A 144179-nucleotide genomic window follows, 5' to 3' on the forward strand; every position below is an offset into this window, starting at 1 on the left:
ATGTAGGGAAACAGTATGAAACAATGTGGTGGGATTAGACTCTGTCAATATGGTTAATCTAGAATCACATTTTCCAGAATCTCCTTTGTTGTATGGTTCTGGATTTGAGTTGTCCAAGAGGGAAATTCATTTTGACATGTGGAAGGCAGAAGTGAAGCAGTGTCCATTACAGCCTTGTCACAGACTATGAGCCTGGAGTTCTCTCCTGTCCAGCAAGAAAGCAGATGCAGAATTGAATATGAGAGAGGCTAATGTTTGGGAGGAGACAGGAGCCCCAAAAAGGGGTTTCATCTCCATATTTATTGAGCTCACAAGATATTACCCACATGGTGAATGTGAAGAAAACAAGATCTTACACACATGAACGTGGAGAAAACAATCAGACAGTAATCCTCAACTTGTGTGTGTAAGACACAAAGGGTCTGGGGGCAAGTGGAATTTGTGATCAGGTACATTAGCGCCAGATGGAAAGTAGTTTCCTGCAGGTGATATAACAAGTTAGTCGTGATCCCATTACAATATCTCGCTAGCACGTGTTTGCCCCGTGGTGGTGGTTTTCTGCCCTAAGCTTTTTTCTAACCCATTTATGTAAGGAGAACTTATTTCCCCACACAATCTGATGATAGGTGTTTTAAAGTGGTAAAAGACAGGTAGAGAGGTGTGGACAGGTTCCAGGCTCGTCCTTGCCATATATCCAGCTCTTCTTCCCAACTGCAGACCCTGCTAACCAATAGCAACCAAAGGCTCACCATTGGATGTAGACTTTCCACTCTCTCCTTCATCACCACATTCTAGCAGTTGAAAGTGACTAGTTTCCCCAATTGCATGACAAGCTCCAATTCGTCCACCAGTGCGTCAGACAGGCCAATTTATGACTTATATCTGGTCTTCCGACTCTCCCTTTGGACCATTTCCCTCCAATTATTACAATTGTGTGAGGCCTTATTACCATAATAGATCCCTTAATCTATAATACCCACAACAGTCCTGCTTCCTTGGCTTTGCAGGCAGTATAGGAGTCTGGGATATTGTTATCCCTGAACCAAAAGGAGAGAATCAAGTAAAGGAAGTTTCCTAGAGACTAGGAGAGATTATGAGCTATGGAACAAAGCGACTGTAAGGTGGTTTCATAGGAAGGAAAGTGGGGAAATAAATACCACGTTTCCACTGTCCTCCCTCTTTCCAGTATATTGTCTGGGATCCTTGTTTACCCAAGACAACCAGAAACAAGAAACACAGGAACCACTGATATAACCTATATGTGTTGACCTTCAGAGCAGAGAGCAGGGGACATACTGTATGTGGAAGACATTCAGTACACACAGATTACATGAGCCATCACAGCCTGCCCACTGCCCTACAGGCCTTTCAACCTCATATTTCACCATCTTCCTTATACTCTTTGCCACAACTATCTGGGCAGAGAATCTTTTCTCTGCACACATTATTCTTTCCTTTCCTCTTCTCCTTCACTTGGATAATTCTAAGTTATCCTTCATGGGTCAATGTAAATGTCACTTCAGTACTGAACTATCACTAGACACCTCAGCTAAATCCTAAAACCTTTAGGTGGGCTTTTGTAACATTCTGTATTCTTGCTATTATAGCTTGTGTCACTGTGTAATGGCAGAGACTGTATATATTACTGTTCACTGTCATATAGCATTTGTCCCAGATACCTAATAGGTAGTCAATATGTGTTAAATGAGGGAATACATGAATGAGGACTATGTTTTTACTACTAAGCACATGAAGAAAATATCAGCCAGAATATTTTTATACTTGTATAGATTGTGCCTAAATCTCAGATGTGAACCAACTAGCACATAATATCCACGTCCTCTTTACATAGATGGGTCACAGGGTGTATAGAAAGTCCATGTTCATGACAGTACTGCCTCTTTCTGGTAAAGAAAAAAGCAGGGACCAAAGAAGGACCAGTGTGTCCTTAATGACTCCAGCCACATTTACACTGGAACTTTCATTTCTATATAGGACAAACTTAGTCTACCAGATGGATCCCTTTGCAGAAAATAGCAATACCACTTGGACATCATATAGAAAAGCAATTATCTGAAGGTACTGGAGAATAAACAGAACAGAGTCTGATGAAAAATACACACTCACTTGGAGTAGGGATGATGATGTTCTCCACAAGTAGGTCCTCATCTTTCATGGCCTTCAGCCTGAATCGAAGTGCAGTCCACATGGTACACACAGTGGTGAGAGGGACTCACAAGGCAATTTTCACAATCTTTCAGCCCTGCAGAAACAGAAAAGTTAAGCCATACGACGTGAAACACTGAAGAAAGTGTGGGAGTTCTTAACTGGTTAAAACCATACAGGGATCCTCAAACTCTTTTATCTATATCTCCAACTGATCCTGAGCATGCTTAAAAGAGAAGAGACTCAAAACAGCTTAAAGAAAAAAGATCTGAATCAAGACCCTATCTGGTAGCCACACAACAGAGCCTGTAGTTCAAATCCAGCCAAGTCAATTACCAGCCAAGAAAGGAAATGAACAGCATAATTCAGAATATCCACATTCATAATATCTTTAATACAATCCCAAATTACAAAACATAATAAAAACCAAGAAAATAGAACACAATGTTGGGAAAAAAGAAAACACATCAAGTCTGACTCTGAGATCAACAAACACTGGAACTAACATACAACAGAACCAGCCTTTTTTAAATGGCTCTTGTAATTATCACCAATTAAGTAAAACAAAACCTTTTTTCAGCAAATAGGAATATCAGTGAAGAAACAGGAAAACTTCCAAGGCCAAGAACAGAGAAATAAAAGATAAAAAAAAAATGAGAGTCTCTGAAACTTATTACACAGTATTAAATGATTTAATATATAGGGAATTGATGTAAGTAGCAGAGACCATTAATGAAGCAGGAAAGTGATTTAAAATATAACGGTTGAAAATCTCCCAATTTGATGAAGTATAAAAATTCTCAAAGAGAACCTATGAAATAAATACACAAACAGAATAAACATTAAGAACATATGGTGAGGTTCATCATAGTCAAGATGACAAAAACCAATGATAAGGAGAAACTCTGGAAAGTGGTAAGAGAAAAACAGCATGTTAGATTCAGGGGACCACTCATTCAATTAATTGCTGATTTCATAGCAGAAACCATCAAGAGAGAGAAATATCATTATAGTACTTTACAAAATAGTTTTTAAAATGTCAAATTAGTATTCTAGGATATCTCTATGATAGATATTCAGGATAGTTTCCTTCAATAATGAAGAGAAATTAAAGATATTTTCAGATAAAAGAAAACCAAGACGACTTATTGCCCATATAATTGCACTACAGGAAATGCTAAAGGAAACTATTCAGAGTTTAAGAAAATGATATCGGATAGAAACTTGGATCCTCTGAAAATAATAAAAAGAAGTGAATTCTGCCAGCAACCCTAGTGAATGAGGAAATGGACTTTCCTATCATACCCAGAGAAGAATGCAGTCCTGCCAGCATCTTCATTTCCAACCTACAGAACTGGGACATAATAAATGTGTTGTTTTAAGCTACTAGTCCTTGGTCATGTGCTACGGCAGCCAGAGAAAAATAACAGAGTTGGATAATGTTAACCCCTCTTCTGTTTTAAGAGAAAATTCTAAAGTGAAATCCCTACCTTTTCATAAAGCCCCCATTTCCCACAACAGTAACTAGCTCAATGATGTGACTTGGGATAGGCTTTCCCTCCTTTCTTGATTTTTTTCTTCCAAGTTCTTCAACTCTATGGGTCTCAAATCACATTCTCAAGTATTCTCAGCTTTTGTCTCAGGATCTGCTTTTTGGAGGACCCAGGAGAAGACAAATGGACCTGGGAGTAGCCCTACAGGAAATCCTTAGGTTGGGAGATTACTCGGCTTAGGATCCTCTGCTGTTCTGAGCAATCCACGTGTCAGCTGACAATCAGGACACCAGCGCTGTTGGTAGGTGGGGTGGTCATCATAGCTGGCCACAGGAGTATCACAATTATGACACTAACCCTTGGCAGACTGGGACAAGGTACAAGTAAAAGGTGAAGCACTGGCATATAAGGTTGGGAAAGCATTTGAAAGGTTGGTGTCAATGGCAATCTTAAGGTCTGCAGAATTGTCTGCCTTTGGTTAAATGCTTTTAGAGTTTCAACAAGAAAAACACAGGTTTGGATTTTCCACTCAATTGACGAAGGCATATTGTGAAAGTCAAGAAGTCTCATGGCAGCAACCGACACTCTCTATAGGCCCAAATGTGGCTAAAATCAGGCTCAGATTCCAATGGTACGGGTAGCACACCTACACAAAGACTGAATTCACAGCCTCACCAGGATTCCTGCATCAAAACCAGGTCTTTAACAGAGAAAGAGCGGGATCCTGGTACCTGGGAAAAATGCCTTTTTATGAATGAACATGAGAAACTTGAACCCCCAGGCCAGTAGTTGAAGATCCCACCTTCTTGATTATGAGCACCCTTCCCTTGCCAGGACGCCTTGTGAACAACTCGCCTGAGGCACGTGCCTCATAAGATGATGTCTTTTCCATCTCCATCTGCAGAATAGCCCTGTCTCTAACATTCTGAATTTTTATAAACCTAACATAAATCTTCAGGAAAACAAGTTGTAATTGTATCCTAAAGAGAAAAGTGCTGGGAGAAACAACAACAAAAAGAATATTAATAAATATAAGTACTAGCATAGTAATTTTAAATCAGTTGTGTGTCACTTAAGAATGTTACATCATAAACATCACTGTTTAATTTTTATAAGGGTTTTTTTAGTTAGGAACTGTTTTTGTTTTTTTTGTTTTAATTTTTTCAAGTACTTCCGATGGCATACCAGTATTTGACTGCAGAATTGGAGGCAAAACAAACAAAATTCCAGGTACTCATTTTGGCGTGTTTACATTGCTTAAGCAGTTTAAGAAAAAAAGAAAATACTTTTTTTTTAATTGAGAGAAGATTTATTTAAACAAGTAGCATTCCAAAAGTTTGTGGCTGATTTGGGCTCTATGCACTTTAAATAAAGGGCTTGAATTTATTTTCTTTGGAGTTAAGTATGCTAGTCACTACCAGATATAATAATGTAGAATGTTACCACAGAGCTTTTGCCCCAGGCATAAAGAGATTTGCCTTCACTCAGAGACCTGGCCCCTAAGTCAGGTGAATAAATTCACCAAGTAAACTTTTATATTTCTCAAGTCAACAAGTCAATGTTATTGAATGTAGGAAGGCAATAGTAAATAATTAAGTGATATGTCCATTTGTAAAAAAAAAAAAAAAATGTGGTACAATGCAATAAAGGACTGTGGAACCAGAGAAAACTAGTTTCAAATTCTGTTCTTCATTTACAAGTTGTGCAGACTTCAGTAATTCACTTTCTCTGAACTTGAGACCCTTATTCCAAATCATTGACATAAAAATGCATACCTGAGAGAATTTATATATATTCTCCTATATATATATTTATATATATATATATATAGGACATGTAAATATAGCCGAAACATAATGGAAAATATATAATCAAAAACAAAATCTCTTTCCAACCCAGAAAACTCCTCACAAATGTTGAAAGAAAGGTTTTAACAAATATAACATCCAGCCAGAATGCTCTGCAGAGTCAGTCTGCTAAGAAATAGCAGAGATAACAGGAAATCTTACCCTTTTACATAGCTATGCAAATACAACCCATTACACACATGTTCTCAAGATGAACAATAACCGGTCCTTTACAGCACCATTTGTCATGCAGAGGTCATCCTAAATTCACCTGGTAATTGGGGTGGCCATATGAGGTTGCCAATTAGCTTTATCCAAAGGAAAAATAAACTTGTCAGATCTCTATGACAGGAAGTAGTATTGCAACTTGGAGCACTGCATCCACTGAAGTTAGCCTCAGACCCTCTCAAGGAGACTATGAAATACGGGCACCATATTCCTAGATGACAACATGTTACAAAAATGACTCCCAGACACTCCTGGGTCTTAAAGTGATCAAGAGTCTTACTGAGCGTTTTAAAAGACTCACATACATTTACATACATTTCAGAGACAGAGAAACTCTTCCAAATATAAGAGAACGTGTAGGTGTTCTAAATACTTTAAGATTAAGGAGAAAAAAGTTTCTCTTATTTCACCAGAGAGAATTAAGCCTCTGATTTTTTATTGCATTTGACCTTACATATAGCACCAGGTCTACCACATAACAGATATTCAATAATTGGTCTAGTCTATTATCCCTTCAAAAAAGCTCTTTTATTACATAAAGAGTAACCAAGTTGTTTACTTCCTACCAACATAAAAATCTCCAAATGTTTTTTCTGACCTATTAACAGTAATAATTTTTAAAAAATGACAAAAAGTATATATGTTCTCAATATTACTGTAGCAAGATTCTTGCACAGAAAGATGGGGACACCAAGGCTTTCTTTGTCTGGGACGCAACTTTATTCATCGTGCCTGCAAGGGCTCTATGGGTTCATACCCAAAAAACTGAGCCCCAAGTGCAGTAGGATGTAGTCTTTTAAGCAATTTCTACTTCTTTGTCTACTATATATGGTGACACATATAGTCTGATTGGACACATTCCAGGTTACAGAGTTGTGTCAGAGCTATGCATATGTATGTACGAGTTGATGGGGCCATGTTGTACATTGTTCTGAGGAGGCCTCCACCACATTTCCCCCTTTGATGCTTAGAGGCCACTATTTTTGGGTCAAAGAGAATCATCTTGGGTTAGAGGCTTATATTTCCATAACATCATCACATACGTGGCTGTTTTCCTGTAGATCACTGCCTCAATGAGGTTGAAGACAGACCATATAACCTGGGGAGCTAGGAAAAGTAGGATTAAGCAAGCTCCCAAAATCAAGAGAATAATACCTATGAAGGCTTTGAATCCCCTGAGAGTTGCAAAACATCCTTCTAATAACTTTCCAGGGTTCCAACGTTTCCAGGTATGGATTAGGACATGAGCAACCTTTCTCATCAACCTGTGATCTCCTCTATGACTTTTCCTTCATCATCTATCTGTAGGCAGTGGTTGCTCAGGTTAAACTTTATATAAACTCCTCCCTCAGAAGCAAGCAAGTAATATAAAGCCAAGTGATTTTGACAGCTTAGCATTGCACATTTTGGTTTGCTCCTTGGATATGAAGTTAAGAACTCTGGCAGTTTCACTGATTATAATTTCTACAACTGCTTGCAGTCTGATTATGTAGTTTAGCATGTAAATGCGAGTGTGGTAGCCCCAGAACCCATCTTCTGCCCAACTAGCAGGGCCATATAGTAAGGTCCATGTGACTCCTTGGCCTGACTTGGTTATGCAAATACATGGGTCACATTATGAGGAATCTAGGTCTACAGAAGGGGTACAGATTAGAAGCAACCAATACCAACAAAGCATCCTATCCACAAAAGGAAGGTGAGTGCGAACAAAAACCTCTTATCATACTCCCAGCCGGCTACGGCAGCCTCTGCCAATCCTATGGTGAAAAGTAGAGCAAGAATCACAATAACAGTGAGAAACAAGGGGTGACAGCACATCACAGGGGACATTAATATCGTCATAACACAAGGGCATAACTGTATCTCACACAATGCAGTCCCATGGGCTCAAATTTGACTGGCAAATGCATGCTGGTCCAATCTCAAAGTTCCTAAGCACGGGAAAAATACTACTGAGGTAGAAATAAATTCCAAGTTTAGATAGAAGTAGCAGTAATATATCATATTTTTATAGAGACCCTAATTAACATCTGGAAAGGAAAAGCAGAGGTATCCGGAATTGTCAAGGTATTATCATTTAAAGAATGATTGCTGAGCGTAACAGGAAATCAACAACCTGATTCCTGTCAGTCTAACACTTCGCTGGAAGCAGGAAAATGTCAATTCCAAAGAAGCTGCAGACTACAAATTCCTTAAAATGACAGATAAATTCAGGCACATTGTAGAAAATAATATTATTTGACAATCTCTAGTTTATAAATAGCTTAATAAATCATAGTGACAAAGAAAAAACCATAGCCTTTAATAAAAACTTAATAGCATGCAAGACATAGGTGACAAATCGGCAATTATAATGAAAGAGATTGACACACTCCTGAAGAGTAGATTCCAACAGAAAAAAATAGATCTAAAAGATTTAAATATCACAGTTTTAAAGCATGATCTAATGTTCATACATTAAGATCACTCATCTAACAAGGAGAAAATACACATTATCCATAAACATATATGAAATACTTGTAAAAGTTGCCCACCACGTCTCAAGGCAAATCTCAACAAGTATTATGGCACAGAACCTTAAAACCATCTTCTGTCACTACAATGCAACAAAATGCGAATTAACATAAATACGAATGCCCTCAAATTTTGATTTTTTTTAAAGTTGTATTCTGTGTCATTAAAGTTGTGGGAGGCCACAAGATTAAAGTTGTACTCTGTATAAGAAGAAAAAATCACAATGAAAATAAAATAGGCCTCTGCCAAGGTTGTTTAAAAAAATAAGAAAACAGACAAAATACAAATAAAATGAAGTGAAAATTGCAAACTGGCTAAAGATAAAGCAAATTAGAAGATAATAAAGACACAATTGTTAGGGGTGCCTGGGTGCCTCAGTTGATTAAGCATTCGGCTTCAGCCCAGGTCATTATCTTACGGTTTGTGGGTTCAAGCCGCAACCGGGCTGTTTGCCGTCAGCACAAAGCCTGCTTCAGATCCTCTGTCCCCCTCTATCTATGCACCTTCCCCACTCACATGCTTTCGCTCTCTCTCAAAAATAATTAAAAGGTTTTAAAAATTAAAAAATAAAATACAATTGTTGGGTCGCACCCTCAGGATTTCCCCAGGCGAAATCTGATATTGGCCACTATGCATGGAAGGCAAGGAGTGACCAAAGAGTCAGGCCAGTCCAGATGTCTAGGTGGCAATATTAGTAAGCAAGGGGTCTTATCTATGAGGCTTGGCTTGGGTGGCCACAAGATGAATAGATCTCCACACCCAAGCACCAAAGCCTTCAAACTTCACATACAGAGGCCTTCACTGGGTTTAGTCACATACACCATCAAGAGAGTCTCATCAACACGCTGTTCTCTCAAGGCTGCATCCTTGAAACGGGCTCCTACTGTGGGAAAAGCAGGCAGAATATATATACATTCCAAAGACAAGGAAGGGGTTGAGCAGGTGAGGAGTCTGCAATTTCCCCACCCACCTCACAGGGCAACTGGCAGTTTGTCCTATGACCTCCCCCAACAAGCTACCTTTTTTGAGCAGCTTTTCTAATCTCACATACCTTCTTCTTCTTCCACAGTGTATCCTCAGAAGTTAGTAAGACATTTTATTAGCATGGAGGTGGCTTGTTTGGTGGCTATCTGGTGTCAATGGAGGCAGACACCACAGCAGCAAAAGAGGTAGTTCCAAGAGAAAATACAGATAATGATTCCCAATATAAAGTAACAATATTTTCTACCAAGAGTCCCATGATCCAAACCATGTATTTATTTTATTTTAAGTTGATTTTAAAAGAGAGAGAGTGTGTGTACATGCAAGCAGAGAGGAGCACAGAGGGAGTAAGAGAGAATCCCAAGCAGGTTCCATACTGCCAGGGCAGAGCCCAACATGGGGCTTGATCCCACAATCCTGGTATCATGGCCTGAACCAAAATCAAGAGTCAAGTGCTTAATCGACTGAGCCACCCAGGAGACCAAACCATGTATTTATTAAGTGCTTTAGCCTGGGAAAGGGGGAGGAGGTTCAGATGATTTGGAGTGTTCACTTGTGTCTTTATATGATTTAATAAAATGATTAGCAAACTCAACAGGTATGAACCTGTATTTTTGTCCTGATAATGATACAGTTACCTCCTTGTGAAGCAGTTAAATCCAAGGCCATCCTATTTTAGAGAACAGATTTTCTCATTAAAGACATTTCAGTGTTTTATAAAGATAAGCTTTGGTTGCTATCATTTAAGTCTTGTTAGGTTCATGTAGTAAGAGCTTCTTTGAACACTATAGTGTCCTCCAGGCCAATGGAGGGGACAAATACAGAAGCCAAAGAATCATAACAGTGGAAAACAGAATGTAGTCATCCAGCCTTGGTAAGAGAGAGGTTCACAATTTTTGTTATGGTGGAGTGAATTCTCCCCTATGCTCAGGGAAAACACAGGGTACAGTGGCCCAACCATCCAGGTGGAAGCCACGGCCAAAGATTTATGCCATATAACCCATTGTGTTCCATTTGAGGTTCCCCAGTAAATACCTGGGCAGCACTATCAGTCAGTACCAAAAGAGTTGCTATCCTTTAATGTTAAAGACTGACCACAATCCCAGCAATACCCATCCCATATTCCTGGTGCAGTGGGGTTGGTTCTATTTAGAGTAATTTTTCTGTTCCCAACATAGGGGTGGCCACGTACTCAAAAGTCCATAACCTGGAGTGAGAAACATGACCCCTTCCAAATCTGAGCAATAGTCATCCGTGGCATTGTGTATTTTGGGGATCCTCCTAGACAGAAATTTGAAGGGCTGCCTGTGTAGCTTGACAGAAAAAAGTCTCTATGCCCAGTGTTACTGATAATGTGTGCCACAAGCTAGGTTTCTGGATTGATATCAGTATTATCAGATGAATTAAGAGTACTAGTTCTAGTTTGCCCTTTTTTAATGTACTGCTTTATGGCCTTCCAGTCCCCTCCCTGGAGTGCTATTACCTCCACAGCAATCTTCATGAGCTGGAGTGGGGCAGTGGCTCACACACCTAACAGCTGGATTGATTTCTTCCACAAGCAAATAAATGGGCCCATTGTGGAAAACGATTTCCTTCAAGTGTCCATCCTATGACCAGAGACCACAGTAGCAGAAGTCTAAAGTCAGAAGGATCTACTTAGTCGGAGCTTATATATGAAGGTCTCTTCCCCTTGTGTAAGGATTACACTAGTAGCTTGATTCCCAGATGAGAATATGGCTGCAGCTTTAGCAATCTGACCTGGCTGTGCCTACACAATGGCCAAGGAAAAGCAGCTCAGTTACTTGTGAAAAGATGGATTAGGACTGGTATATACCAGACCAAGGTTTTCATCTTGTCCATACTTTCAATGGTATGTTTTCCATTTCAAGTACAGTGAGCTTCAACACATTTGGCTTATAACAAGATGGCAAGATCTCAAAGCAGATTAAGTAACTCACTCAAAATGGTAGGAACTCCATTGCAAACTCCAATAGGTAACACCCTTCCAAGTCAAGATAGAGCTTGGTGTTCTCAGCAGCATAGCAAGCTGATCCACAGTGAGAGACAAGGCATGGCTATCTCAGTGACTTCCATACCTTTACAGTGTTGGTTGTCTTGGCAGTGGTACCACGTCTGGGAAAAGTGGTAATAAGTCTTACTGGATGATCATTCAGAAGTACCAAAGCCTGAAAGAGTACTTCAGCTTACCCATTCAAGGCAGTTTTATCAGTTAGTAATTTAGTTTACTGATTCACTATTTCATTCTTCCTTTCTACAAATCCTACTTCTTGTAGATTACAGGGGAAATAGAACCTCCATTTAACGTCATGTTCTTTTGCTCCAATCTTACAGATCATTATCTTTGAAAGATGACCCCTGATCACTGTCTATTCAACAAGAGGATCTGTACAGGTTACTCAGCTTCTCTAATCCCTTAATGGCGGCAGCTCGGTTTGGGTGGGGACTAGGGAGAGCTTGGTTAGTCCAGATACAGGGTCCACACACACTAACACATATCTAGAACACTCACTCAGAGGAAAGGGGCCAATGTAATCAACTTGCCAATCTTTCACCTGATGGGAACTCCAGTGGATTATCTCGAACTCCTTTGGTAGTTACCGTAGGCATTGTTTAGAACATGCCAGAAATGCTATTACTCTGTATTTCAATGGCACTTGAATGTGTCACTGTATTTTCAAAGGCAATCTGGCATCCTTGGTAATATGCCATCCCATTCAGGTGCTACAGTGCCCAGTGCTCAAATATTCATAACCCAGGGCAAGCCACATGAACCCACCCCAAATCTGAGCATTTAAGGCTTTGATGGTGGTATTTTTTGGACCTTTTCAGTCACCAGTTTGAGGGGCTGCCTTGTATAATTGGACAGAAAAAGTAATCATGTGTTGGTAGTGATCCTGAAACCTAGCCTATGACATACACTGTTAATAAAATCGGATGAAAAAAGAGTACTAGTACTAGCTACCCTTCCTTAATATACTCCTTTAAGCCCTTCTAATCTCTCCTCTAGAGTGGTGATACTCACCATGGCAATCCTGCCAAGCTAGAAAAGGGCAGGTGCCCAAATATCAAACAGTTGGATTGATTCCTTTCCCAGGTATACAAGCAGGCCCATCCTGTGACCAGGCATGTTAAGAGTTTCAGAAGTCTAAGTGTTGAAGAGCTGTATTTAGTAGGAACTTGTACAGGAAGGTCGTGCCCTTCTCTAAGAATTACACTTATGGCCTGATCCTTAGATATTAACATAGCTGCAGCTCTTTTATAAATTTGACCAGGCTGTGCATACCATACACGTCAACCAGGGGAACCAGGACTGTCAGGTGGGAAGAGATGGACTGGGGGCGGAATATGCCAAACCAGGGCTTCTATCTTCTTGTATTGGTGTGTGTTCTACTCCAAATATCAACAGTTTCAACAGGTTCAGCTTACAAGGAAACGATGGGATTCCAACAGAGCTTAATTACTTCCTCCTCACCAAAGGGTGCAAAATAACTCTTCCATCCCAATGGAACATTTATTGCACATCGCAGGAGAATACACCTTCCCCAGGCATGATGGAGCCTGGTATCCTCAGCAGCACAGCATGTTGATCCACAGTCAGAGTCAGGGCAATGGCTGCCTCCCACAACTTCCCTACGTTTACAGGATTGAATGTCTCAGCAAGGATCCCCAGCCAGGCAGATGGTGCAACAGGCCCTACCAGTTGATCATTCCAATTTTTTAAAGCCTAGGAGAGTACTTTAGTCCATACAGCCAAGGTGGTTTTCCCTGTTACTAATTTAATCTCTGCTTTAGTATGCCATTTTTCCTCTCTACCAACTCTACCTCTTGCAAGTTAGAGGGGAGAAAGAACCTCCATTCAAGGTCATATTCTCTTGCCCAATTTTCTACACTGTGACCTATGAAATATGATTCCCAACTACCTTTTATTCCATAAGGATGTCCATAGTACTCAGCTTCTCCAATCCCCAAATGGATGCAACCTGGTTTTCATGGCAACAGGGGAAAGCTTGCTTTAGTCTAAACAGTGTCCACAAAAACCAACTCTTATTTAGAAACTCCACTCAGGGGCAGGGCCAATATAATCTATTTTCCAATTGCTCACCAGTTGGGAACTCCTGTGGATGGCTCCAGACTCATTTGGCAGATGCTTTAGGCATTATTTTGAAAGCATACGACATACCTTTATCACTTTAACGAAGTTGCTGTATTGCAAGAGCAGTTGGCATCTTTGGCAGGACCCAACAGCACCTGACTGCTACAGTGGCTCTTCTTCCTATGTGTATGTACTGAAAAGTCAGTTGCTAGAGTTCCTATCTGACTTAGGACATCAGATTCCCTCTTGCCAGAGGTCATCAGCACCTCACAAACCAGGGGAAGATAATAGTGGGACTTGCTTCAGGCTCTTACAGGTATTTTCCAGTAATTCACTACATATCCTGACCCAATAAGGGCTTATTCATAATTATTTTTCCCTTAGGTTCCCATGGTCCAAGCCATAGGGTTAATCCCTTTTAAGTAGTCTGGGGCGCCTGGGTGGCTCAGTCGGTTAAGCGTCTGACTTCGGCTCAGGTTGTGATCTCGCGGTTTGTGAGTTAGAGCCCCGAGTCAGATGCTGTGCTTACAGCTCAGCACCTGGAACCTGCTTCAGATTTTGTGTCTGCCCCTCCCATGCTCATGCTCTGTCTCTCTCTTTCTCTCAATAATAAATAAACGTTAAAAAAATTAAAAAAAAATAAATACATAAAATAAAATAACCCAACTGTTAATGCAAAGGCTTAACAGCCAGGGCCCATGAGTAATCAACCAGTCAAACCTCTCTTAGTTCATTCAGCCCATGGTCTGTCATACTTCATTTCTTTTCTATCCAGATAGTATCAGTGTGGAACTAACAATTGCAGTCCATGTGGATGGGTTGTCCTGACTAGAACCATCTATATACCAGTAATCAACAGGAGTTCACCTCATTCTCTCTATAGGCCGCTATAGGGATAGAGGTGGGGGCCTTGGGAAGGTCTACATACTCTATAGGGTCTAGTAGCAGCCGTATTTCTAGAGATGCTGACGTGGAGGATTTGGTGGTCCTCTATTGCAAATAGGCATGCCACTTACTAAGGTGGGAGCTTAAGCCATGGCAGAAGTAACAAATGGAACATATTTTCAACTCAAGCTTTAAGAAGCAGACTTCCTGGCATAGTATGCTGTTCCTTCATGACAGGATCTACCTGGAGAAGCGCTGTGTATACTGCTAAGAGCTGTTGCTTTATAATGGATTTACCAGGTTTCTGACACATTCCCAAGCTGGGACCAAAATCCTAGGAGTCCTCTCTCTTGTTGTTCCTGCTACAGTGCCCAACCCATATCAAATTCCAATGGTAGCCTTTCTTGGGAGATGCCCAGAGCTTTAATCTCCTTCACTAATACTTTATCTTCTCAGAGGCAGCTTGCTGCTCTGACCCCAGTCCTTTATGTGTCCTTTTTTTTAGCAGGCAGTCTAAGGAATGGAGACACTGTGCCAAGTAGGGAATAAAAGTCCCTAAAAACCCTCACCAAGGTATGCATCTGTTTCATGTTCTTAGGAGTTGGATAGGCTTGCATTTTATCAAGCATAGCTTGTATAACATTATGTATCTCACACAAACAGATGACTCTCAAAGACTTAAGGGAAGTACCTGGGCCTCAAATTTTCTATGTGTTTACCATCTATCTTGTTGCTCACACAGAAACTACAGCACATCCTGTACCAGAACCAGTTTTCACACGCTAATTTATCACCAGTGTAATGGCCCATTATACTGATATAGGGACAGATCTTAGATTACCATCCCATGACAGATTAAGGGGCTATGCAGATAGACTGGAGGAAGCATTTCAAAGGTCTACTGTTGTTCCTGTCACACGAAGGCCAGTTAAGTTTGTGAGTCAGCATTATGTAAGTAACTATGTAAGATGGTGATCATGTTGGGCACAGCCACACGGATGGGGGCACAACCTTGTTCAGTTCTCAGTAGTCCGATGTCATCATCTGCCACAACCTATCTGGTTTCATTGAGCATACCAGCCTGTTAAAACTGCTATGGATACCCACCTCAATGCAGTTCTTACCCATGTTTTTTTTTGTTGGTGGTGACATTTTATTTTTGTTTTTTTTCATTTTGTTTTTTGGGTTTTTGTTTTTGTTTGTTTTTCTTTAATGTCCCCAGGTAATTTGAATTACAGAACAGTTACCTACTTTAGTCAGGATAGTTGATTTATGGGTTACTAGTGTGGCTTTCCTATCAGCACCAGTTGGGTTAATCTAACCTGGAGGGAGAATTCATAGAGATTTATACAGTGGGATTTTGTAGGAATATCAATGCCCAATATGTTACCTGGTATTAAAAAGAGAAAACCCTAATTCTTAGAGGTGCAGACTTCCAATTTTCAGTGTCAAATGGACATTCTTGAAGCTAACACTATGTTCTCCATAATCACCAACGGCATTGAGGGGCCCAGAAAATTTCTTAGGGCTACCATACATTAGAGTACAATCAACTGCATCATCAAACAAAGGCCTCACTTTTATTTCTCGAAGACTAGTGAAGAACTCAAAAGGCCCTCACTTGTAGGAAATCTTGGCTTTCATCCTCTATCTGGGGCTTGGGAATCACCCACCCTGAATAGGAATGTATCCCTGCAGATGCTACTGGAGCATCAGGGATGGTAGATGCAGTCCCAGATGCATGAGGTCAAACAACATTTATTTCTGGGTTACTTTTACTGGACCTTTAACAGCTGACTGAGATGTTCTTTTGGTTTTGAGTTCTTATTCTGTCTCAGGTCTTTCCAATATCCCATACTCGTTGTTGGTATCTGTCAGTTTTTCCTACATCAGCAATTCATCACCTGACATTGACATCCTATATCTCATGATTGGGCTCAGGCTGCATTATCAGTATCCTATACCAGGTGCCTCTATAATCTTAGCTTTCATTCCTGCAGTGAATGTGCTTCAAAGACAGGCACATATATGGCGTGTCTCCTTCTCAACTCCTTCCTAAGAATTTATATTACCTCCTATATAGATTTCTGGTGTTGCATATGCCTAGGAAGAACCCCCTCATTGGTTCAAGTATACCTCCAAAAAAGAATAATTCAATCTATAAGGAAGTGAGTTCCTTAAATCCCCCAAACGCCAGGCAGGTGTTACTGGAGAGAAGAGTGTGTGGGTGTTATTGCCCATTTTCTCTGCCTCTTGTCTAGTCAGAGAATGCCATCAACCAGACCCTCCCAACTTCCATCCGATAGCCACACAAACCATGTCTGGATATTTCTCCTGGCCTTTTGCTAGAACTTGGCAGCTCTATCATTAAACTCAGTGGATATATACTCTCATGACGAACATTTCCTGAACTGGGGGCTGGCCTGAGGGCTGGGGTTGCTGCTTTGCTTTCCTTTTTCTCACTATCAGGAGTTGAACACATTGGGTATTTTATCTGAATCACTCTCACACACCACAACATCCTCCTCTTTGTCACTATTCACACAGAAGTCCACAGGCATCTAACACACGAGCCAACTCTCCCCACACATAGTTGACCAACTGAAGGTTTCCTGTGCACATGCCTCTTTTACAAAACCGTTTCCTCAGATCTCCTGGCTGGCTTGCCAACCTTTGGGTCACACCCTGGGAAGCTTTCAGGGTAAATTTGAAACTGACCCCTACACATAAAAGGCAAAGAGAGTACAAAGGAAGAAGCCACTTTAGAACAGAAGATGGAAATTTTACTAAGCAAAGAACTTATATACCAGGCTCTCTTTGGATGCTGCAAGAGGAACAGATCTTTACACCCACCCACCACAATCTTAGAAGCTTATATAGAGGCCTTAATTGGGTTTGCTCACATATTCGATCCAAGTGGTCTCAATAACATATTACTCTCATGACTACATGCTTGAACCTGCCTCATGCTGTGAAAACAGTGGGCAGAACGGACATCCCCACAAGGTGGAGAGAATGTTTGCCTGGGTCCAGATCATAGGCCAGCCACTGGTCATGTTCTCTAGATGACCTCCTTCAGCAACAGTCAACTACAAGCAGGATGATGACCAAGATTTAATGGATGAATTACTTAAAAATTATTAAAATCCAGCACTGGTGCAAAAGCAATGGAAAATTTTAATAACTAATAACTTTGGAAGATGCTGAAGTCATAATTGGAACCCTTTTTCCCAAAACCATGCTTGTAGGTGACTATTCTCAAATATTCAGTATCAATACTAGGCTTTCTAATGTAAGTTAAACAAATATTGCTGTTTTCCTTAGCCTTGACTGTGGAATTGGGATTAGGGAGCATACAAATTTCTTACAAATGTATTTCAAAGGTAATTGCATCTAACTTTAAAAAAAAATGGCTATGGACAGAAGAGGTCAGAGATAAATCTCCAACAATCTACCTAAAAATTAAATTTTACACTGCTAAAGATCAAGAATCAAAGGTAATAAAACCAAGCTATAATTAGTTGTTACATATAATTTGAACACTAGCACAAGGCAATAATCCTTCAAAGAAAAAAGCACCTCACACTCTGAACAACTGACTTACGAACAGACTTTGGAAATAGCACTCGGTCCTTTTCTTATCGTCGAAGGCTCGCAGGTCTGAAGCCCCCAATACCCTATGCTTATATATATGAAACAAGTTCATATATCATATTATATATACATAATTTATACATCATATATACTATTTCCTAACCCACAGATATTAAGAAGGACCATAATTATTATATCAGGAGATGTATCTCACTAAAGCAACGGACAGTCAGATATGACTGAAAAGCATGCCTCTCCTAAACTATTCCTGAAAGCAGTGTTTTTAACCGTCTTCTGCCAACACCAGCAGCAACAGCCACAGAATCACCTGGGAAGTTGTTCTCCACTCCACATCTACTAAATCGGACACTCTGGGGGCAGGTGCCAACAATCTAGGCTTTCACTAGCCTTCCAAACAATTCTGATACAATCTCAAGTATGAGAACCACCGGCCTCAAAGTATACTCCAAGAAGAGGTGACTGTAATTTATAAAGGTATTTGTACAGATTGTCAAACAATATTGTTTTCTACAATGTACCTGAATTTACCTGTCGTTTTAAGGAAGTGGTAATCTGCAGCCTCATTTGAGTTACATTTTTCATGCCTCCAGCGAAGTGTCAGACTAATAGCATGCAGCTTGTTGAGTTTCCCATCATGCTCAGCAATTGCTCTCGAAACGTTAATACCCTCACAATTCAGAATATCCCTGCTCTCCTTCTCCAAATATTAAAATATAAATGTCCAGGTCCTCCTACCAGTGATTCTAACTCAATAATCTGGAATAAGGCCTTGATATCAAGGCCCCCCACAGTGTGCAGAGACCTGCACACACATCTCCTCCTAATATATAGTTAGGGTTGAATACCACTGCCTTTTAAAACCATTGCTATATAAAGATTAAATAATCCAAACAAATCTTCAATTGGTGACCTGTGTAAGGAAGATTTAAACACTTCTGACACTAAGTACCCATGCTGTTCTGCACCGTGTTCCACCTCCTCTTTGCCTTCTAAGATTAACTAGATAGGGGCAAAATTAGAAGAATGGCAATAATTTGGAGTGAGAAGCTCAACTCCACCATGTCTCACTTTTGTAGCTCTTAGAAATGTGTCTACACTCGAGGGAAAGGATCAAACATGAGTCATTACTGATGACCAAAGTGTTGACTGGCATAAGGACTGCTGGTGACTGGGAACCATATACAGAGAAACGTGTTACCAGAAGACTTTCAAATGAGATTTGTGCTCTCTTTTCCTTTCATGACTACATTCTCTGCTGGGAAGAGCAGACCACACTGATGACTGCCACCTGGAATGTGTCTGTATTAGAAATTAAAGAGTCTCATCTTACCAAACGCTATGAACTCTTCACAGGAAAGGAACTTCCCAATGTAGAAATATGACCTTCACCTCTTCCCTCTTGCCCACTGGGGTGGCAGTGTCTGTACTGAGGGATTACACAGTGCCAAATCAACGTTGGCAGTCATAGTCATGTTCAGAAATCATTTTGCCAATGCTTTTGTTCCACTCAGACTCCTGATACAACTGTATTTCTCAGAGAAATCGCCAAAATCATGTTTCCATTTCCTATCCCTGCTTCCCCCCAACACTATCTTTATACCTACCACCCCACACTGCTTGTTAACCTTTGAAAACTCATAGCCCTGACAAAATAACTTTAAAATTTAACGTATAAGTGTATATGACTTCATATATGTGCTTTGGGGAAAAGTGGATAACGCATTTCATACACCGAAAAAAATTTATTTTTGTTGAGACTCATTATGGACTGAATTGTGTCACCCCCAGAAATTCCTATGTTGCAGTCCTAATACCCAGTACTTCAGAATGTGACTGTATCTGGCATTAGGGTCTTTAGAGAGATCATTAGGGGTACCTGGGTGGCTCAGTCAGTTGAGCATCCGGCTCTTGACTTCAGCTTAGGTCATGATCCCAGGTTGTGGGATCGAGCTCCATTGGGTGTGGAGCCTGCTTGGGATTCTCCTCTCTCACTCTCCCTCTCTTTCTCTCTCTCACTCTCTCCATGACTTGTGCCCTCTCTCTCTAAAATAGAGAGAGAGAGAGAGAGAGAGAGAGAAAGAAAGCAAGCAAGCAACCCATGAAGGTTAAATGAGATAATTGGGGTGGACACTAGTCCAATAGGACTTTTATCCTTATAGGAAGTAGAAATTAGTAAACAGATCCACACAGAGGAACTACATGAAGACACAGGGAGGACAGGATGGTCATCTGCAAGCCAACTAGAGAAATTTCTGAAGAAACGAACCCTATTGACACCTTAAAGTCAGACTTCTAACATCAGAACTGTGAGAAAATAAATTTCTGTGTTTAAGCCACCCAATCTTGGTACTTTGTTATGGCAGCCTCAGGAAACTAGCACATTGCCTTTCCATGACACACATTTTCCCACACATGGGAATCACTTTCTCTTTCCTAACCATTCATTCCTCTCTTGTAATGAGGATCTGATTTGACCAGCATGCACAACAGCATTTTTCTTTTACAATGTGAGTTTCTCTCTTACATAGGAGAGAAAAAAAAATTTCTTGGTATTTTTACAAATTCTTGCATCTAAGATGTGAAAAAAGAAGGGGGGGGTGGAAATAAATATACTTGAATAACAGGAAAAAATATTTTTAAATGCATAGCAAAGCAAGCAAGGAGGAAGGAGGTTGGGAGTTGCAAAAGAAATAAAAGTAAATGTAAAAAACAGTCTAATAGGGTTGAAGCATAAGGATCAAATGATTCAAGATCATACTAGGAGGTCTTATGGTGGAAATGAAGTGAGGAGAGTCTACTTTAAACACCAATTACTGCAAGGAATTTGCTAAGTACATTCATGGAACAAGGTCAGTATCAAAAAAATTAAATAAACAACTTTCTGAGCATCCACAACCCACTGGTGTTATCAATATATTATATTGGAAAGGAATCTTTTCATAAAGAAGGGGATGCTCTGAAAGATCAGGAAAGAGCTCTAAAAGGAAGGAGAATGAAAATGAGCCATGATGGGATACCTGGGTGGCTTAGTAGGTTAAGGAAATGACTCTTTATTTTGGCTCAGGTGATTACCTCATAGTTCATGGGAATGAGGTCGTGTCGGGCTCTGTGAGGACAGCATGGAGCCTGCTTGGGATTCTCTCTCCCTCTCTCAAAATAAATAAATAAACTTAAAAAAGAAAAAAGAAAAGAAAGAAAAAGAGCCATGATGGTGTTTCCCAACAGTCTTGAGGTCACATGCCTCGCCCTATCCATACAGGTCACAGCCTGAAGCTGTATGAGTCTGTCGTGTGGACATCAACACCCCTGTGTAAGGCCTTTTCATTAGGCACCTGTACCTTCAAATTACCAGCCACTCATAATCATTTCTCAAAGGTATAATTCACCTTAACCTGCCCCATTATAACCTCTAGAGTTTTCTAACATCAAACTTCAAGGGAAAGACTGGGACAGATAATGGGGATAAGGAGAGACAAAGTGTGAATGAAAAGTGATCAGACTGACGTTCCCATATCTTCCTCACTTTCAGATGCAACCCAGGAGTGTGAATCCTAACAGATGGCAAAATATCATTCATAGTTCTTATACGTATGTCTTTATGTCTTTTTAACATTTGAATTCACAAGAAATAAATGTATTGTTTTCAAAACCAAAAACCTACCTATTATAAAGATCAGCACATCTACTAACAGGATATTATTAGAGTATTATTGCAATAATCAGATCTATTTTTTTAAGTTTTATTTATTTATTTTGAGAGAGACAGAGACAGAATGAGGGGGGAAGGAGGAGAGAGAGAGAGAGAGAAAGAGAGAGAGAGAGAGAGAGAGAATCCCATGCAGGCTCCACACTGTCAGCACAGAGCCTGACCCGGAGTTCAAACCCATGAAACTGTGAGATCATGACCTGAAGCCAAAAATCAAGAATCAGATGCTTAACTGACTGAGTCACCCAGGTGCCTCTGCAATAATCAGATCTTACTCTTGTAAAAACAGTATCTTATAAAAATAATTTTAAAAATTTGGCCATTCAGATACAGTTTCTTTCTGAGCATTCCATACTTAAGAACAATTACCTTTCATTGTTCTCCCTAGGTTTGACAGAAGGAAAACTTGGTAAGTTACAAAAGAGATAAACAAATTTTTTTCTTTCTCATTTTTCTTCTGAATTTATGGTTTTTTAAAGTTACATATGGTGGCTATTCATCAGAAATTGACTTCAGATCTTTTTCTAACGTGATTCAAATAATTATTCAAATGGTTTAGCTGGGGCACTAGCTTGGCACCAATCCTTGACCTCTCTGTCCTTCAGTTAGATGAATCAGAGGAAAATGCCACCCATGGGGCTTGGGTGACTCAAGTCCTTGGACAGGCAAGGAAATAATAGGCAGAGGACAAGTTGTTAGCAGACCAATATTCTGAATGCCACTATGAAATAAAGGGAAGCATGCATTTTGCTCAATCGAAGTATAAAATCTCACAGAAAGCTTAGATTATTGTGATTTTTCTTTTTTGACTTTCCAGGAGACAGATGGACAGGACAAAGGAGTACATTGTAACCTGTGAGTATCCCGCAGATCTAAAAGGAAATTTACAATCTGTGCTGAGCCACTGGTATTCAAGAGATAATGTTAACAGAGTAATAATTTCCCCTGGTCAGAGGCTTCCTCACACTATATAAACCTAGGTAGTATCAAAGAAAGCAAAATTTTATAGCTATCAATATAAGTGTCAAAAAACTCAGTTTTAGAGCAACGCTAACCATCTGAGTTTGAGAAGCCAACTCACACAACTGTTCAGGCAGAGCAGACTGTCAAAACTAAAGAAGAAAGCTAATCATAGAAGATAATACCTGTGTAAGACTTAGCGAAGTCTGCAATCAGATCACCTGACTATAACAGACAAGCTAACTTGGGACTCATCTCTGGAAAAATGTTTGCAGGCAAAAAGGTTCTGAGAGAACATTTGGAGGGAAAAGGCAAGGCAGCCTAAGAGAGAATATCAGAAAGGGAACAATGGAGACACATATCATATATATTTAAATTAAGTAAATATTCTTCATTTATGCCTATTTATCTGTGAGGGAACATGAAGCATCAAAGTCTGTGTATCGTCAGCCATAAAAGCAATGATAAACCAGAATTAACAGTCATTATCTGAAAAATCTATCAAATACAGATGGATTCTTATACATTTTATTTGTAAGTAACTAACCTTTCATTACTAATATAACTTAATTTTTCCAATAGCCCTATGAGATGGTCAAAGTAAGAGAAAACTGCCCCCCTCCCCCATTTTATAGATGGGAAAATCAGGATCTCAAGTTATTAACCTGCATAAATTAGCAACAAAATCAGGTTGAAGACTTAGGAAAACAAATTCCCATTTCACAGAAGATACTGGAAGAGTTAATGTGATTTACACAAAAGAAATGTGGTTAGAGTCACAAGGCACCAACATGAATTTCCTTGACAGTTTGGAAATAAATCATGTTCTGTGAAGTAGTGATATTCATTTGCCTATTCTAGTGCCTATGCCTAGTATTTAGGAAATTTAGAATTTAAAAATCATAGTACACCCAGTGGACCACAATGCAACATTAACATACTAAATTTTAAAAGATGGGATTATATAGTGTACCAAATCAAATATAATCAAGAACAGAAGAAAATTTTTAACATAATAATGGGAATCTATTAGATACCTACAATAAGCATCATACTTATTAATAGAAAATATAAAACTCGGGAGGGAATGCCTATAATAGTTTTCCTGCTACTTATCAATATCTAATTACAAAATTTAACATTTTAAGTTTCTATTTTTTTCTTATTATTTGAACTAATTATAGCTTCACAGAAAGTTATAAGCAAGAACAGGTCCTATGCATTCTTTGTCTCAATGATCACCCCTTATAAAATAAGAGTTCAATATCAAAGCAAAGAAACTGATATGGGTATATATATTGGTATATATATTTCTATGTCAAGAAACAGAATCAGGGGCGCCTGGGTGGCTCAGTCAGTTAAGCGTCTGACTTCGGCTCAGGTCATGATCTCATGGTTTGTGAGTTCGAGCCCCACATCGGGCTCTATCCTGACAGCTCAGAGCCTGGAGCCTGCTTCAGATTCTGTGTCTCCCTCTCTCTCTGCCCCTCCCCCCACTCATACTCTGTCTCTCTCTCTCCTTCAAAAATAAACATTAAGAAAGAAAGAAAGAAAGAAAGAAAGAAAGAAAGAAAGAAAGAAAGAAAGATCAAAACATGTTCCTTATGCTACCTTGAGGAGATGTAGGTATAGATCATACCTACCCTTCCTCCTCACCATATCTAACCCTTGGAAATAATTAACTTGTTCTCCATTTCTGTTAAATAAATGGAATCATACATCACATGACTTTTTAAGAATTTTTCTGTCAGTATAATGCTCATAATGAAAACTGGACATTTGGGATATTATAATGTGATGACTCTGCAAATCAGATTCTTACCCCTCCTTTGAGTCTGTTTATGTAGTTTGATGAAGATTGTAGCTAAATAATACGTACTTTGTGCAGTGACTTTTCTAAACTGTGTTTGCTAAGTCTGTATTTTTGTCACATGTGGCCTCTGAAAGAATTTGTTCATTTAGCTTGAGTTCAGCTAGTGTTTTCATAGATATCCTTGAATGCCAAGAACCAGTTGACAGAGACAGGGTGGGGGATGAGGCAAGGGGGAAGAGGAAGAAAAGAAGGAAGAAGAGGGAGGAGGAGAAGCAGTAGTAGTAGTAAAAAAAAAAAAAGAAGAAGAAAAAGAAGAGAAAGAAACCCTCTCATTGCTTTTGCGAATGGACTGTGCTGGAGCACTCCTTCAGGGATTAGACAGGCTATTTCAAACCCTGCCTTAGCCTTCACTTTCTGGTTGCACTAAGCCTAGAGATCAGTCAGAGGTAAAAGCTTAAAATCTTCTGTCTTTTTCGGGCATGTGTTCTGCCCTGGTCATGACTGATCACACAAACGTAGCAACCGTCTGTCACTATATGACGCCATTACAAAGCCTTGACTGTATCCCCTATGCTTTTGAATTCTAGTGTCCCACGGAAACCCTCTCCCAGCTTTTCTTCCCACGCTCTCAGTACTTTCCTGTATGCCTCAATTTAATTGTTTGCCCTAGGTGGCTGCTGACTGCTCATTTACCTCATAGTTTTTGAAGAATGCCAAGAACTTTTCTGCCCTCAGTGGGTTCCAAGTTAGGCAAAACAAAGACCAGCACTTTGTGTCAGTCCTTCAAGTAGCCCTCAGACAGGTTAGAACAAACACAACGGTTTGTAAATTCAGCCGTGCTCCCTCTGGAACTAGAAACTAAAGTCCCACACTGGGAATGGACATTGCTGTCTTTGAGACCATCACCGGGCCAGGAACAGGAGTGGAACAGGATAAATAAAATGCTGCAGACCTTTCCTATGGTTTTTAAGACTCCTTTTATTTGATCCAGCATTTGGTTGCTTTCACTATTTCCCAGAATTCCAATAAAATTGATTCTAACAGTATTTGCTCAATTATTTGTTGTTTCTGTGGAGACATGGGCCCTTGGAGCTATCTACTTCACCATGGTCACTGATGTCACTAAGTATAAAGCCTTTAAAATCCACTGAAGTTCTTCCGGAAATCAACAGTTTGTTCCTTTGTACTGCTGAGAAGTATTCAAGGATCTATCATGGTTTGTTTACTCACTCACCCGTCACAAAACATTTTTGTTGCTTTCAGTTTGGAGCTATGATAAATGAAGCCACTGTGAACTATCATGTGCAGGTTTTTATGTGGATGTAAGTTTTCATGTACCTGATATAAGTGCCCAGAATTATGATTGTTGAGTCTCCTGGTAATATATGTATGTTTAGGGGTTTTTTTGCAACTACCGAACTATTTTTCAGAGTGACTATACTATATCATATTCCTATCAGCAATGTATGAGAAGTGCAGTTTTTCCACATCCTCGCCACAATTTGGTACTGTCACATTTTTTTCTAATTTTAGCTATTCTAATAGGTGTGTAGGGACATCTATTGCATTTGCCTAATAGTTAATGATAAACATATACATAATACAGTTATGTATGCTTATATATAAAGAAAATGAATGACAGGCATGTACTGGGATGTAAGTGAGGGATTAGGAATAGAATTTTTTTTTATTATAAGGTACTCATGCTACCCATGGAGGTGGTATAGTGTTATGGGAAAGTACATTTGAATTAGCTATAAATGAATATTGCAGACTCTAGGATAACCATTATGAAAAGTAAAAAAAAAAAAAAAAGGAAATATATTTCCTCCTCTGTTAATATATTAACAGAGGAGAGAAAATGGAATCGTATAAAATAATTAAACCACAAAAAAAGGAGAAAGAGTGAAAAACAAAATGGGAACAAAGAGTAAGACAGCACATAGGAAACAATAATGAACATGGCAGATATTTACTCAATGACATCAATAATCACTTCAAAAGTCAGTGATCTAAATGTGCCATGTAAAAGACAGAGATTGTCAGAGTGAATCAAAAAGAAAACTCCTTGATGAGAATTCAATCAGGGGCTCTCAATCTCATTACATGGAGGGTTCAGAAATTCAGACTTCCTACATACTCGGGGTTGGGGGGGGAAACATTGTAGTGAACATCCTAGAATTTCAGTGACTTAGCATTTCAAATATTTATTTATTTTTTCACATAAAGTTCATATGGCAGAAGACAAGGCTTGAGAAGAGGGCAAGCTCTGCTACCCAGGGGCTCAGTCCTACAGATGTTTGACTTCGCTCTACACTTGATTTTGAAAGTTGCTTTATGCAAGAGTCCATCCAGTAGAGGAGTGAGAATAGAAAAACTGCGCTTACTTCTTAAGCTTTTGGCCTTAAGTAACGGAGTAATTCAACTCAGATTACATTTGCCTGAAGCAGTCACATGATATAACCTCGTTATTAGGAGGAAGAAGAGGGAGGGTTTGCAAATGTAGTTCCTGGCCAGGAAGTGGCCACCCAGCAACAACTCCACATTATGGAATGAGAGCATCAGTGTTTGGTGGAGAAACAGCCATGTCTGCCACAGTCATGTGTCGAGAACCCAAAGCAGGAGGTACTCTTTAAGTCAGGAATCCCAGTTTGGGGAACTCATATTTTAACTTATTCAAAATATGGCAAAAGCTCTACAAGCATAGATGTTAGTGCCCCCTTGGTCTTCTTCAAACTCTCTCCTCTCCTTCTGACAAGAGCACAAAGGATGCTATCAGAAATAATGGTGATCTTCTCCACTGATCCAGGTAATTCTTCCAGGTATTATCTGTGAGCTTTCAGGGTCACGGCTCCTTTAGAAAGTTCAACTGGAGGTAGACTGGTTTAATATTTATGCGGTGGAAGATATACAATTAAAATGACCCCAAAACCAAATTGAAAACTGGGAAAAGTTACTTCCAACACAGATTATAGACAAAGGGCAGGTTGCCTTAAAATTCTTAAGAAAAGACCAAAACCCAGTACAAAAAAACAAAAATAGTTCAAGTAGATCACAGAAATGGAAATAGAAATGGGTCTGAATACTTGAGAAGATACTCAATCTTACTCATAATTTAGAATGTGTAAATTAGCTCCACAAGGAGATGCTATCTTTCACCTATCAGAATGACAAAGATAAATAAGTTAGGGAAAATAATTATTGCAGAGTGTAAGAATTTTACTTTTTGTTCCTAAGTATAAACAAAAATAAAATTTATTTTTTGCAGAAATCCCATTATGTTATTCATAATATTTATATCTCTACAGGCTTTCCAGGTACTACAAGATAAGCTGATCTCCAGGTCATCTTGCTTAAAACCTATTTTCATTTTGGTTGAATATTAATTATTCCGTGCTTTAATCTGCATGCTTTATTATTACCAGCATGTTACAGTGTATCTCAGATTTGCAAACCTGGGTCAAGGTCTCAAAGGGGATTCATTGAAGCAGTGTATTATTACCACAGTTTGGAGGGAAATGTTAATCTAATCATACTAGAATTAGTGAAACTGTCATTATGGCAACTTCCCTCAGGTAGCCATAAATGCACAAAAACAAAGTACAAATAGAAAGTAAAATGATGACTATTAGAAAGTCTAATTTTATTTGGATAAGTAATCCATTTTGCCCACTTTCAATTTGGCACCATCTGTATGAAGCATTATCAAGTAGCATTAGGAAGCCATTCAAAGTTATGCATCTTTGACAACAAAACAGGGGACCCCCACTAGTAAGCAAATTGATATCTTCCCAGAATGAGTACAAAATGTCTTCCAGTATCAAATTTATCAATTTCATGACAAACAGAAAAACTGAAAATACAGAAGCATCATTCAAAGTTGTACTCTTTCTAGAAAATGCAAATTTAAGTCATAGTATTGCCAAACAGATCAATAAACTGAGCACAGAATTGATGATGACAATTGTGTGCAAAAGTAAAGTAGAAAAAGCAGTAGGTTTGTTTTCAAAGAATAGTGCTGGATAGAACACAGCGTAATATTCAGTATAAGTGAACAATGGCTACCACTCTGTTGATGGTGACAGACACTTGACTTTACAACTGTACAAATGTATAAACCTGGTCTTGATGTATGTGCAGTGTGTGTGTGTACATATATATATATGTATATATATATATAAGTCATTTTTATGTTATCCTCTTATAACATTTACTCTAAAAAGCACAAATTATACAAAAGACTTGATTCCAAAAAACCATTTTCTGAGCTGTGATGGAGGCTGGAAACACATCAGCACTGAGTATGGAACTATATGCGCTGCCTGGAGAGAAACTGCTGTAAATGAAATATTGCCCTTAAATGTAAATACACACAGTGCTTCCTGCAAACAGAATGGTAGACAGTCAACGACATGCCTCCTGACCTAGATTCTCTGTTGAAGAACATAGTGAAAATGATGAATGTATTTAAGTGCAGATACTGTGCCTTTTCTTCAATTTGACATCTCAAGAAACCCACTAATTGTACGATATATTTTCACAGTAAAATACTATTTCTGTTCAGGTCAAAGATGACAATTCACTGAGAACTTTCTACATACCAGACATTCTACTTGACCCATCTAATTCTCATTAATTCTCATTGTTTCATTGACTTCTCACCACAAGCCTTACATGGAAGGTATTGTTCCTATTTTTAGTAAGTCAGCAAAGACTTCAAAAAGTTAAGTAATTGACACTTTGCTTTTTCAAATCTAACTTGGAAGTTAAACGATTTCTTTTTTATTACACCCAGTAAATTAACTAAATGCAGTGTGCACTTTATTTTATGGTGAGTACATCACAAACCTCTTTAATAGTCATTATAGTCTTCTACTGTACCTGATATTATGTAAGTAAAAGTATGTAGAACTACAAGGTGAGACTAAAAATTTTGCTTCATAGATGAATGAAAAATACATTACAGAGAGGGGGAGAGAGAGATTCTGCTATATATGGAAAAAAAACCATATTCTCAGACACACTTCAGAAAGTTTTTAAATTGACGATGGAAATCCTGACCTCAATAAATATCAATAAAATTTCAGATAATCAGTGTCATGTATATAATCTCTATCACATCACAATTAATTTAGAGGGCAATAAAAAATGCGTAATAAACACTCACCTTTTGGAAATTTTAAAACACATTTCAAATAACTATTGAGCCAAATAGATTAGAATAGTGAGATAATTAGATAAATGATATCAAAACACCATAAAACACACTAATTTTGCAATAAAGTAAAAGAGGTACTTAGCTTTGCTTCTTATACTAGAAAAAAAATAAAAAACTTAAACATCCAAATTAAGGAATTATACAAGGAACAATTTAATAATCTATATGCAGTAGATTACAGTTGGCCACAGATTCTCTTATATTCCTCCCATGGAGGGAGGAGGAAGTGGATATGGGAGTTGGGGGGCAGGTATCTGTATCCCAGTCCTTTCAATCTGTGCTGGTTATAACTTCTTTGATCATTAGAATAATGTCAAAATTAATATGTGCAAGCTTCTTGTCTTGGAGCACTGAGACACGATTTAAGAAGTCCAGCTACTGGGGGAGCCTTGGTGGCTCAGTAGGTAAGCATCTGACTTTTGGTTTCAACTCAGGTCATGATCTCACAGTTCATAGGTTCAAGCCCATGGCAAGCTCTGTGCCACCATTGTGGAGCCTGCTTAGGATTCATTCTCTCTCTCTCTCTCTCCCTCTCTCACAAAATAAATAAAAATAAACTTTGAACAAAAAAGAAAAAAAGACGTCCAACAACCTTGCTGGAGATCCACATGGAGAGGCCCTCATACTACAGGGAGAGGAAGAGACGCTTGGGTGCACTCAGCCTTCCTGCTGCCATTTGAACCTCTAGAAAATACCAGCCACCAAATGAATACCAAGTGACCACAGGCAACACATTATGGAGAAGAAAAATCCAGTCAAGCCCTTCCCAAATTCCTGACTCACATGCTCAGGCACAAACTGAATCTTAAGCCACTAAAATTTAGGGTGATTTGTTACACAGAAATAAGCAATTGTAACAGAAATTGGTTCCTAGAAGTAAAGTCCTGCCATGTCAAAAACCAAAAACATGTGGCAATGACGTTAGGAACTAGCAGCAGGTAGAATTTGGAACAGCTTTGAACACTCTATTAACAGAAGCTGAGAGGGTTCCCAGGCCATATCAGTGATGACGGAAAGAGTGGGGCAAGAGATTCTACATTTTGGAATATCTACCTCCCCAACTTTTTGTCTAATGTCTTTTATCCAGTCACAGTTTCCTGAGTGACGTTTTTTCTTGTTTACTGTTCTCTTCCCTGGCCTGCGAAACCTACCACTTAGCTTTGTGTCACTACTCTCCTATTCAGAAAGGCTTGGCTTCTTTGCCTGCTGTCGGCCAATATTGGGTGAAAACTCAAAATGAGCCACATAGCCTGTTAGTGCCAATATTTAATCCTCACTCATTCTATTTCCACAGAGACAGAAATGATTTGTGCTCTACTGACCAGGAGCAAACAGTCTGACTCTCTCCTGCCCTTCTTCATTCCTTCCCAAGGAGGAAAAGGTGACTTCATGGGTTGGTAAGTTGAAATCTAGTCCCTCTAGATTCTCTCTTTCATGCCTTTCTGCCTGGAAAGATTGTTGTGTGATAAGCGTAGCTGGAAAAATTATACTGTTTAAGGGGAGGTTTGCTGAGGTTTTTCTCATTTAGTTGTCAGGTATGATTGGGGAAGCAGAAGATATTTATACCTTATTCCCCCCAAATTTAAAACTTTACCTTTATCTTAGCTAGGGAAACCTGTTCACTTGTCTAAACCTATATCCACTCAATCACATTTCATAAGAGAAATTTTTAACCATGTAAACTTAAAGTATCTTTGAACACCGTGAAAATATATGCATAATCTTGTATTCATTAGTATTTTTTCTATGAGAGGGTCAAAAGTTTGCTTTCATAAGATTTACAAGAGGTCCATGACCTAATACTGGTTAACAACTATTGCTCTTGAAATAGTCTGCCGAGCATCTTTTTCCCATCTGCCCCCTGCCAGCACCCACACCCTCCAAGCACCTAATTCTTAATTAATTGCAGGAATAAGGAAATCTTATCCTGTTTAGAGGATTCTTTGGCATTTGCTTTTAAGGATCATCATTTTGAAATATCAAGGTATCTCAAATTTATGAAAAACAGAAGGAACAATTGGAAGAGGATTATCCTTATAAAAGCTAAATATGGAAATGATCAACTACAAGATAAAAGCCTTGGAAACAGATGTGTACCAAACTTCACACTTTTTCACAGTTGAGAGAGGTAATATGGCACACATATTCTCTATGACCCAATGCCCTCAACAAGGTCTGGAGCAGTATTCCACGATCAGATATACAGTATTCCTGCAGCAAAACATGAATATTCACTCTAAGGGGTAGAGACATAACATTACTGCCACGGCACATTAGCTAGGATTTTGCTATATAAGTTATGAATACTTGTTTTTATAGTGGTTTTGAGTGAACATATGGATAAAGGGATTGTAAATCTGTAACACCATCATCGCCCTCGTTCAGTCTCCTCCCGGCCTAAACTAAATAATTCTACTTTCTTACATATTTCTTGGAAAATCTGTTTGTCATCATCTTTAATCATCTCCATAGCTGTCCTTTTTCAGCATAATCCGACAATCAAACCCAGAACACTGTACATTATTACAGGGGTCATGATGGAAGATTACTTTTGGCCTCCTAGGCCTTTAATGATACCCAAATAGCTTTATAGTCAACTTTCAGTCGCTTCAGGGATAATCCAATCTATTTCTGCATCACTCTTCCTAGAACTTGATTATTAATCCCTGATCTAAACTCTAGTCTCCAAACATCCACAGAAGTCATCTTGTTCTTACAGCTTGGAAATAGGCCCAGTGATGCTTTTATCCTACAACAAAATGAGCTGTCCAAAAGCAGAACAGGCTGTCTTTGAGTATAATGAGTTCCTTTTTATCAGAGGTGTTCTGGGCAGAAGCTAGACAATATAGTGAGTGTGCTTATAATACTGAATAATACTGAACAATAAACATAAAACAATAAAAGAAGTTCATTTAATCGTTGTGTAATTGCACATTTCATCTTACAAACCCACTTATACAGAGTTCATAACTAAGCCTTATTCCACATGCTCAAAGTTATTAACCAGTACTTGGGCAAGTGAAAATCTATGATCCCAATTCTTTTGTTGCCTGCAGGAAGAATGAGCTTCCTATTTGTTTTTTTTTTTTTTAAATATGAAATTTATTGTCAAATTGGTTTCCATACAACAGCCAGTGCTCATCCCAACAGGTGCTCTCCTCAATGCCCATCACCCACTTTCCCCTCCCTCCCAGGCATTTTCCTCAATTTTGAAATCATTTTAAAAGATAATTGAATTTTTAAGACAAAAATAATAATTTATTACCTATAACATATGCACCAGTCAAATGTATGGCAATAATATCACAAATAATTATAATGCTATGAAACTATAAATCAATTACAGAAAAATATCTAGAAAATTCCTAAATATTTGGAAATTAAATAGCATACTTCTAATAACCCATGCTTCAAAGAAGTAGCCACAAGAGAAATTAGAAAATAAAAGCATAAAACATGAACATGAAAATATAGAATATCAAAGATACCAAAATGTGTGCAAAAATAGCTAACATGGTATTTAAAACATAATCTAGGAACACCTGGGTGGCTCAGTTTGTTAGGCCTTTTACTTTGGCTCAGGTTGTCATCTCACTGTTCATGAGTTCAAGCCCCACATTGGACTCTCTGTTGTTAGTGCAGAGTCCTCTTGGGATCGTCTGTCTCCTTCTCTTTCTGCCCCTCCCCTGCTCACTCACTCGCTCTCACTCTCTCTCAAAAATAGCATAAAAAAAGAAGCCTAATCAATCCCTTAAAAAAAATCTATAGGTTTGAACACATATAAGGAAAGAAGAAAGAACTTACAATATTAAAGATTTACTTTAAGAAATTAGAGAATGTAAAGAAACTTAAAGCCAAAGGAGGCAGAATAAAGATATAATAAAATTAAGAGCAGGAACCAATAAAATATAATACAGAAAAATAGAGAAAAATCAATAAAACCAAAACTGTGATAAATAATCAAACAATCAAAAGAATAAAGATGAAAGAGAGCAATTATAAATATTAGTAATGAAACACATCAGCACTAAATGCACACCTTATGCCTGACCCTGATAATGGATCTGGACCTGGTAAGCATTCTTCCTTTTCTTGCCTCCAACCAACAATGTTAAACCTTGTCATCAGAGGGCACTGGAGGGACACTGAAGGGCAAGGGATTTTCTCCTCAGGGTTTTGGTGAGGGTGCCACCACAGACCCTTACCCAGTACTTTTTCCTCACTGCTATTTCACACAATTTTTTTTTTTAATTTTTTTTTTTTAACGTTTATTTATTTTTGAGACAGAGAGAGACACAGCATGAGCGGGGGAGGGGCAGAGAGAGAGAGGGAGACACAGAATCGGAAGCAAGCTCCAGGCTCTGAGCCATCAGCCCAGAGCCCGACATGGGGCTCGAAGTCGCGGACCGCGAGATCGTGACCCGAGCTGAAGTTGGACGCTTAACCGACTGAGCCACCCAGGCGCCCCAACACACAATTTCTCTAATAATATGTTCCAGAAGAACACAGCTTTCTCCAGAATTTGCTACCCTCCACCCCACCCATCCCAGTGCTTTCTCTAGCTCTCTATTCCAGCATTGTCCACAGTGTAGCTGGGAGCTGAGGGCAGTCCGGGTATGTGCTCAGCCCCAGCCCCTCTCCTTAGTCCAATGTCTATGCACTCACACAGGAGGCCGTATGAGGCTGGAGGTGTAATAAGACCTAGTCGGACCTTCTCCTGGGCCACACTGGCTGGAGTTCTGCACATAAGTACATTGTGTTTTTGCACACAGCAGCCTCTCCAGCAGCCAGTACCACCCAGTGCCCAACAACTTCCCAGCTTCCCAGTACCAAGTAAGTTTTAAGACATTGGGCCTTTTAGTGGGTGGTCTCCCTTGACTTCCTAGAGGGCAGATTTCCAGCAAGTCTCACCACTGAGGCAGTGAGCAGGCTCCCTACCCAGTGAGCCAAGATGGTGCCATTTCCAACGAGGTGTGGATCTTGGGATCTATGCACTTTCTAGTAAGCGGTTGCCCGTATTTCAGCTGTGCCTGCATTCTTTAGAATTTTCATTAAATCTCATTATGAGCTTCCTATTTGTACTTCTGGAGTTCTCGTGTCATAGGACCGCTCGTCCTCAAAAGGGGTATACAACTACAATCCATTTCAGTTCAAGACTCAGTATTTATTGCTACCTTGAATTATCTTCAATGAACTATTTGGAGCCTGTTGAGAAAAATTTACATGTATATATAAAAATGGAGAACACTAAGGATGACATAAGCATGTGTGAAATACTACTGTAAATGTCATACATAAGAATACATAGGAAATTCAAAGAAAAGAAGCAAGGCAGTTTGAGAAGTCTAGAGTCTTGATATTGTCTGGGTCATCGTAGGGCAAAATGGAGAATTAGAGTAATTACATTCGTAATTAGGAGACTAAACTTCATTAGTAATTACAAATACTTCTCCTCCCTCAATACTATCCTATTTACTTAATCAATGTTAATAAGCTGATATTTCTGTGTATATATAACACACACACACACACACACACACACGCATACTCCTTTTCCATCTTTCTATATACTCATTAAAATGTGGGCACTCAGGGGCACCTGGATGGCTCAGTCAGGTAAGTGTCCACCTCTTGATTTCGGCTCAGGTCATGAACTCACAGATTGTGAGTTTGAGCCCCGCATCGGACTCTACACCAACAAAGCGGAGCCTGCTTGGGATTCCCTCTCTCTGCCCCCTCCCCGCTCATGCATGTGTGTGCTCTCTCTCTCAAAATAAATAAATTAATTTAAGAAAATAAAATGTGGGTATTAAAACATAGGATTTTTTTACAAAAACTGTATGCATTTGTTTTATTTTAATAATGTAGAAATTCATTCACCAATGATTAACTAAGCATACTACGTGTTCCAGACAATAAGGATATAGCTGTGGATAAGACAGATACGAATTATGCCTTCATGGAGCTCTCATTTCACATGTATCATGATTATCACTCAAGGTCAAAACATACTTATTTAACTCATTGGTTTTGAGGGGAGAGGGTGTTGTGTTTGTATTTGTTTCTCTCAATTTTTTATTGTGAAAAAATAAACTTATGACATAAAATTTACCCTCCCAACCATCTCCTAGTGTACAGTATAACAGTGGCAACCACACGCACACAGTTGTTCAAGAGATCCCCAGAACTCTCCCATACTGCGGAACTTAAACTCTACATGAAACTTCACACCCACCCAACAACTCCCTACCTCTTTCTACCCCCAGTCCCTGGAAACCATCATTTATGTTTTGTGTCTTTATCCAACTCATTGTTTTTAATAGCTGTCTAGTTCTCTAGTACTTATGTGCTATTCTTATAAATATATATAAATGACAGATATTGTATGGTTATATAAAAAGACATTTATAGTAATATAGATCATCCTAACCCACAAAAGATGTTTTTATTATGCTTAGATATTTGCTCTGTCTGGAATATATTTTTAGAAATGACATGCAGTACTGGTTCAAATTTCTTTTCTTCTGGGTGGATGGATCACTGTGTTAGCATGCCCTATTAAATAAGTCTCTATCAGTCTAGTGAATTGAAAAAAACAACATTGTCTTACATTAAGTTATCAAATATTCTTTAACCTGTTTCTAAACTCTCTATTCTTCTCCAGCAATCTGTATGTCCAATTCTGTATCAAAAAATACTAGTTTATTACAGTAGCTTGACAATGTTTTTCAACACCTGGTAAAGCAAATCCACATTGGTCACTCTGTTTATAAAATATTCATGGCTATTCTTAGTTATTATCCCATTTGAAATTTAAGACACTTTTATCCAGTTCTAAAATTAAACCATTTTGAGTGTTATTAGAATTACACTAAAGTAATATGTAAATTTGGAAACACTGATATTTTCATATTCTAGCTTCCTGTTAAAATATATATTGTATTGTTTCATTTGACTACATCATGTTTCATGTCCTTGCATAGTATTTTCTCATAGAACCTTTAACTTATTTATTAATTTACCCCTACACATGTTTCATCCCCTATAACAAATAAGAATTTTTTGTAGTTTTAGAGAAAAGCAATAGATTAGTGTATATTTCTCTATCCAACCACCTTCCTTGTTCTCTTATAAATTACAGTCATTTAGTAAAGTGTCAACGTTTCTTAGTTATTATGAATTACTTCTTTCAGCAATTATAACACATGTCATTTTGGAGACTTACTGAGTTTTTTGTGATTCCAAAACAAGGTTAAATCATACTGATGGTAGGAAACATTGTCTTTTTTCTGGATTTTAGTAGAAATGGCTTTATTATTGTACCTTTCAAATGTTATTTATTCTTGGTGAATAGAAAAAAGTTTTATCATATTTATTTATTTTTCCTTATTATTATTTAAGTTTCTCTTTCTTTATTATTTTTTAGAGAGACAATTATTATTTAGAGATTTATTATTTTTTAGAGGGGCTGAGGTGGGGCTCAGCACAGAGCCCTATGCAGGACTCGATACCATGACCCTGGGATCATGACCTGAGGTGAAATCAAGAGTTGGAGGCTCATCCAACTAAGCCACCCAAGTGCTGACTGTAAGTTTCACTTCAGATCAAAATCTGTGCTACAGCTTATTAAACCTTCTTTTCTTTAAATGGGTGGGATACTCTATGTAAACTTTATATAAGCATAAAAGTTTTTTTTTCTAATTTACAGACATAATGCATTATGTTGATAGCCAAATGTATTCCTGAAATAATCTATGTATTGTTCTTTTAACACCCTGTTGAATTTGATTTACTATTCAAGATTTTTATCTGTATATGTATGTGAGATTAGTTCAGAGTTTTATTTTATACTACCTTTATTAAGACTTGGTACTGAAATTATGTTTGCTTTATAAAATTAAGTTGATTTTCACCACTTCTATGTTTTGCAATAGTTTTAAGTTATTAGAGGCCATAAATAACTCATGTTTTAAAACCATAGGAGCATAATGTCTAATGACACATTTACATAACCTTTCCTATGTTGATGAATCAAGACTCATAGATCTAAGAAGATACTTTAAAATAAATATCCTGGGGGGCTCAGTTCATTAAGGCCAGCTCTTGATTTCAGCTCAGGTCATGATCTCACAGTTAGTGAGATTGAGCCACACATGAGCTCTGCACTAAGAGTAGAGAGAGTGCTTTGGATTCTCTCTCTCCTTCTCTCTCTGCCCCTCTCCCACTCCCTTTCCCACTCTTTCTCTCTCTCAAAATAAGTAAATATTTTAAAAATAAAATAAAAATAAAATAAATCGAATGCAGAATATGAGTGCCATGAAAATAAACTAAAATGTCAATATTTTATTATAGTCAGTGTATAAAAAGACAAACTTCCCACAAAACGTCTAATAACTCCTGAAATCCAATTTTATGAATCATACAGTTTGTGGTAAGTAGCCTCTAAAATGGTGCTTATAGAATTTGCTCTCCTTGAGGGAGCAGAAGTGAGCAGCTCACTTCTAATGAACAGAATACAGAAAGGTAATGAGAAACTCCTTCTAAGAGTAGGTTACAAAGAGACAGGCTGGCATCTGGCACAACTTCTCTCTCTCTCTCTCTCTCTCTCTCTCTCTCTCCCTCTCTCTCTCTCCTCCCTCTCCCACACTGTGGGAAAGGCAAGCTGCCACGTTGTGAACTGCCCTATGGAGAAACTCAAAGAATGAGGAAATGTTGTCTTTGGCCAACAGCCAGCAAGGACTTGAGGCCTGTTAATGGTCATGTTAGGAGGATGCAACAAGCGTTCAGGGGTCCTTAAAACATTTCTCTGGTAAATAGAGTATTTATGTTCTGATTTCCCATGCCAAAATGATAAAGTCATACGTTTTACAGAGGGAGATTTTTTATTAAATTTCAAAGAATATGTGGCTTGACTAATTCTACTTTTTTTTTTTATTATGGATACTTAACACCCATCAGTTTTGTCACCATTTTTTTGAGTGTAATCTCTTAGAAAAATAATTCCTTTTCTCAGCAGCTGAAAAGCCAAAGGTGAAAGCAAGTTTTGCTATCCCTCTACAGTAGAATGATGATGGTGAAATGCCAACACCAGGGCTTCCTGTCTAGTTATAATCACCTGAGAAACACTGAGGCAAAAAAGCAGCATTCAGGAGGAAAATCCTTTTTCTGCCCTTTCCCTGTTGACTTCTCAGCACCACAGATGCTGGCACATGCGCGCGCGCACACACACACACACACACACACACACACACACACACAGTTCTAACAACCCAGTATGCTGCAGAATTTGGCGTGCCTTGAAAAAGTTAAATGCATCTGACTAATGAGAATGTTACTTTTATATGTTTGCCCAAAACAGAGACAGTAGAACCACATTTGCACCATTTTTTTTCTTTAATGAGAAGGAGAATTTTAATGAGATTCGGTTTCACTTCTTGATGTCAGCCAGTGTGTGATCTCTTATCGTAGCCTTGGTCTAATTCCAGTTGGCAAGAGAACAATGAAAGGCAGAAAAAGAGTAGCCCATCTCAGTAAAGGAAACAGGATGCTTTTAAGAAAGTGAAGTCTATAGAGAATGATAGTAGAAGGAATTTGATCACCCACCCTACCTTATTATTTAATCTAGTACTTTCTCCTAAACTATCCTGAAATATTAACAATTTAAAAGTTGAATGTTTGACACTCAAATGTTAAAAACACAACCTAATTTCTAAAAGATGATCACATTTTCAGATTAATGAGGCGATTTATAGTTCCCCAATTTTTCTCAAGAAAATTAAAAACAAAATAACAGTTTTACATTTTACATTTAATTGGCCTAAAATTATACCAGCCTCTGTTGTTACCCTATCATATGACTAGAAATCCATCTCCAATCTCTAGAAAATCTGTCATTAATCCACATATATTATATAGGAGCAGACAGGAGCAAATCAAGGGAAAGGAGCAAGTGTGAAGGAAGCACAATCTTTTTCCCTAAGCATATCAAAAATCTTTAGTGGCACTGTGGAATGACTACGAGTGTCTGCTGTGAGATTTCATGGAGGATGTGCAGTATGATAGAAAGAAAATCACTAATTTTGCTTTGCCATGCTATTCTGCAAAGGATAAGAGCAAGAAATAGGAAAAAAAAATGGATATTTAAAGCCTTTTGCCCCAGAGCATATCTACCTTTCATATCATCAGTTTAACTGATTCTATCTCATAGCTGAATTCCCTGGCTTATAGAAATAGCCAAAATTTAAAGACTTGGTTGAATTGGATGCTACGTGATCTTATCCAAATGACTTTTGCTTAAATTTGTCTCAGGGCTTAAAGGACAGTTGCTTAGTAAGCAATATATGAATGCAAAAGTCTGGAACTTAAGTCTAGTCTCATAGAAGAAGTTTCTCCCAAATGAGGGGGCACTTTTCTTTATCAGGCACATTGACAAAATACAGCCCTGTTAATTCAGCAAACAAAGATGTTGTACCTCCTAGGAAAGAAATATAAAAACTGCAGAGGATGAGAATTTCCATGTGGATATAAGCCTGAGCAGACAGCCTTCATACTGGCTGGCTGGCCAGCCTTCCCCCGCTATGGTATTGCTAGCCATGGCCACTTTGCCTGCTACCCAAGTAATGAAGATTTAAGAAGCAAATAAATTCAAGCAAGCAATTAGTCAGTTAATAAATATTCTCTAAACCCTTGAAGAGCTCAGCACTGTGCTGGATACCCAGGCAGACATAGACAAAGAACAAAATCTCAAGAAACTCGCAATTACCCAACAGAAAAAGACATGCTCTTGACCAAGAAAGATAAATTATGAGTTACTAAGGAGAAATAAAAAAAAAAAAACCTTCAGTCTATGGTGTGACTTTATAACTTTGGACAAATCAGTAAACTCTGGGTCTCTATCTCTTCAAATAAAAATCAAGGAGGGTGAACTAAATTATTTCTCTTAAAGATGTAATGAGTCCATGAATTATGTTATAAATTATATGTCCCTGAATGGGAACAGGGTTACATAATATTTAAGTATGCAAACTCTAGTTAAGACCATCTTGGCTAAAATCCTGACCCTATCACTTATGGTGAGAAGTTGAATAAGGAACTTAATGTTGCTAACCCTAAATTTCCTCAGCCTCTCCTGTTGCTACTCCTTGTTTGGATGCAAAAGTTTCTCATACTATAAAGATTATTAGTATCACTGCTATTAATGAAATCAAAGAGCTTACTGAGGAGATTGCGTTTCAAGTTGTGTATGCATCTGGGTAATCAGAGCAATGTCGAGGTATTCCAGATAATCCGAGGAAATGTTGAGGGAAACATGTTATGTTGAAGCCTACAAATGTAACTGTGAAGTGGATTTTTTGCTCTGGTATTATCAAGAGTGTATCCTGAGAATAGGGGAAAACAGTGAACAAAACCTTCTGTGACAGCAAACGCTGTCCCTATTGATAATAGGTAATGGAAGTGTGCTGCTACATAGTACGTGTAATGAAGAACAATATCTAATGAAGAGTTGGCTAGTACAATGCCTGTTAGGCCCCCTGCAGTAAATAAAGCCCAAGGCTCATAATACATTGGGGATCATTTAATATTTCCTTCATGAAGGGTGGCAAGTCAGCTGAATACTTTTACCCCAGTAGGGATGGCAATAATTATAATGGCTGATGTAAAGTATTCTTGTGTGACAATGTCTGTTCCCACAGTGAACATATGATGGGCTCATACAATGAAACCTAGGAAACCAATGGATATTATTGCCCAGATTATTCCCATATAACCAAAGGGTTCCTTTTTTGCCTGAATATTGTCACCTATTGGTAACAATATGTGAAATTATTCCACAACTTGGTAGAATTAGAATATAGATTTCTGGGTGTCCAAAGAATCAGAGTAAGTGTTGACATAAGATGGGATCTCCTCCCCCAGCAGGATCTAAGAAAGTAGTATTTAGGTTTTTGTCTGTCAGTAATATAGTAATTCCAACTGCTAATACTGGTAGTGATAGGAGTAACAGGACGGAAGTAATTAGGCCAGATCAGACAAACAGGGGTGTCTGGTATTGAGATATTGCAGGGGGTTTTACGTTAATGATTGTCGTAATGAAGTTAATAGCACCTAAAATTAAAGAAACACCTGCAAGATGCAAGGAAAAAATGGTGAGGTCCACAGATGCTTCTGCATGGGCTAGGTTGCCAGCTAGAGGAGGATGTACGGTTCATCTGGTTCCTGCACAGGCCTCTGCTATTGATGATGCAAGTAAGAGTAGGAAGGATGGGGGAAGAAGTCAGAACCTTGTATTATTTATTTGAGGGAATGCTGTATGAGATGCTCCAATTATTAATGGCACCAATCAGTTCCCAAAGCCCCCGATGATGATTGGTATTACCATAAAGAAGATTATTACTAATGCATGAACAGTGACAATTAAATTAAAGATCTGATCATCTCCTAGTAGAGTGCAGGGTTGGCTGAGTTCGGCTCGAATTAAAAAGCTAAGGATGGTTCCTGGGGCACCTGGGTGGCTCAGGTGGTTAAGCGACCGACTTCGGCTCAGGTCAGGATCTCACGGTTGGTGAGTTCGAGCCCCACGTTGGGCTCTGTGCTGACAGCTCAGAGCCTGGAGCCTGCTTCGGACTCAGTGTCTCCCGATCTCTCTGCCCCTCCCCTGCTCACGCTCTGTGTCTCTCTGTCTATCAATGATAAATAAAAACATTTAAAAAAAAAAAAAAAGAAGGCTAAGGGTGGTTCCTACTATGCCAGCTCAGGCACCAAATAGGAGGTAGAGAGTGCCAATATCTTTGCGGTTAGTGGAAAATAGTCAGTGGTTTATGAACATAGGTAAAATAGCTGAGTAAAGCATTAGACTGTAATTTCCTATTGCTGTGAAACAAACCACCCAAAATCCAATGGCTTAAAACAATAACCATGCATTATTCTTGGAGTCTATGGAACACATGGGTGTTTTGGTTAGTGTCAGCTGGGCTCACTGTTACATCCACAATTAGTTGTGTATTGAACAGGCAGCTCTCTTACAAGTTTGGGGGTTAGCTGGTATAATCTGGCCTAAGATGGTCCTAGCGAGGACACTTGGCCTCTCTTCCACATGGATCCCATCATCCAACAGCTAGTCCAGGTTTCTTCACATGACAGTGGTGGAGCTCCAAGAGAAAGGACCCTTGAGGCCTTCACTCAGAACCAGCACACTGCCAACTCAAGTACATTCTGTAGTCCAAAGCAAAATGTAAGGTCCTAGATTCGAGAGATGGAGAAATAAACTTCACTTCTTGGTAGGAAAATAGATGTGCATACCTGAGAGAGGGGTGAGACTGGGAGAGTATTAAAGAATCAAGGCTGTATTTCCAATTGATCTACTACTTTCATTAAAGTACTTAAAGTGCTTGGTGCTTAAGTAAACATCAGTCATTGCCATTACAAGTTGAAGCAGAATTCAGAAGTTAAAATCATCAAAAGCTGTATATCTATATGGTATTAAAGCTAGATGCTCTTAAATTAGTAAGGAACAGTTTTTGCTAGAATGTGAAGTGGGCAACAGAAAACAGAATGTTTGAGTGAGGAGTTGGGAAGACTTGACAATGCAGGGCTTAGTAACCGATGTTGGAGGTGTATTGGGACTATCAGAAAGGAAAGGTAGACCTTAATAGGGTCCATTACCTTGGGGGTCTTTGACCATCTCTACTAAATTAGAGTTCTAAACTGCCAACTTGTCCTCTGTTCTTTTAAGTATCTGGATTAAGAAAGGAAAGCAAACAAGGCTGAAGACTATCTGTTTACTAAGCAGTCTAGATTAATTCAGAGCTAATAATTAAAGGTGAGACCCTATATTAGCTGTATAAGACAAGTAATAGCTACTCCAAAAAGTAAATGTGGACAATGCAAAGAGATATACTCCAAGACCTCCTAAAAGAAATGTCCATGTTTGTGGTCTGCTACTAATGACTTTAATGGGAGGATTTTCAGGTCATAGAGGAAAAAAATCTAGAAGAAGAAAAGCTTTTCCATACCTCCCTCCAGTAACAGTATGGACTAATTCTAGGAACCAACCAAGTTGTGTGCATTTTTTTTTTCATCAATACTCAGCAACATATTGTGAGGGTTGAGGATAGAAAGAGAAAATGACCAAGCACAGCAAAATTCCTTTGACTAGATTCCATTATACAATCAATAATTTTTAAACATCATTTCTATTCAATTCCATATAGGGTCTATTGTTACTCCACACATAAATATGGTAGAATTTATGTGTTTCAGGTACAGAAAACACTAGGAATGATGGACAATACTTTGGACATTGATAATCCCTCAATATGAACAACATCTAACAAGTTGTAGTAACCAGAAATGCTTGTTTTATCAAAATTGGGCACTGTACCAAATTTCCAATTATACCTCTGCTTATGTGCAGTCCAGTACAGAGGACTAAAATCAGGGTTTATAGATAGGGATCCTGGGTTTACATACTGGCTCTCATGCTAAACAGGCCATGGAAAAGTATTTTTACTTCTTTAGGGCTCAGTTTGTTTATCTGCAAATTAGGGATCAGAAATACCTATGTTACAGGTTTACTGTATTAAATATGATAAAATTTGTTTTTAAACAATTATTTATTATAAATTGATATACAAATTTATTTAGCACCAAGTAAGTACCCAGCACTATACTCAGTACTAATAATTCAGAGACAAGGGGCACCGAAGTAGCTCAGTAGGATGAGCTTCCAACTCTTGATACTATAGCATGGGCTCAGGTCATGATCCCAGAGTTGTGGGATGGAGCCCCATGTCGTACTCCATGCTAAGTATGGAGCTTGCTTGAGATTCTCTCTTTCTTCCCCTCTTTCTTCCCTCTCTTTCTTCCCTCTCCCGCACATGTTATTTCTCTCTCTAAATAAAAAAAATAATTTTAATTTTAAAAAATAGTTCAGAGATGAATAAAATATGGGCTCTGTCCTCAAGGAACTTAAAGCCTATTTTGAGAAATGCTGATAATTAACTATAAAACAAAGTGCGATAAATGGTAACAAATTGTTATGAAAACCCAGAAGGAGAGGTTAATTAAGAAAGTAAGCAGATGGATGAGCCAAAAAAGATAACAAATAAGATGTAACATAAGAATTGGGCCTTAAAGAATGACTATAAATTTGCCTGACTAATCAGCTGAGAGAAAGGCAAACTCATCATGAACCTAAGTTAGGGGACAGGGAAAAGCACTTGGGGAACAGCAACATGGCCCTGTGTCTAAAGTGGGTAGTACCTGGAGAGTGTTATGCTAAGTGAAATAAGCCATACAGAGAAACACAGATACCATATGTTTTCACTCTTCTGTGGATCCTGAGAAACTTAACAGGAACCCATGGGGGAGGGGAAGGAAAAAAAAAAAGAGAGAGGTTAGAGTGGGAGAGAGCCAAAGCATAAGAGACTCTTAAAAATTGAGAACAAACTGAGGGCTGATGGGGGGTGGGAGGGAGGGGCGGGTAGGCGATGGGTATTGAAGAGGGCATCTTTTGGGATGGACACTGGGTGTTGTATGGAAACCAATTTGACAATAAATTTCATATATTTAAAAAAAAATTTTTTTAAGTAGGTAGTACACGGTAACAAGAAGTGGTAGACAAGTTCTCAGACTGAAGGTGTGAGTTGTGCCCAATTATAAAACATCTCTTTGATGAGACAAGGGTCAACATTGTGTTTGTTGGTCATATGAGGCCATCAGACTTTTTTGAGCAGAAAATAACAAAATAATGCCTTGTTGTCAGGAAGACTGTTTTTGATTTGTGTTTTTGGTTTTTTTTGAGACAGTATAAAGGACAAATTGAAAAACCTAAATTGGATATAAATGTGGGGTTTTTTATCTTATTTTTTATGTTTTGGCATTAATCTGGAGAAGGAATGATGAGACACTGGGTAGAGCAAAAGACTGGGGCATGGTTGTTGGAAGAGAAGAGATGAATTTCAGAGCTATTTCTGTGGAAAAGGAAGCTAACATTATAACTGATGGAATATAGAAAGTGAGAGAAATTAAAGATGACTCAGAGGCTTCTACCAAGGGAATTGTGTGTATAGTAGTCCCATTAACCAAGACACAATGTCCAGAAAGAAGGATGTATTTTGGAAAAGAAGAAGAGAATGAGTTCAATTCAGGGTAAGTTGAGTTTAACAAGCCAGCAGGATATCCAGATGGAAATGTCCAGAAGGCTGGGCACAGATGCAAAGTGTGCAATTTACTTTTCCCTTCTTTCCTCCACCGCAAAATGGATGGGATATTGCTTGCCACTTCTCTCCAAGGACCGTGGAGAGGATTAATGAGGCAGTGTTCACATTTATTCCACACCAAGGATCAATGAGAGCTTGGCAAGTATTAGGTTGCAGTCCCATTATGTGAACTTGAAAATAAAGCAGCTTTGATATAAAAGTCATTGAGGGAGGAGAATGAAAACCTGCAAGACCACAATGTAGAATACACTTGTACTTGAGGCAGCCAGTGCAGGCACAGCTTTGGTGGAGGTGGGCACTAGCTTGTTTCCAGCTGAAGGCAATGAAAGTGAACCAGCCTTCCTATTGTCTGCCCTTTCTTTTTAAATTCATTTGCAAAGCCACCAGGACTCAGCCCAAGTGTGAGCTTAGGAATTAGTCATACAGAGCTCTTACAATACTTTCCAGTGAAACCCATTTCACATTTTCTCTCTTCTTCAATAAAAATGATTTCTGAAGCAAGCTACTGTTAGCTGCCTCTATTTTTTATATGAATAACTTTGTGTTGTCTATATGCTAGTGATTAATTAGCAACAATGAGGTCATCAAGAAACATTCTTGAGACCACTGCCAAGCTAACAGCTCGAATCTGAAGTATTCCTTCTAAAAGCATGACCTCAGGCATAGAATTATGCCTGTTTATTAAATGCATAAAATGGGAAGGTTTCCTAAGTTTCCAGTTCAAAACTCTTTAATTCACAGATTTTCTTCCTCTTGCTACACTTCAGAGAGGGCAGAGAAACAAACACGGAATGAGGAATATAGGATACAATTTTAAGAACATGTTCTGCGAGAGTTCAGACAGATCTGACTTTAAATTTGTCACTTACCGTGTGCCCTTCATTCTGGTCTTACTGGGCCTCAGTGTCCTTATTTGTAGAGTGTAGTATCAGGAGGAATGAACTCTTGCCACTTCCTATCTGTGTGACCCAGTACGAATTATTGAACGTCATTCAGCTTCAGTCTTCTCCTCTATCAAATGGGGAGAATATTACCTGCCATAGTTTATGTAACAAGTGCATGAGACGAAATTGGTCTTTAGCCTTGGGTCTGATACAGGGATATTGCTAAATAAATGGCAGTTGTTATGCTGCTGCTGGTGGCACTACCAATGTGACAATATGAAGCAGACGGCTCACTGAAGAGTTTCAATAAAGGTAAAAATTAACTATGGCTTGTGAATAGGGTTATCACTACCAATAGGTCCTGTGTCATACAGGTGATAATATACAGCATGATTTTTTTTTTTTTAATTTTTTTTTTCAACGTTTATTTATTTTTGGGACAGAGAGAGACAGAGCATGAACGGGGGAGGGACAGAGAGAGAGGGAGACACAGAATCGGAAACAGGCTCCAGGCTCTGAGCCATCAGCCCAGAGCCTGACGTGGGGCTCGAACTCACGGACCGTGAGATCGTGACCTGGCTGAAGTCGGACGCTTAACCGACTGCGCCACCCAGGCGCCCCCCAGCATGATTATTTTAAATAGGAAATGAAATCACCAAAGTACAGCCTTAGATGAATAAAACTACCATATTACCTGTTCTGCCTTGGTTTCAAATGAGGAAACACAGTAAGTTGATAGGATATTTTAAAATATACAAAAATAGGGGCGCCTGGGTGGCTCAGTCAGTTAAGTGTCCAGCTATCGGCTCAGGTCATGATTTCGTAGTTTGTGAGTTCAAGATGCGCATCCGGCTCTGTGCTGACAGTTCCGAGCCTGGAGCCGGCTTTGGATTCTGTGTCTCCTTCTCTCTCTGCCCCTCCCCTGCTCATTCTCCCTCTCTCCCTCCCCCCGACCCCTCTATTTCTCTCTCTCTCTTTCTCTCAAAAATAAATAAATGTAAAAAAAAATTTAAGTATATATGTGAAAATAAAACAAAAATTTGGAACTTTTAAAAATGTATTATGCTAGAGCCAACTCATTCATTCTCAGTAGTGGTCTCTCAGATGCTCACAGCTAAGAGTCTTCAAAACAGGCCCAGAGACATTAGCCTCTCTTGGCCTCATCCTGGGAAAATGTCTGAATATTGGATGTAAATAATGCTGGGGGTATCCTCAATTTTGAGGATATTCTCTGCTGAGAAAATCAGCAGAGAAGGAAGACAAAAATGGGTGTCTGGCAACTTCCATTCCAGTGGTTTTGGGAACAGATAGAGACTACTGCAAACATCAGAGAGGCTTGCTTTGGTAGTAATTTTCTATCTTTCCTGGAAAAACAGATGGCTTCTTTTTTAGTATTGTATTTGCTGCCATGTTGACACTTAATACTACCTAAACCTTATATTCATTAAAGACAAGGTCATTTGAGAAAGAATCAAGAAAAAAGGCAAAGAATGGGATTACCTCCCCTTCCTTTCCTGATATTACAGGTTGCTGGACCTGAAACTAACCCGCCTTTGTCCTCTGAACCTAAATTCACTATTAATCAGGAATATATTTAAGGTTAAAATAGAGTCCCAATGTACAGCCTTGTATTTTTCCCATTACTTCTTACTTCTTAAGACTGCTCATTCTGTGGGTGCTTGAGTGGCTCAGTCAGTTAAGCATCCGACTTCGGCTCAGGTCATGATCTCACGGTTTGTGAGTATGAGCCACGTGTCAGGCCCTGTGCTGACAGCTCCAAGCCTGGAGCCTGCTTCTGATTCTGTGTCTCCTTCTCTCTCTGCCCCTTCCCCACTTGTGTTCTGTCTCTCTCTATCAAAAATAAATAAATGTAATAAAAAAAATTTTAAAGACTGCTCATTCTGCATCATGAACCTAATTTCAGAGTTCTTCAAACATCTTGCACCATTGCCCTTCTCACTCCAGGATCCTAGGGTTATTTATTCATCCTGTGCCTCAGAGAAGACAGTCTGCCTGTCTGTCTGTCTCCATCTGTCTGTCTGTCTATCTCTATCTCCTCAAGAAACAGGAACTTACTGTACTATGTCCACTAAAGCTATCTACTAAACTCCCTGGAAAAAGACTAATTGGTGTTAATGATGTAGGTTTTGCCTTTTTTTTTAGAATTCGAAGAGAGTAATCTCTATTTCTCTTCTACTGTGTATTCATTCCCCTTTCCATATCCATTCTAAGGACAGATTTAAAGCAGAATAGTATCTGTGAAAAAGGGGGGAAAATGTATTGTAATAAGCCCTTTTTATCATCTCCTTAAACCATACCATGGGCACCATGATTTATTCCATTTCTTGATAGAACCTGTGTTCATTAGAGGAAAGCAAAAGCTATCCATAGGAAGAGCAATGGCTGTAATTCCAGCCACATAAATTAGTTTCAAGGAACCTAATGCAAGTTATTGAATGTGTGTAAGAAACGTGCAGTGGAACAGAGGGATATTTGTATATATATATTTATACATATTTTAAGCCTGATATATTTATATCTGATATATGTATATCAGATTTAAAATCAGTCTCATATTTGGGATGTGTACTTTGTTATATCTGTTGCGAAAACTACTCTTCTACACAGGATGTCAACTGCTTCGATTAGCTAATCTATTACTTTGCTGGGTAGAGGAGTGAAGTAAACACTTAGAAATATTCATTTTGATTCCCACTGCTACCACCAATGCTTCAAGGTTAAGATGCTATCTTTTACTGTAGTACATTACTGCTATTAACGTTTTAACACTTTCTTTTTTTTTTTTTAATTTTTTTTTCAACGTTTTTTATTTATTTTTGGGACAGAGAGAGACAGAGCATGAACGGGGGAGGGGCAGAGAGAGAGGGAGACACAGAATCCGAAACAGGCTCCGAGCCATCAGCCCAGAGCCTGACGCGGGGCTCGAACTCACGGACCGCGAGATCGTGACCTGGCTGAAGTCGGACGCTTAACCGACTGCGCCACCCAGGCGCCCCCGTTTTAACACTTTCAAAGGCAATTGTACACTTGGCCAATTAACTGCTATGGGGGATTGACCTTTCACCAGTTATGCTGAGAATATTATGACACATAATTTTTGCCCTAGGGCATATCAGTGTTAGAAATGATTTGTGAAAATATAATTTCAGTTGACTGACTTTATTAAAATATTGCTGCCAAATTCTAGATATTATAAAAACATAAAGAAATATTCTTATTAAAGGTGAAAGTGACTGAGAAGAGGAAGAAGTGTGCAAATATTACAGTGTTATCAAAATGTTTCTGAAAAAAATGTATTATAAAATTTTTCCATACCTGGTCCCCAAAATGGAATTTTGAGGCAGGTTAAGCAAACATCAAATGCGATAAAAACATTATACTAAGGATTACAGTAACAAAAAAATTGAAAATAAATGAAAGCCATGTGTCATTATGGTTAAGAACATAATCTTAAAGTGAGAAGTCAGTCATATAACTGGTTAGAAAAGATAGTGCTGAGATTCATGGCAGCCAAAGAAAAAAAGGAAATCATTTGCTCAGGGGGGACAATTTTACCTGGCATTAAACTCTGAGAGAAATGTACAAAAGTTTCTTTACATAAAGAATATTTTCCTAGCTATTGAGAAATGAATTAAGTAGCTGTTTTACAAAAGATAAGGAAAGTATATTCATGTTTTTTGCAAATTTGTGACCAAAATTTAAAAAAGCCAAGAAAATGCTAAAAGAATAGTTCTATTAAGAGTTTCATGGGGCACTTGGGTGGTTCAGTTGGTTAAGTGTCTGACTTCAGCTTAGGTCATGATCTCACAGTCCTTGAGTTTGAGCCCTGCATAGGGCTCTGTGCTGACAGCTCAGAGGCTGGATCCTGCTTGGGATTCTGTTCTCCTCTCTCTCTATCATTCCTCCACTTGTACTCTGTCTCTCTCAAAAATAAACATTAAAAATAAAAAATAAATAAAGAGTTTCTACCCAGCCCTAGGGTGCTTGTATGGCTAAGTCAGTTGAGTGTCCAATTTCACCTCAGGTCATGATCTCCCAGTTCATGGGTTTGAGCCCCGTGTTGGGCTCTGTGCTGACAGCTCCCAGCCTGAAGCCTACTTCAGATTCTGGGTCCCCCTCTCTCTGCTTGTCTCCTGCTTATGCTCTGTCTCTCTCTCTCTGTCTCTCTCTCAAAACTAAATTTAAAAAAAAAGTTTCTATGTGGGCATAAAACAATGCAATCCACAGCTGTTATTTCTTGTAGCCTAATTGATAAAAGTGGGGAATAAAGCTCTTATTTATTAAAGGGACCACCTCTCAATGTTTGAAACAAGAGCTTCATGGAATGTTTTGTAAGCAAGGGAGATCTATATCAACAGAGCTCAGTATTACTGATCAAAGCAAGATGATGATTTTATGAGGGTTTTGAGACACACAGAGTTCAAGGATTGGTGGACTTTTAGAAGCAACAGTGATTAAGAATTAGGTGATCTTTAGTAGCTATGAAAGTGTCTAAAAGTGGAAGTATCTCAAGCTGTAGAATTGTCTCACAAGTCAGCCATAATGAAGCTACTGTCGATTAGCTGACCTTCACCCACGTGGTGATGGTCACAAATTGGGCATTTTCCAGAAGTGTAGTTATAAAAGCAAGTTGTCAGGGATTGATCAGGACAGATCATAGGCACATGACTTTCTTGAGTATGGAGTATAGAAGTTTTCAGTGTTAGAGCAGAGAATCTACAAACGGACAGTTACCTCTCCCCCTTGTTGCCTCAGTTAAGACTTTTAAGGAGCTCATTAGTAGTCAATTTGAGTTTTAGTTCTCACTGAGTCACTGATTAACAAATGTTCCATATTTTGATTACAGGATATCAACATTGCTTTGGAGACCAGATGTGTAGGTAGTAAAGTTAGCATATTGTTGTAAAAAGTGAGGAATTTACATTGCTTTCCATATACTAGCAATGAACAGAGTTTGAAATTAAAAACACAAAACCATTTGCCCTACAACCAAATAATAATAGTAATTACAGCAACAAAACAATAATAAATCTTATACATAAATCTAAAAAAATTATAAGACCCATACAAGGAAAACTATAAAAGTGATGAAAGAAATTGAAGAAAAGTCTACACAAATTGAGCCACATTCCACATTCACAGATAGGAAAACTCAATACTGTTAGTATTTCAGAACTTTCCAACTTGATCTATATATTCAATGTAATCCCAATCAAAATCCCAGTGAGTCATTTTGTGGATGTTGGCAAAGTGACTCTTACTAATATTTATATGAAAGACAAAAGACCCAGAATATTGAAAGAGCCAACACAATATTGCAAAAGTAGAACAAAGTCTAAAGATTAACCCTACCCAAAGTCACGACTTCCTACAAAGTTACAGTAATCAAGACAGTAGAGTATTGACAAAAGAATAGATGAATAGATCAGTGGGGCACAATCAAAAGCTCAGGAAGAGACACACACAAATTTAGTCAACTGGAGAAAAGGTATTTTCAACAAGTGGTACTGGAACAACACGACATCCACATGCAAAAAAACAAAAACAAAAGCAAAAAAAACACACGAATTTAGACAGAGACCTTTCACAAAAAATACCTTAAAATGGATTATGGACCTAAGCATAAAGGACAAAACTACAAAATTCCTAGAAGATAATATAAGAGAAAATCCAGGTAACCCTGGGTTTGGCAATGAGTTTTTAGATACATACTAAAAGCATGATCCATAAAAAAATTAATCAAGTTGGACTTTATTAAAATTACAAACTTCTATTCTGTGAAAGACACTGCTAAAACAATTAAAAGACAAACAACAGAAACAACACACTGGGAGGAAATATTTGCAAAACACATATCTGGTAAATAATTTGTGTCCAAAATACAGAATGAATTTTTAAAATTCAACAAGCGTTTTTTTTTTTGTTTTCTTTGGGTAAATAGTGAGTACTAGAACGATTGGATCATACAGTATTTCTATTTTTGAAACAAACAACTCAATTTTTAAAATAAACGAAAGATATGGACACCACACCAAGAATATATACCAATGACCATTAAGCATATGAAAAGTGTCATCCTAAGTCATTAGGAAAATGCAAATTAAAACCACAGTGATATGCCAATATGCAACTATTAGAATGATTAAAATCCAAAACAATGACTACATTAAATGCTAGTGAGGTTGTGGAACAATAGGAACTCTCATTTATTGGTGCCCATGGAAAAATTCCCACAGTAGTATCCTCTCTAGCAAAGGCTTCAACACTTCAGAACTTACTCTTCTTATCACACTAAATATACACTTATCATATGATATAGCAATTATACTCTTTGATATTTAGTTAAAAACATCTACCTATACAAAAACCTACTCACACATATTTCTGGCAACTTTATTTATAATAGCTGAAGCTTAAAAGCAACCAAGATGTCCTTGAGTAGGTAAATGGATAAACTGAGTACCTTAATATAATAGAATATTATTCAGCAATAAAAAGAAATGAGCTATCAAACCACAAAAAGACATTAAGGAGGAATCTTAAGTGCATATTGCTGAAGTGAAAGATGACAGTTTGTAAAGGCTACCTATTATATGATAACTAGTGACATTTTGGAAAATATAAAACTATGGAGACAGTAAAAAGATCATTGGTGGCTAGGGACTTGGGGGAAGGGGCAAAAGAAATGAATAGGTGGGGGGCGCCTGGGTGGCTTAGTCGGTTAAGCGTCCGACTTCGGCTCAGGTCACGATCTCATGGTCCGTGAGTTCGAGCCCCGTGTCGGGCTCTGGGCTGATGGCTCAGAGCCTGGAGCCTGCTTCCGATTCTGTGTCTCCCTCTCTCCCTGCCCCTCCCCATTCAGGCTCTGTCTCTCTCTGTCTCAAAAATAAATAAAAACGTTAAAAAAAAATTTTTTTTTAAAAGAAATGAATAGGTGGAGCACAAAAAATTTTTAGGGTATTGAAACTATTCTGTATGATACTGTAATGGTGGACACATGATATTTCTATGTATCAATTTTGTAGGCATTTATGAAAATCCATCATACAACACAAAGAGTAAACCCTAAAGTAAACTATGGGCTTTTAGTTATTAATAATGTATCAATATTAGTTCATCATGCATTAACAATGTGCCATTGTTAGCAAGGTGTTAATAATAGGAGAAACTGAGGAGGGAGGTTGTATGTGGTAGCTTTCTGTACTTTCTGCTTAATTTTTCTGTAAATATACAGTTGCTTTAAAAATAAAGTCTATCAGTTAAAAAAGAAGTGAAAAACCTGACTTGACTTCTTGCCCAAAGGAAAGTCATTCTATCCCCAAAGGGAAATAAGCTACTTATGTCAGAGTCAACGAGTAAAATAAAGCTCTTCTACCCCAGAACTAGACCCACAAATGTATGGCCAACTAATCTTTGACAAAGCAGGAAAGAATATCCAATGGAAAAAAAACAGTCTCTTTAACAAATGGTGCTGGGAGAACTGGACAGCAACATGCAGAAGGTTGAAACTAGACCACTTTCTCACACCATTCACAAAAATAAACTCAAAATGGATAAAGGACCTGAATGTGAGACAGGAAACCATCAAAACCCTAGAGGAGAAAGCAGGAAAAGACCTCTCTGACCTCAGCCGTAGCAACCTCTTACTCGGCACATCCCCAAAGGCAAGGGACTTAAAAGCAAAAATGAACTACTGGGACTTCATGAAGATAAAAAGCTTCTGTACAGCAAAGGAAACAACCAACAAAACTAAAAGGCAACCAACGGAATGGGAAAAGATATTTGCAAATGACATATCGGACAAAGGGCTAGTATCCAAAATCTATAAAGAGCTTGCCAAACTCCACACCTGAAAAACAAATAACCTAGTGAAGAAATGGGCAGAAAACATGAATAGACACTACTCTAAAGAGGACATCCAGATGGCCAACAGGCACATGAAAAGATGCTCAACGTCGCTCCTCATCAGGGAAATACAAATCAAAACCACACTCAGATTTCACCTCACGCCAGTCAGAGTGGCCAAAATGAACAAATCAGGAGACTATAGATGCTGGCGAGGATGTGGAGAAACGGGAACCCTCTTGCACTGTTGGTGGGAATGCAAATTGGTGCAGCCACTCTGGAAAACAGTGTGGAGGTTCCTCAAAAAATTAAAAATAGACCTACCCTATGACCCAGCAATAGCACTGCTAGGAATTTACATAAGGGATACAGGAGTGCTGACGCATAGGGGCACTTGTACCCCAATGTTTATAGCAGCACTCTCAACAATAGCCAAATTATGGAAAGAGTCTAAATGTCCCTCAACTGATGAATGGATAAAGAAATTGTGGTTTATATACACAATGGAGTATTACATGACCATGAGAAAGAATGAAATATGGCCCTTTGTAGCAACATGGATGGAACTGGAGAGTGTGAGGCTAAGTGAAATAAGCCATAGAGAGAAAGACAGATACCATATGGTTTCACTCTTATGTGGATCCTGAGAAACTTAACAGAAACCCATGGGGGAGGGGAGGGAAAAAAAAAAAGAGGTTAGAGTGGGAGAGAGCCAAAGCATAAGAGACTCTTAAAAACTGAGAACAAACTGAGGGTTGATGGGGGTGGGAGGGAGGGGAGGGTGGGTGATGGGTATTGAGGAGGGCACATTTTGGGATGAGCACTGGGTGTTGTATGGAAACCAATTGGACAATAAACTTCATATATTGAAAAAAAAAAGGCAGATCTTGTAAAACAATCATAGGTGAAGTATACTTGGACACATGGTATGCTGAAATATCCTGTCAGAGAGATGGGGAAAAGCAGAGACAAGTGTAAGATTGAGGCTAAGGATGAAATCACTGGGGCAAAGAGGACACTAGTACAAATTATCAAGTCCCAGATAATACAAGAAAACAAACTGAGCTGGATACTGATACACAAGCGGTAGAATCATGTGTTGAACACTGTGTGGGAACACAGACATCTCAGTAACAGAGGCTGTCAAGTCATGTGGAGACCAGAAATCACATCCAGTACATGAAAAGGTGTACTGGGAAAGGCAAAGGAATAGGGCACCTAGTCCTACCTTCTGGAGTTCTAAGAATAGTCTCAAATCCCATTTGGACCGAGACTGCAAACTAGTTGCCATGGCTTTAGCAGTGTGTCCGTCACACGCAGTGGAAATACAGATTATACAACCAAACCCATCAACTGCTGGGATTCCCTCCCCAACACAAGTCTCACTAGACATTTTGTGCATGTCCCAAACCACACTCTAGAAGGAAAAAAAGCCTATGACACTGTGTAATATTTTGGTCTCATCGGTTTTGGAATCAAGTGGAACTAAGCTTACAAGTAACAGACTTCGAGTACATCCTGCTAGGCTAAGCAGAGGGAGTGATTTTCTGAATCCCTGATGAGAAGAGTAGGCTCTGAAGTGTTGACACCTTGCTAGAGGATATGACTGAGTGGGACCTTTCCACGGACAGGAGATAAGCCAAGAGCACTGGGAGAGATGGCTCTGCAAAGGCTGGCGGGCTGGAAGGGAGGCAGGTATACACCAAGAGACTTCTCTTTATGGGTGTTCTGCCCAAAATACACTTTCAGTTGTTTTCAGACATTCTGACTCTTCCCACTGGAACCTGAGAATATCACCACTCTGAGTCCATTGATCTTCTGAAGTCAATTATTCCAACTAGTTCAAAAGGGAGAATTCAAGGTACATGCTAAACAGGGGCTAAAAAGAGTGTGTGCATATATATCTGTGTGACAAAACATGCATCTCTAACTGAATATGGCCATCTTCCTCAATCATGAATGAATAGGAAAGGAAACATAAAATACAGCCATTACATTTTCATGCATCAACACTAGCATTTTCAGATGCCAAAGAGTTTTCTTCCAGAAATGATATATATCAAGCAGACTGATGAGTTTTCACAATCATAACATTTAACAAGGCCAAAAGCTCACTAATGATAGACATATCTCTTAATTCAATTCTATGAATATTTATAAAACCAGCTCGGTGTCTTTCCATAGAAAGCAATCAATACATGTTTACCAAATTGAATCAAATTGAATCATTCCACTGAATTGGCTTGTACAAAGTAAATGCTCAATTAATTTATTTTTGTACTGATGTAAGAACTTCATTCTCATACACAGTAAAGTGACTTTGTAAAAGCAAAGGCTTAAGGTTATCTGAAATAACCTGTAAAAAGAAATAATCAAGTGTTGACAGTATAGTAAATGAATGAAGCCAGGTTTCTATAATCACAGAAAAAGTTGACTGAGTATGAAATTCTATTCTACTTTTTTCCTGAGATCTGATATATGTCTTGTAATCTTCCAACTGAGACACACACATTTTATTACACTCTTATTTAGTCTACTTGATGTAGAATTAACTTGTAAACTATGTAACATGTGACAGCAAGGCTGTAATTATTTAATTAAGATACAACTAACAAACAAATGAAATATATAATTCAAAATAAAACACCTGTTTTCGTTCTCTGTATCTTGGCTCAGAAGTGACTTTAAACAACTCAGCCAGTTTAATCACAGCCTACAATGGGTCTACTACCGAGCAAGTTTGGTGGTTGTACCTGTACTGATCAGGGACAATGTTCTTGATATGTAGGTGTTTCAATGAGTGATTGATTACTCAGGTAATAAGTGATAAAACAGATCAAAAGACAAGTGATGGGATCTTGTATGTTTTCATTCATTTGTCAACAAAAATTTTAACACCTACTATGTGGCATGTAATTTCATTTTTCCATTGTTATCACAGTTCTATCAAATGTTTGGTACTTTATAAACCTTAGCCAAATGAAGTTATACAAACATTTGCAACTGACTTAGGTCAAAATCATTTTAGTGATTCTCTTTGAATGTTAGGAACATATTAAAACAAAGAAAGAACAATTCGGAACACTATAGACTAATTCATTAACAGGTTATGTTAATGCTATTGCCTACAGCTGTTCCAGCAGAGTAATTTTTGGTAATTGTGCTAGCATGCCACAAAGTTAAAAAAAAAAAAAACTGAAATGTACAAATCCATTAAAGTTTCAGAAAGGCTGTTATATTTTATAGACTATGTGATGCAAAGCTGGATTAGTTTAGCACTAAATTATTCATGTTCTATATAACTCTTCATATTCTATAAAACTGTTCCGTATAAACACCAAAAATCTCACCTTGGATATATTTCAATGTGCATTTTCTAATTTTAAAAATTAAAAAGATTATCAAAGGCATTAACTGTAACTTGTGCTAATAAGATGCCACCATGTACAAGGACACTTAATCAATAAAACTCTAGGGACAAATTTTTCTTATAGTAAAGAGAATGACTTCAGTTCAAATAAACAATACTCTTCATGAATCATGGAAAGGGACTTTGGCATGGTTCAGGTGCCTCAATCCCAGAGATGTTTATAAGATGGATCTATGCAAGGGTGCGTGAGCGGCTCAGTCAGTTAAGCATCTGACTCTTGATTTTGATTCAGGTCATGATCTCATGATTCATGGGATCGAGCCCCATGTTGGGCTCTGCACTGACAGCATGGAGCCTGCTTGGGATTCTCTCTATCCCTCTCTCTGCCCCTCATGTGTGCATTTTCTCTCTCTCTCTCTCTCTCTCTCTCTCTCTCTGTCCTCTGTCTGTCTGTCTCTCTCTCTCACAATAAACATTTTAAAAAAGTGATGGATCTATGCATAGTTGACCTGACATAATTACACACATACATCAACTCACACAGTGTTACGGGTACACTAATAAAACAAACTTGGGAAGTTTCCAGGGTTCTCATCCTTTGTTCCCCTGAGTAGGTGTGCCTCCCCCACCATCTGCCATGAGTTTTCCAGTTTCTTAAATACCTAGCATTTAGGTGTGACCAATGTCACTGAGTCCCAGACATTGTTATAAATGTCAGTGGAAATATACGCCACTTCAGGACCTGACCCTAAAATGTCCCACATTTGTTTCCCTCTGCCTTTTTCCCCTTATGGCTGGCTGAAATATAGATAATGCTGCCAGCTCTGTCGATACCTTGGTAGCCACTAATTAAAGATGGCGGAGCCTCTTTCAACCAGGTCCTTGGATAGTTACATGCCAACCTGGTAAACACCCAGTACTCTTAACAAGAAATAAACCTCTTTTGGTTTGAGCCACTGTACAGATTGGGGTCTATTTGTTACAGCAATTAGCCTAATCTTACTAATACACTGCCCAGTATGTGGAAGATCTAAATTTAGTCACGCCCACTTGCATTTGGTATTCTTAGAGCTGGATTCCTTAGAGGGCATATTCAAAGAGCTAAAACATCTCTAGCTACTTAAGATACATTTTGCCCTAAGTTTTGCAAGTAGAGGAACTTATGTCAGATTTAACCTGGATTTTTGCATTATCAAATCTAAATGCTCCCTGCAGACCTTCTATTCAATATCTTTCCCATTTTCCTGGTCTTACTACTGACCAATTCTCTTTATCCTCATTTCCAACTTAAGCCCTTCTTTTCCTGCCCAGGACTTATTCCTTATACTTTTAACCCTTTGTCCATAATTTTAATTACTACCAGCAATGTTTTACTGATATAGCTCTTCTTATCTGGCATTCTGAAATGCATCTCATTTGCCTCATATAACCTGAACAACTGGTAATGTTTTATGATGTATTTGTCATCACTTTTGAGCTTGTCTAAAGGAAAAGAGCACATTTTCTTCTGCCCAGAGTATGTCCCTGTGTTAAACAGCAAGTAAAAGAAGAAAGCAAAGTGTGCAGCTACTCTGAGAAGAGGAAGGAAGGTGTGGTAGGGTTGGCCAGGGAATGCAGCTAGCATGGTTCACTAGCATGACCAATTAGCACCCCTAGGTTAGTGACACTTCCACAGGTCTTCTGCTACCATAAATTCTTAAATATGATAAGCTAACTAAATTTAATCACATAAAAATTTATAGAGTATCTACTATATGCTGAAAATTATATAATGGTTTAAAGAGGACACTAACAAGTCGAAGGCAAAATTCTTTCCCACTAAAGGATTGTGGCCTAAGTAGAGATACAAGTTATATACATAAACATCTCTATTACAGGACAATAAATAATCAAGTTCCAAAATACATTGTGTAGACAACATAGGCCTTGCTTATGCGGAATTGGAGGAAATCAGTATGAAACGCATCCATAGGAAAGCCATAGGAACGGGACAAAAATTGAACTAGATCTGATTCATCTTTTCCTGTACCCTAGCAATTTATTTTTGCTTCCACTCTGTATAACAGCATGCATAATTATATCAGGTGCCGGGAACTAAAAAACCTCATCTCTGTTGACAGGTATAGTTTACCTGGAAAGAAGAATGTCAGAGATTCAAAGGGTATGAGCTCTAGCTGGCTCCTGTCTTCATTATGAGTTCTCCCTCGGGCAAAGCTATAAAAGATCACATCACTTACATATCTGAAACATAATGAAATGACGTGTTTTTAAAAGGTCAGGATGCCAGAATGCAACATAACTATTGTGTTAAACTCATATTTTAAAAAAAGTAACCTTAAAGTCTTTGCAGAAAATCAAAATTAAATGCTAGGTAGAATGACATTACTGAGCCCTTGAAAAATGGTATGAAAAATGTCATTCTAACAAAAGCCAACACAAACCCAGAGGTCTAAAGTAACATTTCTTGCCTCAAGTATCTTCCATTCTTAAAGAATTTGCTTTTGGGTTATAAAGTCTGAGGTAGCACAATGTTTTAGGTCAACATTGGCTCTAAGCTAAATATAAGGATCCGGGTGGAATTATAGAAATTAATACTTAGTTCAGCTACGCATCTATTTTGGCTCTACCAAAGTGTCCGCATTTGACTTAGAATGTATTTCACTTGGCTGACTGCTTCTTAACTCTGAGATCTTTCCAATGCAACCTGAGTTCCCCTGCAAAACTTCTCAAGAGGCAAAAACTGACACGTAGAATGACATTAACACATTCTGTTCAAGAAGCATAGGTCGTCACACCCAAAGCTTGGAAGTTGATCTCTTCAATAGTTTATCAAAAAATGAGTTATCAAAAAATCAAGGACAGGGAAGCTTGGGTGGCTCAGTCACTTTTGTCCGACTTTGGCTCAGGTCATGATTTTACGGTTCATGAGTTCAAGCCCTGCATCCAGCTCTGTGCTGACAGCTCAGAGCCTGGAGCCTGCTTCAGATTCTGTGTCTCCCTGTGTCTCTGCCCCAGCCCCACTCATACTCTGTCTCTCTCTTAAAAATAAATAAACATTAAAAAAAATTTTTTTAATCAAGCACAATAATTATTTATGAGAGTTTTAGATTTTCAATCAATCCATCGTAATTTGGTTAATATTGTTGGTGTCATATTTTAAAGTTTTAATTCCAATGTAGTTAACATACAATACTTTATTAGTTTCACTTGTACAATATAGTGATTTAACAATTCCATATATTACTCAGAGGATTGGTGTAACATTTTAATATGCTGAAAATTATTTAGTTCTTCACTTAAAATTATATAAAAGTATGCCTCATCCCTACTAAGATCTTGCAATGTCTCACTCCTTTGGACTTTCTTATTAGTATGTACATCCTGACAAACTTGTACCTCTAATTCAAGAGTCAGCTCGAAGTATCACCTCTTTGGAGAGGTCTCTCAGGCAAAAATAAGACATTCTAAACTCTGTAGTCACCGGGTATTTTGTATATTCTTTCATTTGAACAGTTATTGCAGCATATTTGTGCATTTTTTCACCAGGATTCCTTAAAAAAAAAAAAGGATTTTTTCTTCCTCACCTTTGTTTCCCAGTATGCATTAAATAGTTAGCATAAAGTAGAAATTTAATAAATATATTTTTTAAAAAACATACAAATGAATGGAAATAAATTCTTAAATTTTCTTTTCCCCTTAGATATAATCAACATATTTAAGCATGCTTTCCAGTCCACAGAAGTCTGGAGAAGAAATGGATTATAAAATTTTGCGTTCATTAATTCAATTATTTATTTTTCCCATCATTCATTTAGTAAATACATTGTTGTGCCCTATGTATGCCAAGCACTTTTATAGGAGCTAAAAATATGGAAAAAGTTTTTGTTTCGATGCTTAGGTTCACTTCTAAATTGTTTCATATATTTAAATATTCTCAAAGTATGTCACTGCCAAGAAGTCAAGCAGTAACTACCTAAACTGTACTATGTTTGCAGCTGCAAGGTTGGCGTGCCATACTTCCTTCCACAAATTCAGTAAGGAAATAAGGAGTCCAAATGGATCTAGACAGCTTACTAACGTTCAGCAATAGTATGATCTAGCCATGGACCCCCAGCCCCAGTTTCTATATGGTGATGTGACCAGGGCCAGATAGTGCCTGCACACACATTGGGGATGCATTACAAGGGGGGGAATCCTTAGATTTGGAGACTCTTATTTTCTATCAGGGCTACTGGAAAATCTGCTCGCAATTTCCTCTGGAGAGAGGTGTTGTCCTTACTACCCTGGAATATAAGCAAGTATCTCTGGGGGAAAGGGGCAGATGTTTCCATCTTTAATGCTGGGAATATAAATAAATTTGCACCGGAGAGACTGGTTCCATCTTTCTAAGGCACCTGCTTATACAAACATTTCTGAAAAATACGTGTGGAGCATTTAGCTGGCAATGCCTAGACATGTAGAAATACGAGATTTATAAAGAAGTGTCTCCCAACAGTCATTTATGGCATGTTATAATTACTTATATTTTAAAATAAAATTGTTATATACCTCTTTTAAATGTATCTAATATAATCCAGGGGCACCTGGGTGGCTCAGTCGGTTAAGCGTCCGACTTCGGCTCAGGTCATGATCTTGTGGCTTGTGAGTTCAAGTCCCGCATCGGGCTCTGTGCTGACAGCTCAGAGCCTGGAGCCTCTTCAGACTCTGTCTCTCTTGCTCTCTGCCCCTCCCCTGCTCACACTCTGTGTCTCTCTGTCTCTCAAAAATAAATAAACATTAAAAAAATTTTTTAATGTATCTAATATAATCCAAATAGTGTGATAATGTGATACCCACTGTCATCCATTTAAAAATTATATAAACAGGAGCACCTGGGTGGCTCAATTAGTTAAGTGTCTGACTTCTGCTCAGGTCATGATCTCATGGTTCATGAGTTCAAGTCCCGTGTCAGGCTCTGTGCTAACAGCTCAGAGCCTGGAGCCTAATTTGGATTCTGCGTCCCCCTCTCTCTCTGTCCTCCCCTGCTCACACTGTGTCTCTCTCTCAAAAATAAATAAACATAAAAAATTTTTAAAAAGTTATATAAACAAACTCTTATAAGGGATTTTAATTATTCATTTTCCTCCTTGAATTCATATTTTCATTCCACTTCCAGCACAAATTTACCCATTACAGCTTTAAAATTGTAAATATTTTACTAATGATTCTAACATGTTTATTTGTAATCAAAATTTATTTTTTTATTTTCTACAGCCATAATAGTCTAAGGGTTAAAAATACTCTGAAATTGTAATCACACTATTACTATATGATTAAAATAAAATTATTAATAAATATTAATACATATAAAATTAAAATTGTATTGGTCATGCACTTTTGATAAGATGAATGAGACTTTAAAAATCAGTCCATGTATCCATTTGGTGAGTACCATCCATTATTAGATAAAACAGGTTCAAGATGAGATCTATTCTGATATTTCATATTGCATAAATAAACATGAAAATTTTTACATACATAAAAATTAAATTGAATAGAAAGAGTTTCATGCTGAGAACCACATACTGATGTTAGAAACATTTTTAGTGATCTACGAGCTTACAGTTATTTAAATTGTTTAAAAGAAAAAAAAGCAGAAACCATATTACTTGCAAAAAGATTTGTTACATTGTCATCACCCAAAATGGTTTTAATAATCTATCAGCTCACAATTATTTACAGGAAAAATAATGGACACTGCATGACTTGCAAAAGGATTTGTTACACAGTCATTACAGTATTTCATTTTCAACATAGAAGTACAACTGTGTAATGAGGGATTAACAGCAAATCTGGGTTATCTAAATCCTTAACATTCCAAAGGAAGGTTTTTCCCTTGCCCAGACCCTAAAAGGTACCCTCTGTTCCCTTGGAATATTCTATCTGGAAGGAGTATTTCTGCTTAAGTGGGAAACTTGGGCTACTCTAGATAGTCTACAATAGCAACGCTACTTATGTCGTGGATCTTGAACTATGCTTGACCCCTTGAAGGGTCTGGATATTAACATCAGTCATGCAAGCAGTCAGCCTTGCCCACATGACTGATCCCCAATAAAAACCCTGCATACCAAGACTCAGCTGTGTACAGTTCCTTGGCAATTCTCCATGAATGTTATCAGTCATCACTGCTGGAAAGACAAAGCGCTATAGTAAAACACCAAAAAAGGTTTTAGCAGCATTTAACAAGTGATTGTTAATTATGGTTAATTATACCTACTACTCCTTCACTTTGAGATATTATATTCATGAAACCTAAAATTAGACAAAAATGTGTTTTAAAATACCCCTATATGGGGCTCCTGGGTGGCTCAGTTGGTTAAGCGTCCAACTTCGGCTCAGGTCACGATCTCACAGTCTGTGAGTTCGAGCCCCGCGTCGGGCTCTGGGCTGATGGCTCAGAGCCTGGAGCCTGCTTCCGATTCTGTGTCTCCCTCTCTCTCTGCCCCTCCCCCATTCATGCTCTGTCTCTCTCTGTCTCAAAAATAAATAAAAACGTCAAAAAAAAAATTTTTTTAAAAATAATAATAAAATACCCCTATACAACAAAACATGCACACTGGATTTTTCGTAAGTTTAAATAAATACAAACATAAATTATTAAATTATTTATTATTAAATATATTCTTGTCAAATTTTAATTTTCTAGGTATCTCACAATACCCTAAAAATGTGACAGATGAACAAAGAAATACCTTCTAGAGAATTAGCATACTGATATCAAAAGGAAGAAAAACAATTAGTCTTAAACAGGATATACAGCATTTTATTTTATTTCATTTTTAAATATGTATTTATTTTTGAGAGAAAGAGACAGAGTGTGAGTGGGGGAGTGGCAGAGGCAGAAGGAGACACAGAATCCAAAGCAGGCTTCAGGCTCTGAGCTTTCAGCAGAGAACCCGATATGGGGCTCAAACCCACCAACTGTGAGATCATGACCTGAGCCAAAGTCAGACACCCAACTGACTGAGCCGCCCAAGTGCCCCGGGAATATAGCATTTTAGGAACATTTTGTCATAGACATCTGTGTAAGTAGATGCGTTTTTTAAAGCATATATTACTATGTTATGCAAAAGGACTAGAAAGCAATAAACCAATAGGAAGTACAGAGTTTACACAAGTTGTTATAATAATAATTAGTGTTAAGTATATTATTACTTATAGCACAATCCACAATATAAACCCATAACCAGCTTGGTTAACTTAAATCACATAAGTAATGGAAAGATAAATGAGTATTTAAGAAATAAACAAGACAAGTGGTTGATGAGTGATATGAGCACTTTTGTGTATAGGTATCATAAAAATGAATATGCATTTACATTCTCAAATAATTTTCTGACAAAATTTAATGAAAGTGTATCTTCTATAATTTAAATAACTGATGATGAAAGTGTAACACTCTGAGCTCTGATATATCACCCTTTTAGCTCTTATCTGTTGCAGGCAAATCTATCCCTGATTGAATTCATATCAGCCATGCAACAGAGGTAGAATCTTGTCTCAGCACTACCAGAAACCATGAGAGTAGCTTATAACAGAGCTGAAATATGTGGACACTAAAAATGAGACAATTTGAGGAACCCAGGGGCACTCTTAGCTAAATTTAGCACTAAAGGATTACCCACCTTCAAAGAACACAATAGCCTCTGCAGGACTCTGGATTATGTAGCTATCATGGCATCAGTGATTCCATGCTAATTTCACAACAGCAGGACTAAACTCAGAAGTCACACCCACCATGTGACAACAGGTATCACGGCCATAGACTGCTAAGACCCTAAGATTCTTACTTGTTGGTGCAAAAATGTGAATTGCTTTGTGGCTGTGTGAGATTCTGAAGTTCTTAGGCAAATTCAGGGTAAGGGGAAACCCCAAGAGGGAGATTCTAGGTTTCGTGATAAATAAGGAAGATGGGTACTGAAGTGATTAATTGAAAAAATTAAAGAGATGTGACCAAACTGGTCGACTGAATTAGTGGACCATTTCATACCAATTACATGGTTGTTGTTAAATTAATTCCCTGTGGCTGGTTGGCTCATTGGTTAAATCATGATGCCAATAAAGAATAGAGAGGAGATTTAATTTTGTACTAGAAAAGCCTGGTTTTGCTCATTTTCACAGACACTGGAATTTCCCCTAACACTAAAATGCCAGGCATTTTATAAAAGTGTGGTGATAATCCAAAACAGGAACATGAAGAGATCATGGCTGATGAGTGCAAATTCATTACCATAATACCATGGCTGGAATAAGCAGCTTGAAAACGTGCCTGAAGCTAGTGTATCATTTTGGTACTCCAATTATATTACTATGAAAAAATATCTCTGAATTGACTGAGAAATGCCTTTTTTATTCTTACAGAGATCCATGAAATTCGTTCAACAAACTTATGTACCAAAAACTACTACACTAAGTGCTTTACCATATTCTCCATTTACTTCTTATAACAACTATGTGAGATAGATATTATCCTCCAATTATATAGATGTAGGAACCATGGTTTGAAGAGATTATGCAGTTTAATTTTGTTAATTTAGAAATTTTTCTAAAAATAAGGATCTGACTTATTAGGATGATGCTAGCAAAACAAGTTAAGTTTTATCTATTTAATATGGATTCTCTCAGGAAAAAAAAAAGGGCATGAAATAACCGAGGTCAGAATTTTGTCAAAATTATACCCATGTAATTACAAATTAACGTTATGTCTCATGAATCTCTCTGGGATTCTTTAGAGTAGTTTCCCCTAGATCTCCAAATTTATCTGTATATGAAGTGTTCCTGAAAAAGGGTGTTTTGTTGTTGTTGTTGTTGTTGTTGTTGTTAATAGACTCCACAGGTCTACCCAAGGTTTTTGATACACAGCCAAGTTTAGACACCACTAATATATTCTATTCTTTGTCCCCAAGAGCTGGAATAAGCCAACACGGAAAGAGGTGCCCAAGGAGTGCTACAGCTTTTGGTAATATTGCAGAAGTGGTAGGTTGAAAATATTTCCTTCTTCCAATCACATAGATATTAGGTGGATTACCATGAAGAGTTTTTTTAAATATTTCTAGAAAAATAAATGTAATAAAGTATGTAAATCATAAGCATAAACTCAACAAATTTTTACAAACTGAACAAACTCATGTAAATAACACACGGATCAAGAAACAGAATATTACACCATCACAGGAGGCATGTTTATGCTCCCTTTCTGTCACTGCCTTGACCCACTTCATCCCAGACAACCACCATCTGACAAAATAGCATAAATTAAGTTTGCCTGGCTTTGTATCTTTAAAATGAATCATAGAGTACATCTTTGCTATCAAGCTTCTTTAATTATTTTAAATGATTCAACCTTGTGCTATATAGAATCCCACAATTTATCCACTTCATACAATAATTTACTTATCCATTCTATGGATGGAGGACATTTGGGTAATTCACATTTCTTAGCTTTTACCAAAAGTACTGCTATGAAAATTCATGTACATGCCACTGGGTGAAAATCTATACTTACTTCCATTGGGTATATACCTACAAGTATAATTACAAGATAATAGGAAAGGATGTTTTAGTTTTAATACACACTGCCAATTTCACAAATTGATTGTATTGATGTATACCCCTATCACAACATAGGAGATTTCCAATTGCTCCATATATGTTTAGTATTTTCTGTCTTCTTTATTAAAATAAATTTAGTTGTGCAGTGACATATCATTCTAGTTTTGATTTTCATTTTCTTAATGACTTATAAAGTAAATGATCCTTTTATATGTTTACTGACATTTGGATATCTTCTTTTGTGAAGCTTCTGGTACCTTTTTTGTTCCATTGGATTATCTCAATTTTTTTAAATTATTACTATTATTATTAACTTGTAGAAGTTCTTTACAAATTCTGGGAATAACAATTCTTTGTTGGAGACTTCTGAGGAAGATGGCAGAGTAAGAAGATCCTATGCTCACCTAATCCCACAGATACAACTAGATAACACCCACATAAGTGCAAATAACCCAGAAAACAACACAAAGATGGGGATAACAGATTCCTCACAGCTCAATGGAGAGAAGAGGCCACATCAATGGTAGGAAGGGCAGAAACGCAGTTGGGACTATAACAGCCTCATGGGACTGTCTGCAGGAGGGAAGGAAAACAAGGACACTGAAAGGGGAAAAAAACAGAACTTCACACCAGGCACCTTGGGCACAAGGAAGATAAATTGCCATTACATTTGGCTTAGAAAAATACAGGGGCACAATTTCATGAGTTCTTACATCAGTGGGGTTTAACATCTGGAATTTTAAAAATCAGTGGACTTGGGCTTTGGGAGAGAAATAGGCAAATGAGTCCCTGGCCTTAAAAATGCAGCACAACCAAGAGTCCCATGGAGATAAAGCATAGAAGCAGTAGTTTGAAAAACAATTGAGATATACAGAAGGGAGATTTGTTATATTAATCTCAAAGCATGTGCTGGAGAGGTCGCGATTATTGGGAAACCTCTCCAAGAACAAAAGACGTGGCAGGCACCATTTCCCTCCCTCACCCCCCAGCCTAGATATAGGAACAATTAGAAGACCCTGTCCAGCACCAACGCTCTCCACCTAACCTGCGAACTACCCACCCTGCCACACATTGTGTGATCGAGCTCCTACAGCCGGACCTTGTTTGCAGGTCCCCCCCACCCAACCCTGCCACAGCAGACCCATCCACCTTGCTGGCATAGTGTGCCCTGCACCAGTGCCCTCCTGTGGACGTCCTTCTCCAATATGTCCTTGGCCAGAGCCCATCCAAAGGGGTATCACAAGCCTGGCAGTGTGAAAGTAGGCTTCAAGCTGTGCTTGAAGCCATTAATTTAGATCATTTAGATGATGTCATCCAAAGTAAAAGTACAGCAGTACTGTTAAAAGAAAGAAAAATCATGATAAAAGAGGAGCACGAAAAGAAACTAGAAATGACTAGCTAGGGAAAGCAGAAAACGAAAAGACTTTAGTCATTAAAGGTTTTAAGAAGAAACTGTTCAACAATGTAAAACACTACAAAGTTTTAATTCCCTTTTGTTGCCTCCTTTTCACCAATCATAAATCATCAAATCACACAAGACCTTTTGCAAAGACCATGAATGGATATAGGTGATCCAGTACTATCAGGCCGGGTCAAGAAAAAGTAGATGTTTATTTTCATCTCTTATCTCGCCTCAACAGAAAGCTAGTTAGCTTCGTCTGCCTCACAGCAGAGAAAAAGGAGCTGTCATAAGGAGGCATTGGTTAGGGCAAAGTTTTGACCAAGTGAATCACATCTAAGAATGTAAGAGCACATTGGAAAATGTTTCTTACGGAAAATGAGGCAAATGATACAAATGTAATTCCAAGTGGACTTCCCACTACTGGGCTTGACAAAAGGGAGAACAGAACCCAACTAGAGCAAAATGCTAGGATAAAGGTGCCATAAGTGGACAATGGCAAAAGTGCCCAACGGAGATTAATGTGAACTCATTTAAATTCACTTGAGATCTAATTTCCAAGAATTTAATGAAGTGCAATGTTTTCTCTTTTGTTTCCTCAGAAAATAAGAAACTGAAATACTGATAAAAGAAGGAAAATAGATTCTAGGTTATTGTATCAGCAGCCCTCACTTAATTCCATTCCAAACTCAATCCTTGTCACCAGAAATGACTTTTTAAACATTTTAATCGATGTATAATTGACATACAATAAAGCACACATATATAAAGGGCACACTTTGCTAAATTCTGATATATTTATACACACATGAAACCATCACTGTATCGAGATAATAAACATATCTCTCACCCCCAAAAGTTTCCTCAGGTCCCTTCGTAAACCTTTCCTGCTCCCTCCCATCCCCAACAGACCACTTCTCGCCCTGTATTTCCAGCTAGTTACTGATCTAATTCCTGTCACTAGAGATCAGTTTATATTTTCTAGAACTTTTTACAAGTGGATTCTTACATTGTATTCGTTTCCTAGGACTGCCATAAAAAATCACCACTGGCTAAGTGTCTTAAAACAACAGAAATTTATTCTCTAACAGTTCTAGGACTAGGAGTCTGAAATCAAAAGGGCCAACAAGGCCATGCTCCCTCTAGGATCTAAACATGATTCCCTCCTTGCCTCTTCTAGCTTCTGATGGTTGCGAGTAATCCTTGACATTTCTTGGCCTGTGGCACCTGAACTCCAGTATCTGCCTCCGCTTCCACATGGACTTTTTCCTTGGGTCTTCTCTATGTCTTTGCTTGTCCCCAAATCCTCTCTCTTTGTAAGGATATGGGTCATTGTATATTCCAGCAAAGATTCTATTTCCAAATTAGGTCACATTCACAAGTACCTGGGTAAGGGCTTCAATGCAGCTTTCTGAAACCACAATACAACCCAAATAGTCCACCATCTGGTCACCCACAATTCATGCCCTTCCCAAACACAAAATATATTCACCCCTTTACAACATCCTCCAAAGGCTTAACCCATCCCAGCATGAACTCTAGGTCCAAAATCTCATCTAAATATTGTCAGCTCAAGAAGTCCCAAATTTCACCTTCTAATCATCTAAATCAGATGTGGTGAGACTCTAGGTTTGGCTCATCGTGGGGTAAAATTCTTCTCCATCAGTGAAACTAGAAAGAAGAAAAGTTATGTGCTTCCAAAATACAGTGGTGTGACAGATATAGGATAGACATTCCCATTCCAAAATGTAGACACTGGAAGGAATAAAGGGGTCATGATTCCAACACATCTTAAACACAGTAAGGCAAATGCCACTGGATTTCAAGGCATGAGAAGACTCTTTGTGTCCTGATGCTCAGCTCTCTGTACCTGCCATTGGCACTGACCTCTAATCCAAGGAGGCCCCGTCATCCCTGCCAACCTGTGAGATGCCCTCAGAGGCATGCTCCCCATTTCTTGAAGGGTAACACGTGTTTGTAATATATGCTTTATCCACTCATTTCTTGCCTGTAAAATCCCAATAGTCTGTCTTCCTTCATTTTATCCTGTTTCTATCCCCTTCAGTTCAAGTTGGTAATGTTTTTCATAGTGTAACATTCTCAAAACCCTTGTGGTTCCTCCATGTAGGTCAAGGGGAGTATCTTAACTAATTATATTTGCAAAGATCCTACTTCCCAATCAGGTCACATTCATGGACTTAAACATATCTTTCACGTGGATAGAATTCAACCTAAAATATTCAGTATGTGTTCTTTTGGGTACTCCTTTTATTGAGCATAATTATTTTAATATTCATCCACATTTTTACACATATCAATAGTTCATTCTTTAATTACTGATTAATATTCTACTTTATGGATAAATTCCCCTATTTATGGGCATTTGCAATGTTTCATTCTTGGCATTACAGATAAATGACAATGAAAAATCTTGTACAACTCTTTGCATGGACACAGGCTTTCATTTCTCTGGGTAAAGGCAAGGACTGGAGTGACTGTGTTATAAGGTAGTGTATGTTTAATTTTTTAAATGACTGCCAAACCGTTTTCCAAAGTAATTGTCACACTTTACATTCCCACAGTGGAGTATGAAAGTTCCAGTTGCTCCACATCTCTATCAACACTTTGTGCCATCAGTATTTTTACTTTTAGACACTCTGATACATATGTAGTAGCATCTAATACACAGAGAATGGTATTAGATCACATTCCCCTGATGAATAATGATATTGAGTATCTTTTAATGTCCTTATTTGTCATTTGTTTATCTTCTTTGGTAAAATGTCTGTTCAAATCTTCTGCCAGGGGTGCCTGAGTGGCTCATATTAGATGTTTAAATGCAAATGTTAAAAAAAAAAAAAAAAGTACCTGATCTCATAGAGCCTGCTTGGGATTCTCTCTCTCCCCACTTTCAAAATAAATAAATAAACTAAAAAAAAAATCTTGCCCATTTTGGAGGAGGTAGTTTGTCTTGCTACAACTGAGATTTTAGAATTCTTTATATATTCCGAATACAAATCTTTCATTGGCTCTTTGACTTGCAAATATGGTCTTCCTGTCCATTTACCTTGTCATTCTTTTAACACATATTTCAAAGATAATTTCCTAACTATGATGAAGTCAACTTATCCATTTTTTCTTCTATAAACTGTATTTTAGGTGTTACATAAAGAATGTGTTAAAGCCAAAATCTTTACAAAGACCTACAAGATGCTAACTGAATTACCCTCCTCCATTACCTTCCTGACCTCATCTTTTACTATAGATGTCTCCTTTTCTCACTCTTCTCCAGCCAAACTGGCCTCCTGCTCCTCGAACAGTGCACATGCAGTTCTGTCTCAGGGCACTTGCACTTGCTGTAGCTTTTGCCTGGCATTCTTTTTTCTCAAATATCTGCAGGGCTCACTCCCTGGTCTCCTTCAGGTCTTTATTAAGTGTCTGGTCAGTGAAAATGATCCTGACCTTTCTTACAACCACTACAATTCCCCAACATTTTCAATCCCCCTACCTTCCTTTGACTTTGTCCATAGTACTTTCCATTCTTATTTTCCAATTCCTGTACTAGAATATAACTTCCATGAAGCCAAAGATTTATGTCTGCCTGCCAGAATCCCCAGTTACAATATTATCTGGCAGTTGGTAGGTACTTGAAGAATATTTGCTCAATGCATGAATGAATATCTTAATATATATTGATTTTGTCTTCGTAGTTGTTTGATAGTTTGGCTGGATTTAAAACACTAATTAACAATTATTTTCCCTCAGAAATTTTTAAATATTTTTTTATTTTGGAATAAATTTACAGAAAATTTGCAAAAACAGTATAGAGAGCTCCCCATGTGTTCATCATTCAATTTCCTGCACTGTTACCATTTTATATTACCATATTATAGTTGTCAAAACAAAGAAAATGACATTGGTACATTATTATACACCAAACTCCTACTTCTCTCACAATTATAAAGGCAAGTCTCCAATTCTTTCTAATTTTTAGAGTGCTAATAACAAATATAATAGACTAAGTCTGATTTTCAATTTTCTCTGAGTGGGTCCATGATAGACCCAACATATAGTCATGGGAGATCTTAGCCAAGACAGGCATGAATCCATTGTAACCTTCTCTTTTGCTAGTAAAAAGTATTCTGTCTGGCAGAAAAAGAGCAACCACATTTCCTAACAGCTTTTACCATCAAAAGTCCCAGCCCCTCCAGATCCAAGTGATAATGGTCTTTCTGTGTACTTCAGTAAAAGTTGTTCTGCTAATTAGAACAAGGGGATTATAAAATCTCAAATGACATGAGCAACCATGTAAACAGAACATCAACTTATGAGAACATTCCAGAGGAGAAGGATGTCCAGTAGGGAGCACTGCAGAGAGCTGGATATATGGAACAATTCAAGGCTAAATGGAGACTGACCCTTGAGGGTATAAATGGCAAGCATCTGTAATTTAGGCTGTTGTTCCTTTGCCTGGTCCCCAGGAGGGACTGTGTTACCTTGCCTCCTTCAATGCAGTAATGTGATAGAGGTGTCTGAAATAGACCTTGGCTAAACATTTTTGACTTCTTAAAAGGTTCAGTTCCCCCTGCTTTCTCAAGCTCCCAGGGTTCATTTTGTGACATTTAAGTGTTAGCTGTCTGGAACTGCCTTAAGGCTAATAGGGTCCTGCCACCATCAAACTGGTATTCACAGGAGCTTGGATTTCCATGTGTTCATCATCCTTAAATGTTTTGGGATTGACTTTGCTTCAGGCTTATAGATTGCCTAAAATCTTAGACAAAAATCACCTAAAATTTAAATAATATTCATCTGTTAAGGTAACTGTGTGTGACGCAAATTGTATTGTTTCCAATAATAAGTGATATATGGAGTTTTAAGGAGAGTCAAGATGCTTGAAACTAGTTTACTGAGGAGTCTCAGTATTTTAGGGAAAAAAACAAGTAACATTTATTTTTCCAATAAACGATTCCCAATTGTGCCCTGATGAACCTTTTCTTCCACTAAATACCAAGTTCTTCAATGATGTCTTGACCAGATTCCTTAACTTTTCCATCTCTATTGATTATGAAGACTTATTTCAGTATGTTAGGGTCAAAAATATTATAGAATTTGACACAACTTTATTTCAAATCTTCATTCCTAAATTTGTTTCAAAGATTGTCTTTCTTCCTCCCTCAGGGCTAACTAGACCTACCTATAGGTAAAGTTGATTTGTTTTTAGAGAGTTGTAGGAGGATCTCTTTTCACACAAACCAACCTTCCTTTCTTCATATTTCCTTCCTCTTTCTCTTTGATTGGTATGCTAGCCCTTCATGAGTTTTCAGCCCAATCCCCAACCAGCAAAGCCAAAAGGGCAGAGAACTTGATCTCACATGATGGGCAATATTCCAAGGATTTTCTACGAGTAGCTTTTACACAGAACCACAGCAACACTGATGCCCTTGCTCACCCTCTCAAAACTGCAGAGAACAGAGATGTGGTGATCATTTCCCCATATTCTTCTCAGACCTTCCTTACCATGGGACCCTCAAGCCCCTCTGGTCCAGGCTACTCCAAATCCAGCATTAGTTTCCAAGTTCATATCTACATCCAAAATTCAGGGAACATATAATAAGCAACCCCTTTTTCTTTAACAATGTAACATGTTCTTATTGTCCCCAAAGGCTCTCCTAAGAATCTTTTCAGCACACTCTCCTCTAACAATGCCATAAAAGTGGGCCTATAGATTCTGTGACCCATAAGCATACAACCACCAGGAAAAGGGTTCATGTCCCCTTCTTGCAAGCATACTCATTCTTTAAAGTGATTCTTTTAGAGCCCTGTTCACTGCTTCGGGGTTGAAAAAGTACTTCATTTCCCACTCCACAAGTAGAGAAGGAAGTAAATCTTACTTGTAGACCACAAAATCAACTTTACTCTCCTCTAAGTCTTGCTCAGGATTTCCATTGAGGGAAAGGAAGGGATTAGTTGATGAGTATACTACAAGAAAGGTGAGGTGGACTTATCTGACTACTGGAGACTCGAATGAGAGGTAGTTCCTTTATTTCACTACATGGGAAAGAGTGGAAATTATAGTCTATTCTTGAAGACATAACCTGGGGACTGTCACCAGGAGGCTTTGTACTTATACTCTGTCCTTACTGGGGGATCACTATAATCATATCCATGGGCTACTATCTGAACTCATCCTGAGCTGAGGACTTCCAAGTCTCATAGTCCTCTGGGTACATAATTTCAATAAGCTTAATCTGGGTTTGACAGATTCTACTTTCCAAAGATATCCCAACAATATCTCCCATGTTCATGTTTACCAACAGTACAGCCTTGACTGTCAAGAAGTGGAGTCTCTGACCTCAGCTCTTAAATCTTGTGACTAATAGACTAAATATTGTAGGAGAAGTGACCCGTGTGACAGCTAACACTCAGTAATACAAGGCTACACAGCTTCTACCTTGTTTGTTGGGATACTTGCCATGTAAGAAGTCTGACTACCCTAAGGACGCCATGTTGAGAGAAGTCATGTTACACGATGAGGCCACATAGTGGTATTCCAGTCAGAGGCCACTGGAATATATCGTAGTTAGCAGTCCTGCTCTTTGACTCTTCCATCCTAAGTGCAAGACAAGTGAATAAATGAGTCTTCACATTACTTTAGCCCTTAGCTACTGAGTCACTACCCCCATCCTTTAAGTATTCCCAACCAAGAATCCAGGTATCAGTGAGCAGAGAAAAACTATCCCTAAAGTGCTTTTTCTGAATTCCTGACCTATAGAATCCATGAGCAGATTAATTTTTTTTAATGCTACTAAGTCTAGGATGGTTTATTATGCAGAAATAATAATTGATATATCTAGGGTCCTATAAATGAGTCTGTCTTCTCATTTGTCTAGGGTATTTATGTATTTAAGGAGAAAATAACTTTTTCTAACCTGATTAGCTTAATGTTTCTTATAATGACTCCTGGACCATCACTAAGGTGGAGCAGATAAAGGACTTAAAAAACACCCACGTCCTATATACTTCTAGGGAGACACAGTCACACTAGTAGAAAAGTAGACCAACTTTATCTGTGTAATTCAGGTATTAAGATTTCTACCTCTCCACTTATTTTGGTGTAACTTTTTAGTCGTGAAGGACCTTCCTGCTTATTCCTAAGTAGAACTATATACAGGGTACAGGAGATTGTACCTTAAGATGAACAAATTTTATGTATTGATTTTAGGTAACAAGAAACCCAAGTGGCAATGCCAGAAGCATTCTTTATTAAATGAATCAAATGAATCATGAAAATGCCGTAAAAATTATGAGGCCATGTTCACCACAGCTATTTGTTTCTCTAGACCTTTCTACATCTTTTCCTGGGCTCCCAAGCTATTTATTAATGTCAAACTGCCTAAATGTACTTATTTACATAATAAGGCCTATATAAGGCCTTTCTTAACCTCTCCAATTCCTATTTTTAGGTCACCATTAGCTGCAGTCTCTTTATTCTAAATGGTTTTTGTAGAAATAAGAGAGAACAAAGTTAGCATTATGTCGACACACAGTGAACCTCCAGAGTGCCAAAATGTAAAGCTCTGGGGATAAAAGCCAAGGCTTATTATCCCTCTGTCAGTACTGTGAAATTTGATTATTACATTTTATCAGTAAAATTGTAGCAATTCCACTTTCATAAACGAGAGTGAACAATTAGTGTACAGGCTATATTCTTTGACCATGATGAGGAACCATTCAGGGCTTGGCTAGAGTTATTACAGAGAATGTGTTAGAGTCTTCTAATCCCCCCAGTTTTTATAGACATAGATGTTGCCACTATTTTCAGGTGATATCCTATTCCAACAAGCTGGTCTACAGGTATGAAACAATATTTTATCTTCAAGACCATTATCTAAACCACATACATCAGACTATCTTTAATGTGAATAATATGATGTTATACCTAAGAGAGGGAACCAAAATGTCACTTTAATTCTCTAAAGTGCTGGGGCACCTGGGTGGCTCAGTCGGTTAAGTGTCTGACTTCAGCTCAGGTCATGATCTCATAGTCTGTGAGTTCGAGCCCCGCATCAGGCTCTGTGCTGACAGCTCAGAGTCTGGAGCCTGCTTCAGATTCTGTGTTTCCCTCTCTCTCTGCCCCTCCCTTGCTCATGCTCTGTCTCTGTCTCAAAAATAAATAAAAACATTAAAGAAATTTTAAAAAAAAAGAAAAAATTCTCTAAAGTGCTGAGTGATCATGTATCAATTAAATGTATATAAGCCCTCAAAGTACCTATACAATTTAAGACCTAAAGTACAATGTAATAGGATTTGGAAAGTTTGGTTAACTGAACACTAACAATATTTGCAGATTTACCAGAATTAAATACTGGGTAAATAGATACTGGGTGGGAATTTCTCCTGTAGGCTCAGAATTCTATTTAATGATGAGAAAATGTCACTTAATCTATTATCTAAAGAGAGATAACAGCATATTCCTGGTAATAAAAGTGTTATAGAGCAGAGGCCAAGAAAGTTTGGGGAAGGAGGGATGGATAATTATACCAAATTCACATTAAAAAAAAATGACAAGAAAAAAAATACTGCCATCTCTAACAATTTGGAAGCGTTTTGGTAAAATGGTAGGAAATGATGCCAAGATGCAATGAGTTGAAAAACTACAAATAGATTAAACTAATTAGTACAGAATACTCTTCAAGAATATTTGAGAAAGGAAGATAAGAACTTGGATGGGAGCTACAATTAGATGCTTTCATAGGAAACTAAGAAAGAAAAAAAAAAAAAAAACTCAAAATGAAAGGCAAGGTTGGCTATGATGAAAGACAATGAGGCCGATCAAGTTCATTCAACTGTGGTTCAAAGAGTATCCAATTAGTTAATATTATCAAATAAGTGGTTTGTTCAGTTTGGTAGAAGAAATTCTGTAAGTATCAGTTAAAGGGTCCAGGTGAACTTTGAATTCCCACTGTGAGTTCCTCTATTTAGCTTATTGGTCATATTACTCCATCTTTCAAGACATCACAAGCTGAACATAAAGTTTTTTTAAATTAATATATTTCATAACATGCTTGGTAATGAGCTATTAGAGAATGTAATATAATTGCAGCTATCATCATTTTATAACACTGAATTAAACATTTTTAAAAGCATATCAATTTCTATGTTATAATTCAGTCCTTAACATTTTTATGCATAATGAGGATGTCAAAAATGTGGAATTCCTCTAAAAATTAGAAGACGAGGTCTCATATAAATGCTAATAATATATTTTTTCACATATAAGACATTTTCAGAGTTAACCTTATTTGGCCATAATTCATTGCAAAATAATAAAATAAATTCTCAAAAAGACTTTAACATTTTGCATTTCTAGAAGATTATAATTACCCCTATGTCCTCTGAGGCTTACAACTTGATGCACGCCACTCCTAATAAATAGACCAATTCTGCAATTCTAATATAATCCTATCACATCTTATTATTAGATGATCATTAACACTTAAACCCAATGATTTCTTCTTGCCCTCTGTTAATATATGCTGTCATCCCTTGTAAAAGAGATAAAAGGACACAGAGAATGTGTTTTCCCTCGGGAGAGAGATGCAGTTTATGATAAACTGGCAAATAAATCTCATGAATAGCTCCTCTGCCGTGTCCCCATTATGATCCAAACCTTTAACCTGTGCAAAGAAAACAAACAAAACAAACAAACAAACAAACAAACAAACAAAAATGCCAGGACCATGCAGAAAGAGAATGCTCTTGAACTATGACATGTGTTCAGATGACTTAAAGCACCACATGTGAGTTTCTATACCTAACTCACATCCACTTTAAATTTGACATGCCTATGGAATAGTCTATTTGGCCAACTACTAAACAGAATGCTAAGTATCTCACACGAAAGGGGGCCTGGAAACAATTTGATGATTGCTGTTTTAGCTCCTTCTGTGTATGCATTTGATGCCCCATTGACGGGGCTTTCACAGCTGCTCAGGCCCTGGACTCCCAGACCAGGAACTCACTCCATCATGGTACCTCAAAAAATATTCACATGAAAAGGAATCAGGAAAAACTAAAGCTAAAGACCAAGCCTATTTGCTTCAGTGATGGTGGGCTAAAAAGGGGAGGTAAAAGTCAACTAGCCAATGAAGTCAAGCAGAAAGCACCCTGGAGAAATCCGCTCAAACTTGTTCTCTTTTTGTCAGTCATCCTCCAAGATGTGATAACTACCCTTAAAACAGAACAAGCAATGGGCTCATAAATTACTGTTGAGTCACTTCAATATTTGGTTAAATACTAATTTCTCCTGGTGGCTGAAACCAGACAGGATGTTCTGATATTCATGGTTCTTGGCGGTGAGGTTTATATCTCATTTGGGATCAAATCAACAGACTCTTCATTCTCTAAAGCAAACTGGATTTAAAAAAAAGATACAGCCATCAGAATACTCAAGAGAAAATATAATAGTACAAGATCCTGCAATAAGGAAGGAAACCTTTCAAATTAATTTTTCAAAGACTCTTCTATGCAAGGATTGGGAAACCTCCCCCTGGTGCAATTAATGAAGTCTCTGCACTTAAAATGGACCAAAAGAAAATTTAGAATCTGCATTATAGTTAAAAAGAACTCCACTGTGAGACACCAAAGGCATGGGGTAGAACAGAGTAGAATATTTGCGAAAGAATTAAGGCAATAAACCTAAAAATATGAAGAAGTTCAAGTCAGAGACAATTCTCTCAGCTAGAGTAAAGGTTTTCACTATTTCCTTAGGAAGGAGGAAGTAAAATGCTAATCTCAAAACCCTAGTGTACTACATTTTAGTTGTTGCATCCACAAAACAACTAATTTTATGAAGTTTCAAGTCTATAGCTTGTGATCACTCATTTGCAACAAGTCCTTTTATTGTTCACATGAATCCTTGCAGAAGTAGAATTAATTATGATGTGGTCCTAGTGGGCCCTCCAGGGCTACAGCTTGTGCCCAGAATGGGCAGGTCGTGGACACCTCATCTTATAGAATAGTGCCTCCATATTTATTCCTGAGTAAGAGAACTTGAACACTTCGTTTTACTCATTCTTTGAAAAGCATTCAGTGAGTACCTACAATATGCACTGCCTTCTGAAATACAAAGGTGACAGTTTGTGGGTGGGTAAGGAGAAGGTTGCAAAGGCATATGAATAAATACCAAGTGAATGACAGATCAACATTCCCCGATTCCCCTAGAAGTAATTCCCCCAACTGTTTTGTAATGGGACTTGGCCACACATCTCTTATAAACATTTCTATTCTATTGTAGTAAGTTACTAGGGAGAAGGGACTGATATATTCAAGTTTGTATTCCCAGGGTATTATAAATATAGTGCGTGCTTTGAGTATGTATTTGGAATGAAGAAATGAATTCAGAGGACAGAGACTAACTTGCAATTCATGTGATTTGGAAAGACTTCAAGAAGAAGGCAACTCAGAGAAATTATGGTAGAAAGAAATCATAGTGGGAGGTAATTTAGAGGAAAATGCCTCTGATATGGATAAACTAACTGGTAGCTTTTCATCCTGTCTCATACCTCAGAGTTTTCCTCCCCTATGACCTCTCCCTAAATCAGTCTTCAATATGTAGCACCTACAAGAAAAATTATCAATTATAAGACAAGTGGAGATTATTTTTTTATTAATTTAACTTTTCTGAACATATTCAGTTCATGGAAGAAAAAGGTACATTTTTGATTTGAAGATTTTAGATACATTATAGCTATCAACAGAGCTATATTTGTTGAAGAAGTCCTCTTCCCTTAGGAACTATTTACTTAGGAAAGAGATCTCCTTAGGAATCTTATTTACTATTTGTTGTGGACAGAATTGCATCCCCTTAAAATTTCATATGTTGACATCCTAAGCCCTAGGACCTCAGAATTTAACTGTATTTGAAGGTAGGGTCTTTAAGGAGGTAATTAAATTTAAATGAGCTCATTAGGGTGGACCTTAATCCTGTATGACTGATGTCCTCCTAAGAAGAGGATCTTTGGGTACAGACAGGTACAGAAGGAAGATGGTAAGAAGACACAGGAGTAGGTCCAAGAGAGAGGCCTGGAACAGGCCTTAATTTCAGATTCCAGCCTCCAGAACTGTGAGAAAACATATGTCACTTGTTGAAATCACCAGTTCTGTACTTTATTATGTCAGCCCCAGCAACACAGTACACTGCACATGACCTTCGTAACACTTTGGCCATGCTTCTTCAGTCCTTTTCTCCTTCATTCATTCCAGGTAGTTGAAAAAGTCTGCCTATCTTTGGCACTCAGATTCACTGACTGGAGGAGGTAGAGAGGCTCCCATTTTGGGATGGAGTTGCTATTATATGCAAACCCATGGCCTTGGGGATAAATGGCCCTTTAGGCTGACCCTAACCTTCTGCAAAGAATGCACAATCATCCCAGCCCCTGAAGTACCTTAGAGAAAGAAAATAATTCTGTAACAAGGCAATGACCTCTAGTGGAAGCTGTGTGGAATTACAGAGATCCCAGTAAGTTTCAAGCCTTAGAGAGAGGGGAAAAAAAAAAAAAAAACAGGCTTAAATGTTACAAAGAGTGACCCCGGAGGAATTTCCAAGGGACAATACTGTTATTTTCAACCACTAAATAAATCCAAATTGAAAGCAAATGTAGAAGAAGAGAAAATAGGAAAGCTTTCAAATCGTGTGAATGTCTCTACACTGGGCAAGGTAGGCAAGAGGGAAAGCCACGAGCTCGGGAATGTCTCCACACTCACATCCTGTGAAGCGTTTCTAGGTCCTTCTTCTTCAGAATGTGCTCTGGGGACCATAGCAGAGCTCCCACCCCAGAGTTGCTCAGTAAGAACCTAAATTTTAAGAAGGTCCTTCAGGTGATCTAGAAACATATTGAAATTTGAGAAGTACTGCAATCTTGCTCATTCAGAAAGTGAACATTTTAGTGCTGTCTTTGGATCTTCTCTAGGTGGGGAAAGTCAACTTAATCTATAGAAGCCACCAGGCATAAAGGTTCTTGGTGCTAAGTTCCTAAACTCATTTGTCTTCACTTAAGTTACATATGGTTCAACTACTCCTAAAATATACAGATTAAATTAACACATGTCCAATTAGCCTTTTTTTTTTCTTTTAAACTTTTCAAACTCTAGTAATGATGGCTTTGGAACTCTCTGATTTCCAGAGGTTTCCATGAAAATATCAATCCTTCTAGCCCTCCTATTAATCATCATCCTGCTGTTAGGGAAGCTGAGAGTGTGAATTTTAACTCTTCTTAATGAATATATTTCACACACCAAAATTATCTCAGCAATTTCCTTGGCAGCTTTAGAAGCCATTACTAAATTGCATTCAAATGCATCTCATCTGTTTCCTAAACTGCCTCTACAGTTTTTCTTCACCAATGATTCTCAAGCATGGTACAAAGAAACATCTATTTTTGTACAGCAGGATAGTTTTTCTTGTAAATGCCCCCAAAACCAGAGTATGTTAACTTATTTAAAACTGTAGTTTCATTCCAGTGAATATTCAATAACTGGCTTTCAACAACAACAAAAGTTGAAGCCCTGATTTGCGGTCTTTGCCAATCGCCATAGTGTAAATATCCCATCTTGAACAATTCCAAGATACCAACTTGTATCAGTGTTAGAAAGAGACGTACACAATTGCCTCATGGTGGTGCAAAGAGGGGCCACTATTTATTTCCAAAATACAATCAAATACCAACCCCATTTCCTAGGCTATTTTCTTAGTAGTTTCAAAATACATGTCCGGCCTAAATGTCCATCAACTGATGAATGGATAAAGAAATTGTGGTTTATATACACAATGGAGTACTACGTGGCAATGAGAAAGAATGAAATATGGCCCTTTGTAGCAACGTGGATGGAACTGGAGAGTGTGATGCTAAGTGAGATAAGCCATACAGAGGAAGACAGATACCATATGGTTTTACTCTTATGTGGATCCTGAGAAACTTAACAGAAACCCATGGTGGGGGGGGGGGGAGGAAAAAAAAAGAGGTTAGAGTGGGAGAGAGCCAAAGCATAAGAGACTCTTAAAAACTGAGAACAAACTGAGGGTTGATGGGGGGTGGGAGGGAGGGGAGGGTGGATGATGGGTATTGAGGAGGGCACCTTTTAGGATGAGCACTGGGTGTTGTATGGAAACCAATTTGACAATAAATTTCATATATTGAAAAAAAAAACAAAAACAAAATACATGTCCATGTATAGTATGTGTGCTGTGCAATTGTGCAATCTTAATCTACACCAAAAGGAAACTAGCAGTTTGGGACAAAGTACTACTTTTATTAATGATGGGATTGATGTTGGTCTTATAACCATAAGATGGTTATGTATCATAAAAATTTAATGCTACTTTGTATGAAACTTTCAGGGGCATACATGCAAAATAGCTGTTGGCTCAAAACTTACTCTAAAAAGCTTACCCTTCCCACACTTGTCTGTATGGAGTATCCAATGAAGACGGTTAAGGTTTGTTTGGTGTCTTTAAAAATACTATAAGGTAGACTCCCCAGTCATTGCAATCCTCCCTACAACCATTCATTACCAATTACTTTTTGTTGGCAAGTTCAATCTGGGCCCGTCATGCCCCTGGTAGTTCCAGTGGTCCATCTTTAATCTCTTCATCTCCCACAAGAAAAAAAAAAAAAAAAAAAACTTGTCTAAAGTTTGTATAAAGTATTAATTATAACTTAATCAAGTTTTTATTAATTTCCTGAGGACCATAACCCACCTCATAAATTAATTCACTCATTCTTCAGTATCAATGCCACGATACAATGGAATGCTACTGTTAAGAGTTTAACTGTATTTTCCCCAAAGATATTGAGGTCCTAACCTAATTCTCTGTAGCTGTGAATATGATCTTAATGGGAAATACAGTCTTGGCACATAATCAAATGAAAATGAGGTCATCAGGATGAGTCCTCATGCCATATGATTGGTGTCCTTGTGAAAGGGGGAAATTTGGACACAGGGACAGGTATGTCTGGAGAGAAGACAATTTGAAGGGACCCAGGGAGAAGATGGCCATCTACAAGCCATAGAGAGAGGTATGGGACAGATCCTTCCTAAAAAGGAACCAATCCTGCTGACCCCTTGACTTGAGACTTTCTGGCCTCCAGAACCATAAGACAATAAATTCCTGTTGGTAAAGCCACCCAGTGTGTGGTACTTCATTGTGGTAGCCCTAGCAAGCTAATACAGACACAATCAGAGGAGGTAAGGCCCAAGTAATTTTTTTTACTCATATCAAACTTAAGAGAATTAGCTATACTTTTATTCTTATAAAAGTTGACCAGATTCTAGGTTATTCTAATAATAATGTCACTCACAGTATTTGCATTCTGAGATGCTTTTATACAATGAAGGTAAAGAGTACAGGTCCAGCTGGCATCAGACACAAACCTGACTCTATCAGTAAGAGGGACACAGAAACATCCTTCATCAAAGGTCTTATAGATCCTTCATCAAAGGTCTTAAAGAAACAGGGGTTGAGAATTCCAAAATATTGATACAAAACTATTATTAATTTGCTAATGCATTTACCAACCCTTACTAAAGGGGACCTAAGTATGTACATAAAGAGACCTCACCTTAACCCCTTCCTCTAATGGAGAAATTTCTGATACTGAAAGCAGGTCGGTGTTCTGAGGAAGAAAGTCCTCCCAGGAACCCTTCAAATGGACTCCACAGTCAGCCATCAACTCCATCTACATTAATAGTGGGCTCTGAAAATGAGTTTCTACGCCCAAAGGCACAAAAACAGAAACATAATGGCTGAAACTATGGTCACAACTCCCATTTATTGAATCATAACATTTTAGAGCCTGGAGAGACCTAGGAGGCTCATATTTTATAAGAAAGAAGTGAAACCGAGAGGTACTTCGCCAAGGTTGCCATCTGTGGAGAAATTCAACCTTGCTTCTGGGTTTCTTACATTCTCACTTCAATCGGCAGTAATGGAGTTTATGAACCTGATCACGACTACTAGTCACCTGAACAACTTTTATAAAAGTGCAAATTTCCAGGGCCCAATCTTAAAAGTTCTGATTCAAATCTCAAGTTTGGCTCAGAGATCTGTAGAAAAACTCTTGGGAGGTTTGGCCATGTGACTAGGTTTGGAAACCACTGTGGAAACGATTCTGTCCAGAGACCTATTATCTTTGGTCTGCTTCTAATTCCACTTGGATTCAGCACCACGTGATGGTTATCTTCTCTCACCCTGAGAAAGATGCTTAGAGCCACGTGGACCTGCTTATCCTGCCCAACATGCTCACAATGAGCCTTACACTATAGAAGCCACTCCCTTCCACCCCTGGGCAAGTTCTAAGTCCACAGAGTATTTTAGAGCTGAAGGGGAAAAGCAAAGCCAAAATTTCTTAAAACAACCTTTCTGAATATTCTCATATCATACTCTTTGGTTTCTGTTCTTTCATGTGCCTGGATGCAGTCATTTTGCAGCCTCACAAGAAGCCATCTGCCCATTCACCAAGGGCGAGATGATTTATGTTGTGAAAGCTATAATAAATACAGGTTTCATTTATCTTCTATCGTTGCTGGGTCTCTTAGGGACAGGAGACTTGATTTTAAAACAAAATGAAAACAAACCAAAACAAAAAATTAATAAAGCTATGGCCTAGTGAATCACAATTACTTCTAAAATGGGATAGTTCACACTGGGACACAGGGTTTCCTGGGGATGTGGAGACGGGGGAGGACACTGGAGAAAGCAGAACTAAGGACTCTGGAGGTGGAAGTATCTGGTGCTAGTGGTTTTGAGTGTGGGGGATATAAACTACAAGTTGTGTGACGAGCAGAAGCTTGGGTCTAACTTCCAGACATCTATGCCTGAGCTTTCTCACTCTCACACTTCATCCCATGCAACACTGAAAAGTTTAACACACTGAAACTCTTCAACTTAAGAGGCATGGTCATACTGGGGGTTTCACCCTTGGAACACTTCTTCCTCATCCCCACTCTACCTCCTTAGGCGAGACTCTTATCAACTATCAACTACTTCAGGAGCCCCTAACCTCTTTCTTGCCTCTTGATTCATCCAGACTCATGCCCTTGCAGCAATACCCTTACCATTTAAGATCTTTTCTCCCAGTGTCTGCAGCTCCCACACTCCACAGTGATCACAAGGCTTCGGGGAAACTGGAACCACCTCCTTTGGGCACTCGTTTGTAGATTCCTCCTCTAGAATACAGGTTCCTGTCAACTGTACAGCCTTTAATAATGCCAGGGTTTTTTCTGCCAAATTGGAGAACCAGAGGAAGATGTGGAACAGTCATGTTTGGAACTCTTCCTAGTTTGTCTGTCTCTCTTGGGAAGCCCTACTTATATGCAAGCAGGGAGTGGCGCTTTTTTTTTTTTTTTTTGAAATTTGTACTTCAGAGTTTAGAGTTGGCCTTTTCCCTTTGTTTTCATCCCTGAAACATGAGACTAGCTGGGTTCAGGGCCAGACAGTGTGATTAGTACTAAATTCAACTTCACAGTCCTTCAGGTCTCTTCAGGAACTGCATTCTGAACCAAAATTGTCCCATCTTTTCAGTAATGAAATAGATACACCCAATTTTTATATTGACATTCTGTCTGACTTCAGGTTTCATGAGTTCATGACAAAATACATTGATAACAAGCAAAGCGTCTTCTGACTCAGAGACATGCTGCACAAAGCACCTCATGAATATGAATCTGTGGAATTTCTGGTCAAACACTTGCCCAGTCCTTCAGTATCACAGTAGAAGAGGGATAAACCTTCCAGCACTCTGGTACTGGCTCCCCAAGAAGTGATTCAGGGATTCAAAAGCTTAACTACAAGATGCCAGAGAAATCCAAGTCACTGATCTTTCTCTTAAGGACGTCTATCAACAGAGTCTGAGAGGCACAGACACACCTATCACTTGTCTTAGAACATCACAGAAAGCTCTCAAATACCTGCAATGTGGGGACACTCTTCCTCCTGCCTGTGGCTTAGGAAGCCAGCAGTGATCAAGCAAAAGCCAATTTTCCAGCTGCCTCAGGGCCCCAGGGCCATGTTAGGAGTACAAAGTCCTCAATTTCTTGGCTTTCAAGGACTACCACAAAGGAAGAAGAATTACAGAATTCTCCCCTCAATGACTTTTCCTATTTTCTACCCCCAGTTACTTCTACATGGACAAATATACACAACACAGCACTATCCCTAAATCAGACCTTATGAATCATAGAGCATAAATCAACATGAAGGCTAGAGTAATCTCAATCCATTTGGTAACTACTCATCTTTGGAGTATAAACCATTGAAATAGTTAGATAGATATGTAGATGGTGGTATGTAGATAGATGATAGATAGATAGATAGATAGATAGATAGATAGATAAAGTATATAATATTGCTAAGAAATCCAGCATTTTTCTACTTCAACCATTTCTCTAACTCTGCAGATTTGTCTCCAACTTTAAGAGTCACCTTTCTGGGAATGATCTCTTCTCTGTGGTCATTAAGCCACTGATTACATAGTTATGTTGGAATCTTCCAAGGCTGTCTCAGAAATTTGTTCTTTTAACCCTACCAATTTTCTATCTAGGTCTTTTAGTATGCTTCTACGATTCTACTCATTGGCAGCATGAGGCCAGTCTTCTGTTCAAAGGAGATGGTGCATAGAAAAGTTTCCTCCTCTTGAAGCCACCAGGGAGGTCTCCTCATTCAGGCCCAATTCTCTGAGACGCTCTGAGGCAATATCTCAGCTTTATTCTCTACCATCAAACATCTTCTACAATCCTAATGTAGATATGAACGTTGCTTTCATTCTGAAACCTAACTTAGGCCAGCTCTTGGGTTCTATTATTATTCTCCTGCTCTGTTTTTCTCCCTTAGATAATGACTCCCTCATCCAAATTAACTTTCACAAATACCTTAATTTACAAAAGCTATAAATAAAATTCCATCAATGGGAGTGGAGATGATATCTGAACAAGGCACACTGGTAAGAATTGGTGTCCTGACCTTCACTAGGCTTCTTCCAATTCCCCAAAAGTAGCTAATTGCCTCTGACAGATTAGCCAAGGGCTTGCTTCTGGAGAGCAAGAAATCAAGGCCCTCTGAATTATTCCAACTAAAAATCAAGAAGCATACAACAACGAATGAAGTTAAATTCATGCATTCTTAAGAAGAAGGGAAACTTCAATCATTCTCTCTGTGCTTTGGAAAATTCATGAATAAATAAATATGTTAATGCAAATAGCTCCTACCTCAGAAATGGATTTGTAAGAGGGTGCCCTGTCCTTAAACTAAACTGCATTCTAAAGCAACTCTCCCACCTGACAGTCTATCTGGTAGAATCAGTGACTAGGAATGACCTTTACTCAGTCTGTAATCTGGACATGTAATTGATGACACCTCCAAAAGGATACTAACATCTGACTAGGTACTATTACATTTTTAAGGTAATTTGTGTTGTAATGGTTGATTTAAAAACATGTACAAGCAAGCTTATGCAGTATTGAATATAATCACTTGTTCGCATTCTCAAATCTAAAAGAAGCAGAAGAGGTTTTTAAAACTCAATACACAAGCCTAAACCTAACGGACCACTCATTGGAACCTACAATCCCAACATGGTTCTCAGCAGAGCTGGGTTAAAATGGAAGGATCTAGGCTACCCCCACCGAACTCTGAGAAAATGTTATGTGTCAGAGGAAAGGAAGGCTACAAAGCAGTCCCAGTGACCAAGAAACTAGAGTCCAAGACAGTTTTACAATGAACCCAGTTCTATGTTAGAGGAGAAGGAGATTCAGGTGTAAACACCAGTCCTATTTTATTTTTCTCCTCTCTTTAAGTGTGTTGTTCACAGCAGCCTGGAACTGAGGAGCATTCTGTGAGCCTGGTGACTCAGAGGAGCAGCAGTAGGAGATGTGACAGGCTGAGAGGACAGCACAAAGCACAAGGTGAGGGATCTTTCTGAATGGCATGTGTCCTGGCTTGTAAGGCAAGAAAAACAGGGGGTTAGTTTTATTCAACAAATGATTCTAGGGACAGTTACTTTATAGACCCCTGTGCCTTGGTACATTCTTGGGTAAAATGAGTGTGGAGAGGAGGGTTTTAGGGCAAAAGGGATGACTTTTCTTCCAACTACATGATACACTGATGAAACAGGGGCAGTTTTGGGGATCAGAGGCACTCACCTGGCCTGGACTGGGCCAAATGACTAGGGTGACAGGAGGATACCTTAAGCTTCTGGCCATCCCAGGGCCTACAGAACTAGCATTGCCTGGGTCCTGGAACTACTAACTCTGTCTTTAACCACACAACAGAGGTAGGACTCAAGGGCTCAAGGGGTGCCACAGCAATTTCAAAAGTACAAAAGTCAAATTCAATTTACTTTTAAACATTCATAGAGGCCATTTATCAATTTGGGAGCTGGTGGGAATTTGTGAAAGCGAATGGAGGCACTGGGGACAGAGAGAAGGCTATATTCATGGGACAGTCCAAAAATGAGTACTTTCATATTAAATAGGCTAACTCAAATGCCAACCCTCCACAGCCATTGAATCAGATGCAATGTTATATTTATGATATCCTTGTTAATTTCACCCATAGAGACTGATTTTTATCAACCTACATTCCAGATTACATTTTCTAAATTTTATAATCTGGATTCTGTCATTGTAAATCAGAAGCCCACACATTCAAACATCACTTAATCATTAATGACTCACGCGGGTATAATTTAAAGCACATATACATGATTTAACTTTGCTTTCAGTACACAATGGAGATGAGTAAACTTCGCAAAGCTCTCATTTTTACAGAAGTAGCAATCCATGCTACTTTAACAACAGCTGTCTAATAAATGAAAATGAAGCAATAAATATAGTTGTAACATCTATCAGGTAAGAAAAATGTAGAATCATGTGCAGATATGGTTTATTGTCATGACTCGTCATTTTCCCAACCCTCTTCATAAAAAGACCTAAATGAAATGTTAATTCAGAGTTCAGACCAAAATCTTCCTAAGCAAAAATTCTAACTCTTGTTTTTTGGTTCATAGGAAAAGCCAGACACCAACATCACTGATAACTAGGGTGTGATGGTAAGAGATGAGCCTTTTCCTCACTGCCAGGAATGTGAGATCCAGGTGTCAGCTGTTGCATACTTGAGTCTCCAGCTGGAATTTCTAGAAGATAATGGGTATAAATGTACTTAGCACATAACCCAGCAGGCATTCCATAGCTATTAGTTTCTTGTCCCATCCTCCTTCCAAAATTACTAACTCACCTGATCATAATTAAGTCATGTTTCCTTAAGGGATTGGAGCTTGAAATGAAATATGAACAAACCCAATGTTGAAAAAAATAGGCATAAACAAGAAGAGCCAACTATTCCCCAACTCTTCTAAGTGTCCTGTGCCTATTAAAACCATTTTCCTTGGCTCTAATACCTGTCTGCCAGCAGGTCACCATCACGGTCCTCTGCATCCTCTCTACACAACATTATGCCTCTATCATCAGCCTCTCCCACGTTAGCCTTGCAGGGATCCACAGGGGACTGCTATGGATCCAAGTATCATCATTTAGAAGGGAAACATTCACTCCCAAGTGCTATCAAGTACCATGACAGAAAGAATAGTACAGAATGGCACTACCTTTAGGATAAGTATATAGGTCATTAATTTTAACGTCACTTAGCTATAATAACGAAAGGAGGGAAAATATATACTCTATAGCTCTACCAGGTGGCCTTATCTTATTTACTGTGCTTCCCAGTATCATCTATCTTTTATCATAGATGACTGATTAAAAACCTATGTATACTCTGCTTTACAAGCATTGATTTCTTTATTACTAATGAATGCTCTAATGCACAAAGTTCCACTGTTTTCTTTAAAAGAAATATTGCAAAACATTAATACTTCACTGTTGTGGGAAACTTCATAAAATAAACGTCCCCACTGCGTTCTCTAGTGGCCTCTATTATGTTTCATACCTCTCATATAAACTTTCTCATGCATTCATTCAACAAAAATTTACTATCTACCCTGTACCATGTACTGTACCCACCAGATACTGAAGTCACGAGAGTGCATAAGACAGATATGGTCCCACAGAAATTACATTCTAATAAGAAGGACTAAAACTAAGCAAGCTAAAACTCTTCTTAAAGTCTCTGAAAAGATGAGCAGGGTGTTGTGTTGCTTATTAATAATGAAACTGGAAGAAGAGGACCTAAGAGAGACAGAGCAGCGAGAAAGGTCACTTTGAGCAGGTGACCTATGATCTAACACTTGAAGGACAAGAACAAGGAGCTATAGAATGAGCTGGAAAAGAATATCTCAGAGAGTGGGAATGACTAGTGAACTCTGCCTCAGAAAACACCATGAACCTTAACTACTGCACTGAGGAAGGAAGGCTATCTGGTTCAGACATGACTACAATTCTGTTTTCCTGAGGTCCTCTTCTGTCAGCCCCGGTGTACCATTCAGGAACACACAACTGCACCATGACTCAGGTACGTTCTCACACCACCTTTGAAGACCCTCCGTGTGGTGTCCATCAAGTCCCCACCCACAGTTTAATCTCTCATGTGTAAAGAACTCACTAAAAGGTGACAGCAAAAATTAGTCATACTGACCTTGCTTTCGGAAACAAAATCAGAATGCATGGCTAACACAGTAGTTTTCAAGCTGTGCTCTGCAAAGACAGAGGTTCACTCAGACCATTTTCATATGAGGTCAATAAAGTGGGGTGCCACCTAACTATTATCATTTTCACCTATCTAAGACATACAGTCAGTTCAAGATTTCATATAATATAAGAGTTTGGTAAGTAAAAGGGATATGAAAATCATGGTATCCAGCCTGTTCTAAGACTGAATCCAAGTCTTTTAAATGAATCCAAGTCTCCCAAGTATGGGAAGGACCAATAGATCCTCCAGACCACCTCCTACTTTTCTATTCACTAAACCTAAATCTCTTCTTTCCTGTGATCCCAACTCATACCGCATTTGGCATCAGATCTTGCACCCAGTTCTCTGCCTAGTCTATAAGCTATTTGATGAGCCAACTTCTTCCTCCTTACTGTGGGACCCCCCCCCCAAAAAAAAGGAAAAGAAAAAGAAAAAAAACCTTAAAACTAAAATACAGAGATCATTAATCCAATCCAGAAACAAACATTTCTGACATCGATTCTAAGTATGTTACTGATTTTCTATAAGGAAAAAAAAAATGGTAAAAATAAGAAAAGTTCAAAAAATATTAATAATTCAGTGTGTCAGATTTTCAACACAAATATGTGAAAATAGGCAATGCAATCCAAACACAAAATACATCAAAATATATACTATAATCTCTTATTGTGACCCTCTCTTTTATTGGAATATATCTCCCTTCTACTATCTCTTTACCCTGAAAGGAAAAAAAAAGGACAAAATTAAGGATCGAAGAAGGAAAAATACAAAGACTGAAAAGAGTAGAAAAAGAGAGTGGGACTGTTTACAGATAGTTTTAAAAAAACAAAAGGTTATCTTTCAAACTTCAAAAAAACCGCTACTTCTAAAAATTGTCAGTTGATTATCCCACATATATTGTTGTATAGTGAGTTAATATCAAATGTCTACAGAATAAGCATCCTGTAGACAGCATCCAACCCTAATTTTTATGAAAATTTTACTGACTGCATTCCAAGCTCAGATGAACTGGCCCTGCTGATTTGCAGGCAGCACTACACAGCTTATTGGACTTTCCTTCCAGGGTTAGTTAAAATTAGATGCTAAGAGACCAAGGAACAAGAGGACTCATTTTAACTGTCACAGATATCTGTGCAACCCAGAAAAGACATCTGTATTGTATTAGGTATGTTGGAGGTGCTCATTTAATGTCTTGGTCAAATTTATTTGATTTTGACGAAGTCATCTCCACAATGCGGTTCCCAATCAGAAGTGTCAAATCAAAATCAGCCACCTACACTCTAGCTTACAGTATGGTGCAATGAACAAATAGAATTAAAGTCAGCTAAGTCACCATTGATTAGAGAATTAGTGAAAGCCTCAGGTTCACAAATCAACAGGATTTATATATGCTGTGCAATCTAAAGAAATCATCTGTCATCTAAGTCTAAAATAACCATACTGAACGCTAATACTCAAACTATTCTTTATTTTAATTCTATAGAGCTTAGGAAGCTGATATGTATTCTCAAAAACAAGAGCAGGTATAACTTACTGGCCTATTTGCATATTAGCAGCCCATGGAAGGCTTTTGGTAACCACCATCCATCTGTTCCTTCAACCTGTCAAAACCCAATTAATTAACTGGATTTCCATGGCCTCCTGATACAGAAGACAAATTTATAAATGCATATACAAGAAGATGTTCCCTTGGAATTCTTTGGGAACAAAACATATTAAACCTAAACCACAAACACAAGAAGAGAAATATTCATTTTTGGTTATCCCTCGGAGCAGATACAATGTTCATTTAACATTTCAGAACTTAATAATAAAGAAAATTAATTCCGTGATCTCCACCTACTTCTTTAAATTCACCTCTGGAGCAACATTGGGGCTCTAGACACGTAGACAGTGACCTCTTCCAGGAACAGTTTGGAGTGCTTTCCAGTAGAATAAGAAAAAAGTCACCGCTCTGAAGAAATTTGGAGGGACACCATCTTTGCAGGCCAAAAAACAAATAACAATTTTACGAGGCAAATAAACTCTTCTAGTTCTACCCCAGGTATGCCTTCCATTCTGATGCTGCCAAATGGCCCTACATTGACTTAGGATAAGGAAGGATTTAGAGGTATTCACATGTCTTTGCCCAGTACGTCCTCCTCGAAAAATGAGATCATGGTGTCCTCCGGTGCAACATTTATTGCTTCACCATGAAAGCAAACCTACATCAAGTTGCTTTATAAACATGGCTCTAATTAGAATTCTATCTGTGTTCATCCTCCTGTAAAATTACATAGAAGTGAGCATGTTTGTTTTTTGTTATAATCACAGTCTTACAGAAGCACAAGATATTTAAAAATATTTAGAAGAATAATGAAATAAGCCCTCATTCTTAATAGCTATTAAAAGACAAATAGATCATAGTGCATAAGCAAATGAGGACTCTTACATAAATATATGTATATCAAATTCATATCAATTCATAAATATTTTATTTGAGAAGTCATATAATCTTGAAATATTAGAATTTTGTATTTCTTTTTATAAATTCTATAATTAGAAGCTAAACTCATCAACCATCCCCATTAAACACAGTGTATCTAGTAAAGTTTATGACAGTAACATATCACAATGATCAATATACGTATGTCTAGTGCTTTGTCTTTCCAGCCACCATAATTACTTTAAAGGCAATATTATAAAACAAGTATTTTCCTTATAGAAAATCAGTAACATACTTTATCTTGACTACAAATAGAAGGGTTTAGTGAGCCTCGTGGCCTTATCTTTGTGAATTTAATGTGTACACCATGACTATAAATCGTCCACCTGAACACATTACAATTCACTTATATTAATTTGTCTACCCAACAGACAAATGAAATAATTGGTAACTCATAAGTTTTTCTTCTGAGAAAAAAATAACTCATTATTTTATCCAGGAGATGACTGACTGAATCATACTGCATTCATTCCTCCCCTCCAGACGCAGCATATCCATGAATCTTGGAGCTGTCCACGGGACATCAGGAGTGTCATGTTTCCCCATATCCACGCTGACCCCTATGCAAGCTACCACCCTACACTGCTAAGGGAAACTCAGCGTGCCTTGTGCTTGAGACTACATGAATTAGACAGTAATTAACTATTATTACAGAAAATACAGACTAAGCTTGAGGGAACAAGTACTAGAAGGTGCGTTTGAATTGGCATTTGGGAGAAGGGATTTGCAGATAAAGGGCAAAGGTTTAGAATATGAGATGCACCCAAAAAAGGACAAATAATGGCTGGACTTCAGGTCAATGTCTTCACTGCCTCATGAAAACTTTATAGTTTCTTACGTAGAAAAAGGATTCCCAATTATAATTAAGTTTGCAGTCAGTACAATTTGCCATTTTCCCTACAGCTGGCCCTTATTGGTGGTCTTTTGACGAAAGAACTTTCTGGGTGAATTGATAATTTATAATATCCTACCAAGTGTCTCTTAGTTTGAATGCTTATTGCTAAGTTATGTCTCCTAGGAAAATAGGGAACAGAAATTATAGGGATCATGCAGACAAAATTCAGCTTGAATGTTGAATGAGAAGCTTTTTCATAGAAGCATAAGCTCAATTGCCCAAGATGTTCTCTTTAGAGTCAGGCTATGCCACAAGCAGAAATAAATCTCTGAATGTGACTGAAGCCCCTAGAGAAGTTACTGTGATAAGTTGCTATCGACTAATGTTAAAATTTTACATACAAATATTCCCAGTTAATACAACTGGTGCTTTTCTAGGCTGGCTGGCTACTCGTTGCCTCTTTTTATTGACATTCATTTAGTCCATTACTAAATTGACGTTATTATTAGAAAGTATTTTAAACTTCAGTTTGATTCCTATTTAAGTCCTCTCAACCACTTCAAACACCATGTTAGAATATTTGGTCAATACATTTCCAAGGCAGACCCAAGACATACTTAATAACCCAATGAGTTGAGTATGCATCCAACCATAAAAAGCTTTTTTTTTTTTTTTAAGATGGAGAAACACCATGGACAGATATAACAAGTATATTTCTACAGTCATTGTCATTGGTGATCCAATCAAACTGGTCATAAAAAGAGTGAATCTGCAAGAAATGGCAACTAATCAAGAGGAACAGTATGAAAGGCATGAGAAAATAATCTTTAAAAATTAAAAGAGATATGTGTTCTTGTCATATAGTATTAAAAAAGCTATTGAAAGATGTGACCCACCCATTTCAGTAGGGACACTATCAGTAATGGAACCAGTAACTATACTAGATCACACATACTTTGGGAAAGGGATCCAGGATTTGAACTCAAATATGTCTGAGTCCAGATACAGTTCTTTTCCACTGTACGATCCTACCTATTTTGAAAATAGGATGGAAAGTTTTCATTATTCAAAATCTCTGGGAAATTTGCTCAGAGTCCAATTAATATTATCCTATTATATTATACACATTCATTCAATGAACAGTTTTTGAACAACCTGTTGTATGCAGAAGATTCACAAGTCAACTAGCGAAGATATTCAAGAAATTTTGTTGAAAAGATAAATGTTTTCTTGGCTTCCTCTTAGTCGTCTTTATTAGGGCCATTAGGTACCTTCCATACCTTTCATCCATCCTGCCTTAGGCCTTACAACTTTTTTTTTATATTAAACCAGTAGTCCTTTAAGATTCTTGAACTCTACTTACCAACACTTCTGATTGGCTCTCTAGCAAACCTTTTAATGTATACACATCTTCTAATATGCTTCATTTCCTACTTTTTTATGCTCTCATTTCAATTTCTGATTTCCTATCTGCACTGCTGCCTAAGGGAAACTGGAAAAAAAAAAAAAGCTTTAATTTCCAAAAGCTAACCCTCAACTAATTGTTCCATCTGTACAAGTATCTCCTCAGAAAATTCCAGTGGTGCTGAATTTTTCTGCTAATGGCAGTTCTCCTCTCTCCTGGGGAGAGCCTCCATAAAATAACCTAGTTGACCAGGGGAACAATACTGTGCAAACTGTTTTGGTTACCTGTTTTTCTCCATCTGAATTCAAGTGTTAAAAGGTAATGAGGATCAGAGTGTGCAACTATTACATCCACAGTATTACATCCACAGTGAATAGAGTGATGACAGCTCTCATTCTAATTTAAATATACGTCTCACTTGAGAAGCCTCTGATTCAGTGACAGATAATTACAAATCATTAAATAATAGATGAGACATGCACTTCCTATTTCTTCACTAAATATTTGATTACCAATAAGCAGAAGGTTGAGTTTCACCTGTTCTTCCAAAGAGTACAATATAACATCTAATTAACCTAACAAATTATATGGCAATTCATAAAATCAACAATAACTACTTTTAGCTTGAACACAGTTTTCCCCAGGATGCTTTTCAAGAAGGAAATACCATGGTTTAACAAGTACACCTTATCTTGATATATCAACATTTTATTTTCTATAAACCATAAGGTTAAACCATACGAAATTACTCAAATGTGATTGTTTTAACCTACAAAAATGGCCATTCCACATAATCCAAATTTATGGCACCAGAATGTGCTGATATGTAAGCATTTGAAACTTAGAAAATATCAACTTTATATGGTTCAACCTAATCAACAAAAGCCAACTGTCATTATCATTTGCAAAATGCCATTTCCTAGGCTAAGCAATTTTTGTGGATTGTTGCATGTAATTCTCACAACAATCCCAAAACACACAGAACACACGAAGGAACACCACGTAAAAGTGGAGAGGCAGACTGGAATTATGCAGCCACAGGCCAAGGAAACCCAGGACTGCTGGCAACTTCAGAAGCTAAGAGAGGTATGGATCAGATACTCCCTCGGAAGCCCCAGGTGGAACCAACTGGTGACATCTTCATTTCAGACTTATAGCCTCCAGAACAATGAAAGAATAATTTTGTATTGCCTTTAATCCATCCAGTTTATGATAACTTTCTGTGGCAGCTCTAGAAAACTAATGCAGAGAGACGACTGTACTATCAGCCATTGAGTAGGTGGTAAAGACAGGAATTCAATGCCAGCAGACACACCCCAGAGCTCATACTGTAACTTACAATGAGGTACAGTCTCCACAGTCATGTCATCTCATTTTATTTTTATCACATTCTATTAGATAGGCATTAAGGGTTGTATTTTATAAATTGGGAAGCTGAGACTCAGAAAATGAGGCAATTTGCTAGCCAGTAGCAAGATCAGGATTTGAACCCACATGAAATAATTTCGGTGCACTTTCCACAAAAACCCGACCCACATTTAGTGATAATCCCCACATAGCTATATTTAGAAAGAAGGCATTTCAGTTGGGTGTTGATTTCTCAAGTAGTTTCTGAAATATGTATTGCATTCCCTGGGGAAGATTTGAGAACTGAGTCAGAGGCTTAGCCATTATCCACCACCTGTGGAAATTTTACTCACTAGCCTACATTTATGAGAATTTTTCCATTATTCATTCAGAGGATAAATCCAAAGACTGTATTCTGTACAACTACTACAACTGCAACTATTACTCCATTAAAAATTTACTGTTTGTCTTTCAGAACTCCTTAAACATCACCCATAGTAGCCAATGGTCTCAAAGAACACAAGAACTTTGTAATTTTCAGTTTGGCTAGAGACTGACTGTTCTCTTCAGTAGTTCCACAGAGTACAATGAAGTTAAAATTAGAAGAGGTTTGGCTAAGTGTTGATAATAAAAGTATAGAAGACCACATAATTGTTCAGTAAATAGACTCATACATACACACCCACAAATTCTACAGAAAAATTACATATTCCCACCCATATTGAGGTAGGGCTTAGCTATGTGATTTTCATTGGCCCATGAAACTTTTAGTGGATTTGTCATAGGCAAAGCCTTAGAATCTGCGAGCTGGGCTTGCCCCCTGTGTCCCTGCTACTGCCAAGGAAAGAGCATGCCTAGAGTCACCCAATGATTCCAGAAGAATGAGCAACAAGTGAAGTTCAGGCATGCCTAGCTTAGATCATCTGAGCCTTAGGCAATCTGCAGATGCAAAAGGAAGAAATATAAGGTTATTACTGTATGCCAGAGATATTTTTGTGGTTGATAACTATACTGCATTATGGTAATAGCGACTTAACATAATACAAAAATTTTTAATATTATCATTCTTTAGGGAACTATGTTCTATTAAAAAAGAAATTCTCTAGTCTTCTGAAACTGTTCTTTTCTCCTGCCTCTGAATAACCTTGAGCAACTAAGCCTGTCTTCCAAACGCTTGCATGTTTTTATTTTATTTCTCAATTGTCTGAAAGGCAACATTACAAGACATAAATCCATTGAGAAGAAGGAGAAAAATCCATTTCAAAAGCACTTCAAAATACCAGAAGAGGAGCTCCTAAAAAGGTAAGGTCCAGGTTCAGGATATAATAATGAGGGTACTGATCATTTTGCATGGACTTTCCACAAATCACTAATCTTTCAACTGCTTATTATTTAAGACAAATATCATTATGCAAATTATATGCTTCAGGATTAGTTTCCATTTATTAGATAATAAGGTGCAATTACTTACCTCATGCAATCTAAATTATTCCTGCTGCTTTGCCTATAAGGGAAACTCTCAAATTCATGAATTCCACCTTTATGCTTAGAAGTTAATTAACCAGATTTTGCTTACTATTGCTAAACTGTCTTTATCCACATGTTTTACTTAAAAAAAAAAAGTTAAAAATTGTAGACCACTCAGAAGTCTGTTTCTTGCATAAAAGTAATCTTTAAAAAAAAAAAGCGGGGGCGTGTCTGGGTGGCTCAGTCAGGTAAGCATTGGACTCTCGATTTTGATTCAGGTAACAGTTCATGAAATGGAGCCCCACGTCAAGTGCTCTGTGCTGACAGTGCAAAGTCTGCTGCGATTCTCTATCTCCCTCTCTGCCTCTCCCTTGCTTGTGCTTGCTTGCTCTCTTTCTCTCTCTCTCTCTGTCTCAAAAATTAAGAAACTTAAAAAAAAAACTAAACTGTTATAAAATGGTAATTCTTAGGCAGAAATTCTAAGTTTCCATGTCTCTGTTTTTTTTCTTCAAATTTCCCAACAGCTAAACACTTATTAATGGCAGTCTTGGAGATAACTTCCAATTATTAAAACATAAATTCATACAATATTGGTACACAGGCAACAGATTAAGCACCAACAAAAAAGAGACTGTTATATGATGGGAGTGAGGATGCATTTATCATAGAGCACTCACTCTAAAAACACTTAACAAATTACTTAGGGGAGATGGTTTCTCAGGACTCACACTTATTCAGAGGAGTGGGGAAAGTGCCGTATTTGAAGTATGATTAATATAACAAGAACAATTACAACAAAAGCCACTTTACCCATCCCCAGATCAGAATACCCTGGTAATATAAATTATACTCAAATATACTTGAAAAAAATACAATGCTTTTCAAACTATTTCTACAAAATGCATGTTATGGGTGTGACCAAAAGACATTTCCTTTGTCCCAACAAGTTTGAAAGCAAAGGAGCAGAAATGTGTTCTCTGTAAAGAAGTGGAAGAAATTAATTGTGTTCTTTGATGAGTTACTGTTTCTTCTTTCCCTGGACATTTATGATCAGTAGACTACTTCTCCAATCAGTAAAACAACCTCATAAACAGGAAAAGAATGACGTTTAACTGGGAAGAGTGGGGAGAGCCCAGAGTCAGGCACCAAGATCATAGTTTGATGGTGGCCCTTGCCCTGCTCTGATGTTTGTGCTGGGGAAGTCATTTAAGACCCAGGGAGGTGAAATGGGTCTGGGTGAAATGTTCTCCCTACAGAGCACTCGGTAGGTGGAAGTTGTCCCTTATAGTGGCCAAGTATGTAGCTTAAATAATACCCCAGAAGGAAGGATCATGACTTAATATATATCTAATACTCCTGTGCTCTGTGGAACTTTGTTTCCCTCAAGCAATACAAGGAAGGATTGTCCATAATGAATATTCAAAACAGGGCGTTCCTGTAGTAGGGTTCCTGAGTAGCTCAGTCAGTTAAGTGTATGATTTTTGATGTCAGATCAGTTCATGGTCTCACGGTTCCTGGGATCAAGCCCTGTGTCCATGCTCAGCACAGAGCCTGCTTAAGATTCTCATTCATTCATTCATTCTCTCTCTCTCTCTCTCTCTCTCTGTCTCTCTCTATCTCTCTCCCTCTGTTCTCTGCCCTTCCCCTGCTCGTGCTCGTGCTCTGTGTCTGTCTCAAAATAAATAAATATTTAAAAAACAAAAATGAAAAAAATAAAACTGATTTGTAGCACCCCACCCTCCCCCAGAAAAGCCCGAACCAGTTGTTCTCAAACTTTGGTGCATATCATTCTGGCTTTACTTATTAAAAATATATAACCCCAGGAGCTCCTGGGTGGCTCAGTCGGTTAACCACCCAACTTCAGCTCAGGTCATGATCTTGCGGTTTGTAGGTTCCTGGCGTCTGGCTCTGTGCTGACAGCCCTGAGCCTGGAGCCTGCTTTGGATTCTGTGTCTCCCTCTCTCTGCCCCTCCCCTACTCACATTGTCTCTGTCTCTCAAAAATGAATAAATGTTAAAAAAAAAATGTAAATATATACCCCCAAAACTTATACTCTAAGAATCCTTATTCACTGTGGTCTAGGGAGGACCCAAGAAGCTGCATTTTTAAAAATTACTCCAAATAACTTGGAGATAGGTAGTGTGTGAATCACCTTCACAGCCATACCCCCATATAGTATCCTTCAGCCAAGAAAGGAAATAATAAAATTTGGGGCAACTGGGTGGCTCAGTAATTTGGGTGTCTGACTTTGGCTCAGATCCTGATCTCCCAGTTCATAGGTTCGAGCCCTGCACTGGGCTCTGTGCTGACAGCTCGGAGCCTGCTTCCAATTCTGTGTCTCCTTCTCCCTCTCTCCCTCCTCTGCTTGTGTTCTGTGTCTCTCTCAAAAATAAATAAACATTTAAAAAAAAAAGTAAATAATAAAATTTTGAAAAAGTTTATCATTATCATTATCACAGATCATTTTTTTTTACCTATATTTTCTACATCAGTGCATATTAGTCATGTAATGGAATCGTCAGTCACAAAGGATTTTGAAAGAAAAGAAATCATCTTGAAATCATATGGAAGATGCCATCCTGTTTAGAAAGCACATTCATATGCAACACTGTGGCAATGAGTAGCTGAGGGTTTTCCCCAAGATTCAGGACAACCTAACTCAGTCCTAGTCTTAAAGAGATGAGAAAACAGTATTTAGCAATGAAAAAGCAGCAATGAAGTAAAACAAGAGAGGAAGACAGCAGAGGGGGATTAAGAAAAAGACAAAGTGCCATTACTATTGTCATTAAATGAATTTCAATTTTTCTCCACTTTCACTTTTCTTTTTAAAAATTCCCTTTTCCATTTTTCATCCCCTCCCTATTTCCCTTCTCTTTTATGTCCTTCTTAGATACCAGTAAGCAGTTTAAGAAACCTGAATCCAAAGAGAAAAATGATACCTTCTGAATTCTATTTTGCTCCACCTCTTGACCCAACTCTCCCAGACCAGCTATTTCTTAACAGACCATTTGTCTCCTATGGAAAAAACTATACTGCTTTTACTTATCTACCAGAACCCCACCAAAAAAAAAACTATATAGAATAGTTCTGTGCAGTGTTTTTTTTTTTCCCTCCTTCACTGCTAGCTACTATGTGGCAGAGCCCAGCAGGAATAAATTGTGGCCAGCCATTATATGGAAAGGGGCCACTTAACATTCCAGGGAAGCAGTGTCATAACCTCCATTGTCACTGGGGGCTCATCTAAATCTGGAAGACTTCTTTTAACTTCCATCTTTGAAGAAGGAGGAGGAGGAGGAGGAGAAGGAAGAGGGGAAGGGGAGTGTGTGGGAGGAGAAGGAGGTAGAAGAGGCAATTGAAAAAAAAATAAAGCAATACTGTGGATGAATTACATATATTTTATTAAATAACTAAATTTAAATATGCACATAGCAAAGAATAACATGTAGCAAGCAAGTCTAATGTCCTCTGTTGCCAATATGCCCTCATAAGAACATTGGTAAAAGCCTACATGTTTGGTGGCTTCTACATGTATCAGTCCATGCCGGATTGGTCTCTGCCATAGATCAGAACTAATACATACACTGTAAAAATTTGTCTTACTCTGTCCACAATTATTCAAAGATCAGTCTACAAAGACAGAGCTTTTATTAATTTGAAAAACCACAGGTTCATACAAAATCTGTAAGTGCAACTTCTCATTTTTACAAAGAGGTCTGCTGTAACCACTTGTGAATAACCTGGGTTTCATGTCCACAAACTTTTTCTCCTCTACTCTTGAAGGACTTTCATAGACTGCCATGACTTTTCTTGGTAGAAAAGTAGAAAGGTAGAAGGAAAGAAAGAAAGCAAGAAAGAAAGAAAGAAAAAGGAAAGAGGAAGGAAGAAAGAAAAGAAAAAGGAAGGAAGGAAGGAAGGAGAAAAAAAAGAGAAAAGTATAACATAGGATGAATGCTACTTGAAAAATGATTTCTTAAAAAAATTTATAAGTAAAAAACTGACTTTATTGTACTCTTAAGTCATTTAGCATGTTGTACTATAAAATTATCTGCATCCTTATTGCAGTGACTATAACTAGGAGAAAAAACTGCTTATTAATTCTTTTGAAATTTTGCTACTTGTATTAGTTTGGGTTCCAAAAGGTGGAAGAGCTTGAGCCTAGAGCTTGTGAGCAGAGAGTTTATTTTAGGAATAGGAGTTAGGACTGGGAATTAGGAAGGAGGAAAAGTCAATAGAAACCTGACTTTTTAAGCTAGTCACTACTATGGACAATTGGAAAGCCATCGCATTGGAGACCTTCTAAAGAGTTTTGTGAAATGAGCTTCATAACTTTGTCAAGAGACAAAGGAAGAGAGTATCTGCTAGTTTTTGTCCCTCATTAGTGAAGGGTTTCTTTTTTGAAGTGGAAAGATTCTGAGAACAGGAACTCAGTTGTCTTTAAGATAATGACAATGATAACGGTGATAAAGATCATGACTATGGTGTCCAACATCCCCTGCTCAACTGTTTTTCAGGAATTGTGCAAAGCTATTACCCACATTTTCTCATTTGGGCCCTCGTGATGATTATTTTTATGTGTCAACTTAACTGGGCCATGGGACGCCCATACATTTGGCCAAACTTAATTCTATGAATATCTATGAGAGTGTTTTTGCATAAGATTAGCATTTGAATTGGTAGATGAGTAAGAGAGATTACTTTCCCTAATGTGGGTGAACCTTGTCCAATCAATTAAAGACCCAAATGGAAAAATGTTTGAGTAAGAGGAAACTTCTTACTGACTGCTTTGACCTGGAACAGTACTCTTTTCTAGCCTTGAGTCTCAAACTGAAACATCAGTTCTTCTTGAGTCTTAAGCCTGTCAATTTTTGGATTGGAACTACACATTGATTCTCTTGGGTCTCCTGCTTGCTGACTGCAGTTGGGAATTCTAAGCCTTCATAACTGCATGAGCCAATTCCTTAAAATAAATCAAGCAATTTCTTGCCCTCACTCTATATAGGTGTATGTATACAAACATACACAAACAGACACACACACACACACACCACATCCTAATGCTTCTGTTTCTCTTGAATAGTATTTATGTCAATGCTAGGAAATTAGCAATATAATCCCCATTTTGCATAAGAGAAAACTGAAGCACACAAATGTTAACCAATTCAAATAACAAAGCAAGTAGATGGTAGAGCTATTCTGTCTGACTCCAAAACTACCTCTAATAATAGAAAACAGAATAATAATTCTTTATTTGTTTCATGCACTGCTGTTGCATGTGGTATGGACAGAGGGTAGAGTAAAAAAATAGGTATGAGCTCAAATAGGTTTTATAAATGTAAGATTAAACAAAATTAAACAGGTTTCTATATTGTAAGACTCCCTGAAGTCTTTAATATAATACTTTATATGGTGAATCTCCAACAGAGGGATACGTTGCATATTACTTTTCATACATGTTTATTGTCACAGAACTCTTTAGTGAAAATATCTATTAATATCTCCCAACACTAGAGGTCTTTGGATCAAAATGTAAAAAGTGTTTCACTTGATAATTATTGTTTTTCAATTGTATATTAAGTAATACTTATTAGAAGGGAATTTATCCAACTGAAGAAGGGAGAAAAGCATTAGGCTTTATTAGTAAAATAGAATGGGTTAAGATGATTAATTCACTGGATACTCTTGGAGATAATGGCGGGAAAAACAAGGAGATAGAAGACAGTTTATATTCTTTCATCCACTAGAGTAGAAAGAACAGATTAGCAGTTCATCTAAATTGAGTAGAAGATCCCACTGAGATTATACCACAAACAGTGCTCTCAGTTGCCCCAGTTTAGGGGCCACCGACCTAATGCTATGCACATTATAATTAGAAAAGGCTAGAAAAAGAAATAACCAGAAAATAGAGGCAGGACAACACAATGCCTATATCTGTCTTGACAGATGTTATGGAAGGAAAGATATGTGATACACAAAGAAATCTGCCCACTAAAGATGGGAACTCTGGTTGTCTTCAGTTAAAAATAAAGGTGATTTTACTGAAGAGGTCAAGGATGGGGTAGAGCAGATTTAAGACCTTCCCTATGGCATAAACACAGTCAAAATAAATAAACAAGCATATTCATAAATCTTCAACTTATTTTACCACTGACTATTGCTGCATAGGAAAAATTCCCAGGCCTGGGAGATGATAGAGCACATCTTCCTGATGTATTTGTAGATTGTCTTAGATTATAACATGTGGATGAACTCTCTGTGCTATTTTTCTTCCCAGCCCTTTGACGACATCTCGGTCAAGACTACCCAAGTTGTTAGGAGAAATAAGGTAAGTCAACAACGACAATAACATTATGCCCAGAATCAGAAAGAAAGTTCCTCTGGGTAAACCAAGAATTCTATCTTCTGAGGCAGATTATAGGAATTACAATTGCCTATTGTTCCGAAATGAAGCCTTTTAGTTTCTTAACTAAAATAATTTGACTGTCAGAACCACTAAAATAGTGATTTGACATTTTAGAAATTCTGGACCATGCTTAGCACGACTCTCAATATTCTGAGAAAAAAAGAAACAGTCATCACATCAATCCTCAGAGGGAAATAAATAATAGAAGTGATTTTTTTAATTACAAAGTTAAGGTAAATTATCAATGCTATATCTTCATTAACACGTAATTTTTAAAAGGTACACATATGTGGCATGCTTAAGGAGCTTAGAATTTCAAAAACAGGTTTTTCTACTCTAGCATTTACCATGGTTGACAGTAGAATCTTGCAGCATATGATTGAATAGTGTTTGATAAAACTGGAACTCCCCAAATTATTTCTGTGGGACTCCCAAGCCGTGTATCTAAGACATCACTATGCTAGATTTATAGAATGGCTTAGTAAAAATATTCTCATCTCTACTCACGCATAATAGAAAGTAAGGAAAGGGGAGGGTATAGTCAGAGAGAAGCTTCCAGTCAAACCCATTTCCATCATGTGATACACTGAACTCCTGGAAATAGGAGATTCTCCATCAAAAATACCTTAAGTGTGATAAATCAAAGATGAAAAGAAGGTCTGATTTAAAATATGAGAACCAGAGAACTAATAAATGTTTACATTATGGGGATAAAAAGAAATGGCATCAAGATGGAGAGTATGCAACACAAAGAAGAAAGACAAAAATGGAGACAGAGACACAGAGTGAGAGAAAATAGGAGAGACACAGAGAGACAGAGAGATTGATCTTGTGCTCCAGGCACAGAGAAGGTAGGGAGAGAAGGAGGAAACTAAACTGACCGTGTTTTTCTCCAGATTCCATTTGACAGCCTAAATTCCTAAGGCAGCGTACATTTCCTTCAGGTCTGTGACCTCATTTTGAGGCTTTCCAGAAGGCATCTTCTTAATATAAGCACTTCAAAATAGAATTTCCAAACCAGCCCAGTTCCCAGGTAAGCAGAAACGTTTTCATTAGCAGAGGACTGAATGGAAGTAGATTGCAGCTCAGCCAGCTGATCTTATTGTCAGAGAGCTCTACTCCTGAACCAACGTGCCCATAACAACAACAAAAAAGATTCTGATCTCATCCCCTTTTTAAATGTTGAGTGGCCTGATTTGAGTGCACTGAGGAGAAAAGAAATACATTTCACTTCTCAAAAGAATATCTGGACAAAAATGAATATAGAAAATGCAAAAACAAGAGACCTAAACTTAGTCAAATTTTATCTCAGTTTTTTCCAAATGGAGAAGTGTCCAAATTATCCCAAAATGATGGCTTAGCTTAGCAGAGCAGAAAGTAACCAAAAGTAATGGAAAATAACTTGAACTGTACCACCCATATCCTTGTGCCAAATACCCAGCATACCCATGGTAGCACCGAAATGCCAATAACCGGGGTCATTCCTCAAGGTAAAGGCATTTTTTATCTATAGACTCCTATTAGAATAAACAGGACATGTGGGAAGGATAAAAAAATGTGCACCTTAGTTTGTATTCTGCTGTAATAGTGTTTCCATATTGAATTCATCACAAAAATTTATTTTTGAAAGACTTTACAATCTAATGAGCATTGTGAATTGTTATGATGATAGAACGGTATACAGGATTGTCCAAATTTATTTTTCCAAAAATTGGTTTTTTTAATCCTCCTAAGCTGTATCTACTAAAATCTGGAGGAACATTAGCAGTACAGTTTGGGAAAGGATAGGTTACCAGATAAACTCTTACCTAATTAGGTAAATTCTTACCTAATTATAGAAAACAGGGTCCTGGGAGTGCAAGACAGAGAATATGTAAGTTTAAATGGGAGTTAGGCAAAAAGGACTGAACTGGAACATGGACACAGCCAGGAGCAGACCCAGCAGGGGCCCTGGCATGAAGTCTTGGGGAGGCAGAGGAGGCGTGTAACCACCAAGGAAATGGCAAGTGTGAGTAAGTTCTGGGCACATTCCAGAGGCAGCCAGCAGGAGTAAGAAAAACCCAAGACTAATTTTATCTGTTGCACAGTTTAGCATGAGCTGGCACTATTCTTCCAGGAGACAAAGCACAGCATAAACAAATAATATTTAGTGGACTTATTAGCTCAGTATTCTTAGCCAACCACACTGGTTTTATCAGGAACCCAAGCAATATAAAAAGTTACATATTTTTTATCTCTCAATTTGTTTGCAGGGTAGTAAGTCTGTCTTTGTTAGATAAGAAATGGAGCAGGAGGGGGGCACCTGAGTGGTTCAGTCGGTTGGGCGTCCAACTTCAGCTCAGGTCATGATGTCACAGTCTGTGAGTTCGAGCCCCACGTTGGGCTCTGTGCTGACAGCTCAGAGCCTGGAGCCTACTTCCGATTCTGTGTCTGCCTCTCTCTCTGCCCCTCCCCTGCTCATGCTCTGTCTCTGTCTCAAAAATAAATTTAAAAAAATTTTTAAAAATTGAGCAGGAGTATTGTTGGACTGTCTTCAGAAAGATGAGGAATCAGGCCCCTCACTGCAATCCTGGTTATCAGCTTCAGAATGCACCTACATCTTTAACAGTCCAGAGTCCTGGGTCCTGCTTTCCCCAATAATTCTAACCCAGTTAAAGCCTTTTCCTATAAATGTAACTGGTGAATTTATGTATATTTGTAAGTATATTTTTTAATATTTATTTTTTAGAGAGAGAGACAGTGCACGAGCAGGGGAGGGACAGACACACACACACACACACACACACACAATCCAAAGTAGGCTCCAGGCTGTAAGCTGTCAGCACAGAGCCCGACTCGGGGCTTGAACTCACGAGCCGTGAGATCACGACCTGAGCTGAAGTAGGATGGTTAACCGACTGATTCACCCAGGCACCCCTGAATTTATGTATATTTGGCTTAAAATCCTGCTAAGGCTTAAAATTTTACCTCTCCCTGGGGAGCTGCACTTTCATGATTTATACATGTGTCCAGAAACAGATTCCTTTCTTGACAACCCATCGTGACAAGGGGGTGAATTTTTTCCTGAAGAAGCCAAATAGGATTCTTTCTCAGTTTATATTATTGTCTTTAGAGAACAAAATCCCATTCTTCTGTTTCTATAATTGTTTAATCTTTCTTATTATTTACCAAAATTTTATTTTCCTTTATGGCATCACCCAGCTGACAGTAGTAGTTATATCTATTACTGAATTGGCTCTTTGGGGCTCTGGTAATCTGACACTGAATTAAATTAGTGCCTCTGAAAATAGAACTTTTCCATTATAGTAAAGAATCAACCTAAAAAAAAAAAAAACAGCTTTCCACAAAGTGATTATTACAGTAACAAGCAGGCCAACCAACTGTGAAAGAGGAAATCATTCCTGGGAGAGAAACAAGAAAGAGATTACCAGAGTCATTTTAAACTCAGAGTTTTCTCCATGTGTTCACTTAAATAATTTGACAAATAACATATAGCATCAAATAATGCCCATCTTAGCCAAGTAAACTGAAAAGGAATAAAGAATGTAAGCTTTTCATCTTAGAACTATAATGCAGAACATCAGATGCCTCAGTTTCTTAGCCTGAAATGAGAATCCTTGTGATGTAAAAACTTAAAAAATACTCATCACCATTGTCTCCAATGTAATCATCATGACAGCAGGGATACTACAGAAAGGCTTTAGCCAAGGTCACATAATCTATCTCTGCCACTCATTTGCTCTGTGAGCTTAAGAAAAATAACCGTTACAGTAAGGGTTTCTAATAAAGAGAACTCACATTTCCACCAAACTCCTTTGCCCCCAGAAATCTTGACTCTGTTTGCAAACCCATTTGCAACTCATGAGCTTTTTCCAAATTCCCATACTTCCTCCTCAAAGTTCTCTATAAGTACTCCAACATCCATGTAAGTCATCTCATTTAGGCACCCTGTCAATGACAGAGAATTTTCTGTCCTTTCTCCAGTACTCTCAGGGAATCCAATCACAGTTCAGTATCTTGGGAAATGAGGAATTTCACTGAAGACTTCAGGACAGCACTGGAGACTGCACACTGGCTTCTGCCATCTCTCCATCTGGGCTCCTGATACATGATCCTCTCTGCCAAGAGCAGCCCCATGGCAAGTATGGCCCATTTTCCCATTACAAATGCTTTGCTTGTGGAGAGTGGCCTCTTGGGTTCTGGTGAATATAATGATCATCAGCTTATCCTAAGCATATGATGATTGTAAAAATGAAGATAGGACACAAATTAAAATTATGATATGAAGATTGACCTGTGGTCACAGTCACCATTTCAAATTATTAAAAATGTACTACTTTTAATTTCTGAACTCAGGAAAATGGACTAATCCTGAAGCATATTTTGCAATGAGAGTATAGTATACCCAAGAGGAATCTATGGCTCTTTTATTCGTTAGACCTACTCTAATTCTGAAGAAGGGGGACAGCAGGGGAAGGGCAGCTCCCCATGGAGATGACCCTGACCTTCTTCACCTGACACCACACATGCAGCGTCCCTGCATCCCATCTTAAAAAGATAGACTTCACTTAACAATTACCCAGCATCAGAGACCTGGAGACCTCTTGGCAACTTCCACTGATTTGATTGCATTTTGTATTTGGGGAAAAGGAAGTTTCCATGGATAATAAAACATGCAGAAAACTGGCCATCCTTGTCAAAACTATAGCTGAAATGTATTTGACTTCCCTGGAATTGTGAACAGCTACATTACAATGTCCTTACTTGTGCTGAATAAGAGAAGAAAGGTCAGAGGCCTGACATTATTTGAGAAAAGAGACATTTACATGCAAAGAAATATATTTCTTCTCCACATCTTCCTAAAAATGTCTTTCCATTTTTCTTCCAATAGTCCAGGGTTTTAGAGTCATTTCCCTCCACTTTCTACCACTCACAGAGATAATTCAAAAGACCATAGGAAGATAGGAAGATTTTAAGCCAGAGACAGATCACCTGTGAGAGTAACTATGAATGAGGACTTCCTCCCATGGGGCCACCTAAGGCGTTTATACATGGGTCCAAACAACCGCTTCTATCTTCTCCTTCTCTTCCCATCTCCCTCCTCCCTAGCCCAACACGCCAGAGGAGGAAGAAGGATGTGAAGTGCAATTTAATACCCAGTGTTCCTCCCCCAACTGCATGCCCCCTTAGGCCAATGATTGACCCTGAGCCACTGATAAATCCTGACCTAGGAGAAGAAGGTAGGTGTGATTAAAGTTTTATATTGGACGGGACTCAATAACAGTTATTTATTTAAAAGAGATCTGACCGAGATGGCAATAAAATCTAGGAAAATCAGACTCAGCAAAACGACATTAAGGCATGGGATAAAAAGAAATAACACTCTTGCATGTTTGTTTCATAAACTTTCAACAAGCCAGTTACAATGGGATTGCTTTTATTATTTCTATTCACTCTCTTATGTCTCAGAACTTGGCTCACCTGTAGAAAGATAAAGTAACTAGAACCAACATAATCAGTGCCCTCAACCAGCACCATCAAAGTGTCTCACCAGCCTGTGAAGCTTTTCTTACACAATACAGGCCTGAATTGTCACACTCTGTGGCCAAGACAGGTGGAGAATAGCCATCTATGTTTTGTCTTCTTCGACACTGTTTTCACTGCAGATTTGTTTGCACCCAAAACACATCTTAACTGGAGCAGTATCTAAGGGAAGTTATCTTCATGTCCTCTGTTAGACCATGATCTGCTTCGCTACACCCCTGAATTACAATATTGGAATGTTATATAATGGCTTCTGAAATTCTAAAGAGTATGTAACTCACCCAGGAATCTTGTTAATGTATGAATTCTGATTCTACAGGTCAGAGGAAGAAGCTGAGATCCTGCATTTATAACACATTTTCAGGTTTGTGAACCAAAACATGTAGCAGGCTCTAGAGAAGAGAAAGAATGTTTCATCTCATTCAATGAGAGAACCAAATGAAGATGAAGAAGAAGAAGAAGAAGAAGAAGAAGAAGAAGAAGAAGAAAAAGAAGAAAAAGAAGAATAAAGAAGAGGAGGAGGAGGAGGAGGAGGAGGAGGAGGAGGAGAGGGAGGAGGGGAAGGAAGGAAGGGGGGAAGGAAGGAAGGGGGAAGGAAGGAAGCAGAGGGAGGGAGGGAGGGAGGGAGGGAGGAAGGAAGGAAGGAAGGAAGGAAGGAAGGAAGGAATCAGGGAAAAAATTTTAAAGTTTTCCAGCACCTCTGAAAAGGGAATTTAACAAGTGCCTGGGTGGCTCAGTTGGTTGATCATGTGACTCTTGGTTTTGGCTCAGGTCATGATCTCATGGCTCACAGTTTGAGCCCCACATCAAGCTCTATGCTGACAACTCAGAACCTGGAGCCTGCTTTAGATTCTGTCTCTCTCTCTCTCTCTCTCTCTCTCTCTCTCTGTCTCTCCTCTGCTCGTGCTCTTTCTCTCAACATAAATAAATAAACATTAAAAAAAAGAGTACATGGGACACCTGGATGGCTCAGTCAGTTAAGTGTCCAGCTTGAGCTCAGGTCATGATCTCATGGTTCACGAATTCTAGCCCCGCATTGGGCTCTGTGCTGACACTTCAGAGCCTGAAGCCTGCTTTGACTTCTGTGTCTCCCTCTCTCTCTATACCTCCCATGCTCACACTCTGTCTTTCTCTCAAAAATGAACACTAAAAAAAAATTTTTAAAAAGAGTACACTTATCCTGATGGACACTGAAAATTTAAAGAATGGTTGAATCATTTCACTATACATCTGAAGCTCATTTAACACTATATGTCAATTATACCTCAAATTTTAAAAACTGGGGAGGACCTATGGGAGTCAAGGCAAGGGAAACAGCAGAAAGAATCATGTAGGGATGCTCTACTTGACAGTAGTTATGACCTTCAGTTGGAGGACAAAGCCCAAAGTGATCTCACAGAAAGAGATCCTAGCTCACCCTGACTCCAGGCCTTCTCTGGGGATCAGCATTTACCAAACCCAACAGGAAACCAGAAAGCTTAGGAAGCTTCTGATGTAGTCATAGAATACAGCCACCTGCAACAGAAAGGGGTTAGAAAAGGGAAGGGAAGGGCATCCAAAAGGCAAGAGGCAGTGGAATTCAGCAACTGATGTGCTTTACCCTAGTGCACAGAGCTATTAGGTAATAGAAAAGAGACAAAAACACAGGCTTTCTTATTCTTAAGCCCTTTCTTTACACACCAGTGTGTGTGTGTGTGTGTGTGTGTGTGTGTGTGTGTGTGTTCACTTGGGCACAGGTACACAGGTGAGTATATGCAACGTGCATCTTAAGGACAGGAAGCTGATCACTGAGCAGATTCATCTGGCACTCTGGGACTGATAGGTTCAAAACACTTCAGTTGGACCCCCTTTTTTATAACTAGCCTAGACCCTCCAGGTCAAGCACGCTGTGGAGTTCTAGATCCAACTAATCTAACCAGAGGAGCCTCAGCTTAAGTCAGATGGTCTTTTGGCCCCTTCCAATGCAGTGTTGCCATGTGACTCTAGGGATTGGGTTTTTTCTCCTTCTACTGGGAAAACATAAAGCTCCTTTGCAGATTTACATGAGCCCAAATTAGCTTACCTTTCTGACCTATAACATTACTGAAAATGTCAACCTGTCTTCAACTCAATGTCATTTGGCAAAGTCCTGCACCCATAATTAACTCAGCGTCATGTCCCAACCTCCTATGGTATTTGGTGAGAGTAAACAAAGAGGAATTATTAATGAGTGGTGCATTCAAGATTGTTTAAAATGACAAAAATTTCTCAGTCACCACTGTTAGCTAAAAAAAGCTTTCCTCTTCTTTGTTTTTTAAGCTCATATCATGAAAATGCATGTTGAAAGCATATATTTGGGTTGGGACAGCTCTTATGTACTAAATCTTACAACAGGACAGTATTTCTTGACAGTCAGTGAAATCATTTTTGGTATGATTTTATATAGGACGTTTTATAAAATACTTCAGTTTCCCACTCCAGTTTTTACTGCACAGACAAGATATTAAATTTCCATCTGCATACTACATGTTCACTTACTTTGGTATGAAGAAATTAAATAGGTACTAAAGCAATCAACTAGGAAACAAACACTTCCTTATTTTCACATTCAGTTCACACCAGTTACTGACTCTCTACTGTGTACCAAAAATGACACTGTTTCCTGAACAAACTCAGCAGCAAGTAACACACAAAATAATTATCCCAAAACATTGTCCTACTTCAAGCTCCTCTGTCATCAAAACCCCTGACAGCGTCAGTAAATATAAACAATACTAGTAAATATTCATGATTTTTAAAATGATATAATCTATGTGAAAGACTGTTCCCTAAGATTTCCTAGATCAAAGTCACTAATAGAAATACTGTTTTTACATTAACAAGTCACAAGAAGAAAGAACCAATAATACAATCATATCCACATGCTCATAGTAGCAAAACCCTCTCACACTTAAAAAATCCTCTTATATCCACTTAAACTTCTGCAACAGGTGACCTGAACAGGTAAAAGTCAGTGGGGTACACAAAGGGATAAGAGGTGGGGGGAAAGAAAATACATTAGCAATTACTTCGCCAGACTGTGACCCATGTTTATTTATCAGAGAAACAAAGCTACTTCCCAGTTACCCAGCTAGTCACTGACAGAGTCAGAAACAACCTGAGGTTTTCTCACTCCTCTCATGCCATTCCCCCTACATTTCATCTGATGATTCTTCTCTGTTTGGAATGAATTCAGAGCCCCTACCTTTCTAGACAGAGCACTTCAAATAAATGGACATTTTCCACTTAAAGCAAAACAATCTGTGTTAAAAATCAAAAGCAATTAAGGATCACATACCATCTCTTCATGTGAGGTAACCTCACCCTAAGAATTATTGGTTCAACTAACAAAGCAATGATGACTCTAGGTTACAATATCCCAGGTAACAGCTTATTTTGATGTGGAAAAAAAATTTTTTTTGGATGGAAACAACTTCTATTTAAAGATCCCAAACTGTGTACAAGGCTGCATTTAAAATGCTATGAAAATGATCCTGGACCCAGCAGCCAGCCCAAACACAATCAGTGAGTGGGCAAAATGTAATTGAAAATTAATACTGACAGCAGACATAGCTAGTCTGTTTCTCTTATCTTTATTTTTATTTTTTAGGTTTTATATAAATTCCAGCTACTCAACATGCAGTATAATATTAGTTTTAGGTGTACAATGTAGTGACTCAGTAGTTCCATACATCACCCAGTGCTCATCATGACTAGTGCCCTCCTTAACCCCCATCACCTATTTAGCTCATCCCCCCACCTCCCCTCTGGTGACCATCACTTTTTCCTCTATAGTTAAGACTGTTTCTTGCTTTCTCTCTTTCTCTCCCTTTGCTCATTTGTTTTGTTTCTTAAATTCCACATATGAATGAAATTGTATGTTATTTGTTTTTTGTGGACTCTTCTAAAACACTATTTTCCACCTTTATGTGGCTTTTCCTCCCATTTCCACCACCCACATGCTAATTCAGGCCTCTGCTCTCTCATACCTAAAAATGATCTTCCTGATTCTGCCTTATAGCTTTGCTCCTCCAATTCACCCTCCATATAAAATAAAAGCAGTGAGTGGGATAGTTTCAGTTAATGAACTAACAATTATTAAGCCCAAACTAAGGGTCAGGCTAAGTACAAAGGACTTTACATATGTATTTTATCATATAAATTTATACTTTTTGTTTTTAAATGCTTATTTATTTTCAAAGAGAGAGAGAGAGAGAGAGCGCACACCCGTGAGCAGGGGGAAGGGCAGAGAGATAGAGGAAGAGAGACAATCCCAAGCAGGTTCTGTGCTGTCAGCCCAGAGCCCAACGAAGGACTCTATCTCAGGAAATGTGAGATCAAGACCTGAAGTGAAATCAAGGGTTGGACACTTAACCCACTGAGCCATCCATGCACACCTAAAATTACACTCTTTGAAGTGAGCAATAATTTCCCCATCTTAGATTAATAAATTCAGGCTCAAAGAGGTTCAGAAAGTTGCCAAAGTTCATGCAATTTATAAATGACAGAACCCAAAATATTAACCACCATCTTGTCTATATTTAATCAAATTCACATTTGATTACATATCCCATTCCTACATTATGTGGACATATATGTTTACTAGCACAACTGGCCAACGCGACTCCCTTGGGATGTACAGCAAATCTGATCCCTTTGACAAGTGATACTTGGGTTCATGATCCTTCCCCTGCCTTGCACAGACTGGTTCCTCCATCAGGAGCTGTCCTACCAGTCCTCCAAGACTCAACTTTGGTCATATTTCATCTCTTACAGAAAGCCTTCCCCTTTTCACAGATCGATTTCAGCACCCTTCCTCTCCTTCGATATGTCCCTGAAGCATACCTTTATCACAGCATATATCACACTGCAGTCCAATCTACCATTCGTCTATCCTTCTAAAAGCTGGTGAGCTCCTTGACAAGTAGGGCTGTATTTTGTTCATCATTGTTCAGCACCACACCCACTTTCCCACTGTAGACTTCCAGCCTAAAGTGGGCAGAATTGGAAAAAGGTAAAGATACAACCCTAACTCAGGTTTAGAGCTTTAGTTATGTGTGAAACTTGAAATTCCACTGAATTTAGACTCAGTTTGTGACTTAGGCAGCGGAAAGAATGTCTATTACTCAAGTGTGAACATCACATCCATAGGACTCAATGGCTTTTTTCCCATGGCTGAGAAAGTTTGAAGTCCAGAGGAAACAAAAATATAATTTTGCATTTTAGGTGCATCAGGCTTTCTCAGGAAACTAGTTATTTTGTATCACCACTGCCAGGACGATTAAGAGAAAAAGAAATGATTTTTCTTGTCTTAACTATGAAGACTTCCCTAATAGTTTCCAAGAAGTGTACAACATCACTCATCCTTCTAAGTAAGCATATTTTCTAGACTCCAGACCCTCATCATTAGAGACCTCAGTGATAGAGGGAGTTGATTTTGCTTTAAGAAATTTTGGTCAGAGTAGCTAACTTTTATACTGTCCTGACTGTGTGTTAAGAAGGGATATGGAGGCCAGCTTGCAGAGGGCACTGTGTAGCATGTAAGGAGTTTTACATATATTTTATCACATAACTCTCATAACAATCATTATTCATTAACCTATTTTATGGACATGGAAACAAAACAAGAAAAGTTAAGTGACTTGCCCAAGACTGCATCTCAAGTTAATGGACGATTCCAACACAGACTGTCTCAACCCACAGTCCTACCTAATACCCAACACTGTCACCCATTCAGAGGCAGCTGAGACCAGGACGGAGGAGGAATAGAGGAATTCAAGTCAGAGCCAGCTGCATGTACTAATAAGTGGAAGCACAGAGGAGCCAGCTGGATGGGGAAATGAGTGAGTTCCAAGTAGCTGAGCTTTAAGAAGACTGAGTGGTTGTCGCAAACAGGGAATGTTGGAGCCTGGCTGTGAGGGGCCTTGTATGGCATTGTGAGGAGGTGGAGCATCACCTGAAGCCTGCAGAGGGGAGGACTCCTCTGGAAGCACAAAGGAAGACAAAGAGAAATTCGGAAAGACTGGAGGTGGGAGATTTCCTGATGAGCATCTGAACGAAGGCAGTACGAAGGGCAGTAGAGAAGAGAGAGCCTTGCACTCAAAACACAGTTCTCAAGGAGAAGCAACAGGAATCCATGAACAACCATATATGAGGAGTCAGTGAAAAGGAGGGAAAGAGGATGATTCTGGGGCTTATTGTGGGAGATTGGCTGGATAGTGACAGCAGTGAGGAACAGGTTTCAGAGGGTAGTGAGGGGTCCCTTTTGGGGTGTGCTGAGTCTGAAGGGCTAGAGTTCCCAAAGGGAGTGTGTAGAGGCAGCTGAATGTATGGAGTTCAGGTGAACGAGTCATTGAGAAAATGTTATCTGGTAAACTTTTGCTAAAATTTCTCCTCTAGTCAATATATACACTGACATCTGGGCCAAAATGCTGGAAGTGAATGAAACCACTGGGGAACAGTGCAGCATGAATGAAGAAAGAAGACTTCTTTTCCACATTTTCAATTTTGAGGTTATTTTCAGTTTCTTTTGATTCAAGTGACTGTTTATTATCCTTTCAAATATACATCCTGGCCTGGATTATATGTTTTTATTTATTCCTTAGGATTACTATTTTATTCTTTATTTACATTTTGTTTCTATACTGTTCAGTGGAGTTTTTCTTAAGTCAGGTATTGAGTCCAAACACACACACACACACACACACTGTATTAGTCACAGTTCTCCAGAGAAACAGAACCAATATATTACACACACACACATAACACGCATACACACACACACAGGATTTGTTTTAGGAATTGGCTTATAAAGGCTGAGAAGTTCCAGTATCTGCTGTCTGTGACATGGAGACCAGGAAAGCTGGTGGTATAATTCAGTATGAATCTCAATGTCTGAGAATCCAAGGGCTGGTGGTGTAAGTCCTAGTTCTGAGTCTAAAAGCCAAATAACTAAGAGTACCAATGTCCAAGGGGAGAAAATGAATGTCTCAGATCAAGCAGAGATTGTGAACCCACTCTTACTCTGCCTTTTTATTCTATTCAGGCTTTTGATGACACCCACACTGGGGAGGGCAACCTTCTCAACCCAGTCCAGTGATTCAAAAGCTAATTTCTTCTGGAGCACCCTCACAGACACATCCATAAATCATGTTTTACCAGCTATCTGAGCATCCCTTTAGCCTAATCAAGTTGACACATACAGTTAGCCATTACAAGTCTGTTCCTTATCAACCTGGCATCCATAAGCATCTCTTTAAACCATACTTAATCTCCAAAGACAATGGCAAGGTCATAATTGTACCTAACAATAATACAACTGTCCCATTATATAACCCAAACATACTAATACCTTCCTCAGAAGAGGAGGAACAGTTCTTGAGTGATATTTATTCTTCTACTGATATTTCTGTAACTTAAATACTATGATATAGAATAAACAATGCTTAAATATTGGTATCAAGTCAATAAATCTTACCTTACATGATAAGGGAATAAGAGAGGAAAGAAAACAAAGACATTTACTTAATATGTGTATATATACACACAAACATATTCATAAAAAATAAGGAAATACTCATGACAATTACAGTCCTCATTTCTGTAACTGGTCATGTGCTTGTAGCTGATATGTACAACTACTTTCTTCCCCCACACATTCTGTATTCCCTTTGCCTTCAGCAAGTACCTCAAATGGTTATGATTTTTTTACCTGGCAGGGTGACTCACACCTTCATTCCTGAAGAGTTTGGGCCATTAGTAGTCCTTACCAGAATTGGGATGTCGTGGTTTTCCATTGACCTTATCCATAGGGCAAGGTAATACTAAGAGATAACCTAAGGGATCTCTTGTAATTCACACAAACTGTTCTTACATCCCTTGTAGAGTGGCAGTCCGATTTCTCCTTGATAAACGGAACCAATCATCCCAGCCAGCACTATAACTCTCTTCTTTGCCTATTGAATCAGAGGCATGAGGAATCCAAAGTGGCCAGCTCTTAAATTCCAATTCTGTAGAATCATTGCTGTGTCACCTGGTGGAAGCCTTCCTCTCTCAGGAACTAAAACCTCTAGGCCAACTAAAACCTTTAATTAGTGGGTTACTATAGGTAATAGTGAGTGATGCCACTCCCATTTCCACCCTTGATGCCTGGAACCATTAATCCTACCAATGGAAGGAAAGAACCATGTATTGTATGCTGATTCATATACATATTCAGCCTGTTGGAAAACTTTGCCTCATGCCTGCAAGGTACTGCCACCTAGCTGGCTGTATAAATGCCTTCAAAAAGGCATTCTACCAATCTATCAAGCCAGGTGCTTTAGAATGGCAGGGAACATGGTAAGACCAGTGAATTCCATGAATGTCTCCCCACTGTTTCATATATTTGAGATGAGTTCCTTTAACAGAAGCAATGCCGTCTTTGAATCTGTATGCAGAGTAAGTGTCTATTCCAGTAAGAACAAAGCACTGCCCTTCCTGATACTTGCCACCAGGTAGCTGGCTGATCATTCCAATGAATGGTACCATGTAAGATGCTCATTGTTGGTCTCTGCTGCTGGTAGACTAGGCACTCAGTGATGACCATAGCAAAGTCAGCATTGGTGAATGGAATGCTATGTTACTGAACCCATGCATAAATAACCTCCATATCTGCCACCATGGCCACTTTATTCATGTGCCTGTTGGGCTTTATTTAATGTGCCTTTTCCTGGGCTGGCCAGGAAAAGAAACTGACTGATATATACAGAACAGGTCATCCTAGCTGTCTGATTATTAAAACTCTTCTCTGCTGAAGTTAATTTGGTGAGTATTTACATGGGACCACACACTCATATGTTTCCTTTAATTTTATTTCTAAAGTATACATCAGAGGGCTTCATGAAATCTGGGGGCATACCCAATCTGAAAAGGCACCAGGTCTCACCTTATAGACTTTCACCCCAATAGTTCACTTCATTCTCCTCAAATTATATTAAGTGTTAAAACAGAGACAACACTTTTGTAAATTCACTTGTAGTAGCCAGATCCCTTTTTAGCAAACTACCCAGTAATGAGCAGCTACAGTTTTCTTTGCCTTAGGCGGTAATATTATCTCAGCCTATACTGAGCCCCTTTGGCTTGGTAAGCACAACAGGAAATGCATTATTAACAATGATCTGCATCAACAATTAATAAAATTACAGGTGCATCAAGTTTTCAAGCTACCCAATTCACATCAATGAAGCCAGTGCATGATTGCCTTCTCCCAAAAGACCACAATTAAATGATCGCTGCTGAATATATGTTTTTAATCAATTTGTGTGACCTTCTCATGCTGAAAAATTATGAGGTAAATTTTCAACTATATTAACATGTTATGGTTTCTGAGCTTTTTGTTGTGATGGTGTTGAAATTGCATCAGACCATTTTTTAGCTTCCTGTATACATGTACAGAAATAATGGTTACCTCATTACTCTAAAGTCCCAGGAAAGAAAATAAGCAGTTGTAGAGTGTCCACATAGCAATATGGGATTTGGCTTTCAAATCCAACTTTTCTTCTGCTTATTTTGCCTGTCACCCATTCTGACTTTCACTTTTCACCAATATCACTGCCTTCCTCTCACTCATAAGTAGACACTCTCCTTCTTTATGCAGTCATTGATAACAAATAGTTAATGATCAATTAGTTAAAAATTACTGGACAATTAATAATAATTATCATTTTCAATCAGTTTATAAAGCTCCCTCAGAACTTTTTAAGTGCTTCCAAAAAAATGTTATTTTATTTCCTGGTATATGCTCATCTCCATAGAGGTACAAAAATGATTGACATCCTGCACCCAGAATGCTAAAGTCTAGTAGTAAAAATAAAATATGTAGCACAAATGACCAAACTATGAATAAGAAAATAGGAAGTACATGCCCTTTTCCATTCAGAGCTGCTTGAAGGCAGGGTCCTGTCTCATTCCTCTTTGTTCCCAAATTCTAGCTACACAGTTGGCACAGAGATTGTTGGGTAAATGAATGAAGTGCCCTAAGAAAAGTATCATTCTTTCTACCCTGTGTATCACTAACTGCTGGAAACCTCAGATAAGGCAATAAAGATAACCAGCCAGCCCCCTACCCACCCTCCCACCCCCCCACCCCTGCCCTCAAGGTGCTAACTTAAATTTGAGATGGACCTTGAGACATCGACTTCTCTGCTCTTGACTGTCTTGCAATCAAATCTCTATTTCCTTCTGTGTTCTAGGAACTGTTCAAATTTTTAATATTTTCCAATGCACTTATAGATTTAGTCAGTCTTTGGAGAAAAAAAAACAGAAATACCACGTCTTATTGAATATTTCAAAGAATGAAGTGGGGAAATAGGCCTTCACCCCATGTACATAAAACACTTTCAAGTAAGCAAAGTTTGAGTTTCCAGTTTTCTTATTTTTCCAATCTTATCTTCTTTTCTGATGAGCATCTTAGCTTGGGTTCCCTAGAAAATAGAGTGGAAAACAAAGACCAAGTTCTCAGGGAGTCGGATCCAGGGAGAAGGTGTGAGGGGCAGTGAAATCAAGGGGAGAAGTTGGGAGGAGCAACAGAGAGATGCAGGATGGTGGTGGCTACTGCAGGAGAAATGGGCTGTTCCATTCACAGGACTTCCTGAGGGGAACAGGGGAGAGGGGAGAAAGCATGCAATCAGCATCTGGGTTCTTACTTCACTCTGGAACACCTTGAACTCCCTGCACTTCTGAGTCCCCACATGTCCCCCACCCCACCCCACCCCCTATGTGCATACAGTGCAACATCAGCATGGAAGCCCTGGGGCAGGAAGTGAGAGGCCTGAGGTGAAGTGTGCTAAGGGTGCAGATGTGTAAAGCTGGTCACATCCTGCACAGAACTGGTTCCACAGCATCTACTGGCATAACATCAGTTGATGCTCAAAGACTATGATGAGGTATCTAAAAGTCACTTGGTCTTTTGAATTTTCAAAGTCCTCCCTGAAAACCACGAATTAATTTTGGTTCCAAGCTACAGTGAGATGGGCAAAACTGATTAATATTTTATGCAGTGCAGTTGTAAAATATATCTTTCAAATCCCCCTTCTTGTCTACATCCTACGTTACCTATTCATGTGTGTGTGCATGCATGTGTGTGTGTTTGTGTAAGTCACTTCTTTCCATTTCCAAGATGGCCCTGACGTTTTTTGTGTGGGGGATAACAAGGTAGAGAGCAATCTAGCTCTTAAGTTTCACAAGAGATGCCTTTTGAGAGGTAGTTTTTAAGAAAGGTTGTGTTGAGGTCTTTTCTAATTCCTCCAAAATGTGAGCAAAACAAAATAATTTTAAGATAATGTTAGGTCCCCCAAATATTATTTCTATAGCAACTCATGATCATTTAAGTACAAAGCTGGTGATGTTTTTCAAACCACAGCTCTCTGGCACCAGAAGAACTTAGAAAGGCCAATGTGACTGGCTGGGTGTTCTGATGACAGGGGCAGTTGGAGATTAAAGCTTTCATATCCCAATTAATGCTGCCAATGATCTTTCCACAGATAAAGTTAATTCCATTACCACCATAAATGAGGGTGTGTTAAAGGTTGGACAAGTTCAATACCTCCAGGACTGTACTCCAAAGCAGATGCCAAAATATCATGGGAATCATTTTAACTCAAGTTTACAGACCAAAACAACTCTTTACGAAATGGGAACATGTAAACAGGCTCCCACTCCTATGCAGGCCATGTAACCAATTGCTTATTTTGTATTTTACTATAGAAATTTGTCCACAGTCTCTCAAAAATAAACATTTAAAAACATTTTTTTAAGGGGCACCTGGGTAGCTCAGACGGTTAAGCATCTGGCTTTGGCTCAGGTCATGATCTCATGGTTCAATTCATGAGTTGGAGCCCGTGGCGGGCTCTGTGCTGACAGCCTGAAGCCTGCTTCGGATTCTGTGTCTCCCTGTCTCTCTGTCCGTCCCCCCATGCTCGTGCTTGCTCACTCACTCTCTCTCTCTCTCAAAAATAAACATTAAAAAATTAAAAAAAAAAAAAGAAACTTTATCACAGCATATTTGTCATATTTTATTTCCCACTGCCTTCTAAGGAAAGTAAATTCTGGTATTTCAAGGAACTTCTCTTTATTAAACAGAAGAAAACTTTGGCCCTTCACAGAATGACCTTTGATGTTACTGCAGGCAGTTTAAACTAGGGAGTGGGGAGTATCCGAGTTTGAAGTTAGAGCTGTTACAGAGCTAAACTGTCCTGCCTGAGAAAGGAAGAAGGATTAAGAATCCCAGGAAGAGATTGAGAATGTGCAAGGCATGGGCAAGAAGGCAGAGCACAGTGGGAAAGCAGAGAGAGAGAGAAGAAACCTGGTAGGTGTGAGGATGGGAAGAGGGATTTGGAAAACCAAACAGGGCTCAGCTGAGCTCCGTGTACAGTAGCTAGACAGCCAGTGCTAGACAATGCAAACACCTTTCTTGGCATCTCCTGCTGCCTCAGGAATACTTCCGTGTCCCCTAATGATCTCAATGAAGCGAATTTTTATTTGGGAGAAAGTAAAATAGAAAAAGAGGATAAGAAAGAAAGAAAGAAAGAAAGAAAGAAAGAAAGAAAGAAAGAAAGAAAGAGAAAGAAAGAGACAGAAAGAGAGAGAAAGAAGAAAAAAGAAAGAAAGAAGAAAAAGGAAGGAGGAGGAGGGGAGGAGGGGAAGAGAGAGAAAAAGAGAAAGCAAAAGAGAAAAAGAGACAGAAAGAGAATGAGAGACAGAGAGAAAGAGAGAAAGAGAGAAAGAAAGAAAGAAAGAAAGAAAGAAGAAAGAGGAGGGAGGGAGGAAGGAAGGAAGGAAGGAAAAACAAAATAAAGGGAGGATTTTTAAATAAATCCATTTCAACCTCTAAATAAATGTTGAATATTTTAAAAATATTTGTTGAAGCAATGCAATTTTTTTTTATTCTGTAGGCCACCACACAAATTTTTCTAGCCCTGATTTTAGCCTACTTCTACAATCCAAAGTAAAAAATAGTAAGTTTTCCAGTGACCTGAGGCAAGACATAACTAATGATTCCAGTATCCAGTATTAATTCTTCGATATTTGAGCATCTTTGCAAAGCATGCCATTATCACAGAGAGATGCCAAGGGGAAGGAGATGTAGACTCTACTTTAAAGGCCTAGAACATATATACATATTTTAAAGTCAATGGCCTTCTCTGACCTCTTCTACCACTCCAGCCTGTCAATGACAAGGTTTTGGCAAATATTCTTCTGAAAAATTACTAAGACATGGTAATACTAATTTTTAGGATCTAATGATATCATTTGATCTGTAAAGGAAAGAATACCATTCCTCCCACTGTTCTGGTCCTTTGCCAAGACTTCCTGGTTCATACCACAAAGAAGAGGGCCTCCTTGAAGTGGGTGGGTATGTTTTCATCGTACTGGCTATGGGATAAACATGAGCTAGCCTACTCCACTCTAAGAAATAGAAATATGCCCAGTATAAAACACTTCAATTGTAGAGTAAAGTATCTAACAACATTTCCTGCATTAGTATCTATTTCTATTCTGTGTGCTTCCTTACCATTCAAACCACTGTGGCAGATTATTTGCAAGTATGGCCTCACTTATTCTCTTCCCTACATTTAGACCCATTTGTAATGTAATTGTCCAGCTGGGATGGATTTGTGTGTGACTCAGTTTGAATAATATAATGCACATGAAGTGATGTACCAATCGTGAGCATAAGCCACAAAGACGTCGTGTGCAGCCTGCATTAGTCTGATAGGGCTGCCATAACCACAGATAGGGTGACTTAAACCACAGAGTGTTATTTTCTCCCAGTTCTGGAGGCCAGAAGTCCAGGATTAAGGTGTTGGCTAATTTGCTTTCTACTGAGACCTCTCTCCTTGGCTTGCAGACAGCTGCCCTCTTGCTGTGTCCTCACGTGGTCTTTATGTGTGTGCACCTCCAGTGTCTCTCTGTGTGTCCAAATTTCCTCGTCTGATAAGAACATCAGTCGGATCAGATTAGTGCCCATCCTATCAGCTTCATTAAAGGTCCAATCTCCAAATATAGTCACAATCTGAGATACTGGGAGTTAGGGCTTCAACAAAGGAGTTCTGGGGGAACATAATTCAACCCATTATTCATCCATCATTCTCTTGAGACCCCACTGCCACCATATGAAAAAGCCCAGACCAATTTGATAGATGACCAGCCATCACCCAGAAGCAAAGTTTCCCCAATGACCTACACCCCATCACAAAAAAACATCAGAAAATCCAGTTGAGACCAAGAGAACAATCCAGCTGACAACAGTCGAATCTGCAGAAGCGTGTAACTGTGAGCTAAATGAATGGTTGCTGCTTCAGGCTCTGGGTTTAGAGGTGGTTTATTGTACAGCAACAATTAATGGAGACACTAATTGTATAATGAAAATATATTGAGGACTGACCTCATTCATAGCCCTATCAGCCAAAGTTCTTCGATTGCAGCCAACAAAACCATCTCTGGAAGGGGTGCCTGCGTGGCTCAGTCGGCTAAGTGTCTGACTTCGGCTCGGGTCATGATCTTGCAGTTCATAGGTTCGAGCCCTGCATCGGGCTCTGCGCTGACAGCTCAGAGCCTGGAGCCTGCTTCAGATTCTGTGTCTCCCTCTCTCCCTGCCCCTCCCATGCTCGCATTCTCCCTCTCTCCCTCTCTCTTTCTCTCTCAAAAATAAATTATTTAAAAAAATCTTTAAAAAATAGAAAAGAAAAGAAAAGAAAAGAAAAGAAAAGAAAAGAAAAGAAACCATCTCTGGTTAACTTCAGTGAACAGAATTCACTGGAAAGAACATGCTAGCCAAATCAGTGGGAAAGCTTAGAAATAGAAACACAAGTAACACAGGTAGAAGATAAGAACCATTCTATTGTTTTGGCACAGTGCTGTGCTGGCAGTAAAACTACAAAAAAAAAAAAAAAAAAAAAAAAAGAATCCATATAGAACATGTGCCACCAATATATCATTGACTGAGCCATAGTCACATATGGCAAAATTGTCAACCAGATGCATAGGATACAATAGGTTTATCCTCACACTAACTTTACAAGCCCTAAGAAAGGATACAGCATAGGGCAACAATTTCATTGAGGCACTGAACACACCACACACATCACCCTATATCCAGATCACTATGTGGGATACAATTTACAAGTACTGACATTAGTTTAAATGACATAAGCACAAGAAAACTGAATGGTCTAGGGTTCCATTGCTGAAGTATCTTGCTACTTACTTGTCACTGGAGGACTGACAGAGAGGCCGCTTAGCTTCCTTCCTTTTGTGCAGATGCCAATCAAACATTACAGGTTATACAATAAATTATCCTGACAACCAAATGCAGTGTGCAAGAATATTTGTAGAGCAGTCATCCATTCATAGCAATCCTAAGAAGACTCTCACTTACTTTCAATGAGTAAATTCTTTGATATTGTAAGAAGTTTGACAATCGTCTCTCTTGTCTCAATTAATTATGATGCTGAGGAAGATGACAGTCTAGATGTTAACATTTTTCCCCCCACAGACTCCTTCTCCCCAACTTGGCTAGGAGAGGGCAGGACAATTTTGTTTTTTACCCACAGTTCTTCACATAAGAGAGATGAGAAAATTTTTCTAGAAAGAAAGTAGGATGGTATTACCAAGAGAGGAGGAATGAATGGAAGCTGGAAGAGATGAAAATAACAAATGCCCACAAAAACAAGCCCTTGTGTCAGGTTCCAGGTTTGAAAAAAGAGCAATAATATCTAAGAAGTAGTTTCTGTCCTTACGAGCTCAAAATGTGTTCCCAGAAATAAAATGCAAGCAAAAGACATGTTCGGCTAAGCTGGTGGGTCCTATTTTTTTTATTTTTTTTAACACTTACTCATTTTTGAGAGACAGAGCACAAGTGGGGAAGGAGCAGAGAGAGAAACACACACACAGAATCCAAAGCAGGCTCCAGGCTCTGAGATGTCAGCACAGAGCCCGACGCGGGGCTGGACTCACAAACTGAACCGTGAGATCATGACCTGAGCCAATGTCAGATGCCTAACCAACTGAGCCACCCAGGTGCCCCTGGTGGGTCCTATTTAAAAATGACAATCAAGTAATGGAGAAATAAGGACTAGAAGATCAAAAGAAAAATTACTGAGAGGGAAGGAGAATTGGTAGAGAGGGGAGTTTTAATTTAGAGTCTAAGGATGGACTTCAGGGAGCTATGTAATGGCTCTCAAACATAAAATTTTGTGTGCGTGTGGGTGGATAATACATGACATTTTAACTAATGTGGTTGCCTACTTACAATTCTTCTACCCCATTCATTCATTTAAGCTGTAGATAATAGGAAATATATATTGGCCTCTTCCCCCAATTCCTGGCACAGAGCTCCTAAAACCCTTACAATTTCCTAGGTGATAGGGGTGTTTTTGCTCAAATGACGTAATTCTGGGTGGGTGCTAGATGGCTCCTGGATGGGGCTGATCACCAAAAAGACCAAGCCATAATTAGAAGCTTATGGGAGGTTGACACATTCCAATTCCCGGGGGACAGAAACTCCTGCCCTCAGATCCTCCAGACCTACTCCAGGTATCTCTTCATCAGACTATTCATCTGTATCCTTTCTTAAATCCTTTAATAAACTGGTAAATGCTAGCAAATGTTTCTCTGAATTCTTGGAGTTGCTCTAGCAACTAATGAAATCCAAAATGGGACTTCCTACTTGTAGCTAGCTAAGTCAAACAGCAATTGTGAGTAACCCTGGCACCTACTAGCTGTGACTGGCATCTGAAGTGAGGAGCAGTCTTGTGGGACCGAGTCCTTAACCTATGAGATTTGACACTATCATCTCCAAGTAGATAACATCAGAATTGAGGTAAACTGTAGGATGCCCAGCTGGTGTCACTGAGAACTGCTTGGTGGTAAAAAAAAATTCTACGTATCTGGTGTCAGAGGTGAAGTGTTCTGTGTAAAAGTAGACACAGGAGGAAAGAACTGGGTATTTTTCTACCACAAACCAGTGTTCATCGGACGCATGTTAAATACAGTGTACTGTGTTCTAGGCTCTAAAATATAGCAAGGAACAAAAAAGATCCAATTCTCCACCCTCAAAGCAATTCTTCTGGTGATACTTGACTTGAGATCAATATTGTCCTATGTTGATGGGTGAGAACATGCAGTGGTGCTGTAGAAGCGCCCAGAAAAAAAACGAAAAAGGTTCCATATTCCTGGATTTTCAGGTTTTAAAAACTCAATGTACATATTTAACAGAAAGAGAATATTTTTATTTTTAAGTATTTTAAAAATGAAAACAGCTCAATTGGCATTGCAAATTAATAGAATATTTGTGAGGTACTGTTCAAAGACAAAGCTGGGTGCTCAAAGGCATTTTTGCAGGGCAGACTTTCTACAAGGGATCCTGCAGTTACCGGGGCCCACAAGTGGTTGAACACCGATCTAATGAAACATAAAACAGGTGTGTAGCTGGAACACAGTTTCACTCCACCCCTGCCATTCGTTGGTATGTGTGTCTGTGTTCGCACTGTTAACCGTTCCTATATGCAAAATGACAAAAATCATCCAGGTCTAGCTGAACTCAGGCTTTCTTTTTTCTTTTTTAATTAGTTTTTTATCTTTAAAACTATCAACCCTGTAGAAAGTATAATGAACACTTGCATATCCCTCACCAAGAGTCATCAGGTGTTGACATACTGCTTCCCTCCTTCCAGCCGTTTTCCTGTGTGCCTGCTTCCTGTAGCTCATGGTCCACTTCCTCCATCTTCAGAGCCAGCAGCTTTGGGCCAAGTCCTTCTCACGCTGCCAGCTCCCTAGTGCTCTCTGTCTGGGCTTCCTCTTTTACTTATGAGGTTGCTGCTGATTACATTAGGCCCACCCAAGGAACCCAGGATAACCCCTCCATCTCAACATCCTTTTTGCTTTTAAGTTTATTTATTTTCAGAAAGACAGAGAGAAGGATGGTGCAAGCACACATGTGGGGGGAGGGGGGGGCAGAGGGAGAGAGAGAGTCCTAAGCAGCCTCCATGCCCAGTGCAGAGACGGACTCGGGCTCAGTCTCACAAGAGCTGAAATCAAGAGTCAGGTACTTAGCCAACTGAGCCACCCAGGCTCCCCATTTCCATCTCAAGGTGCTTAGCTTTGCTCCCACGTGCAACACCCCTTTTATCATGTAAAGTAACACATTTCTGGAATTAAACTATGAACACCCTTGGGGGCTGTTACTCTGCTACCACAACACTACAGCATCGATTGGTGATGCTTGTCTGAACCAACATTATCATGCTGGAGATTACAAGGTGGTGATTGTTCCAGCATTCACTATTTATTCTATTTAAAAGGGGAAAATTTTTCTCTCTCAACCTCTTTCCCTCCCTCTCCCTCCCCTCTATTTCTGGGTATTACTGTGAAACAAAAACTTTTTATATGTGTTACCTACCATTTTATTCGTGGTGCATACTTGAAAACACCCAGTTAATGTTTGAACACCACTCTTTCCTGGTGCGAAGCTCAAGGCTCACTTTGTACTTTCCCCCCAAGTTAGCAGTTTCTTTGAGAAATTCTGGTTTCTTTTAGGGGATAATGGTATTTACAACCAAGATCTGGATGCTAGGAGTACTCACTACCACAAGGGTGACATTGCTTTTAGGTCTTTCCTGGGAAGAATGAATGTATATAGTTTGCTAGTTATCCCTATATGTTCATGTGTGTATATACAAACACACACACGTTAGTTCTCTAGTATTTATATAATATGAATACTATATACCTACATCTATGTACAGATACTTGAAAATCACGAACTTATATTAGTAACTCCAATCTAAATTTAATACCACAGAGTTCTTCCTTACTGTCCCTCAGCCGGTACATGTAACTCCCTTCTCCTGGGGAAAAGCCCGGTTGCCAACAATATCAATACACAAACTCATTCATTCTATCCTAAAGTATACACAAAACAGTTTTAGAATTATAATAACAATACTATTGCCAAGAGCAGACTACTAAATATAGTTTAAGATTTCCCTACAGTTCTTTTGTTATCTTAGATTATATCCAAGTAAACAAACACGTGTTCAAATATATCCAATTAAATATCCTTCCTGTTGTTATGTTATCAATCTGATATGTAGTTAGGATCATTTGTTTCTGTTACAAACAATTTTAGGGTTTGACTGTTCTAATCCTTTTTCATTTGATTTTATTTTTGAATAAATTGTTAATATGGTTTACAAGTCCAAATTATTAAAAATGCACACTCGGATGTCTCCTTCACTTCCGCATCCCTTTTATTCCATATCCACTCATTGTAATTAATGTTATTACTTTTTCATTTACTTTTTCTATTTAAAAAAAACAGAAATACATATATGTGTATGTGCATGCATATATATATATATATATATATATATATATATATATATATATTCTTAAATTCCCAAGAGAATACTTGATGACCAAGTTATTTCTCCCCTCCCCTCCAGAGCCTTCACATTGCCATGGAGAAAGGAAATTGGTAGGAGGGCTTAGGTGTCAGAAGTCCTGCACGTGAGCACAATCCAAGGACCAGGAAAGAAAGTGTGTTTTGAGTGCAGAGGTTTAAGGATTACCCATAAAGCGGGAGAGCCGCAAACTGCACGGATGCACAGCGAACAGCACTAAGGGGCTCACGGAGTGTCAGTGTCAGAGTGTCAGGGGCAGAGAGAGCCTGGAAAGCCCCCAGGCTTCCTCAGTTACAGAGAAGCCATAAGTAAGTAGCCATACCTTCCCAGGTCCGGAGAGAGAGAGAATATGACAGGACACAAAGACACAGCAGGGACCTTGCCACAGGAGCAGGATGGGGACATTGGCTGTCCTGCAAGGAAAGCAAGGGCTCAAGGAACCAAGGACCAAAAGCTTCAGTGCACTGGTCTGCTGGCTGTATGTCTCAGGGACACCTGCTCAGAGCCGACCAAAACCAAGAACCAGAGCCCTAGACTTTAGAATGAAGCCCCAGAAGGAGGAAGAGGGAAAAAGACGGTTGATTTTTTTGTTGTTCTTTTAAACCCCAAATCATGAAGAGGTCACCTAAGAGATGGTGTAGTGCCAGGAGCTAGATTAGGTTCCTGCTATCAGGCAGAATTCAGGCTTGGGCTAGAGATCAGATATAGTTATGAGTAAACAAGGAAAGTTATATTGGGCTCCACTTTGTGTGTTGCCTTTGAGAATATTGTGCCTATGGGCATTTTTCTGGGAAGAAGCTCTGTAATTTTAGCCAGATTTTCAAGAGGCTCCTTGATCAAAACAGGTTAAGAACCACTATGTTTGTTTAATGGAACAATGTAAAGGCAAGAAAAAAAATAAACTAAGAAACTCATTTCACTACAACAGCTGCATTTTCCATTTTATGTGATCTCTGGGCCCTTCATCTCCCCTTCATCTTAGATACCTGGAGACCCTCATCATCCCTCTTCAGAATTTCATTTACCCTGCTCTAAACTCTCATGTAGACTTCTTTTCTTTTTTCTGTCCCCAACTGTTTTCTCCTAGTAGTCTTATGTTTACAGTTGCATGATAAATAGTATTTCTTCTATCCTAATCATTACTTATGATTAGTCATTTATTCTTCTATTCTAAGAATTATTAGTTAATTATTCAACTAATGCTTATTTTGGCTAGCATGTTTCTTTTTAATTTGTAAATATAGAAAGGTCAGTTAAAGTTTGTAATGTTTGCTTTTATGTTTGAATTTTCAAAAAAGCAAAGCTGGACATTGGCATACAATGTGCATTTTCCTTTTGAAGGATTTTTTTTTTAATTTGTTTAATGTTTACTTATTTTTGAGAGAGAGAGACAGAGACAAAGCATGAATAGGGGAGGGACAGAGAGACAGACAGACAGACAGAATCTGAAGCAGGTTTCAGGCTCTGGGCTGTCAGCACAGAGCCCAATTCAGGGCTCGAACTCACAAACCGCGAGATCATGACCTGAGCCTAATTCAGATGCTTAACCTACTGAGCCACCTACGCACCTCATCCCTTTTGAAGGATTTTTAAGAGGGAAACAGTGTATAATGGAGAAATAGGAGATCAAGGCAACACTTGTTGATCTGTGTCCTAATCCTAACCCTGCTTACTATTTAGCTGTGTGACCCTGTACTGTACATCTGTGGCCGGTATTCCCTCAGATGACAAGTCAGCTTGTTAAATGACTCAGTGACAGCCATGAGGTGGGGTTCTGGGCCAGGTTACTGGAAGAACAAAATGAGACAGACATCTCTTCTGATTACCCTCTCTGCATGATTCACCATCTTGCCTCATAGAGATTCTTCTAAAATCTTTACATTGGGGGCTTCACAATTTTCATGTTATTTATGTGTTTAGAAATGTGTTGAAAATACATGAATTTTGGGGGCGCCTGGGTGGCTCAGTCGGTTAAGAGTCCAACTTTGGTTCAGGTCATGATCTCACAGTTTGTAAGTTCGAGCCCCAAGTTGGACTCTGTGCTGACAGCTCAGAGCCTGGAGCCTGCTTCGGATTCTGTGTCTCCTTCTCTCTCTGCCCCTCCCCCATTCATGCTGTGTCTTTTTCTCTCAAAAATAAACATTTAAATTTTTTTTAAAAAAAAGAAAAAAAGAAAACACATGAATTTTTGAAAATGTGGACTAAGTCCTGTTATTCCTAATACCCGCTCCTGGTATTATATATATGGCTCCTGGCCAGTATAGCACTTAGGTCAATTTCCATGCAAAAAATAAATACCGAAGTAACACTGTGGTCCCCTTTCCCCACTAAGGATTTTTAGCACTGGGTTAATATAGACTAATATACCTAGGAATAAGGGAGAGGGGTTTTTTTGAACAACTTATTCCTTAAAACAAAGTAACTTTCACATTTCAAGAATATTTTTTTAAAAAATCTGTCAAATGTGAAGCTCATTGAATTTGAGACTTCTGCAGCTAATTCCAACAACAGCCCGTTTACACTCTCTTTGTGGGGTAGTGAAGAGACACTGATAATCACAGTACCTTAAGGCTCAAAACTACATGATGACTTACAAACATGTTTTTCCGGTTATCCCAAATCAGTGGCTTCAAATTGTTATTATTTGCACAAACCTTTTTCCTAATGAAATCTTACCAGAAACCCAGCATATAAGAGACAAAAGCTGAGTTGGCCTGTTTGAACAGAAAAGAAGTAGGTAACAATTTTGTCTTCCTGGCCTCTGCCTCATTCCCTGTGCCATAGCCACAGAGATCTCCACAGTCCCTTTTGTGGCACAAAACAGAGTGAAAATTCCCAGCATGGTATTTTCAAAGATCTAGGCCCATGGATATTGTCAGCTACCTGTCAGTTCACACTCATCTATTCAGCATATACTGTTGAACATTTCATTGTGTGTCAAGCACTATTTTCGACGCTGGAGAAAGAGCAGTGAACAAAATAAACTAAAATCCCTACCTACTTGGAACTTATACTGTAAGACAGAGATACACAATAAACAAAAATAACAGCTGTGTATAATATGTAACATGGTGAGCTTTAATTGGGGAAAAAAAAGGAAGCAGAGAAAGGGTTAAAAAATGCGTGCTTGGTCAGGGGGCTGAAATTTTAGACTGCATAGTGAATGAAGGCCTCTTTGAGAAAGTAATATTTGCATAAAATTTCTGAAGAAAGTGAGGATGGGAGACACTATCTGAAAGAAGAGAAACCAAGATAAAAGAAATACAAAGTTCAAAGGCCCTGAGGCCAGAACAATGTGAAGACAGGGAGGAAGGTCAGCGCTGCTTAGTGAGGCAGCAGTAGTAAGAGATGAGATCAGCCTCTCAGTGGTATGGGTTCAGTCACCTGAAATACTTAACTGTTTTTCACCTACCAAACAGCAATCTTATATAGCTCAAGATAACATTTGCAAGCAAGTACTTAGAACAACATAAATGGATTATTCACAGTATGTGAGGGCAGGGACTAAGTGCACTTAACAAGCAACTTCTTCCCAAAAGCCAGTCTAATTTTAAAATCTCTAAAACAGAACTTTAATCCACAGTGAATCAAAATGTATGATGTTGCCTCAATAATGCAGGAGACAGAGCTACATGGCCCGAGTTCTGCCCTGACACCATCATAGTGTAGACTCTGAGCAGTCGTTTACGCCTACGTAAGGTGAAAATATGGACCAAAATATGGACCCTCCTCATCTCGAGTTTTGTGACATCATTCAAGATAATGGTTTGATTGTGTCACATCTTCAGTGATATTTGGTTACAATTCTTCCACCTCAACTGGACACCTAGCACCACTACAAATTCATGAGCAAAATATGTGCAAAGAGACAGGCAGGGCAAATGTTCATTTTTGTTGTTGCTAAATGGATTTGCCTCAAGTCCTGTTAAAGAACCTCTAGCCCTGACAATCAGAACTAGACTATGTGGAGGCCAAGTGACTCCTTTGGTGTCTCTGGCCCAAAGATTATTCTCAATTCCAGTCTGGCTGTCCCTTTGCCCTTTTCGAGAGCCCTCTTCCAGGAGGGCATACACTCCAGAGGCATGAGAAGAGCAAGCCAAAGACATCCATCCAAAGAAAGTCAACCCTAACGGAAATAACAAAAGCATACCAGTTAGTCAAGGCTCTCATCACAACAACCCGAACATACCCTGCCTAATGTAACCACACAGGAGGGAAATGAACTGCACAAAATCCTTAGAAAGGACAGGAATTAGGATGGCCCTGAGTATCTGGGGAGCAGCAACTCAGAGAGGGTCTCTATACGTCTCTAATATTTAAAATGATTCCACTCCAACACTTTGCTATCCTGGAATCATTCTTCCCTCAACAGTTTTTAAAATCAATTTAATAACATTTCCTAATAGGAGGGTCCACTCTCACCTGCAATCATGTGTGTCTTAACGGTGCAGGAAAAGGAGCACTGGCCTAAATTCAAATTCCCAGAAGGCATTCCACTGGTCTTGCTTGAGTCAGGGCTTACCATTAGACAGAGAGCTGGTGCATCTCGAGTGACCATTTTACCCAGATCATACAGAATGGAGGAAGAGTAATCTCCCTTGGGAAGGGATCTCGTGACAAAAGGAAGGGGATATAGAGGCTCGAGAAAAATGTCAGATATCTATATTACAAGCTAGTCATGAAGCCCAAATCAGCATCCCACCAAAAAGCTGTAGCACTTTGGTTCAGTAAATGTCCTTGCCTGTAATTTTGACCCATGCATGACAAAAGGGTGAAAGGGGGCCTGAAGGCCAGTAATATATCACAATTTGTTCTTTTTCCTGATTTTCCAAATCCTGACATTGACTCTATATATAACCAATCAACAGCTAGGCAGAACCACTCTCGATTTAAAACCATGTTTTTGGGGCATCTGGGTTGCTCAGTTGGTTAAGCATCCAACTTTGGCTCAGGTCATGATCTCATGGTTCATGGGTTCGAGCCCTGTGTCAGGCTCTGTGTGGACAGCTTAGAGCCTGGAACCTGCTTCAGATTCAGTGTCTCCCTCTCTCTCTCTGCCCCTCCCCTGCTCACGCTCTCTCTCTCTCTATCTCATTAAATAAACATTAAAAAAGAATAATTAAAAAATATTTTAAAAAACCATGGTTTTTAAACCATGTTATTTTTGTAGGAGCCTATGAGTCAGGACTGAAGCCCACATTGTTCACATTCGGAGACATGTTTTCATCACATTTCCTAAGCATACCTGAAAGGGTTAAATGATGTAAACCAAGTATAAAGATAACTCAGAAAACATAACCTCAAGGATATAAATAGCCAAATCTCATTATTTTTGTCCAAATGCCTGAAATTTTGATGATAAAAAATTTCACATTATCAATTTAATTTTTTTCCCAAATTCCTCTTCTATTGACCTACAGAAAATGAATATCCCCAAATATATATGAAAACATATCTCTTCCTCTAGTTCTTTGTACTTCTAACTTTGCTCATTTCCATCAGAAGCTTTTAACCTTGGCCAGCTAAAATCTGGGTCCTACCTTCAGCAGACACAGGCAAGGACATTTTCTGCCAAAAATATGTTTCTTCAGCTCCTCCACTCATGATTTTTCTAACCCTGAATCTTCCATGACCCATTTGCTCAACTTGAAGAGAGTCAATAGAAAACATAAATTTATCATAGCCTTGGCTCCAATCTTAGAGAATTTAACAAACCCAAGCAAATCGCTAGAATAGCCTGTAGGTAAAGGTGGAAGGAACTTACAATTCAAGAATCAACTAACACATACAAAATCATTTCTCAAACAAAAGCACAGAAAAGAACCTGGCACCACATTGGAATTTAGAGCCATAGGCCACATCTAAATAAATGCAGTGTAATCTATAAGAAGGTGGCAGAACAAAAGGAATAGAAAAATAGAAAATAGAAAACATACTACAGTTTCACTTTTATCAGGGTGCAGTCTGGAGCCCAGCATATGCCAACACTAAATTCAGTTGGGAGGAATTTCCTATCGGCAACTTTGCTGAGACATTATGATTTCTATATGCTAGAAGAAAAAATCCACAACTCATTTAGATTCTTCCTTGTCTCAAAAAGTAACTTCTATTCCTTCTTACAAACATTAGAAAAGTACAATGCGGGGGACTTCCAAACTCCAGGTCTTTCCTAAAGACCTTATCTTTTCTTGAGGATCCATTCCATGTGAGAAACTTCTTGATTTGACTTTCAGTTCTCCAAGCTCCTAATACTCCAACTTTAAATTAAGTGAGCCAACATCAGTCCCACAGACAGAATTTTCATTTTCCAGTGACCAAATTAGATGTCTCTAGTACACGATTTTATTCTTTTCTATACTTTCCTTCATAACATTTGTCACAATTTATAATTTAATATCATGTGATTCTATAAATATGTCTCCCCACCTAGTCTAAATTCCATGAGGGCAGGAACAATGAACCCCTTCAGGTTTTCACATCACTGTAATATTAGGGCAGAGCTTAGTGCCTGGCAAGAGGCAGGTGTTATAAACATATGTCAAATGATTAAATCATCTATTTGAGAACACCTTCATTTCAGAACTCAAAACAGCAGACTAGATGGGGACCCAGAGTTCTCCCTAGAGTTTTCTCAGTAGATGAAAAAACTCTTGAAAAGAAAAATTATGTAAAAAAAAGAAGAAGAAAGACAATAGATCATTTGACTTATTTGGTTCTTAGGACTGGCATTCTTTCCAATAATGCTAGGTTTTATTACAAATAACACAATATGTTCAATCTCTTCAAGTGGAAAAAAAACTATAGGATAGATTCAAGCTCAAAGTAACTGCAGCATATTTGCTTCTTGCTGTCTAGACAGTTTTATAAATTCTGTAAGTGTTGGTACCACAAAGAATGCAAGAGAAAGATATTATCTACTAAATGGAACTGAATCAAGAAAAATCAATACGATGTTCTTTACCAATATATTTTAGAGAACATGAATTTAGCCTACTTTGAATAAAAATAGTATTCAAAAGGTACTGGTTTGGCAAAACCTAAACAGGCCTATTTTTCAAAATGGGAGACTGAAGGTACATAATACCTTTTATGCCTTGTTATTTCAACATTTTAGCCACAGTTTACAACAACAAGCTAAAGCAGAAGTTTATCAAATGTGCTTTCAATTCCATGCGAAATGTCTGGGTTGCCTTCAGGACAGATAGGCTGTCTCTAAAAGGAAGGGACTGGTTGCCACCCAAACAGACTTTCCACTCCCACCCCACCATTAGCTTGAACAGCGAGGTTTTGTGTGTTATCATATTAGGATCCTTTGAAGAAAGAATGCCTAGTGTTGAACTGAAAGTGATTGAAAATAATTGGACTAAACCAACAAACCCACATTTTTATCTAGATATATCCTTTGAAGAGGAAAATGGCCATTCTAAGTTGGTAAGGGGTGTTTTGATCACTGGGACTCAATTATATGTCATTATTTTCAATTATCAGCACCTCCATTTCAGAGTTTTCTTTCAAATCACCTGGGGAAGAGAAAGTATGGGAAATCTAGAAAAGTCCTGGTACAAACGCAATGCCCCTCACCTCTAAATAATTCAGTGCCTGCCACTCTCTCTAAAGCATTCCCATATCCTTGTTTTGACCTACTAGCATTTCTGCCTCTGGTCTGTCATGGTATTTTTAAGACACACTTTAGCTCAAACATTCACTTTAAACTCCTCTAAAACTGTCACTTCAAAAGGAAATGTTATTTGTCAGAGTATATGCACTTTTAAGCTAAGAGTTTGAAAGGTTTTATAAACATAACTTCTGAAAAGAACACTAGGGCAGATAAAGTAAAGATACCTTAAAGTTTTTGAGGTAAAACCATATATTAACCCTTGGTTTAGAGCAGCTACCATCTTCACATTTGTGACTTTATCATTCTAAATACCTGGAGCCTTAAATGATTCTTGTGCCAATCCCCATTGCTTGTTGTTAGATTATTTCCTCCTTTACTCATGACCATCTCTGGACAGTTTGCACATTGCTCTAGTTAAATTGCTGCTTCGTGGAAATCACTGCAATTCTTCTGATAGCAAGTAGATAGTTTACATGTGGTTAAGACTGTGGAGTGGGAACCACAGTCCTTGGATTCAAACACCATCTCTTTTCTTCACTAATCTGTGACCCTAGGCAAGGAGACCTCTCTGTACCTGCGAGTCCTCACTTGTAAACCGGGAGTAAGAGGAAGACCTACCTACCTATAAGGTTGCAGAGAGACTCTCAAGATGTCAGCGCTGAGCCCAATGCAGGACTCGATTCCACAAACTGGGAGATCATGACCTGAGCTGAAATCAAGAGTAGATGCTTAACCCACGGGGCCACACAGATGCCCCCTAAAGACCTTAAATCCTTATAGGTAGATCTTCCAGCCGTGTACTATCAGGCCAAATATGAATTTTCACTGCTTTTCCTCCTCAGGGTCTCTCAGACCTGATTCCCCATACCCCTACCACTCTATTTAAATATTTAAATCAGACTTTACCTATATCTAAAATTTGTCACCAAAGGAAGCGTATATATAAGTAATTTCTATTTTTTTTTTTTTTTTTTAAGAATTAAACTAGGGGGTGGAAGAGGGTAATGGCTACTTCAGTAGCAAAAGGGATTATTCAGAACAGCTTAGTTCAAGGTCTTGGAAACGAGTTCTCTTGAAGGAACTGCTGCATTCATTTCAAAGTAGGCAGAATTAATCTGACTCAGGATCCATTTTCTGTGAGTCTTTCCCTGGGCATATGCCTGACCATCAGAGATTATAGGGAGCATATAGCAAGGAGGTGAACTGTTTCAAGAAAAAGGAAACTACAAAGGAGATGTGATTAATTGGCTTCCTCTGCTGAAGCTTTATCAGGGCCATATGTAATTCTCCACCTATCTCAGTGGAGCACTGGAAAAAATCAATCCCTGCAGTCTTGGATAAGCTTGATAGGGGCCACTGGCTTTTCTTTATATACTTATTCTTGCTAAATAATTCCTAAGTTTTCCAATATAGGCCATGTTTTTCTTCAAAACATGTTTTCCATGAACTCTTTAAACCAGTCTTCTTACTCAATAAATTCTCACTTATCTGGAGTTTCAACTTAGGTCTATCTTTAAATATATATGAAATTGCCACAAAAAGAAAATCATAACAGATGTGACTGTGAAATTCATAAAATCTCAATTAGACTCAGTTCTTAAATTCATTTCTGAGTAGCTAATATTTTTTTCAAAGCCCAATTTGCACTTGGGTGAAATATTCAAAGCATGTTGTATGTTTTTGAAGAGTCTGTTTCTGTATTTGTAAAAGAACACAATTCTCAAGTGCAATTTATTTTCAGGACTTTCATCAGAAAGACCTGAGAGGATTTCATTTTTGTCTTGAACAAATTAGATAAATGTTATTACTACAAGATCAAATACAAACACCTAATTTTTAAGATTTCTGGAGTATTTTAATTTGAAGGTAATATATTCAGATTTTATTTAGCTGACAATAGTTCTAATTAGAGCACACTTTTTTCTTTCTCTTAATATCACTTATCTCTATTTTATGTTCAAGAGTCTTTCCATTTTTCCTAATATAGAACCACAAATCTTTTCTCCAGTCTGTAAGACTGAAAGTTTTGTGAAATAGTCTACTTTTTGTTCCAGTTAAAGTAGAATTTTTCATCTCTTGGAAGAAAATGAAATAAGAACCAACAGAAAATGAGGCTAAAATCACCTTGTCAGGAATGACTGAAGGCTACAGAGAAAATGAACAAGGGAAAAGAGAAACAAACATTCAAATGAATATAAATGGATCGAGCCAGTCTGCAAAGGGAAGCAAATAGGTCTCTGAGAAAAATGGCCAAAGGAGCAAATGTTTAGAAAGTACACAAACCCCTCTGCTCAGCTATTCTAACTTCACTGCACCTTCTGTCATGTTCTTGGTAAAATTAACAGAACTCTCTTACTTATTTTATTCATGTAAACTTCCCTGACCAATACAGCTTCATTCTGCCTTTTTAGAAGTCAAAGTAAATAGATAAATATTTGACACAGCCACCCCAGGAAGGAGCACTACAAGGAGAAATGAAGAGGGCACTCAGCCATAAATGAAGGGGTCTAGGTTCTGGTCCCAGGGCTATTCCCCCCGCCTCCCACCAAAAAAAAAAAAAAAAAAAAAAAAAAAGTGTTTCACAACCCACCTGGCAGAATGTACCAAACAACTTACACTAGCAAGTGATGTATGCAAAAGGATGTCAGAACAACGAATGGAGTTAAGAGGTCATGGTGTGAACTGTCCATAGAGACATGAAAACAAACTCAAGACCTAGCACACGGTAAGTGTTCCGTAAAGATCTACTGAATGAGCAACTGAATGAATGAATAAATGCATCTATTGATAGACAATTCCAGCCTGACCAGTAGAAAAAAGAGAAGCTTAAACTTTTTGTTATTCTCTTTGTACATAAGAACATTTTATATCATTTTTTCCATATATACTTTATAGATCTATTTTTATATAACACATATATTCATGACTCACATGCAAACATAAAACGAACATGTTTCATTTCAAAGATTTTACTTAACTCATTAATTAATGAGGAACCCAGTAAGACATATAAAGTCAATTCAAAGGAGAATCCGAAGAACAAACATATATGTGGGCAATCAAGAATGCTGAAATAAATATGCTAAAAGATACAAAACTAATACATATCCACATGATAAGCACAAATTATAGCTCCACTGAACAAAACTAGTTTGCAGCTTTATGGACAAAAAAATATTAATTACCATCAGTTTTATACAACTGTCCAAGTTGTAAAGTAGCTCAAAGATAAGGAATGATAAAAATTGATGGATTGGGGGCACCTGGATGGCTCTGTTGGTTAATTATCCGACTTCTTGCTAATAGTGACTTCCAGCCCCTTGTTGGGCTCTGGGCTGACAGCTCAAAGCCTGGAGCCTGCTTTGAATTCTGTGTCTCCTCTCTCTCTGCCTCTCCCCTGCTCTCTCTCTCTCTTTCAAAAATAAATAAACATTAAACAATTTTTTTTAATTCATCTATTGAGAAAACCCCTAGAAGAGTACTTTAGACATCTTCAAGCTTCCATTTTATTCATTTTATTTTTTTCACAAACTTTTCTTGATATAATAGAGATACGAATTATTTTCTGCCTGTTTATCTTTTCATTGAACTCTTCTTCTAAACCCCCAACCCGGGATGGACTTAACTATCTGCTTTCTCCTTGCCTGAACCTGAGGAAATCCCATAATGATGAAGACCATACATTCACAATGACCACCAGCAACTGAACCAGTGAAAGAGCCTTCAGGAATGGTACTGCATTTCTGAGGTCATTTCACTGTCCCCCTCTATATAACATCAGTGCCAAATGTTTCCTCTCTCATTAAAATCTCTAATCATGGTAATCTTCAAAATATTTAACTACCAGTAAAAAATGGCCATACACTGATCAGAAAAGAGGTCATAGGTAGCCTCAGTGCCAGACAGCTATCCTCTAAATGCTGGATCATGGGAACAATCTGGAAGTACTGGATAAAGGTAGGGCACAGAAACAGAGCAAATGGAGACTCAGCATGGCTTAGGACTATTTACATATTTTAACCACCTATCAGGCCGTATTTCTCCATGTCTCCAATTCACTCCACTACCTCCTGCCCCAATTGGCAATGGATGACCTCACTTCCTACTCCACAGGGAAAATTCGAGCCATCAGAAATCCCTTAGCTTTCAACTAACAAACCTATCCTCCTACTGCTTTCAGCCCATCCTTTCCTCATTACTGAATGTAGAAAGAAATCTGTAATACACATGGAGAATATATCTGACATGTCTTACAAACAGAATATCAGAAGAAGAAGAATATAATAATATTGGGCTAAAATTGTCCAGTAATATAGAGGGAAGGAAGGGGCCACTGAAAGGAAGTCAACACCACTGGTGATTCTGTTTTATATTTCATGAAAACTACCAGATAGTATGAACAAGAATGACCAAATATACATGGCTTCTCTAAGAGGATCCCTTCAAGGAAGATTTACTAAGCATCACTTCAAAAGGCTGAGAGAGTCACTCCCCAGCATGAGTGTATTAGAGAACCTGATTATAAATTCAATTGAAATGAACCCAAGGGACATTTGCAATATATCAAATCCCCCCAAATAAGAATTTTATGTGTGCTTCAGACATAAGCACTTATGAATTCATAAGGAAATTGAATTCATAAGGAAATTGAATTCATTTTAAGGACAACACCAAGATACAAAGGACCAGAAAAACTAGAAAAACTTTTTGTACTTCCACTTAGCAGACAAGGATAAAAATTCTGTTTATTCTTTTGGGAGCAGAAAAGAGATTCACATACCACAAGTGGGTAGAGAAATACCGCAAAATAAAAAGACTTACAAGAATCAAGGGACTAGGCATTAGACTCAGCAACCTCTAATAGGAACTCAAGAAATGAAAATTTTGGTATGAAACACTGAAAGTTAGCATCCTTGAAGACAGTTTTTTATATTTTAACCAGTACTTCTTAAACTTCAGCTTACATCAGAATTTTCTGGAGGCCTTAAGAAAGCAGATTGCTGAGCCCCACTTGCTGTGTTCCTAATCGAGTAGGTCTGAGACTCAGCCTGAAAATTTTCATTTCTACAAATTTCCAGATTATACTAGTGCAGCAGTTCAGGGGCCATACTGTGAGAGCCTCTGGTTTAGAGTATATCTGAAAAAAGTGAAATAAACCAATGAGTAAAAACTTATTTGAGTTAATGGAGGGGAAGTAAATTAATGGCAAGTTTAAAAAATAATAATCCCAATGAAATAATTTTTAGGAGCTTTTGACCAAACATAATGTTAATGAACTCAGGACATCAGAGTTGAGGAAAATAAACCGTCCTTTCTCAAAGTCCTCTGGCCATATTTTTCCAGACATGATATCGTTTATTTATTTTACAGTCTTCTCCCCATTTGCTTAGCTTTTGTGGCTTCTGCCATTTCCCTGATATTTCCCTTTCTTTTACATCACTGCCATTCAATTAGCTGATACTTGTTTGAGCCTTTTTTCTCCTCAACTTCTGGAACTCCTTCTCTCCCCACAGTATGCTGTTCTGACTGGCATCAGTGAGTCACTGACTCCCCTAGATTTTCTGTTTGTTTTGTCTTACCCCCAACTGATTTCAATTTACTGAAGATTAGGCTAACTAGAAGTGAACATTCTAAATTAAAATCACACAACTAAAGTAACATAAATGGGATAGTCTCCCCTCAGAATGTGCCCCATCTTATTTTTTGCAGGGTCAACAAAGTCCACCCACACAGTGTAAAAGTATCATTTACTTGACTGGCTTTGCTGGTGGCCAGAGATCTGTAAAGAACAGGAAATCCTGACCAGCCTCTTGCAAGATGTGGTAATGGATGAGGTTGGGTGGTACTACATAGCATATTCAGAGATATAAGATTACCAAAAAAAAGAGAAAACATTGTAGCTTCTCTTCTTTTTTGAGAAGAGCTAACAAAAGAATAGAGATAAAGAGGTTTGTGAATTTTTAAATACTGTGTTGGAAAACAAAGCTATATAGAAACTTATACAACCAAAAGTTAATGGAAGCCTCTGTCACCTGATTCAGAATGTAGTAAA

This window comes from Panthera onca, chromosome A1 (assembly GCF_046562875.1).
Source record: "Panthera onca isolate mPanOnc1 chromosome A1, mPanOnc1 haplotype 2, whole genome shotgun sequence".
NCBI lineage: Eukaryota > Metazoa > Chordata > Mammalia > Carnivora > Felidae > Panthera > Panthera onca.